General features: G+C 26.3%; 5 protein-coding genes across 24 annotated transcripts; 3 read left to right on the forward strand and 2 right to left on the reverse strand.

Moving 5' to 3' along the window:
• The first annotated feature begins 22,046 nt into the window (after positions 1 to 22,046).
• LOC122510523 lies at positions 22,047 to 27,113 on the forward strand. 2 transcript variants are annotated; one of them, XM_043625245.1, is made up of 3 exons: positions 22,047 to 22,201; positions 22,762 to 23,839; positions 25,648 to 25,780. In XM_043625245.1, the coding sequence occupies exons 1-2, from the start codon at positions 22,090 to 22,092 to the stop codon at positions 23,832 to 23,834; spliced, it is 1,185 nt and encodes a 394-aa protein (XP_043481180.1). In that variant the 5' UTR covers positions 22,047 to 22,089; the 3' UTR covers positions 23,835 to 23,839; positions 25,648 to 25,780. The 2 variants fall into 2 exon arrangements, with proteins under 2 accessions (XP_043481180.1, XP_043481179.1); XM_043625244.1 differs by lacking the exon at positions 22,047 to 22,201 and having other exon boundaries at positions 23,469 to 23,839; positions 25,648 to 27,113.
• Positions 27,114 to 49,189: 22,076 nt separating this feature from the next.
• Positions 49,190 to 98,220, forward strand: LOC122510507 (F-box and WD repeat domain-containing 11-B-like). 9 transcript variants are annotated; one of them, XM_043625208.1, is made up of 9 exons: positions 63,889 to 63,995; positions 77,950 to 77,968; positions 83,458 to 83,642; positions 84,437 to 84,825; positions 86,026 to 86,212; positions 92,170 to 92,629; positions 94,148 to 94,518; positions 95,001 to 95,079; positions 97,974 to 98,219. In XM_043625208.1, exons 4-9 carry the CDS (start codon positions 84,591 to 84,593, stop codon positions 98,091 to 98,093), a joined length of 1,452 nt encoding a protein of 483 aa, XP_043481143.1. In that variant the 5' UTR covers positions 63,889 to 63,995; positions 77,950 to 77,968; positions 83,458 to 83,642; positions 84,437 to 84,590; the 3' UTR covers positions 98,094 to 98,219. The 9 variants fall into 9 exon arrangements, with proteins under 9 accessions (XP_043481144.1, XP_043481139.1, XP_043481145.1 ...); XM_043625206.1 differs by having other exon boundaries at positions 63,930 to 63,995; positions 77,934 to 77,968; XM_043625207.1 differs by lacking the exons at positions 63,889 to 63,995; positions 77,950 to 77,968 and adding exons at positions 81,641 to 81,825; positions 83,876 to 83,897.
• On the reverse strand, positions 59,421 to 62,829 carry LOC122510510. Of its 2 annotated transcripts, XR_006302448.1 has the most exons (10): positions 62,695 to 62,829; positions 62,419 to 62,442; positions 62,025 to 62,048; positions 61,557 to 61,600; positions 61,063 to 61,261; positions 60,900 to 60,995; positions 60,528 to 60,562; positions 60,189 to 60,404; positions 60,007 to 60,120; positions 59,421 to 59,753 (listed from the first exon to the last, which is right to left on the reverse strand). XR_006302448.1 is itself a non-coding variant. In XM_043625215.1 (8 exons), the coding sequence occupies exons 1-8, from the start codon at positions 62,795 to 62,797 to the stop codon at positions 60,312 to 60,314; spliced, it is 618 nt and encodes a 205-aa protein (XP_043481150.1). In that variant the 5' UTR covers positions 62,798 to 62,829; the 3' UTR covers positions 59,421 to 60,311. The 2 variants fall into 2 exon arrangements, 1 of the variants encoding a protein (XP_043481150.1); XM_043625215.1 differs by having other exon boundaries at positions 59,421 to 60,404.
• On the reverse strand, positions 74,552 to 79,386 carry LOC122510509. Of its 2 annotated transcripts, none has more exons than XM_043625213.1 (4): positions 79,279 to 79,386; positions 78,869 to 78,950; positions 75,911 to 77,063; positions 74,552 to 75,628 (listed from the first exon to the last, which is right to left on the reverse strand). In XM_043625213.1, the coding sequence occupies exon 3, from the start codon at positions 76,979 to 76,981 to the stop codon at positions 75,920 to 75,922; it is 1,062 nt and encodes a 353-aa protein (XP_043481148.1). In that variant the 5' UTR covers positions 76,982 to 77,063; positions 78,869 to 78,950; positions 79,279 to 79,386; the 3' UTR covers positions 74,552 to 75,628; positions 75,911 to 75,919. The 2 variants fall into 2 exon arrangements, with proteins under 2 accessions (XP_043481148.1, XP_043481149.1); XM_043625214.1 differs by lacking the exon at positions 79,279 to 79,386 and adding an exon at positions 79,079 to 79,245.
• A 2,360-nt stretch (positions 98,221 to 100,580) lies between the features above and the next one.
• LOC122510516 lies at positions 100,581 to 117,806 on the forward strand. 9 transcript variants are annotated; one of them, XM_043625225.1, is made up of 11 exons: positions 100,581 to 100,644; positions 100,968 to 101,062; positions 103,582 to 103,765; positions 104,412 to 104,596; positions 105,240 to 105,424; positions 106,070 to 106,253; positions 106,688 to 106,871; positions 107,482 to 107,665; positions 108,101 to 108,284; positions 108,932 to 109,117; positions 112,049 to 117,806. In XM_043625225.1, the coding sequence occupies exon 11, from the start codon at positions 112,192 to 112,194 to the stop codon at positions 115,870 to 115,872; it is 3,681 nt and encodes a 1,226-aa protein (XP_043481160.1). In that variant the 5' UTR covers positions 100,581 to 100,644; positions 100,968 to 101,062; positions 103,582 to 103,765; positions 104,412 to 104,596; positions 105,240 to 105,424; positions 106,070 to 106,253; positions 106,688 to 106,871; positions 107,482 to 107,665; positions 108,101 to 108,284; positions 108,932 to 109,117; positions 112,049 to 112,191; the 3' UTR covers positions 115,873 to 117,806. The 9 variants fall into 9 exon arrangements, with proteins under 9 accessions (XP_043481160.1, XP_043481168.1, XP_043481163.1 ...); XM_043625233.1 differs by lacking the exon at positions 108,101 to 108,284; XM_043625228.1 differs by lacking the exon at positions 107,482 to 107,665.
• Positions 117,807 to 139,509: the final 21,703 nt, after the last annotated feature.

Consider the following 139,509-nt stretch of genomic DNA (forward strand, 5'->3'; position numbering starts at 1 on the left):
AAGAAAACTTGAACCAATTACCCGAGTAAAAAGAAGTGATAAGAATGAAAGTACAAGAAAAAGAAAAGGGTAGGAAAAAGGAACTTTAAAGAGTGAAACAAATTGAAAAAAAGGAGTTCTTTTCTTATCATCAACAATTGTAGAAATTTGGATTGTAATACTTTTGTGTCTTTCAAGAAAGTAGAATGATTTTTCATTATATTGCTTTTGGATTAGAAAATGTTATGGATTAAAATAGCCTTTAAGAAATAGTTTTGTAAAAGAAAAAGTAAAAAACTACTGCTTATACGTAACCACAATGAAACTTGTAACTTCGATGTAGAATCCTGTACACCTTAGTGAAAAATTAAGAATATGCTCGCGACAAGTTTTCACGACTTTTTAATTTCTTACCAAAGGGATGTTTATAGATTGCATGCAGAGCAAAAGAAGACAAGTTATTATTATTCTATTTGATTTCTTAAGAAATGGCCATTGTCCAAGTATATGTAAAAGTTTATAACTTAAATAATAGTAAGAACTTTGCATTATGTTCATAGTTTTAATCATTCTTACTCACTATAATAGCTTCCTTTGAATGATTGTCTTTTTGAATTTCACTTCTGTTAACGATTAAAAAGTTTTTGATGTTGAATTCGAGTTTTCGTTAAAAATTGTTTAATTTTATTATCTAGGTTCGTTTTGTATTACATTGTTTGTTTTATGTTGTTTCGTTATTCTCGCTGGTTCATTTTTGACCTGAACGATGGTTTATGGTACCTTGGCGCCGAAAAGGGTCGCTGCCCTTTGTGATAAATTTTCTTTTGCAGATTCTGGTGGAAAGGGAAATGGAAAGTGAGGGTAACACCTCGATTTGTATCCTTTCAGTTACGTTCGCACCATCTGATGTGAAGGATGACGTCCGCAGGGACATATGGGATATCCTAACAAGGGATGACGCCGCGTGGCATTTGAATATCCCTACAACTAATTTGTTACTATTTCAGTGGTTTTTTGTGTTAACAATTTAAATATAAATATTGTAAATTCAGAGTGAATAATAAACATTTTTTCTACCAAAGTTATCAATCAATTATTTGCCTCCTTATCCACCGACGAGCATTGACGGTCGTTAACAACTTCAATAAGTAATTTATAAATGCTTATATTTCTTCCACAAATAGATTTTAGATTTCAAGGAAAAAGAACACTTTAATGTGAATATAAAATTTTGATATTTACAATTTTCTTCTGAGATTCATAAGAAATATAATTTGAAGATAAATAAGTAAGTAGGCTATACATCCCTCACTGTCTTTGGATAAGAACGCACATTCAGTCTTTCAATAGCTATCGTATAGTCACCATATGTATATAATATTATCAATAACTTTCATTTCATCTTATACAGATATTTATTTAATAAAACAACTTGAGAACAAAATATAAAATCGACCGTCCATGACAAAAAATATTGAAATTATACAAACTTTTCTTCATCTGTTAAAGCTTTAGAAAAGTTAAAAATACTATGACGCAAAAAGTTTCTGCAATTTGGAATGTAAGTAAATGATAATAAAAATCTTTAAATTGGAATTTAATTTCTAAAATTAAATAAAGTAGTCATTCTTGTTTACTGTACCACAGAAATTAGAGAACTTTTAAAGGAATTTACTAAAGTAGACGTCCGTGCATAAACAAGAGAGTCGAAGATGAGGTGCAAATCCTTCTTTAAATCGCATTAAGTTTTAAAGATACGAATCACGTAGGCATGCTCCCTGACGCGGAACTGATAGAGGCGCAACAAGAAAAGCAAACAGTGCCGAAAGCCCTCCTGATTGCAGTGGATTAGAGTGTCCTATCCAAGCGGCGTGGAACTAGACAACAGAATTGTCCTCGCTATATGTGCTTGCTGAATTTATGCTGGTTGGGTTTTCATGATAGACTTGTATTTATCCGTCTCTGGTACGGACAAAATAAGCATCAATTAATCATTCCCTTAATGCCGTGTGCTATTTTCTCTTATTTTCTAAAATAACTTCATTTTAAATTGTAATCTATCAATCTTGATATTTATTATTTAAAATTAGAAATACAAATTTCTTTAAAGAAAATGTCAACATTTTACTTTATCACATTTTACAGAAAGATATTCATACCTTAAGGAATTGTACGCTGTCCATTTTGGTTAAATAATAAAAATAAGACCAGAAGGAACTTAAAAAGTCAATGTCCCCAGGGCTAAAATATAAACAAGACGACGCGGATGAGACACTACTGAAGGTATACTTCTTTCATTTATGCTTTTCTTGTAGGCGCCATACTGACAAAATGCCTGGCACGGAATGTGCTGCTGCTAAATAATTAAGAGAGAAAAAATGTAAAACTGAATTCAAGATAAGAAATTTAAGGCACTCGTAGTTGGATGAGTTGTGTGCCGTCTGTGGAATTTAGAGCTGCAGAATATTAACAATGAGAGCTCAACTATTTGTGTCACTTGAAGGCTCCATTCACACACAGCACAATGACAAATAGTTTTATGTAAACATTCTGCTATACAGGACATTCATTCACGCAAAGAAATTTACTCTTTTTATAACTTCTGAATAAAATTCGCATGCGTAAGAAGCTTTTTCAATATTTTTTTAATACTGTCATCACCTACCAAAACAAAACAAACTAAAATTATAAATTTTATTTAAATATTCTAATAAAGAAAACAATCTCTATAACAAAAGTTTCATTTTATATATTAAACTTTATTCTTATGAATTAGATTAACTTCTAAATATACAAACTTAAATATTTTCTTGTTTTTGATACGAGCAATGCCACACTTAATTACAGAAGAAACTTAGTAACGAGAAACTTAAAAGTTTACATAGTTTACATAGATGAGCTTTAATACAGAAGTAAACTCATTTGGGGCTCTTTTAATTATACTCTAAATCTCACTCCTAAAAGTCTAATTAATACAATTAGTAACTTTAAAATTTATGTTATTAAATTTAAATTTCTTGTAATTTTATCGGGCAACAAGAATGTTAGAAAAACTCTTTTTTAAATTATTAAAATCATTAAACAAAATGAAGTTCAAAGGAGAAATGTTGACATACATTCTATTCGAATATTATGATGGAATTCTAAACCTAATTTTCAACGAACCTAATACGGGGTTCTCTGTATTAAAAAAATTGGGACATAGGGTTTAATTTAAATTTTACCAAATTTTAACCTTTATGATTTGTATTAATCACCAGAATACATCTAGAAAAGTTTAACTCAGGATTTTTTAGTTGCAATAATCTCAACTAATTTTGTGCTTCACATGATTAATCTCATATTCATTAGTGGTAGCAGAATGGAATTATTAAAATTCAGAATGATAAATCAGGGTTGCCACGCAACCTGAAAACCTGGAAAAACCTGGAAATGTCAGGGAATTTTGATCGAAATCCTGGAAAATTGTTATTTTCTAAAGTTCATTCTAGAAATCTAATCTGACATAAATATTTTAAAATTAATTGAATTATAAAAGAGTTGCTTTTACAATTTTCATAAGTATAGATGAATTTCAAAAGATTTTCATTTGAAATTTTGTAAAATTTCAATTTTGAATGAATTTAATTAGAAATTGTCTTAAAGAACGTAGATTTTGAAAAATTTTAATTATTCCAATTCTTTTGAAATTAGTTAAATTTTTTAATATATATTTTTAATTGACTATTAAAAATAATGGATTTATAGAATAATTTTAATTGAAAACACTAAAAGAAATTGAATTTTGAAACAATTACATAATGATTGCAGAAATTCAATTATTTTCAAAAGTAGTAAAATTCTTCTTAGAAATTCAATTATTTCCAACAATTTTAATAAAATTCATGGCAAAATTTCAAATATTTTCAGAAAACTTTTATCAATTCAATGATTTTTAATAAATCTACTAATTTAATAAAATTTTCCGAAATAATTTAATTATTAAAAAAAAATTTTAATAAAATTATACGTTAAAATTTCCTTATTTTCATAAATAATAAAACTCATCGCAGACTTTCAATTATTTTTAATACAATTTTAATGGAACATCCTCGAAAAATCAAATTATTCTTAAAAATTTTATTAAAATTCATCAAAGAAATTCAATTATTTTAAAAATCTTTGCTACAATTTATTTATTAGAATTTAAGTATTATTTTCTATAAAGTTTTAATTAAATTTTTTGAACAAAATAAAATTATTTTCCAAAAGTTTTAATGAAATTCTTTGTAACAATTCAATTTTTTTTCAAAATAATTTTAATAAAATTCTTCGCAGAAAATTTTAATAATTTCAAAAATTTTCCAAAATAAAATTACTTACAATGTCTAATATTTCAATAAAATTTCATAAAAGAATTTAATTATTTAAAAAGACATTTTAATAAAATTCGTCTTAAGAATTCAATTATTTTCAAAAATTAATATAATTCTTCGCTGAAATTTAATTGTGTTCAATAATTTACAAAAATCCTCGTCAAAATTTCAATAATCTTTATGAATTTTTCTCCGGTATTCAATTTATTATTTTCAAAAATTTAAATAAAATTCTTGGCAAAATTTTAATTATTTTAAAAAACTCTTATAAAGTTGTTTGGAGAAATTCAATTATTTTTAATTAAAATTTTAATCATATTTCCGAAAAATGAACTTATTTTTAAAAATTTTATTAAAATTTGTCAAGAGAATTCAATTATTTAAAAATTTGTTGATAAAATTCTTTATAAAAATTCAATTTTAAGAAATATTCAATTATTTAATAAAATATTTATTTTTGTATTTAAATAATTGAATTCTCGTGGATTTTTCTTGTAAATATTGATTTAAAAATGAATTTCAGTTAAAATTTTAGATTATTATTGAATATTGAAAGCAATATAGGGTAAATTTTTAGAAATAATTGGATTTTGAAAAGATTTCAAATTAAAATCTTTTATGAAAATTTGAACTTTTCGTACTTTTAATTAACAATTCCGTATAGAATTAATTTTTTTAAAAAAGTTTCATTGAATTTTTCTTTAATTTTTGAAGTTTTTATTTTTTAATATATAATTATTTAATTGAAGAATGTCAGAATAATCGAAATTACGTAAAAATTAATATTGAAAATAATTGAATATTCACGGAAAAATTTATCATTTTTTAAAATAATTGAATATTTACGAAGAAATTTGTCATTTTTGAAAAGAATTTAATTCTTGCGGAGAATTTTATCAATTTTGAAAATAATTGAATTCTTGCAAACAAATTTTGGCAATTTTGAAAATAATTAAATTCTTGCTAACAAATTTTGTCAATTTTAAAAATAATTGAATTATTTCGAAGAATTTTATTCAAATTTTTTGAGAATAATTGAATTCCTGTGAATAATTTTATTATCTATAAAAATAATTAAATTCTTGACAAAATTTTTAAGGAAATTTAGAATTAATTTTTCTTAAAAAGTTTAATGGATTTTTTTTCATTATTTAAAGTTTTTAATTTCTAATTTATTTAATTGAAGAATGACAGAATAATCGAAATTTCAGGCAAAATTGAATTGTAAACAAATGGATTTGAAAATTCTCAAAGAAGAACTTTATACAAAAATTATTAAAATTAATTGATTTACAGAAGAATTTTAGTTAAAAATTCTAGAAATGAATAATTGAATTGAAATGAAAATAATTTTGAAGAAATTACAGTAATAATATTTTTATAATATAAAATAATGATAGTATCAAGTTTTAATGATTATAAAACATAAAGAAAGTGATTACTCCGAGTCGAAGATTCGGAGTGATCGATATCTTTATGTTTTATAATATTCTTATATGAGGAGCTGTATCGAAGAACTCGCTCGCCGCTCGGCGAACCTCTTTGAAGACAGTCAGTGGCCCAAAAATTTAAAAAAATTCAATTTCAAATTTTTGAATTTTGAAAAGTCCTACCTTATAGGAAATGATAAGGCGCATCTTTTTTTCTTTTGGCGTTTTTTCGTAAAATTATTATTTTCGATGATAAAGAAGAAAAACTGAAAAATTTTAGTTGACAAATTCAATTAAGTTTTAAAACATAAATCATCATATCTCCGAAAGTTATTAACAAATTCAATTGCAATTTGGTATGTAAACTTATTAGGGCCTATTAATGGCGAAAATACAATAAAAAGTTAAAAAATCATTAATTGTTTAATAATTTGTTATTAATAATGAAGGCATGTCGCAAATCACGATTTCTCATTTTCGAAGACAAAAAGTCTGCAGGGAACTTTAGAATTGAGAGAACTTCCAGTGAAAGATTTGTTCAATAGTATGTGAGGAAGTTTTCTGTAAAATTTAAAATTAATTCATTAAAAACTTTGGCAGATACAGAAGTTTTAAGAAAGCGCTGTTAGCGCGTAAGTACGTCCTCTCGTTACTCGCGCTACGCTGATGCATTCTGTACATGAGAAATATGTTTTGATCAATTTTTTGCAACTCTTAATTACTTTTATGAATAGTATTAAACATAAACAATTTCAGTTCATTTACAATTTATTTACATATTAATTACATACTATAATGAACAATATTGTTCATGGTATTAACAAAAAGTATTTTAAAAAAATTATATATTCTAATAATATAAAATAATTAAAATCATAAAATATAAATATAATATAAATAACAAAACTAGTATAGCCAATTAAAAATATTCTATAAATCTATTTTTTATTTCGTATTCAATAAATAAAATACGTTTATTTCTTTTTGAATAAATTTCAATCTTATATTTATGAAAATGAAAATTTTTAATTCTTTTGTTCACTTAGACAATAATTTTCTATTTCCTTACTATCTGACTTGTCAGTGAAAAATTAATATTATATAATTGTTGCAGTGAGAATATAATTAAAAACATTTAATTGAAATGGTATTTTAGTTTTTAAGCGAAAAAATAAAATATTTTATTTATAAATAAACAGTTAATCTCTTTGTTAATAAATAATGCTTTATATTTAATGTGTTCATTATATTAGACTTATTTTTAATAATATTAAGCATTGCTCTTATTGAAGTACCTATCAGCGTAGCGCCAGTAACGAGAGGAAGAACTTACGCGCTAAGCGCGCTTTCTTAAAACTTCTGCATCTGCCAAAGTTTTTAATGAATTAATTTCAAATTTTACAGAAAACTTCCTCACATACTACTGAACAAATCTCTCACTGGAAGGTCTCACAATTCTAAAGTTCCCTGCAGACTTTTTGTCATCAAAAATGAGAAATCGTGATTTTCGACATGCCTTCATTGTTATTAACAAATTATTAAACAATTAATGATTTTTCTACTTTTTATTGTATTTTCACCATTAATAGGCCCTAATAAGTTTACATACCAAATTGCAATTGAATTTGTTAATAACTTTCGGAGATATGATGATTTATGTTTTAAAACTTAATTGAATTTGTCAACTAAAATTTTTCAGTTTTTCTTCTTTATCATCGAAAATAATAATTTTACGAAAAAACGCCAAAGGAAAAAAAGATGCGCCTTATCATTTCCTAGAAGGTAGGACTTTTCAAAATTCAAAAATTTGAAATTGAATTTTTTTCAATTTTTGGGCCACTGACTGTCTTCAAAGAGGTTCGCCGAGCGGCGAGCGAGTTCTTCGATACAGCTCCTCATATGTTATTGAATTTAAAATTTTTGAAAATCTTAATTTCTGTAAAAAAATAATAATGATTAAATATTCATTTAAAAACAAAGTTATTGACGTTTTCGAGTAATTTTACTTAAATTCGTAAATAAATGTAATAGAACAGGAAAAAGGCAATGTTTTGTCTGGAAATCAGGGAGTTTGGTAAAATTAAAAATTAAATTAAAAATTAAATTTTGTAAAATATAAATGTAGTTTTAAAAACCTGGAAAAATTCCGTTTCTTAACCTGGAAAACCTGGAAAATAAAAGTCAGGGAGTTTGAAAGGAGAAAAAGTGTTGCAACCCTGTTTAAGAACCTTTCACAAAATGAAATGTTGGCTTATAATTTCAAAGTAATCCGAAATCATAGCGTTAATAGTTAAGAGCCATTCAATATTTTACAATTTACAGTATGTACATGTTTTTAATAATATACATGTTGTCAATTCATGACTATCCTTCAAAAAGCAATAAATTGAATTACTAAACTTTCATTACCATAGTGACAATTTTCTAGTGTCTTTTATCTTTTTTTTAATACCCTTCACATCAATTTGAACTTTTTTTTTCAATTTTATTATATTGGAAATTGAAATTCGAGTTCTAAAATTGTTTCTGTCTCTTTCGAGCAAAATATGATGGGAAATTCTAAAAAATTTTGCAGTTCATAAAAGCATTAGCTGGATGTTTTATTTTAAAATGATTGCTTTTTTATTTCGATGAAAATTTTACACGAGTTGCACTGTGAAATGCGTATGATATCGATCATAGAGAGACTGAACTCTTCTTCTGAATGTGTTTACGTTCTCCAAAGCTGCAGGGCACCCTCTAAATTAGTTTTGCATACAGATAGACTTCTATATTGCAACAGCGCAGCTTGAATTTACGCCGGTCATTCAAAGCACTTTCAAAGGATATCCTCATGTTTTTTCGCTCAACGTGTGAAGCTAGTACTGCAAAACCGAAAAGGGGAATATTCAACATAAAATAAATTCACTTACGTTTATACATTCTCTTTTCAAATATTTTTAGAGATTGATTCCTCAAATATTTTTCATGTCTTTTAATTTAAACAAACTAAAACATTCGTATTGGGAAATTCACCGAATAGAATTTGTCTAGACTATAGTCAGTATTTGAAACTTAAATAAAATATTACATTTTACTGTCATACTTTTAATTTCAGTTTTTTTATTCATTCTTCAAAAAATTGAAAATTTTTTTCAAATTTTTGCTATGATAAAAATATTAATTTTTTGCTCTTCTATTCTCTCAGTATGTATTCAACAGTTTAAAATTCTGCGCGGCTACAACTTTGTAAATTGAAACAAGAGTCTGGAAAGTTTATTTTTAGTATAAGTTACCAAAGTTAGATAAAGTTAATTCAAATATTATTGTTAAATGGAGAATGGGCAAAATGAAAAATTGAAAAAGTATGAGAGACTTTTTAAGTTTTATTTATTCTTTTTTTTATTTCTCCTTTCTTTTGCATCACACAATGAAAATTCTCGTCGGTTGTTACTGTTCCGACGGACATTTCACAACATAAAACTTATTCTTCTTCTGAATAAGTAAATCGGTGGAGCTCGGGCTCCTTAAGATGGAGAAGTTTGATTATGATGATAATTAAGTTATACGTTGAAAGTGCCTGGAGTCTTGGTACTTTGCTTAAAAAGGCCCTTTCGATTGCTCGCAGTAGCTTCTCTGTATCGTGAACTATTGTAAGGATAAATGAAACTTTTGTCTAAGTTTAGACAGAAGCTTTTCTTCGTGAGAAAATGTTGTATTTCAAAAGAATTAAAACTTAGTTTTAATATTGTATGTAATGAAATTAAAGAATGTTCCTTATAAAAAGTGTAAGCTGCTTAAAAAAATAAAACATCTTTTGTGAATCATCTTAATAACAGTTTTGATCTCATGAAAAATCTCAATTTAATAATACCGGATGATTTCATTTTAATGTCTAGTCTTAATGTTTGTTCTCTGTTTACTAAAGTACCGCTTAATTTAGTCATTGATGGTTTTGAGCGCAGATGCACATCACTAAGTAAAATGCAATTCTCTGAAGTTATAAAATGCACAAAGTTTCTTTTTAATAATACGTTCTATGTTTAAGTGGTAACGTTAGTCTAACGACACTTTTTGATTACTAATATCAGATTATAACGTTAGTTAACATTAGTCTAACGTTAGTCTAACGTTAGTAGCATTAGCTAACGTTAACTTTTCTATTTATGTCTAATTATTCAAAATTCGATTTTGATCTACAGTGAAATATTATTTATCAAGCATAGTTATCAAATTGTCAGAGATTTACCAAAGGATAGAATAGCATGTACATGTCACAGTTTACTGATCATTTATGTCAGATGACCTAGGATTTACTTAAAGCAGGCTGAGAGAATTAAGTTGCTACAGCAACTTTGCCGACAGCTTCATGATTACTAGTCAGTCTACATGTAATCGCGTCCAGGTTGACTTAAGCTCACATGCACTGTTCTCCGTCTGCGTGCGCAACAAATGAACGTATATATACCTACATATAGGTACTTGGCCGTCCTAATTGATTTAATTAACGTCGTTCCGCAATTGCCTCGTCGTCCCAATTATCCATGACGTTCGATGCTTTCCGCCGACCCCTATTCTTCATTCCACCTTTATACCTCTAAGGTTCGTCCACTTTTCAGAAAAAAACTTCTCCATACTTCCTTTTATTAACTTACTGCCATCTAGTTTTATCGCTTATACTCAAAACTAAAAATCTCCGATAGTTTTCTTTTGAGGAAGCAAAATTTTATAACCAAAAAAAGTGCTCTCAAATTATATTGCTTTACAGATTTAAGGCTAAAATGCAAAAGAAAAGCAGAGTTATAAATAGTATGTTTTTTAAAAGTATTTTATGACCCTGTCTTATTATTCAACTTGGAGATTTCATCCAATTTCTTTATAGTCTCATTTATAATTTCCCTTCTCTGTTATTGTCTTGGAAATTTTAATTTTAAAACAGATCCATCCAAATGAAAAACCTGCTTTGAATTGTGATGTATAAACAAAAATATTTTTTGGTTCATTATCATTAAATTTACTGAATTTATTTAGATAAAATTTTACAGTATCTGCAACTAACTTTATTTCTTTAAGAATAAATTAAAATCATTTAAATGATTACGAGAATGTGATAATTTAATTTCTTTATTAACCAAGGTGTAAATAACTCCAATTTTCTGTGATATTCAATGATGAGATGCAAAGTTAATATATATTCCAGACCCAGTTTTTTTCTGGAATCAATTTGTTAAGAGTTGATTGTTTTCTGATGATAAATCAATAACACTAATTGTATTATTCTCATTGGTAATTCAATAGTGAATTTTTTTTTTTTGTAATTTGCAAAATTAAAAGTTATTAAAACTGTTCCTTTATCGGTCGGAGCACAAATTAAAATATCATCAACATATTATATTTACATACATACAAGTTAGAGTTTTATATACGATTATTTGTAATGATTCATTCACTTAAAAAATATTTATATTTACTAACTTTTAATCAACAAATCTTTAACATTACTGACTCATAATAAAAAGTGCTTTTTAATTTCAAAAGTACATATTTATTATTGAGTTTCTTGTTGAAGGTAAAATGTATAATAAAAAAAAATATTTTTGTAGTACAATTTGCAAATGTCATTAAACAATTATTAAATAAACATGATATTAATATTTATTCGTAATGAAGTAAAAATAATTAAAGCAAATATTTTGAAAACTTGTACATGTATAATCATCGCTTCGCATTATAATCCTATGTAATTAAATCCCGACTGAAGAGACACTTGTATTAAATCAGCTCGAATAGCAACAATCAATTATGCAGTCTATTAGTAGTACGGTAAAAAACAATCTCATTTCACATAGATGTAATAATAATAATGATAATAATAATAATGTAAATCGATCAACATCATATGGTAATGTTACAGTCAGAAATAAAAGGTTCTGTATATATAGAAGCAGTTTATTAACTGTCCCTTTTTCTCTGACATTTTTTCCTGAAAAGAAAGCGCAATTTAGAAGAAGAGAATTGGCCTCGGGTGAAATGCTCGAGTCTATTTTTCTCGAGGTTGACATGAAAAATCAAGATGGCTCCTTTGGAAGCGAATCAGGGCCCTAATCACTCCTTCTCTCTTTGCATCTCACCCGCAATGGATAGTACTGACTTCCGAGAGTACGATACAACGTTTGTTATACGAGTTTACGTCACACAAGCTTTTGCCTGAAGTAACCTTATTAGATTCTCAGACTCTTGAGACGAGGAGCTATCCTGTGCAGCCAGAGGCATCCTTCCAGCCACCGTAAACCTGAAAGCAAATACAAACAAGCTGATTGCCCTCGAAGGTCCTCATCCGCCCCTAACCAGTGATTAAACAGGGCAATCTGCACTTGCCATCCTAGCAGTTCATGAACAAGGAGGAAAATCAATCTGGAGGTAGGATGAAATATATGGACATGAAGGACGCAGAGATGTGAGAGAAAGAGAGAGAAAAAGGCTCATGCTGAAATTATGTTTGACTGCCTCCATGCAAATTCATGAATCCCTTGATTAATTGACCTTTGTCCAGAAGGATATATCATTTTTTAAATATATATTGCTGCGAGAAATTACTACATTTATTAACTTAGTTTATTTAATTAATTGTGAAATTTAAAAATTTTCTCACAGATGCACCAAAGTGAACCATACTATACCAGTAGCAGACGTCTGAAGCTCCTAACTTGTAAAATAAAAAATTCAAAAAGAAAAAAACCGAAAGTTGAACCAGCTCACCTTAGGGGTACCATGAAATACTATTTCACTAGGATTATATAGTGTAATATATGAGCCAGACATTCATTGGTAGGTCAACCATTCGATATCCTCTTACCCCTTTATCAACTCTCGAAACATTTTCCACCTCAGTAAAGAGCTTCTTAAAACACTTTCTGCAATGTAACATAATGAAATATTATGCAAAAAACTTTCCTACGTTTTAAGTTTAAAAATTATTATTATTAAACCAAAGTTCTATCCCATTTTTATACGAACTGGAAAATTAAAAAAAAAAAAAACATAAAAGGAAAGCTAATTATAAGTTGTAAAACTACGAAAATTGGCGAATTAAAGACATGAACTTTTATTAATAATGAAAAGTTATAATACAATTCATACAAGAAATTTAAGAGTACAGTAAATAATTTTTAATTACATTTTAAAAGGAAAATTTCTTGAATTAAACCAACGAAAAATTATTGTTCAGCAATTATTATAAAATTTATTCAAGAATTGAGGATATGGGAGAAAAACAGTAAATACTGCTGCAGAACCGTAGATTGAAATATTATTTTAAGCTTTTCGACAAGAACTGTAGTTAATATCTAGTTGAATTTTTTTTTGTGAAGAATTACAAAACTGTAAAAATGCAAATAAATAATTTATTGAATAATTGAACGTTTCTTAAAATTCAATTCCCCTTAAAAAATCGTTATCAACAAATTTTCAAATAATTGAATTCTATCAACGAATTTTAATAAAAATTTTAAGAATAATTACATTTTTTTCAAGAAATTCGATCAAAAATTGTATTAAAAATAAATAAAATAATTGAAATTCTGCATTGAATTTTATATTCTTTAGGAAAATAATTTAATTCTTGCGAAGAATTGCATTAAAACTTTTCAAAAATAATTATATTCTTGTAAAAAATTAACAGGAATTTAATTATTCTTAAAAATTTTAATAAAATTTTTGGCATAAATTAAAAAAACCGCTGCCAAGTTGTATATTTTTTTTTATAATTTTGGTGCTCATTTTATGAACACATTACTTCCTCATAGAGATAAAAATAATAGAATTATATGAATAACTTTTTATAAATATGGTAAAAGTGATTGAATTTTGAGTCAATGAATTTATTTTTAAATACCCTACATGATAGTTACAATAATTTAATAGTTAAACAAAAATTTTCAAACAAAAAAGTTTAATAACTCCGGCAAAAAACTTTTTTTTGCAAAATTAAAATTCCAAAAATAATTTATTTAAACTTTATTAATCTATCAGAAAGTACTTTCATTTGATGTCCGCAGGTTAAAAACCTTCCGTCTGACATAAAAATTTTTTACTACTGAGAAAAGTAGCAATTACCAATTTTTCTCGAAAATTTTAGTGTTGCATGTCGAACGAGTCTTGATCAGTTTTGTCTGACTAGAAAATACCTGTACTACTTAAAACTCAAGTAGTTAAGAATTTTAAAACAACGTATTTTATGTCTGACTAAAAATGACATGTACTACTAATTTGAAAATACAAAGCGGAAAAAAAGCAAATCCGGCCTAAAAACTCACAGATCAGTTGCGAACAAAATTTTTCCGGTCTAAAAAATTATTTTACTCCCTAAAGTTTAAAATATTATAGAATAAAAATGCCTGTCTGACTGATGTTGACATCTACTACTTATTTTCTAATTAAAAGAGATGAAAATCTTCAGTCTGACTTAAAAAATTTTTTACTATACTGTGAGAAATTTTAATACCAAATTTACTCGTTCCTCGCGTTATTTCAGTAATTCAATAATAATTCATTTAATAATTATAATAAATATTCATATATAAAATTTATAGAAAATAAACTGCTATCTGTCTACTATTTACTACTTCGACTAAAAATGAAAAACTCTGGCTAAAAATTATTTACAATACTGATATTAAATTTATATGAAAATGTAGCGATGCCTGACTAAAATTTACGGTTTCATTTTCAAATAAATTTTATTCTAGTATAAATAGTTTTTGTCAGTCCTTTAAATTTTTAGTAGGAATAGTAATTTTTAGTTAGACTGCTATTGACTTTTATTTAAATTTTAATATAAGTAATTTGAGTTAATTACAGTCAGACATTTCTAGTAGAAATTGTCAATTAAAGTCAGACTGTGGTTCAATTTAATAATATCAATAATAATTTTTGTAGTATACTCTCTAAATTTGAATTAGTAAAGTTTTTTACTGATTTGAATTAGTGACTGACTTTTTGCTATTGAATTAGTAAATTTTACTAAAAATTCAGTAAAAATGACTATTTATTAGTAAAATTTACTAATTCAAAAACAAAAAGTCAGTCACTAATTCAAATTAGTAAATATTTTTACTAATTAAAATTTAGAGAGTAAGTAAATTGTAATCAGACTTTTTCAGTCATTTTTATCAGTGATTTTTCACTGATTAGCCAATTAAAAAATTTCTGTCACGAATATTGAAAATTTCAGTTATTATTTAATTGGCTATTTTATAGTAATTATTTTTTATTGTTATTTTTTTGTGAAAAAGGACTGAAATTTCAATCATTTCTTATGTAGATCGTCAATGAAATGTTACTGATTCAACTCGCGAGAAGAGAATCACTGATAATCAGTCAAATTTCACTGATTCAGTTGAAGAAAGTGCCATTGTCCCGTTTTTTCTGCGATAAAAGTACAAAATCAATTTTAGAATATTTTTGAAATTTTTTATTTTCTATTTAAGAAAGGCGTAAATTAAAAAAAACGTTAAGTCATTACCCCCCCCCCCCCTACGTCATCTATTTTGTACCATTTATTACGCGTGAAATATGTAAAAAATCATTTAAAAATTATCGAAAATTTTATTTTTGACAATAAGAGAGAGAAAAATGAGTAAATTTTGAAGCAATTAAAAACTCATTAACAATCAATTAACGGTAATGGTTAACGACAGGACTGCCATTTCTTCAGTTATTAATGAACCTCGGGCCGTGTAACACCTCGCTGTCGGATTATTTTCGGGCCGTGTGGATCCGTTTGGATAATCTGGATATTTCTGGATATCTTTGGTGATATTTTTGGATACGTTTTAAATGTTTGGAAACGCTGGACATTTTTGAACAAATTTTTATCAAAAACCTTGGAAAGTGTCTGGGGCAGAAACAACGTTATCAAGTACGCAGAAATTAAAATTTTTGTTTTTTGTGAGTGTTAGCTTGGGAATAATTTTATTTACATTTTTCCAAAATTTAAATAATTTTATTTACATTTTTAAAAAATTTAAATAATATTATTTACATTTTTTGAAAATTTAAATAATTTTAATCTCATTTTTCAAAAATTTAAATAATTTTAATCAGATTTTTTGTCCCGTTTATAAAAGACAAGAATTCAAATTTTTCAAACTTTGTTTGAAAAGTCAATTTTTTCCCTAAGAGGAAGAGAGACAAGTGATAATTAAATTTCCAAGAAATTAATCGTCATTATCTCCTCTACTTCATAGCTATTTTCCTGATTATTTACTGAAAAATTTTTTAAAAATTTGTCACATTTGTGAAACTTTTTATTTTTCATAAGTGTAAGAAAGAAAGAGAAGGAGAAAATTTGCAACAAATATGACGTCACTAACTCCTCTACGTCATTTTCATTGTCCTTTTTATTTCCGGTGAAAAGTGGAAATAATTTTTAGAATATTTTTGAAATTTTTTATTTTCTCGAGTCAGAGAAAAAGCAAAGGCTTAAATTAAAAAAAACGTTACATCATTACCCCCCCCTACGTCATCTATTTTGTACCATTTATTACGGGTAAAATATGAAAAAAAGCATTTAAAAATTTTTGAAAATTTTATTTTTGAAAATATGAGAGAGAAAAATGTGTAAATTTTGAAGCAATTAAAAACTCATTAAAAATCAATTAACGGTAATTAACGGTAATGGTTAACGACAGGACTGCCATTTCTTCAGTTATTAATGAACCTCGGGCCGTGTAACATCTCGCTGTCGGATTATTTTCGGGCCGTGTGGATCCGTTTGGATAATCTGGATATTTCTGGATATCTTTGGTGATATTTTTGGATACGTTTGAAAAGTTTGGAAACACTAGACATTTTTGAGTAAATTTCATTCTATTGGACGTTTTTGGATATCTTCCAAAAAGAAGTGTATTTTTTAAAAACATTGGTAAGTGTCGCTGACACTTTTTTTGTGAGTGCTAACTTGGGAAGTGCATCATCGAACGAGAGCAGCTTCAGGGATGATCTCGAGAATGGGCTGAGACATCGCAGTGAGTTAAAATTTTTTTTATTTTTTTAAATTGAAATTTATAAATTTGAAAGGTTTTTTAAAAATTCTCAGTGATTTAATTTTTTCAAATGTTAAATTATTTGTATTTTAATTAACTTTATTTTTTCCAACTTTAAATAATTTTATGAATTAATTTTTCCTAAATTTAAATAATTTATTTACATTTTTCCAAAATTTAAATAATTTTATTTTAATTTTTGCAAAGCTTAAATAATTTTATTAACATTTTTCCAAAATTTAAATAATTTTATTTACATTTTTCCAAAGTTTAAATAATTTTATTTACATTGCTTTTGTACTGTATATTTCCTGGGACTTGCAAAAGATCTAAATAATTATTTAAAACTTTTCAAAAATTTTATTTTAATTTTTTCAATTTTTAATTCATTTTATTTTCATTTCTCAAAAATTTAATTTTTTTTATTTTTCAAATTTATTATTAATTTTATTTTTTTTAAAGTTGTATGAATTTTTTTTAAAATTACAATTTTAATTTATTTTTTCAAATATTAATTAAATTTATTTTCAAAAATTTTAATTATTTTACTTTCATTATTTACCATTTTGAAAAAATTTCATAAACTTTAAATAATATTATTTTTTCAAAATGACGTCATAATCTCCTCAACGTCATTGCTATTGTCCTGTATATTTTCTGGGAGCTTTTCTCCCTTTTATTACCTGCGAAAGATTTAAATAATTATTTAAAACTTTTCAAAAATTTTATTTTAATTCATTTTATTTTTATTTTTTCAAATTTTAAATAATTTTATTTTCATTTATCAAAAATTTAAATTTTTTTATTTTTTAAATTTATAATTAATTTTATTTTTTTTTAAAGTTTAATTAATTTTTATTTTATTCAAATTACAATTTTAATTTATTTTTTCAAATATTAATTAAATTTATTTTTAAAAATTTTAATTATTAAACTTTTCATTACTTTACATTTAAAAAAAATTTTATAATCTTCAAATAATATTATTTTTCCAAATTTAAATAATTTTTTTTTTATCAAAATTTTAAATAATTATACTTTTATTTCTCCAAATTTTATATAATTTTTTGTATTTAAATTTTAATTCATTTTATTTTTATTTGTTTAAATTTTTATTAATTTTCCTTTTTAAATTTTTAATTAATTATATTTTTTTAAATTTTAATTATTTTACCTTCATTATTTTTAATTTTCAAAAAAAAATTTTATAAACTTTTAAATAATTTTATTTTTATTTTATCAAATTTTGAATAACTATACTTTTTTCTTAAATTTTAAATAATTTTATTTTCATTTTTCAAAATTTAAATAACTATACTTTTTTCTAAATTTAAAAAGAATTTTTTTCCATTTGTTCAAATTTTGAATAATTTTATTTTCATTTTTCAAAATTTAAATATTTTTACTTTATAAAGAATATTTAAAATTTTTTATAATTTCGTAGTTTTTTAACACGATTTTAAAACAAATTTACAGTTTTAAGAACATTGTAATGTTTTATTTTATGATTAATTTTATTCTATTATTAAGAATTAAAGCTCAATGGGCACATGCGCTTTAAAGCGCGTATCTAGTGCTAAATCATAAAAATTAAAAAAAATATTCCAGTTAGAAGAAGTTTTGTTTTGAAATTAAAAATTATATTCACACTAAGAAAATAATGAGAAATATTGTTGCAGAGCGCGAACGTTCATAAGAAACCATATTTGTCTTTGCTAAGGACCAAAAATACATTATAGCATGTAAACCATCGAAGGAGATATACAGGTCATATTGGCATGTAACCCTTGCAGAAGTAGTTTGTGCTAGAAATTGGTTTTAAGCAAATGACTTTTGGCTTTCTTTGTTGTCTAAAAAAACAGTTATTCTAAATTTAACATTCAGCCTCAGTCTCTTCTACTATTAAACAATGAAATATTTATAAAAAATAGTTTACATTGACAAGAAAAAAGAAGTATAATATTTATAACCAACAATGCATTGGTTTTATTATCTTATATCAACAAACTTTATTATATTCATATATTATATGTAAATATACATTTATTTCAAAATTACACTTAACAAAAGATTGATAAAAAATAAACGGCATTTTTCCTGGTCAAAAGAATGATTTCCGAAAAAAGGAAAAAGCGGACTCTGCGTGGCTAGGTCTAGCCACCCCAGGGGGCTCACGCAATGCCATACGTTTGATGATGATTGTTTGACTCTCTTCATCTAATGATATTCTTGTTAACTTGTGTACGACAATTCATTTGTTAACAAAATGTCTAAAACAAGAAATGACATAATGAGTTTTTTGACGGTGATGCACTGCAAAGATGTGAAGCGATGGTATCAATTCACATTCGGTAGAGAATAGTATACACTGACGAGTACTTGAAGAGGTTACGTTCTTTTGACAAGAATTAATGTCGTTTTTGTAAACTAATTCCGGTTGACTCTCTTATCTTCTTTCTCTTGAGAAAGAAATTTTTTAATAAGAAGCAGAAAAAAAATAATCATCTACTGCTTCTTAACTGTATATTTATTCATATTTGTATATTTTACATTTTTGTCATGACAATAACAAAGAAACAATAACAATAGTGAATCTTTCCACACGCTTAATTACTTATTTCGGTTAGAAAAAATTCTATTTTGAAATTCAAAATTGTATTCATACTAAGAAAAATACTTTCCATATTTATATCTTACATTTTTCTTTTTACTTGTCAATGTAAACTTTTTTCATTAATGTTTTATTACTTAATAGTAGATATGCATACAAAGTTGCCTCTATGCTTGTCAGTAGCATACAAAATCATTTTTTTTCAACATTCAAATAAAACAAGAAAAAATACTATAAAAGTATAAATAATTTTGATAAATAAGTATATACTATTTACATTAATTTTTACATTATTATTGAGACTGAAATTATCAATGTTTATCATTATATACAAAAGTTAATTTTTCGAAAGTATAGAACTACTGCAACATTTTCGATCAAATTGTTATTCGATGTTTTGTAATTCAATTTAAATAAGCATTCGATGTTCTTAAAATTCGTTTAAATTAACATTCGACGTTTTGAAAATTCGAACAAATAATAATTTGATGTTTTAAAAGATTATCATATAAATTATTCAATATTTGTAGATTCAATCTAATAATTTTTTGACCGTTTAAAACTTTAGAAAATTTCATACAACCGTAAATTTAATTAAATGTCATTACTTTCAAATTTCACGCTTTTTTTATACCTAAGTTCACAGAAGGAATGTCCTTAAAAAAAAATTTTTTTGCTTCATTAAACGCAAAGAATTATTTAACTTTTTTTATCTTTTAAAAGAATTAAAATTAAAATGAATTAAAATTAAAATGAATTAAAATTTAAATGATTTAAAATTGAAATGAATTAAAATTAAAATGAATTAAAATTAAATTTTACAAAAACATTGGTTGTCCTTTAAAAGTCAATCCGAGGCCTGCTTTTAGTGAAAATTTCATGTTATTTTTGAATCAATATTCGCAAATTCCATTTTTTCTGAGGTATACAATTTTTCTTTTCCAATTTTTTCACTGTTTTCTAATTAAAGTATGCTTTCTGTTTTAGGTAAAGGCTTTTCAGTTGCTGTTTAACATACTTAATTCTTTTATGTGTAAAATATTTTTTTTCATGTTGTTTTGATAAATTTTGTTTCTTCTATTTTTGATTAATGTGTTTTTTTAGTCTATTTAATGTTTATTTTTTTGTAATTTGATTTTTCTCCGTTTTATTTTTTATTTCAGGTTGCAAGATGTTGCAAACAATTTAGAAAAATTATTTATATACTTTACTATTTTAAAATAATTTTCTTATGTTTGTGAAAATATTTGTTTCTGTTTCAGGTCAACATGTTTCTTTTATGTTTTGCCAAGAAAATATTTTTGATTAATGTTTATTTTTCTGTATTAAGTTTTTTGTTCGTTTTATGTTTTATTTGATGTTTTATTTCATGTTGCAAATAAATTTAAAAAATAAATATATACTTTTCCATCTTAAAATCTTTTTCTTATGTTTGACAAAATATTTGTTTTGTTTTAGGTCAACATAATTATTTGTTCTGTTTTAACAAAATTTGATTTCTGTTTCTGATGCTTTTTTCATTTTATGCCTTTTTTTATTCAGATTTTCTGCTGCTTCATGTCAATATCTTTTTCTTTTGTACAATGTGTTTTGCTTTTTCATGTTAATATTTTTTCTCTGTTTTAAATTATTGTTTGTCGTTTCAAGATGCAATATTTTTTCATCTCTGTGTAAAAATACATTATATATTTATTATATATTACTTAAATTTAAACATTTGTACATGCAGTGATGTACGCACGCCAACCCCTTACCTCTATTTTTTTAAACTCTGTTATTTGACCTAATATTGAGGATATGTTTGCTTTCTGCCCTATCATCTTGACCTAATTTTGTAGTTATGTTTATCCTCTGTCCTTTAACCTAATTTTGATGTTATGTTTGCCCTCTGCCCTTTGACCTAATATTGAAGAGATGTTTGCCCTCTGCCCTTTGACCTAATATTGAGGCTATGTTTGCCCACTACCCTCTGACCTAATTTTGATGTTATATTTTCCCTCTGCCCTTTGACCTAATATTGTGGATATTATTGAGGATATGTTTGCCCACCACCCTAATTTTTTACATAATTTTGATGTTACGTTTGCCCTCTGTCCTTTGACCTAATATTGAGGATATGTTTGCCCTCTGTCCTTTGACCTAATATTGAGGATATGTTTGCCCTCTGCCCTTTGACCTAATATTAAGGATATGTTTGCTCTCTAACCTATCATTCTGTCCTAATTTTGAGGTTATTTTTGCTTTGTGACCTATTATTTTGACATAATTTTGAGGTTATGTTCGATTCTTAAAATAGCGGCGGCAGTTGATATATTTTTTTAATATAGTCAGATATATATTGAATAATAATTTTGAGGAATTGCTGGATATTCATATTTATTTGAATAATTTTAATTTATCACTCACGACGATGTTTTTCACCTGATGACGATATCAACGTTGATATCGAAACGTCGTGAGTGACTAATTATTCAAATTGTATTTCGCGCCTCTTCTGAAGAGATTATATATTGTAGTACCCCCCAGGTGTCTCACTAACGCCACACTTTTCAAAGATAATAGAAAAATTGAACTATTATCTGGAATCCTACTTTATCGACTCTCCCTCTCCTCGAATCTAGCTCATTCTTTTCAAGTGTGTCACAACGTCAACACACAAAATTGCAAAGTTATAAAAAAGTTAAAATAAAATGGGAAAAAGAAAAAGAAGCAGATCCAGTTCGTCGGAAGATAGTGACGGCAAGTGGATGAGGAGAAAAATGCGTCTTTTTCAAGAAGAAATGGAAGATAGATTACGAAAAAGTAAGTTAAAATTTGAGGTTAGCTTTGACACGTGGTAAAAATTTTAATCTGATGTTTTTAATTTTTGATGCCGTAAGAAATGTTTGTTTTCTTAAATGAGAATCTCAATATAAATCTTAATATAAAAATTATAAATAGTTAAAAATAAGTTTTGTTAATTTTCCTTAATAAAAAATGCAACTGATTGTGGAAAAGGGCGAAGAGCACTGTCTGTCACAACGTTCTGCAAACGTTTGTGTACGAAGAGGCAGATTCAAATATACTTTATTTTTGTCAAAATATAAAGTATTTAAAAATAAATAAATAAGACTCTATCTTGCAAGATGTTTGTCTTTTAATTTTAATTTATATATTTTCTCATTAACTGTGAACATATTGCTCAAACCCAAGCTCGATCAGTATAATATAACCAAAAATGGTTCGGTGTACAAACCGTCCGCGGTTGTTTGTATGCATAAAAAATATTTATTATTCGAAAAACTATTAATCTTCAAAAAATAATAGTAATAATAATGAATAAAATAAAATTATGTATTCTAAAATAATACATTTTATTTTAGGAAAATACGAAGATCGACGATCTAAAATGCCGTCAAGAGAAAAGTATAGAGGTCGGAGTTCGTCTAGAGATAGTTATAGTTATCGTTATCCAGATCAAAAAACTGATTCTGAAAGTCAAACAGTATATACAGACGAATACTCTGACGATGAAAATAATAAATTCAAAGAAGTGGAAATTAATGATAATCAAGTGCAATCAGGTTCCTCTGCAAGTAACCATAATGCACGTGGAAATGAAATTTCACAAAATACAGACACAAATAAAGTTGCAAATAAAGAACAAATATCCACTTTCGACAAAAATCCTGAATCGGGAAAAATCTCTGAATCGGCAAACACAATAAATTCGCTTTCTATTGAAGAGTTAAAAGTTATTGGTAGCCGAATTGATCCAGAAAGAGTTCTAGCGCCAGAAGCTAATGAGGATTTGGCCGTAAGAATATCTGAAATTATCAAAAAAGGACTACCAAGGGAAGAAAAGAAAATTTTGATGGTTAAGTTTCCCCCACCAAAAAATTGTTTGTTTTTGGATCCACCAAAATTAAACGCTGCAGTAAAGGCCGCCTTACAAGATCCTGTTATAAAAAGAGATCTACGTATTGTCGATACGCAACAAAAAATTACTGCTAGTCTTGGAGGGCTCATGAATTTAGCATCTTTTGCGTTCACTCTGGACAATGAGAAAAAACTCGAAATGTTGGGAATAGTGAGCAGTGTCCTCAGAATAATCGCAGATTTGCAGTTCGATCAATCATCAATTCGTAGAAACCTCATTTTGAAAAACATAGATGGTTCTATGCGAGAAACTCTTAATTCCACTCAAGTAGGTGAATGGTTATTTGGAGAAAATTTAGAAGAACAAGTAAAGGCGACAAAAGTGTTAGCTACATCAAGCGGAGCTTTAAAGATGAAAAAACCGAACAATTCGCCAAAAAACTTGAGAGGCCCGGCACGTCGTCAACCGCCGAGACGTCAATTTCCACAAACCGGGCAGAAGTTCTCATCGCGCGGCCAGAAAACGAGTTACAACGATCCAATGAAGAAGAAAAAGTTCAACAAGGAACGCAATTAAATCAGGTAAAACATGCAGGGCGCTTAAAATATTTTGTTGGTGAATGGGAAAAAATTTCACCCACTAAAATAATTTTAAGCTGGATTACAGGTTATAAGATTCCTTTCGCGTTTAATGTATATCAATTAACAGTTCCTAAAGAAACAAAATGGTCGGAACTTGAAATTAATATAATAGAGAAGAAAATTGATGATTTAATGGCAATGGGTGCCATTCAAGTAGTTGATCCTTGTAAGGATCAATTTATTTCAAAAATATTCGTAGTTCCGAAACCAGACGGTTCGTATCGTCTCATTTTGAATTTAAAAAATTTAAATAAATTTATAAAAACTGATCATTTTAAATTAGAGGACGATAAGACGGTTAGACGAATAATAAGTCCTGGTTGTTTTATGGCAACTCTTGACTTACAAGACGCGTACCATTTAATTCCAATCGCAGAAGATGATAGGAAGTTTTTAAGATTTTTGTTTTCTGGGAAACTTTATGAATATACCTGTCTACCGTTTGGGATGAGTACAGCACCTTATACTTTCACTAAAATAATGAAACCCGTCATCTTTCATTTAAGGTCGCTGGGGTTACAGTCGGTTATATATTTGGATGACATGCTCTTATTTGGACAAACAAAAAATGAATGCGAACAAAATGTAAATGTAACTTGTTCTTATTTAAAACAGTTAGGTTTTGTTATTAATCTAAAGAAGAGTAATCTTGTACCTTCGCTGAAATGTAGATATTTAGGTTTAGATTATAATTCAGAAAATATGACTGTCGAACTTCCAGCAGATAAAAAATTGAAAATTATTTCGCAAATTAATAAAATTAAAAATACAAAACAATGCACGATTCGAGAATTCGCGTCGTTTATCGGGACTTTAGGTTTTTGTTGTTGTACGTTAAAATACGGTCGTGTATATACAAGAAACTTTGAATACGAAAAATTTTTGGCTCTTAGAGAGAATAATGACAATTTTGAAGCAATTATGTCTCTAAAAAATCTTTCACTATCCGATCTTGATTGGTGGAAGTTAAATATTCCAAAAGCAGTCAATTCTATCACCTGTTTTAACCCTTGTATTGAGATTTTTACCGATGCATCTCTCACTGGCTGGGGAGCTGCATGCAATGGAAAACGTGCTCATGGGTTTTGGACGAAAGAGGAAAAAACAAAACACATTAACGGTTTAGAATTAATGGCTGTCTTAATGGGCTTAAAATGCTTTGCGAAAAAATTAAAAGGTCAAGATATACTGTTAAGGGTGGATAACACTACGGCCATCGCATATATAAATAAAAAAGGCGGTGTTCAATATCCTCAATTAAATGACCTTTCAAAAGAAATCTGGATCTGGTGTGAAGAGAGGAATCTGTGGGTATTTGCATCATATATAGCATCTAAGAAAAATAAAGAAGCAGATTTTGAGTCAAGAAAACTAGAACCGGAAACGGAATACGCGTTACATAGAGAATGTTTCGATGATATTGTTAAAAATTTTGGTAAACCACAGATTGATCTCTTCGCATCAAGATCAAACACAAAGTGTAGATGCTACGTCTCCTGGAAAAGAGATCCCGATTCCTACGCTGTAGATGCGTTCACTCTAAAATGGAAACAATATTTTTTTTACGCATTTCCACCTTTTTCTATAATATTAAGAGTTTTACAAAAAATTAAATTTGAAAACGCAAAAGGAATCTTAATCGTACCTTACTGGCCAGCTCAGCCCTGGTTTCCATTATTTCTAGAATTGTCAATTTCTAAGCCCTTATATTTTAAACCAAGTGTTAATCTTCTTCAATCTATTAACAGGGAGCCCCATCCAATGTGGAAAACGCTTACCCTGGTTGCGAACGTGTTATCAAACAGGCATTCCAAATGAAACAAGTATCAGCGGAAACAGCGGATGTTATGTTTTCATCATTAACAAATTCAACTAAGAAACAGTACGATTGCGGGTTGAAAAAATGGTGGGAGTTTTGCAGTCTTGAAAACATTGATCCTTTCCGAGGCTCAATTCAAAACATTTTAAGTTTTCTTACTAATGAATATAAAAATGGAATGTCCTATGGTTCTTTAAACTCCTTTAGATCCGCAATCGCATTAATATACGGCACAAATTTAGCCGAAGATGACAGGGTAAAAAGATTTTTCAAGGGTGCATCCAAATTGCGACCATCTAAACCGAAATATAATACGACATGGGATCCGAAGATTGTACTAGATTTTATTTCGAAGTGGGGACCAAATAGCGATCTAAATCTAGGTAAACTTTCTTCGAAAATAGCAATATTGTTAGCCCTAGTGACGGGACATCGGCTTCAAACCTTAATATCAATAGATATTAGAAATATTAAGGAATCAGATAATGGAATTGAAATTAAGATCCCGGATCAAATCAAGACTTCAAAAATAAATAGGCCTCAACCTACCTTGTTCCTTCCTTACTATACTGAGAACAGTCTAATATGCCCGGTTTTGTCCCTTAAAGAATATTTAGAAAGAACTAGTTCACTAAGGGGCGAGAATAAACAGTTTTTACTATCGTTCAAGAAACCTTACAATCCGATCACTACACAAACATTGAGTCGCTGGGTAAAAGACGTAATGACGAAAAGCGGAATTAACACTGAAGTTTTTAGTGCTTATAGCACTCGTCATGCTGCTACTTCAGCGGCTCATAGGGGTGGTATTAATATAGATACCATCTTGAAAACAGCAGGTTGGACCGAAAAATCCAACACATTTGCGAAGTTTTATAAAAGAGATGTAGTTGACGATCGGAACTTGTTTGCGCTATCTGTGTTAGAATAAGAAAAATTTTTTGTTACCTTTTTCTGTATTATAATTTCATAATTATTTGAATTATTACTATTAACAAAGATCTGTATTACACAATGTTATAAAAATCATAATAAAGATTAATTACTCACTTTGCAAGAAAAAAATTGCCGTAATGATCTTTAAACATCTACAATATATAATCTCTTCAGAAGAGGCGCGAAATACAATTAAATGATTAAACGAACTTACCTGTAAGTGAAGTTCTATCATAATTGTATGAAGCGCCTCTTCTGAAGAGATGTTTCCCACCCGTAAATTTAAGTTAAAAATAAATAAATTATCCCGTTATTCTAAAAATAGAATCCCATATATTACGGCAATACTTTAAAGGAATGAGCTAGATTCGAGGAGAGGGAGAGTCGATAAAGTAGGATTCCAGATAATAGTTCAATTTTTCTATTATCTTTGAAAAGTGTGGCGTTAGTGAGACACCTGGGGGGTACTACAATATATAATCTCTTCAGAAGAGGCGCTTCATACAATTATGATAGAACTTCACTTACAGGTTAGTTCGTTTAATCATTTAATAAATATATATGATTATCCAGTAATTCCTGAAAATTATTATTCAATACATATAAATTATTATATTTTTTTCAGCGGTCCTTCGGAACACAATATATTTCTGTCAATGTTATTAATATTGTCGCAAATAAATTGTGCTCCACATTAAAAACAAAGTCTTAAAAAAAGTTTTATTTTTCGAACTCGAAAAAAATTAGAATTTGTAATTATTTTAATTTAATAATACTAAAAATCTGCAAATAATCTGTAAGTGTGAATTTGTAATTATTTACATCATAGATTCAAACTCAATTGAATTTTAAAGACTTTGCTTTTATTGTGTTCAATCTGAGAAAAAATATATTTTATCAAAGTTTTCAATATTTATTTTATAAACATAAATATTGAATTACTAAGACAAATATTTATTTTTATTTGATTCAAAGAAATTATTCTTGATTGAAATAAAAACTTTTCTCTCGTTGAAGGGAGGAGTGGAGTAGGCCTATGACAATTAGCCCAATTACAAATTCAAATGCGTTAAAATTATAACGTGGTTTGCTATAAATTTTGTAATTGGAAGAACTGTGTGTAATGGGGAAACCATACAAAAGCGCGTCTGATGTTCAACCTCTTGGGTGACGCGGAATAGAACATAAAATTTTATATTTTTTTTGAAAAATAATTACAGTAGTTTTTTAAAATCCGTTTTTTGGACTTTGGAGGTCAAAATACGTCGAATTTTTTTTTTATTTATTTAAAACATTTATACGAGCAGTGCCCATTCGTACATAAAGTACTAAAAGATTAGGTATAATGAAAAAAAAATTTATAAATATGTCAAAAAATCACAATCGAAAATTTTGCTAATACAATTCTTCCTCTCTATGAGGAAGCAATAACAAAATTCTTAGCAGATCTTCAATTACTTTCAGAAATTTTAATAAAATTTTTCTCAAGAATTTAAATATTTTCGTAAAATAATAAAAATCTTTGTAGAGATTCAATTATTTTCAAAAGTCTTAATAAAATTCTTCGCAAGAATTCAATTATTTGCAAAAATATCAGAATTTTAGTGGAAATTCAAACATTTTAAAAAGTTTTGATAAAACTTTTTTTGGTAGAAATTCAATTATTATTAAGACAATTTTAAAAAAATGTCTCGATAAAATTAAATTTTTTTTAAAATTTTAATGCAAATCTCCGAAAGAATTCAATTATTATAATCTAAGATTTTAATAAAATTTTTAAGAATTTTTTAGAGGAATTCGATTAAAATTCTATTGAATATAATTGAATTCCTAAAAAGAATTTTATTATTTAAGAAAATTATTGAATTCCCGTAAAAATTTTATTATTTATGAAAATAGTTGAATTATTGCGAAAAAATTTATAAAAACAAAGTTGTTAAATTAATTAAATTCTTGTGAAATTTTTATTATTTTTTGAAAATAATTAAAAGTTATAGAATTTTATTAAATTTTTTTTAAATAATTAAATTCTTTTGGTAAATTTTATGAAAATAGTAGATATTGAACAATATTTAATTTTTGCGAAGAATATTATTACTTTTAAAAATAATTGAAATTTTGCAATGGATTTTATTAAATTTTTTGAAAATAATTGAATTTTGTCGAAGAATTTATTGCTATTTATTTACAAAGATAATTGAGATGTTGACCATTTTTTTTAGATTTTTTGAAAATAATTGAATTTTGGAGAAGAATTTTAATATTTCTAAAGATAATTGAAATTTTGACAATGTTTTTTTAGATTTTTTTGAATATAATTGAATTTCTGAGAAGAATATTAATATTTCTAAAGATAATTGAAATTTTGACGAGAATTTAAACAAATTTTTGAACATAATTGGATTTTTGCGAAGAATTTTATTACTTTTAAAAATATTTGAATTTCTGCAATCATTTGTAATTTCTATAAAATTCTCAAAATTATATCGTACAATTTACGAACTGTAAATAAAATAAATAAAAAATTAATTAATTATTAGTTTATTATTCAAATACCCCCAGTACCTTACTAAATCATTTTTTATGAAGAAGAAAAAAAAACTTTTCACTTTGAAAAATGCAACGAAAGTTAAAGAAACATATCATTTATCATTGAATTCATTAAAAAACTTAATTAAAATAATTTTATTTTCTTCTTTTGCGACTGGAGGGTACACGTCTCAATAAAATACAAAATTTGCAATACGAAATGGTCCTGACGATTTACGATATATTAAAAGCTGATTTTAAAATTTGTTATCCCGACAGGAGTTCTAAATGGAATATCTTATCGATTGGATTTGCGCAAAGTTCGATATAGCATTAAAGGATTTCGTTGAATGCACGATCTCGTAAGTTTGCCACTCCACGATCAATTTATACTATTTCCACCTATCACAACCGATCCCTTATTTTATCGTGCACGCATGCTGTATAGTCACAGCGGGACCTTGCAACGATACATTATATCTGCGAACTTTGTATAGCAAGTAACGACTAACAAACTGGCTTTTGTGGATATCAATCGATGAATGCATCTAAAAAAATACACCTGGGAACTATAAGGTGTAAACTTTCAATTTTTCACGCGTCACAATATTCTCCGTCATATTTTATATTCCAAAAAGTAATAAAAAATTTTCTGCACTTTACGTTTATGAATATCACAAATTGTTTGATATAATAATGAAATAAGAGCCGCGGGATGAATTTCGAATATTGGAATAAATTATTTATTACCTTTACTTTAAGAGATAGAAAACTTTTTATTAATCAATAATCTTTTTCGATTCAAGAAAGAAAGAGTTAAATGAAAACAATATTTTTAAATCAAAAATCTTACTCTTTTTAATAAAAAATATAATTGTCAAGATAAATAATATTAAAAATAGATCAAATTGGTTAGTCAATTTGAATACTAATATTCCTCAGAATGTGATCGAAGTAATAATATAATACATTTTGATTTTAATTTAAGTTTAGAAAAAATTTCATCAGGTTAAAAATGTTAAAAAAATCAGAAAAATACTGATTCTCATATCACTTACGATGAGTAGACTGAATTCTATAGTAGAAGCAAAGCACGAAAGTGCGAAGTAAAAACAGCGGCTGTTTACTCAAGTGGTAACCATAAACTCAAATGTTTCTTGAAACAGGCTTTTTAAAACGCTGACGCTTAATATAAACTTCATATACTGCTTTCTATATAAAAAAAGGCCTTTAAATTAAGAGAGTCTTACCAAAAAAGTAAATTTAATGCTAACATATCTTTCAGCTTTGTATACCAATGAATAGATAATTCTAAAAAGTAATAATCGTGTTAAATAATTTTATACATATATCACTGAGAATAATAAAATTATAAGAACATTTTCAAAGTAAAACAAACCATCTGCTAGTCAACGTCAACTATATTTCTGGTCCTCAACGAAAAGTGATATCACTAAATAAGAAGCAGGAGAAATCCAAGAAACCAGTAGTTTAAGACTGATGTGATGTGAACACGAAATTCATTTTTGAGATTTAAGAGCATTGAAGACAGTAATAAATTGTCTTATACCTTAAAAGATAAAAATATGTTTCTTCGGTTAATTATTTTCAGGGATAAAATAAAATTCTCATCATGTGAAAATTCTCTTTATCGCCTTAATTATAAGTCTATTAAAATTTGCTAAAAAATTGTCGTATTAATGTAACTCTAATAACGAATGCAAATTTGATGAGTTAGTTTTCTAGGGTTACGAACTAAAAACAGTGGGTGTAAAAAACAACGGTTCTGTAAAGAGTTGAAGGAGCACCGCTACATCAGAATACATTTTCTCTGACCCCAAACGAGGTAAACTTTTACTCGCAAACTTTTTCTAAACTAGATTTAAATGATATTGTAAACAGCACACAAATTTGTTTTAAATTAGTAATTCCTAAAACATATTTTTGGTATTATTGCGAATCAAATAAAATTTAGATAAAAGAATTGGTTATATTATTATAGTTCTAGAATTATTTTTTTAATTAACTTAAATAGACGATCCCAATCGGGTCAAAAGATAAAACAACGATCTTAAATACAAATAGTTAGAATTTACAAAATTGAGTGTAATTAGACGAGAAGTTACTAAACTACTACGAACTTCAGATGCAAAATTGTTCGATTTCAAGTACACTAGATTCGTCTTCTATAGTCTATCTTCCATGATCTCTATAATTAACTGCTTTAGAGATATTCCATTTGTGACAACTGCACATCGTATCAACCTGACTTAGTCTCCCCTATGTTATTAATTTGAATCAAATTCATGCGGGGCAACTTCTTCGTGTTTTCCTCTTATGCCCTTTAAAAAATATATACTGTCTTTGAACATCAAAGATTGTTATCTTGGGGAAATTGCTACTTAAAATCTCCATCCACAACTCATATTTTACTGATTGACAGATGTGACGCGTCGCGAAGAAAGGCACCGAAGAAGCAAAATTTTATGCTTGTTATTTTTTAAGCCTCTTTCTTCGCAACGCGGCGTTACAGTGAGTTCTTATCCTCTTGCTCGAGGGTAAAAAAATGCTTGAAATTCTATAATTATTTATTAATAAACAACGAGTCTGGCACGTCATTGAAAAGGGTTAACAGGTCTAGTAGTTATATATTTTTATGAAATTTAGGTATTTGGCAGTCTTTTTATAATCTGGTCTACTGTGTTCGTCGCAGAATGATAAAATACTTTTTGATGTTGATATTACGTTTATAACAGGCTTTACAGTCTGTCCCCTATTTCCCTAAAAGTCTCCTTTTTTCAATTTTGGCCCCTAAACGTACCCTATTTTGAAAATTTACCCTATTTTTTTGGTCGCAGAAAATCAATTATTTTCAAAAATTTTTAAGTAATTATGAGTAAAATGATGTAATATTTATTTTAAATAAAACTATTAATGTTTTCGAATAATTTGACTTTTGAAGAAATTTGTAAATAAATTTAATAAAACATTTTTTTGGGTATCTAATAATTTTGAGAGTGAATCAGAATATTCTTTAGGGTCAGGGAAAAATATAAGTAAAGGTTGTGTTTGGAAATGAGGGAAAAGTCAGGGAAAAATAAAGTTAAATTTTTGTGGCAACCCTGTATAAAATATAAATAATATTTTTATCTTTATTTAACCAATTTTTATGGTCCCCTAAAAGTCCCCTATTTTTTAATGTTCAGTCGCCTATTTCCCCTAAAATACTTTTTAAAATATTTAGGGGCACTGTGAAGCCTGTTATAAGGATGCTATGGTAGATTTTTATTCTTAAATATAATATATATCGTTTTCTAACTCTCCTGCCTCGAATCCTAAGATATATTAAAAATTGTAAACAAATTTTCCTAGAGTGGGGTGAGAAGTAATGCATAAAATTTCTTATTAGTTTTCCAGCCCAGTAAACTGGTGTACCCCCAAAAGCCTCCTCTGAGCGCGGATATGAAATAGTGAAACGCCGCAGCACCAACTCGACCGGAATAACCAATAACCCATAATCATATGTTTACATCGCACAAATGTATGCACTTCAAAGCACCTAAGACTCCAGCATGCTTCATCGGATCTTCACATTTAAACTCTTCTGTGTCAGGAATTTCACCCATTTAATCGATTTTGCTTATTTTATTGATACTTACTGAAAAATTGTACTTTCAAATTTTCAATAATGATTATAGAATGATTTTTATTGTAGACATTTTTTTATGTCCAAAAGTATTATTTAAAAACAAAAAGGAAAAAAAATAGCTGTATATTATTTCTACTGATTATTATTGGAATTTGATGAGATTTTTGTCCTTGAGTGAAATTTGATGAGATGAGAGAGGCGAAAATGACTAATTGCGGTGATGATATACTCGCAGTGAGGATGTAGGGCATATTCAACGAAATTTAATGGTTACCACTTGCACATTCCTATACATTAAATGGTAAATTTTAATAGGATGATGGTTAAGGCGGATCTTTTTGCATGTCGAAAAACATAATATGCCATCAGCCCGGTGATATTTCGCGTCTTTCGCGGTAACGTTCAATTAACCTTGAAATTACGAAAAATGTTAAAAAAGATTAAAACAAAATAAAGTGAACGCGTTCTTGGAGATTCTTCTTGTCTCTTGTCGTTCATGAGTTTGATACACTCGTTCTCAGAGACTTTCTCCCTGTTTTCTACTCTTCTTTTTCTCTCCCTTCTTGTCCCTTGTCAAGTCTGTCCCCAGGAGGACAGTCAGTGCGTATAAGCCAGTCATTATAAAGCCATTACCGAATCCTGTTTCATACAAGAATAACGCGACCAATGTGCATCTCTCGCATATTCATGAGGACATCGTCTCTCTAATACATTCAGAAATTTTATTTTAAACTAAAAAAAAATTGTTTCTCTAATTTTACTTTTTATTTTAAAAATTAAATTACTGTTTTCATATAATAAAAAATTCTTTTAAAAAGTTATTATTTTCATAATTATTCTTAACGCAGAACTGTGTCATTTTTACTTTTTCAAATAATTTTAAAAAAATATTTAACAAAAGTTCAGTATCTTATTTTGAAAGGTTTCCCGTAATTTAATCCATACCTGTCCACTGATTAAAATTGAACATTTGTGAAAGTCAAATTAAAGTAAAATTAAATTAATTTACATATAATTGACACTCAGGAAAAGGTCAATTTTTGCTATTAAGCAAAATAAATGTATCATTCTTTATTAAAAACTAGCAATCAATTTTTTACTTCATTTTTAAAATAAAATTATCAATTTTAAAAATAATAGAATTTAAAAAATTTTAATTAAAATTTTTGATAAAAACACCAAAAAAAATTTCAATTTTGGAGAAATTACAAATAATTACAGAAATTTAATTATTTTTAAAAGTAATAGAATATTCTTCTCATAAAATTCAATTATGTTTAAAATAAAAAAAAAAAATTCTCGTCAAAATCTCAATTATCTTTGTAAATAACATATTTAATTATTTTCAAAAAAATAATAAAAATTCCACATGAATTCAATTATTAACAATTTTTTTTTTATAAATTTTTTCACAATAATTCAATTATTTTTATAAATTTTTAATTATTTTAAATTATTATAAAACATAAAGATATCGATCACTCCGAGTCTTCCCGGAGTAATCGATTTCTTCGCATGTTTTATAACAACACTTGTTTAAATTTGAAATTTTTGAATGTCTCAATTCCTGTGGAAAAATAATAATTAAATATTTATTTAAAAAAGAAGTTATTGATGTTTTCGAATAATTTTACAATTAAAGAAATTCGTAAAAATGTAAGAATATAAGAGAAAATTTTTTTGAGTAAAATATTGTTTCCTTTATTTTCTAAAAATTTAAAAAGTTTCAGGTCCATATTTTCAAATTTCAATTAAAATTTGTAATTGACAAATAGAATTTAAAAACATTTTTTTCCTTTATTTTTAAAAAACTTTGAATTTTATTAAAACAATTGGTAATTCATTTGGTTTTAGAATTTTTGCAGAAAACCGTTTTTCCATTGTTGGTGTTTTAAGATATTTATTTGTTAAGTAGACTTAGCGTAAGTCCGGAAGAGTTAGCCACGTGGAAGAGATAGCAAACCTAAATGTTTTCTAGAACTTTTTGCTGAATATCACTTCCTGTAAGTTATAATTTACTTTATTTCATGCATAAATGAAACCAAAAAATAAATGTTTGATAAGAATTAAGAATTGTGAAGGAAACAATTTTTGTTCTTCTGGGGTAATTATTTTTCAATTATACTTTCAATTCATTTTTTAATTGTAATTTTTTTTTGGAAATTAGGAAAACTTTAAAAACTAGGAATTTTTGCTTTGGAAAATTGTTTTTGGAAATTTTGAAATTAGCATTTGCACATGAGTTATTAGACTTTTTAAAACAATTCTTACTATTTGCATAAACTTTTCATTATTTTTTTATATTAAAAATTTTTTCAGTAGTTTACTTTAATTTTTTTTTTTTTTTTGGTACCTTGACGGATTCTGAAAAAATGATGTCAAACTCGGATTAAAAAATATTACTATTTACAAAAGTTACAGTGGTTTTTGTAAGTGGGACTGTGGGACATGTATATGTCCCGCAGGCGTTAAAGGGTTAAGAAAATCGGAATCTTTATAATTTAAAGCTTTTTAGTCTGAAGTGGGTTTAAATAAAATTTATTTTCACAGGGTGCCTTTATCTCTATGACCTAAAAACATTCATTTTCATTACTCACACTTTGAGGTTATGTTCACTACTTCACTTATGATTTAGAATGTTATAAATTTAATAGCACACTTTCAATAAGCGTAATATTAATGAATGTACTCAACAATATTGCGCATGTGCATGGGATATTAAACAGTTATGCCTTTATCTAAAATGTATTTAACACTACGACACTGAACAGAATTGTATTCACTATATTGTCGAGAAATATTGGCCATGCATAAAGTTATTAAATAAATTCATTGTCATATGGTACATATGACACTTAGCGTCTTTACCAGTCACTATTTTGTATTCGGAAAATGTTTTTCAAAATAAAAAATGGCGGATCCAATATGGCGGACACTTGTTTAAAAATTGCACAGAAAAATTTTAAAACTTTTTTTAAGGTTTCATTTTTATTTTATTTGACTCGATAAAAATGATCTTTTATTTCGATCAAGTGATACATCTATCCATAGAAATATTATTATTATAATTATTATTCTTTATTTGTAACATATAAATAAAAAAAATTTTATTTGCAACATTTTATGACAGTCATATAAAATTTGATACAAACGAGAGAGAAATAAATCCCAGACTTATATATATTGTATTTGTCGGCTATAAGTTTTGCCTAGTTCAGGTCATTCGGAGACTATTTCCTAAAGCTATTTGGTGGTTTCACGAAAAATGGTTTTGAAAATGTTTGCTTGCTATCTATAAAGTCTTTTTTTTTTACACCGATCAGTGCTCTCTGGACGTGTTAGTATTTTCGAAAAATAAAGAATTATGAAATCGACGAGCGTCGACAGTCATAAATTTTCAAGAATTGCTTGTATAACGCGCCAGAAATAAAATTCGAAAAGCTAAACCCTGTTATCGTGTCGAAAACATCAATCCCTTCAGGTGTCAAACAACAATCACTTTACTTCTTCAATTTCTGAAATTTCGATTTTTCAGATCCAAGAAAAAATATCGTCATCAGTATACTAAGGGAGCCCTTTTTACAATAAATTCTAGTTGTAAAAAATGAGATCAATTAATAAGATAGTTTTCTGCAAATTATTTTTGAAAATTTTTTGGAAAATTTTTTTGAAATTAGATGGATCTGTGTCAGTGGATATACGATTTGTCAACGTTATACATGTGGTCAGTTGTACAATATCTTTCTTGTCATGTATACAGTTACAATATCACTACTATATTTGTATTCCTATCTCATATACAATAGTGACGTATGACTTCCGTATTCACTCTTGATTCCAACTGCGTTACATGCGTATTTTCTGATCGTGAAGCTGGATCAAAATAACGTGCTATTACGTATGATTAAATCAGTCTCTGTTCGCTGGTCATCCAATCGACTGGATATAACTGGTTCTGTTGCAAGTTTAACACGATTTTCATAACCAGAACACAGAATTCTGCTGATAAACCGCAGGATATTTAATTAATATTCTCATTTGAACAAGTATCTCTATAATATTATAGGAAAACTTTACTTTTTTTTCAAAAACTCTCTAAAATCATCTATTAGGATTGAGTGCGGGATAGATGACCCCAATTTTGAAAATTTCATCTTTTTTTAATTTTTAATCGGATATTTGATTTTTCATGAAATCATGAAATCGTCGATTTGGATTTTCGACCTTTTCTAATTTTTTTTGCATGTGAAGCCTGTATAATAATTCAAAAAAAATTCCGATGGAATCTCTGGGTAGGTTTCCGTGAAGTCCCTCCACGTGGGTTGCATCGACAGATTAAGTTACATATAGTTTTGCGCTCAATAAATCTGATTCTTGTCGTTTCTTTAAAGGAGATGGACAAACAAGAGCTGAACTAGAAGAATTGGGTTTCATTTCCAGCGGTCAATATCGTCTTACAACGCTTTTCCTTTCTTGTCTTACAAAGGGTTTATTTAAATTTGATTTCCTTATATTATTGGAAATTGCACACCTTGCTGCTGTCCCATTGCTATATATTATTCTTATTCAGTTTTCTAAAAGGAGAATGAGCAGGGAGAGGTAGATGGAACCTTATATTTATATTATCTTAATTGCATAGTTTCAATTATTTTTAATGCAATTTTAATCGAATTCCTCGAAAAATGTAATTATTCTTAAAAATTTTATTAAAATTCGTCCAAAGAATTTAATGATTTAAAAAATTTGTTGATTATATTGCATTATCTCCATATTGTGCACAATTTAACATCATATTATCAGGAAATGCAATTGGGATAATGCATCTCTATAGTTTTGATATAATATTCTTGACGACGCTTTACGATGTCCGTCGTCAAGGCTATTTTGAATTATTGTAAAAATAGGAATCGACATTTTCATTTTAGGGTGCTCTTAACATTATTTTATCGAAATGAGAATAATTGTCAATAGCAAAACTAAAATATTATTTTCTGATTATATATTTGTAAGGCAGTTAATTTTCCGATATCCATATAATACAAAAAAAAAGTTATTATTCGTCAGAATTTAATCCATTATCGTCATAGTCTAGTGACAAAAAGGTACAAGTAACTCATTCCCTGATGCTTTTTCGTGCTTTTCAATTTCTCTGGTGTTTCATCTCTCGTAGCCTGCACGCAGAGCATTGCTCGAGTACCTCCATTTTTCAGTAACTGTGCTTCCATATAAAGGGAATTCAACGGCTTTTGTCGAACTTGTCCCAATATTTTGGTTTCACTTATCTTCGAGGGCTCGCACTATGGATTCACTCAGCTTTCCGAGAATATAAAAGGGTATTTTCGTTTCCCCTTTCAGTTTCGAATGTAATTCGTCTCCCAGACAGCATTACGGCTTCTCTTTTATTAACATTACCATCCCTTCGGTCATTCACTCTTGACGATTTCAAAAATTACAACCTACTTGAAAATCACTAGATTTCTATTCATTTCACAAAAAAATGAACAACTTCTTTTAACTATTTTTAAAAGTTACTTCTTTTAATTTCTAGTGTACGTGATTTTAGGACAAATTAATTTTAATATTTAAGAATTATAATTTTACAGTAAAACCTGAAGTGTTAAAATAACACCAGAATAGATTAAAATAATCTATTTTGGTGTTATTTTTAACTATGAATGAAATTTTACTTTAAATAAAACACCAAAGTCAACGATTTGTAAAAATTCAACGAAATTAGCTTTTCCAGGGAGAATAGTAAGTTAGTAAGTTAGTTACTAACTTACTAACTAACTTAGTAACATAGTTACTAAATTCAATTGTGTTCAAGAATTTAAAAAAATTCTCGTCAAAATTTCAATTCTCTTTATAAATAATAAAACTCTTCTCTGATATTCAATTATTTTACAAAATTTTAATCAAATTCTTGTCAAAATTTCAATGATTTTTAAAAGTTTTCTAAAATTCAACGATTTTCAATATCTACTATTTCAATAAAATTTTCCAAAAGAATTCCATTATTAAAAAAAAATTTGAATGAAATTCATCTCAAACATTCAATTATTTTCGTAAATAATAAAAATTTTTACAGGAATTCAATTATTTACAAATTTTTTTATAAATTTCTTCGCAATAATTCAATTATTTTCATAAATAATAACATTTTTACAAGGATTCAATTATTTTTATAAATGATAAAATTCTTTTAGGAATTCAATTATTTTCATAAATAATAAAACTCATTGCATAGTTTAAATTATTTTAAATGCAATTTTAATCGAATTCCTCGAAAAATGTCATTATTGTTAAAAATTTTATTAAAATTCGTCTAAAGAATTTAATGATTTAAAAAATTTGTTGATAACATTTTTTATGAGAATTTAATTTCAAGAAACATGAAATTAATAAATTATTTATTTTTATATTCAAATAATTGAATTCTCGTAAAATTTACTAATAAAAATGGTTTTAAAAATGAATTTCAGTTAAAATTTTAGATTATAATTAAATATTAAAAGCATTATAACGTGGATTTTTAGAAATAATTAAATTTTTGAAAAAGTTTCAAACTAAAATCATTGAAATTCTTAATTTTTCATATGTTTGACAAACAATTCTGTAGAATTAATTCTTTTTAAAAGTTTATTAGGATTTTTATTAAAATTATTTCAAGTTTTTATTTTCTAATATATATTAAATTCAAGATTTTCCGAATAATCGAAATTTCGTAAAATTCAATGGTAAATTAACAAATTTGAAAATTCTTAAGGAACTTTTGCAAAAATTATTAAAAATAATTGATATTTGAATTCTATCGAAAAGAATTCAATTATATAAAAAAGATTTTCATAAAATTCTAAGTAAACATTAAGTTATTTTCATAAATAATAAATTTTTTTACAAAGATTCAATTATTTTCATGAATAGAAAACTCATTATAGAATTTCAATTATTTTTAATATAATTTCAATTAAATTCCTCAATAAATGTAATTATTTTTGAAAATTATATTAAAATTCGTCGAAGAAATTCAATTATTTAAAAATTTGTTACTAAAATTCTTCATGAGAATTGAATTTTCAGAAATATTTAATGATTCAATAAATTATTTACTTTTGGATTTAAATAATTAAATTCTTGTGGAATTTTCTAATAAAAATTGATTTTCATTTCATAAAAATGAATTTCAGTTAAAATTTTAGATTATAATTGAATATTAAAAGCAATATAGCGTGAATTTTTAAAAATAATTGAATTTTGAAATTAATTTTTTTGAAAAAGTTTAATTGAATTTTCTTTTATATTATTTGAAGTTTTTATTTTCTAATATGCATTTAATTAACGAATTTAGGAATAATTGAAATTTCGTGAAATTGAATATTGTAAAGAAATGGATTTGAAAATTGCCAAAGAACTTTTTCGAAAATTATTAAAAATAATGGATATGAAGTAAAATTGTAGTTAACAATTTTTGAAAATAATAATTGAATTTAAATAATGAAAATAATATTGAAGAAGCATAATATTCTTATAATGTAAAATAATAATTTTATTACTTGGTCATCTTTAATTATTATAAAATATGAAGAAATCGATTACTCCGAGTCGAAGACTCGGAGTTATCATGTTTTATAGTTATAAAAAAATTTGATTATTTTAATCTTTTTTGGTGTTAATTTAGTCTGCAACACTTTTTAATACCTCACGATTTACTGTGTTAATGTACGTCACGAGATCATGACATATTTTTAAAAATCCTCTTGTTTTTAGTTCAATTAGTTTAATGAACGTTGCATTTTTATGAGTAAGATTCAATTTCTAAAAGAAAAATTTGATACTCAACAGAGTGGAAAAAATAAATACATATAAAATCTTGAAAATATAGAACTTCAGCGATTCTTTTGCAAGTTATAGCCACCGGGGATGAAAAGACTTGTATTTCAATACAATTGCAGCCGTAATTTCCGGTTCGAAACTTGAGGAAAATGGTCGACACTGTTTATTATTTTTCTTCTATATATATATATAGTATATTTATCGTCTTTCGAAATAAGATAGTTTTCCACTAAATAAAGAAAAAAATAGCAAGAGGAGATAAGATCACAATTTTTCTTCAACGTTGTATAATAGTCAAGAAAATAAGAAAATAACGAGATGAACGGGCGGACAGGTAATAAACGATTTACGCAAGCGGATGCAAATTTACGCTTCAGACGAGTGGCTACATAGCTTCTTTAAAGATGAAGATTAAACATCCGAGACCATCGAATAAACTAAATCGACGTGAAAGAAAATAGCTTTTTTCTCCAGGAATGAACTTTAACGTATATCACTTTGATTGACAATCAATTATAGATTCTTACTTAGATTTATATTTTTTGTCACACTATTTTCTTTTTTGGTCTTTGCAATTTAATCCACGTAAATTATTCTCTTCTAGTCATCTATAAATGGAAGCTTGAATCACTATAAACTGTGAATGCAAAGCTGGCGAATTTCTCTACTTGAATCTGTGCGACCTCTTGTTCTTCAGATCCAATAGAATCGTGAGAAATTCGCGACCCGTAAGACCACAGAACTTGCCTTCCCAAATTTCGCGGTTCCATTTAAGGATTAAGTCCATTGGGATGAGGGAAAATCCGACTGAATCGGTAGAGTAGGACTAAAGTTCACAAGAGAAAAAGAAGCGCCAAAACAGAGCTTTGTGGTTATCGCTGGAAAAAAAGGGTGAAAGAAAACTACCACCCTTGATGAGTATAAAGTATCTTTCGGGAACATGTTAATTTTAGAGACTGAATTCCTTTTTCACTATTTTTAATTTCGTGGTTGAAATTGCTCTTTTCAAAAGATAAATCAAACTTAAACGAGCTATTAAAAATAATATGACGATTCTAATTACTGCTTATTAATTAAAAAAATTTTCATGCCAAAGTGCTCTATATATTTGGTGTCTCATATTGTACTCCGAAATTATTTCTAATTGAGAAAAAAGCAACACTCCAACATGTGTGCTCAGTTCGTGACAACTAAATAATCGGTTCAATGTATTTTACGCGATGACGTTCTGAATTTTTTATACGTCAAAACTAAAACCACAATAACAACAGTCGAACATTTCCTCTCATACACAAAATTCGGCACATAAAGAAATAGTTTTCAAATCCAGTCACGACACTTTTTGTTACATGAATATTTCACGATTTATATTTATTTAAACTTATTGTTACTTTATAAAACAAACACACATAAAAAATAAAATAACTGTTTTTGATGCTTTACGCGGTGGCTCAAATTTTATAAAGAAACCGTCACTAAAAATTTTTACAGCGACTATTCATGTGATCGCGCGTCTAAAACTGAATGTAAACGACAAAAAAAAGTTTTTTCCTTAAAATGTTAGCATATTGCATATAAATTCTTTAATTTATAGAAGTCAATTTTTATTTTAAGTAAAAATACAGTATGTTATAATTTCAGAACGGAAATCATAGTTTAATGTTTAATTTCTACAAAAAATACTAAAGAATACCTTATCGATAAATTATATTAAGATCAATCTTCTTAATCAAAACACAATAACTTTTGAATACATAAAGAAATGTAATGATATTCAATTCCAATAAGTATTAAATACAATCATAGAAATGCGACTAGCTTTTAAATTACCCATGAGACTCGATTCACTTTTTTTTTACCAGCTTATCCACAATCTTGTTCTAATATGAGATACGCAAAAGTTGTACTTTTTCTGCCGACTCTAAGTAAATCGTCCTTAAAATGAAATTTCCATTTTGCATCCGGCGATATCGAACGGAAATTTTAAATAATTGCGGGATAGGAAAAAGGGTCTCGAAGGAATTGCTCGAAGCAATCGGTGCAAGGGCGATATAGAAGTCTAGGATGTGAATGAGGATAAGGACGAAGAGCAGAACTTCGTCGTCGTCTTTTTATTTTCACTCAAATAGGAATAATCCAAGCGCCGAGAATAAGAGTAATCTGAGAAAAAGGTTAGCGTTCGAGCAGAAAAGAAAAGCTCACAGGCACACCAGTCTCAGAAAAAAGAAGGGATGTGAAGAAGATGAGGAATGAAGAAGGAAACGTTCTTGAAAGAAGAAAAAAAATTATGGGAAGGGGTCTCTATTGGAATTGGTATATAAAGATCAGAAAATGAGATGCAGTCTGATCTAATATTTTCTCTATTGATGTTTTCAAAACTATTTTAAAATAATTACACTCTGTTATAAATATTTTTCATTAAAAATTATGTTGAAGAAAATAATTATAAAAGCAATGAACATAAGAATAACAAAAATGTTGAATCTGTTCTTAGTGCTCATCAATTAGAGTTTAATCATGACTTCCATTGGAGTGATGCCAACATTCTTGATCGTGAACGAGATTATAAAAAACAATCAATTTCTGAAATGATTCACATTTTGAGTAGCGATTTTGCGATTTAATATAAGAAGGAAGATATTTGATTTCTTAAATAAAACTTATTTCCCTCTTGTTTGAAGACTAAATCAATAACGAAAACATCAATTCGTTTTTAAATGAATATTTAATGATTATTATTTTTTTACAGAAATTAAGATTTTCGAAAATTTAAAATTTAATAACAAATAAGAATATTATTATAAAACATGAAGAAATAGATCACTCCGAGTCTTCGACTCGGAGTAATCGCTTTCTTCATATTTTATAATAATTAAAACTTGATACTATCATTATTTTATATTATAAAAATATTATTACTATAATTTCTTCAAAATTATTTTCAACTAAATTATTCATTTCTAGAATTTTTAACTAAAATTCTTCTTTAAATCAATTATTTTTAATAATTTTTGAAAAAGTTCCTATTTGAGAATTTTTAAATCCATTTGTTTACAATTCAATTTTACCTAAAATGTCGATTATTCTGACATTCTTCAATTAAATAAATTGAAAATTAAAAACTTCAAATAATTAAAAAAAATTCCATTAAACTTTTTGAGAAAAATTAATACTAAATTTCCTTTAAAATTTTGTCAAGAATTTAATTATTTTTATAGATAATAAAATTATTCGCAGGAATTCAATTATTTTTAAAAAATTTGAATAAAATTCTTCAAAATAATTCAATTATTTTTAAAATTGACAGAATTTATTCGCAAGAATTCAATTATTTTCAAAATTGATTAAATTCTCCGCTAGGAAATAAATTATTTTCAAAAATGATAAATTTCTTCGTAAATATTCAATTATTTTAAAAAATAATTCAATTTTACAAAATTTCAATCATTCTTGAATTCTTCAATTAAATATACGTTATAAAATAAAAACTTCAAATAATTTTAAAAAAATCTGCAATTAAACTTTCTGATAAAAATTAATTCCACAGAACTTGTTATAGTTAAAAATACGAAAAGTTCAAATTTTCAAAAGATTTTAATTTGAAATATTTTCAAAATCCAATTATTTCTAAAAATTTACGCTATATTGCTTTCAATATCCAATAATAATCTAAAATTTTAATTGAAATTCATTTTTAAATCAATATTTACCAAAAAAAGAAATCCACGAGAATTTAATTATTTAAATACAAAAATAAATATTTTATTAAATAATTGAATGTTTCTTAGAATTGAATTTTCATAAAGAATTTTATCAGCAAATTTTTAAATAATTGAATTCTCTTGACAAATTTTAATAAAATTTTTAAAAAGAAGTTCACTTTTCGGAAATATGATTAAAATTTTATTAAAAATAATTGAATTTCTCGAAAGAGAAAAGAGTTTTTGAAACTTTTTTTTTTATAAGTGTTTTTGAAAATAATTGAAATTTTGCGAAGAATTTTATTAAAATTATTGAAAATATTTGAATTTCGGAGAAAAATTTATAAAGATTATTGAAATTTTGACGAGAATTTTTGTAAATTGTTGAACACAATTAAATTTCTGCAAAGAATTATATTACTTTTAAAATAATTTAATTCTTGAGACGAATTTTATTATAATGTCTTTTTAAATAATTGAATTCTTTTATGAAATTTTATTGAAATATTACATATTGAAAAGAATTTCATTTTGGCAAATTTTTAAAATTATTAAAATTTTCTGCGACGAATTTTATTAAAATTATTTTAAAAAAAATTGAATTGTTACATAGAATTTCATTAAAATTTTTGAAAATAATTTTATTTTGTTCAAGAAATTTTATTAAAACTTTATATAGAAAATAATACTTAAATTCTAATAAATAAATTGTAACAAAGGTTTTTTAAATAATTGAATTTCTTTGATAAATTTTAATAAAATTTTTAAGAATAATTTCATTTTTCAAGGAATTCCATTAAAATTGTATTACAAAAAATTGAAAGTCTGCGATGAGTTTTATTATTTATGAAAATAATTCAATGTTTGCGCAGAATTTTATTAAAACTTTTTCTAAATAATTGAATTCTTTGGGAAAATTTTATTAAAGTAGTAGATTTATTAAAAATCGTTGAATTGATAAAAGTTTTCTGAAAATAATTGAAATTTTACCATGAATTTTATTAAAATTGTTGGAAATAATTAAATTTCTAAGAAGAATTTTACTGCTTTTGAAAATAATTGAACTTCTGAAATCATTTGTAATTGCTTCAAAATTCATATTTCTTTTAGTGTTTTTAATTTAAATTCTTCTATAAATCCATTATTTTTAATAATCAATTAAAAATATATATTAAAAAATTTAACTAATTTCAGAAGAATTGGAATAATTAAAATTTTTCAAAAATCTACGTTCTTTAAGACGATTTCTAATTAAATTCATTCAAAATTGAAATTTTACAAAATTCTAAATGAAAATCTTTTGAAATTCATCTATACTTATGAAAATTGTAAAAGCAACTCTTTTATAATTCAATTAATTTTGAAATATTTATGCCAAATTAGATTTCTAGAATGAATCTTTAGAAAATAACATTTTCCAGGATTTCGATCAAAATTCCTTGACTTTTCCAGGTTTTCCAGGTTGCGTGGCAACCCTGTATATTTAGTTTTGACAGGATGCTCTCTTCAAAATGACAGACATTGTTGTGTCTTATTTAAAATTTTGTACGCGTTCTAATTTATTTTGTAAACGTTTTATTTATATTGATTCCTCGTAGAGGAAGTGTTGTAATACCAATATTTTTCGAGTTCGATTTTTTGACATATCTTTATGTGATTTGATCTCAGGAGTATTGTTTAATTTTTCAATGAGTTGAATTTGTTTAGTTGGATCAGATTTTGTTTGAGTGCAAATGTGTTTATCAAATATAAGATCTTTTTATCATAGCAACTGTTGTGTTAGTTTTGTCTGATTTTGTAAAAAACACGTTTTTGTTATTTTTTTTGTATAGGAAAAGAATTATTGGTTGTGGGCATAGAAAAATTCTTTCCCAAGCTTGCAACTTTTTTTTAACATAATCTGGGATAGATATATCAGTGAGATTTACGAACCAATTGTCCTGAGTTTTCATGTCTTTTACTATTGTTTGGATAATAAAATATTTGATAATATTATTAATTATTATATTAGAGGATGGAGAACATTTTTTTTTAGCTGAATACAACGAATTGCTTTAAATAACTTGACATGAAATGATGAATATAACTTTTGTTCATGGAAAATCACCCATATAATGGATTGTTATATTGTGTAAGGGGAGAAGTGCTCTTTTAGGATTTTTCTTCTTGGGAACAAAGTGATCGACGTAGTTGTTTCTTGTTTCAAACTCTTAAGATCGTCACGCGTCTAAAGTCGTTTTCGAAACGTTTTCAACAAGAAAGAAAGAATTCAGGAACAAAGGAAAAGCTTCGGGGGGATGAAGTTGTGTTCTCTGGACGACAAAGTCTTTTTCCGCTAGTCCAATTGAGCTTCAATAATTTGTGGACCCGAGCCAGAAGCACGAGCTTAACAGAGGGTAGTGGCACTTGGAAGGAAAATCCTCGTTTGTCCTCAACGATGTATCCAAGAAAAGAGGAATGAAAATGGCATTCTATGTACAGAGCGAAAGGATATGCGATGAAGTTGAAAAGTTTACACGCTCGGACGGTGATGTATGGAGATTATTTCTCCTTTTCCCTCCCAGACAAGTATCTATGCTCTCTCCTTGTATTTCACTTTTCTCGAACATTTCTTTTTTCTTTATATATCATTCATTTTTCTTCAATTCTTACAATTTATTTCTTTTCTTGCATATTGACAGAAAACAACAAACTGCAAATCAAATTTAAAATTAATTTATGGGAATTCGTTACTTGTCTTCTATTCTACTAACTTTAAACAGTACTCTGTTGTATTTTTCATTTTATCAAAGTAGCATAAAATTATATGAATGATTTATTTGAAAATAAACTGTTTTTATCAAAACTAAAATGCAATTAAATTTCCCAGGTCTTACCATGAAAAAAAATTACTCTTTTAATTACAATTTTACAATGGAATATAAAAAATTACGTTATTTCAGACTATCTTGAATTTAACAAAAAAAAATTTTTGTAGAATATGAGCAAAAACATTATGTATTTTTTATTTCTGCTCTATTCTTCGTTTCAGTAATTACAAATTTTTTCCCCTTTTTTCTATTAATGGGGTCGCAGAATAAGATTATCATGGAATTATCTTTTATAGAATTTTAAAGCAACAATCCTCTTTTAATTTTTTTTTTTTTTTTTTTTGCTGTTTTTATAAGAAAAATTTCTTTGAAAGAGGTAAAAGAAGGAAAAATAGAAACTGAATCATAAATACCAACTTTACAATTTGCAGCAAGGAAGATTTGCCAAAGGAATGTAAATCTACAGATGAAAGAGATCGAGTGTTACATATTAAACGAGTTTGTATATCGTCTGAAATTACGTAATCTACACTAAATATAAGATCTTCTCTTTATACATTTTAATTAAGCTCTTATTAGCTTGTTAAAAAAATCCAGGCTAGCTGAATTAAGCTTTTCAAATCTACAATCTGAATTGCAAGAAAATAGCATAGAAATAAAAGTAGGCAAAATTAAAGTTTGCTAATTATGATTTTCAGAATGATATTCAGAAATTATTCATTGTCAAAAAATTGGATTTTTGATTTTTGAACACTTCTCAGTTGAAAATTGCTGTACAAGTTAATTTACATTTTCATGAGTAAGATCACGTACATGTTGATATCATTGATTCCGTAGGGGATCGATAAGTGAACTATAACAGAAATTGAAACAGTAAAGATGTACACTTGTATACAGTGATGCCTTTTCTCGAAAGGTACTAATTTATCACGGTTTCGCAAATTGTATCCATATTAAATTTCCTATTAGGCATTTCCTACAGGTAACAATTAGTAAAAAACTGCAATTGATTGGATTTTTGTTTTAGGTGCATATAGTTGACTTGAAATGCACCATATTCAAAGTCCATATAAAAAATATGCTACAACCAATTTTTCCTTTTTCAGAAAATGTAGTCATAAATGTGTTTTATACGTCCTGTGAGTTTCATCGTGGGACAGCCACTACTTTTTAAGAGAAAAAAATAAAACCTAATTCCACGTGCTGCGCTGTAGCACACCTTTTTAATGTGCTGCACAGTGGTCTGAAACACGGACATTGCTGGACGAAAAGTATTAAATCAAATTCTCTGTAATGGAATTTTTCATCCCTTCGTATGTAATAGTTTTTTGAAGTCGCTGATTTCGAATTTGTATTTAGATTTCTAAATTTAAATTTTTTTAAATTTAATTTTAAATTGATAAATTAGACAGGTAAAGTAACAGTTAACTATAAGTTTGGTAAAAGGAATAAACATTCCAATTTGAAAATAACATTAAATACAGACAAAGAATTTAATTGAAGAGATTTACAGAACAATGTATAGTACAAACGGAAACGAGTATCGTATATATTTTAACTCTAGACTGAATGTAAGTATTTTTATGCAGCTCTAAAGGAGGTACAGTTGAACACTAAAACTTACAAAGGGATTCCATTTTTAACGTACAAATTCCTTTACGAATGTTGTATACATTCCTTAAATCGTTACAGAAATACTGGAATGCTAGACGCAACGTTCGTTGTGGTCTGGCAATTAATTTACTTGACAAAAGAACAGACTTGTTTTGGAAGTAATATGGAAACGCCAAACGATTGCTCGCATTGTTATAAAGATCGTTAAAAAAATAGACTTTAAATATTGTTAATCAATGAAAAAAGTAGTTTTATCCTGCAAAATAGGGGAAATATTTTGTTGAGCTATAATTAACATTATTAGATTAGTTAATTTTTTTATCCCTACAAAATGAGAGCCATTTAACGTATTAACGATTTCCTTACAACCCTGACTTTGCAGGGGTGTGCTGTATCTTATCGGCGTAGCCACGCGACGACCGGAAAAAATGCAAAAATGGGCGAGGAGGTTGGCAACTAGTGGTTAGAAATAGTAACAGTTTAAAAAGGTATGTATATTTATTTTTTCTACGTTTTCTTTTCACATTCCCACATTGCTATGGTTTTCTTTGCAAAATGCCGACCCAAATTCAAATTTTTCGATGGACCTCAAACTTTTTTATATTAATAAAAATTATTGTGCATATGTTTTCTAATTCTAACATGTAAGTTTTTTCAACTAAGTAATTTAATTGCAATTAGTTACTGAAAAAATTAACTAAACACTGTTAATTATCACACCGTTAATAACGTTTTCTGCGTATGCATATGAGAGTTTGTTGGTTTGCGTAAACCATTACTGACCACTAAGCACGCATGGATCGCATATGCGCGTACCAAGGGAATGTATAGTTACATCTACACTGGTTGGTGTGGGTGATTAGTATCGGTTACCCTTAGGCCCAGTCAAGAAACGGTTGCGCTGGTAGTACCACAAACCACTGATTGCGATAAACATTGCACTTGATGCTAGCCAACTGTAACATTCATCTTTAATTGTTAATGGTATTCCCAAAATATCACTTTCAAGCCCAACAAAATATATATCATATACATATTCTTAATTTAATTTAAACAAATTTTATATACTTTTAAACATTTATATCATTCATATCATGTTCGTTTATACAAACCTTTTCTTTTTCATAAATCTATAAATACTAAATTTATTAAGTTCACACCTTTTAAATAATAATTAATCATTTTAATTATATTAAGAAATTGATTCGGAGAGAATGTTTACTTCTTCTTCCACCTTCAATTGATAACTTTCTTTGCTCTTATATTTTCAATATGTAATCAGGGTTGCCACGCAACCTCGAAAACTGGAAAATCTGGAAATCTCAGGGAATTTTGTAAACCTTGAAAAAACCTGGAAGAGTCAGGGAATTTTGATCGAAATCCTAGAAAATTGTTATTTTCTAAAGTTCATTCTAGAAATCTAATCTGACAAAAATATTTCAAAATTAATTGAATTATAAAAGAGTTGCTTTTACAATTTTCATAAGTAATAGATGAATTTCAAAAGATTTTAATTTGAAATTTTGTAAAATTTCAATTTTGAATGAATTTAATTAGAAGTAGATTTTTAAAAAAATTTAATTATTCCAATTCTTCTGAAATTAGTTAAATTTTTTCATATATATTTTTAATTGACTATTAAAAATAATGAATTTATAGAAGAATTTTAATTAAAAACACTAAAAGAAATTAAATTTTAAAGCAATTACAAATGATTGCAGAAATTCAATTATTTTTTTAAAAGTAGTAAAATTCTTCTTAGAAATTCAATTATTTCTAACTATTTTAATAAAATTCATGGCAAAATTTCAATTATTTTCAGAAAACTTTTATCAATTCAACGATTTTTAATAAATCTACTACTTTAATAAAATATTCCAAAAGAATTTAATAAGTTAAACAAAAATTTTTAATAAAATTTTACATTAACATTTCATTATTTTCATAAATAATAAAACTCATCGCAGACTTTCGATTATTTTTAATACAATTTTAATAGAATTCCTCGAAAAATGAAATTATTCTGAAAAATTTGATTAAAATTTATCAAAGAAATTCAATTATTTTAAAAACCTTTGCTACAATTTATTTCCTAGAATTTAAGTATTATTTTCTATAAAGTTTTAATTAAATTTCTTGGACAAAATAAAATTATTTTCCAAAAATTTTAATGAAATTCTTTGTAACAATTCAATTTTTTTTCAAAATAATTTTAATAAAATTCATTGCAGAAAATAATAATAATTTTAAAAATTTGACAAAATGAAATTATTTTCAATGTCTAATATTTCAATAAAATTTCATAAAAGAATTCAATTATTTTAAAAGACACTTTAATAAAATTAGTCTTAAGAATTCGATTATTTTTCAAAAATTAATGTAATTCTGCGCAGAAATTTAATTGTGTTCAACGATTTACAAAAATTCTCGTCAAAATTTCAATAATATTTATAAATTTTTCTCCGAAATTCAATTTATTATTTTCAAAAATTTAAATAAAATTCTTGGCAAAATTTCAATTATTTTCAAAATTTAACAATTCTGAATAAAATTAATTTTTTTAAAAAAGTTTAATAATTGAATTTTTCTTTAATTCTTGAAAATCATTTTTTAAAATAATTGAATAATTACGAAGAAATTTATCATTTTTGAGAATAAGTTAATTCTTGCGGAGAATTTTATCAATTTTGAAAATAATTAAATTATGCGAACAAATTTTGTGAATTTTAAAAATAATTGAATTATTTCGAAGAATTTTATTCAAATTTCTTTGAGAATAATATTGAATTCATGCGAATAATTTTATTATCTATAATATAATTAAATTCTTGACAAAATTTTTAAGGAAATTTATAATTAATTTTTCTCAAAAAGTTTAATGGATTTTTTTTTTAATTATTTGAAGTTTTTAATTTTTAATTTATTTAATTGAAGAACGTCAGAATAATCGAAATTTTAGGTAAAATTGTATTGTAAACAAATGGATTTAAAAATTCTTAAAGAATAATTTTTTTTAAAATTATTAAAAATAATTGATTTAAAGAAGAATTTTAGTTAAAAATTCTAGAAATGAATAATTGAATTGAAATGAAAATAATTTTGAAGAAATTACAGTAATAATATGTTTATAATATAAAATAATGATAGTATCAAGTTTTAATGATTATAAAACATGAAGAAAGCGATCGATATCTTCATGTTTTATAATAATATTCTTATATGTTATTGAATTTAAAATTTTTGAAAATCTTAATTTCTGTAAAAAAATAATAATGATTAAATATTCATTTAAAGACGAAGTTATTGATGTTTTCAAGTAATTTTACAAATTCGTAAATAGATGTAATAGAATAGGGAAAAGTCAATGTTTTGTCTAGAAATCAGGGAGTTTGGTAAAATTAAAAAAAAAAATTTAATTAAAATTAAAAATTAAATTTTGTAAAATATAAATGTAGTTTTAAAAACCTGGAAAAATTCCGTTTTTTAACCTGAAAAACCTGGTAAAGTCAGGAGAATTTGAAATGAGAAAAAGCGTGGCAACCCTGCTGTATTTAATTAATTCATTAATTGAATGAGTGTTTTGTAAAAAAAACTAGAATCAATATTATTTTTATTATTATTTTATAGAAAAAATATGTCGTAAATTTTGCAAGCCAATCGCAATTCTTTCCAATACGAAATTCTTTTGTTGTACGGAGATAAAAATATGGACGAATTTGGAGCAAGAATATTTCTGTCTTTAAATATTCGTGTCAAAATGATGATTTTCTTTACTTTAATCTTTTATGTGGTTTATTTTTTTCACCTCTCTTTCTTTTTTTTAAATTTCTTTTTCATTTTCTCACTCTTCTCGTGATACCAATACACAACCGCAATATTGTGGCCAAACTCGTTTTTATCTCATCTCTTTTACTTATACTGGCAGATGGTCACTTGTCGCTCGATCTCCTCCAAGCTGTATAATTTACTATAAAAAAAAATATTACTCACTTCTTAGTATTTTATATTCAATTTTTCTACTGTTGCATTTAAATATAAAGATCTGGATTATCTTCCTAGAACCAGGACAAAAATTATCACTGTACTTGTTTGGAAGGAATTTCTATTTTTAACCCAGTAAATTAATACTGCATTAAGACTATACAACAGCATTCAATTCAGGTTTTAGATTTACAAAACAGACTAAATTATTTTCTAAAAATTTTACACCATTTTCTTGTGCTTTGGATGTTATTTTCAATTCTTTCAAAAAAAAAAGTTCACAAAGTAACATTAAATTTATTAAGTAGAGATTTAATGGATGTTAGGTATATAAAAAACCTCGGAGCGAAAGAAAATACTTGGTGTTCCTTGTTCTCTGGAGTATTAGCCCGCTCGTTTAATTACCAAGCAGCTACGCAACTTTAAAAGTCTTTAAAAGTCGGCGAGACATCCCCTAGCGTGTAGATACTCGTTATAACTGTCTTGTAAAAAGTCCTCGGTAAAAGCTTCTTGTAATTTTAAAAAGAATTTGTAGCTCATACTATTATAACATCTTAATTATGCACCTCTACTAACAATTAACAAGAATATCAAATCGAAATTAACAGATTTTCTTCAAACGTAATTTAGTATATTTTCAAAATATTTATCAATTATTGTTTAATTGCAAAATTTTGTATTCGCAATCTTGTACTCCAAAAATCTCACATGCATTCGGTCACTTACTTTGCCGAAAGGTCTTTAAATCCCAAAGAGAATATTTGATATTTTATCAAGAACGAGAAGCCATTACGTACATATAAGATTCCAATAAAATTGAAGTGAATAGTATAATTTGTAAAGCGAAGGCTATGAAAGAAGCAAATATATATTGTAAAGCAAAACTGAGCTCATGTTTCTTCTCTTCAACTTAATGGAAAATACATGGTATCTCATATTGGATGTGTCATTGAAAACTCATAACATTGTATATCAGCAAACTCTTTTATGAAAAAAGCACAATGATAGAAGGTCAGTGTGTCTTATAAAAAACATTTACTAGAGTTATACATTTTCATGCAGTAATATATGTGCTTATATATAATATGTATTTGAGCTTGAATACAGACCATTTGAATACGTACTTCTAAATCGACGAACAGCATTTCCTTTGGTAAATGACAACACACAAAGACTCAACATACCAGTCACCTTAAGGTTTTCACATTGTGAAAGGGTTGAACGTTATTTTGCTTCAATAACTTCATACTTGAATAAGAATATTTCACATTGATTCAATAGACCATATTCAACCATTGACCTATTCATTTCTAACAATTTTCTTGACCCATTTTGTTCAAAAATGGATTTATAATATATTATGCGTCTCAAAGTTCAAAGACTGACAATAAAAGTCGGTTATATTTATCAATTTACTTTTATTTTATTTAGCAACATTATTGAACATTTTGAAGGAGTTATAGTATTGAGGCAAAAGGGTGGACGAGTTTAGACGAAAATTCCGGTGAGCTCGAATTGCGTGCGGAAATCGAAAGAAATTATTCGTTTCAAAATCAGTTGACAACGCGCGTGTGACTATGTTGTTTTGTTTATTCTCTGTTCATTCATTTGTGTGTCTTATTCTTCAAAAATATGGATACAATTAATGTATTGGAGTATGATTGTTAATTTAAGAGGAAGGTAAGTCTAATAACATTGTTTTCTTTTCAACTAAACGAAATTTTACTTTTTTATGTAATTTAACAATTTAAGTACAATTTTTGTTGACGTAACATTTTATAGTTGCCCGAAAATTGTAAACAACTTTTTATTGTTCATGGACATCATGAAAACATCTATATTACTCTGATTTTTTCCCTCCTACCAGACAAGATTACAACAACATACCAAAATCGTTTGATATTTTGATAGCTGAATGTTCTAAAATTAAATTACAATTTTCACCATCTATTGTGTTTGTAGATTTCGAGAAAGCTATTCATAATGCAATTCGTTTATGTTTTTAAACAATTATTATAAAAGGCTGTCGTTTTCATTCAAGCCAACATTTTTGGAAGAAAATACAAGAATTAAATTCAGTGAGAGAATATTCAAGAGAAAATTCAGAGATTGAAAATTAAAAAAGAATTTTTTAGTTTGCTATTCTTGGATCCTCAAAAGGTGGAGGATTTTTTTGTTCATAATTTAATGGCAATTATTCCTGACGACGAAAAAGTTGTGTAATTTTGTGACTGTTTTACTGACGTACATTGATTCTAATTCTGATTTTCCTCCAGAAATTTTGTGAATGCTTTCATTCAAACTTTAATTTGTTTTTTTTTATAAATTTAATCAAAACATTTTTGAATTTATTGACATTTTAAAAGGAGTGCAATGAGAAGCTGGGGGGGGAATGCAAAGAGACTATAATTAAAGAACAGTTCATGACCAATAAAATGTTACTTTTGTAACATAGACCTAGAAACGTTTAATTTTATATTTAGGACGTCTTTTGAACAAGTGTGCCCACTGAGATGATCTAAATTGATTTAGAAATTATCTAAAAAAGTTTGTCAAATTTTAGGAAGATAAAGTGATAATATAATATCCCCTGAACAATAATTGATATTTTCTCTCTAAGATGTTAGAAGTGCTTCTATTTTATACTTTACTTTATTACCCTTCCAGAGACGAATTCATTTTTGTTTTTCCATAGTTTAAAGTTCAAAAAAACCCTTCTGTAATAAAGTATAAAAATAACTGTACTCTCTTTCGTTTTGCTTATTCAAGTGAAGAAGGAAAGCCAGGATTGGCTCTCGAAGGAGTTCGCTATGTATTCAGAATATCAAATACATTTGCAAAGACTCTCGTTGCTAACATTTCCTATGTAAATGTGAGAAATAGTTTTGGGGAAGTGGTGCACATGGGTATCGCACGTATACTTGCGAGGTCACGTGACCATTCAAACCAATGAGCTAGACCATAGAGTGAAATAGAAAAGAATACATTTTTTTTATGAAAGAAATCCAATTTGGCAAACGTTTCTAGGAAAATTTTTGAATTCACTTACATTCACTTTGGTTTTTATATTTTTAAAAATCTTTAATTCATATTTATTCCATTGTTTTTCTAGAAAAATAGGCAAACAATTTCAACTCTTTCTGAAACTTAAGTAAAAATATACATTTACGGGAAACTGTCTTTAAATATTAAACACTTTTTGTTGTAGAGAAGTTTTTTTTTGAAAATCCACAAATCATTTTTAATTTGTTTGAAAAGTTTCAAGTTTGTCATTTATTTGAAAAGAGTGCTAATTGTAAAATTGAATTAGAAAAATTTTTCCCAAGTAATAAAAATATAACATTTTTTTACAACCTCATTTGTGATTGTTAAATCAAATGAACAGGAGCAACAGCTTGTTGCTTTCTAATGGAAATCTAAGAGAAAAAACTTGTGATATTAAGAACGTGAATGCTCAAACTTAAATTTTAGTTTCGAACGTGAAAGGCTTTCAGCGCTCCAATTACAGCTTCTTGCATAGAGTTTGAGACTTCAGAGTACCTATATAAGGCATGGTCTTTATTAGCATGCCGAGAGCAAAGCGGGGGTACCCAAAGTGTAATTACTTTCTCTTAGAAGTACGTGCTATTGAGTTAATCGTCACTATCGAAGTCGATTGTTACCATTGTGAATATGGACCAGTCTAAGATCACTGTGCCATTTGCCGATTCATGGTTCAGTAGACTAGATTCTCCAGATTTTCACCAGATTAATGTATTGTTCTGATATGGAAATTTCATGGCCTTTTGTGTATATACTTAGATCAATTACTCATACCGACGTTTAACTTCGGTATTTCGATTTATTGTACAAAAGAAATTTATAATTTAACAAAATTCGCCAATAGTAATGCATCGAAAACTGATCATTTTGATTTAAAGACCCTATGTGAATTACTGGTGATTATAGACAATAATGTGTTCTGTTTTATCAGCCGAAGATATTATCTATCGCGGATAAGTGAAAACTGGAAAATTGTAAAAAATTTTCTTGTCAAAAAAGAGGATTAAATTTCGTAGAAAAATGAATCGATGATTCGTAGATGAGCATTCAGAGCAATACATATTATAAAAAGAATAGTATACCTCAAAAATAGAATACCTCAATTGATTGTAAGCACATGTTCGTCTTTCTTGACCAATAAAGATCGTTTAAAGGAATTGAAAATATAAAGCATTTATAGACGTTTATTTTTATTGTTGTTCGATACTTGCTCTTTTTAAAATCAAGTACACAGCCACGAACCAAATCGAATAACGGATATGTAAAGGTTTAGACGACAAGAAATAAAAGAGAAAATATTTTGCTCTAGTGTTCACTCGGTATTTACATTTGAAGGAAGAACGGATTTGCCTTATGTGCCGGAATCGTTTGTGAAAATTCAATTTTGTTGGTGCCGTTGAAAAAACTTGAAGATTTCGTTGAAAATGCGAAAAATGAAATCAGGGATGCGCGATTTAGATGTTTGAATGCAAGGAGTGACAATTTACTACTTTGTTCATGTTGGAAGAAAACAGAATGGTATAAGTTTATAAAATTTCCTATTCGTCTGCAATCTTGTAACAATATGTAAGCGCAAATTTAGATTAGAAGATAATTTTTTTCGCAGAATGGCTTTTATGACTCAAAAAATATTATACTAAGGAAATTTGTAATTAAATTTTTTTTAACCCTTTCATGCCTCCGAGGAATTTAGCGGTTGGATTAATTGTAGACGATAATTTCTGACGTGGTGATTATACGTAAATAATTTTGTCGCCCTGTACAATAATATCTTTGGTTGTGGTCACATGTAAAATAATAAAACAATTTCGCCAAAGGAATAGACAGTATTTTAAAATAAAATATGACTGAAAAAAAATATTAATATAACTTTAAGAACCATACAGAAAAATTGAATAAAAAACTAACTCTATAAAATCCGTAATAATTACGAAATCGTTCCAAATAGAGCAACACATAGCCACAATATTGACCTAGGCGAGACAATATTGCCTCAAGACAGACATAATCAATGTTCCAGCAATACTAATATAATATTCGATTTCAGTATGAATTATATTTAATATTAATGTTGTGCTCTTTTGTATAGTAGAAATTAAAATACATTTAAATTAAACTACACTGAAAATTTTAGTTTCTGCATTTTTTCTTGACTTTTTAGAAGACTAAGATTTAGTAACAAATGTTTTTAAAATAACATTAGCTGGAAAAAAGTAGACTATTACATTTGCAGAATCGGTCTAGAAAGAATAGGTCTAGTTTATAACTAGAACACTATTTCTACTTATAAGAAATACTTCTATAGTACTACAGTAATTTCTGAATCCTAAAAATGTAAAATTTATCCTACACATCAATATTAAAAATTGTTATTAAAAAACTATTGAAGAATCCGCTTTCCATTAAAATTTCGTCTCCCTCTAACGATCTCAATTTATATGATCAAAAAAATGACTTCGACAAGTGATATTAGAGTTCATAATGGGATCCACTCAGAAAAAAATAAAGCTCAGTTATGCCAAGATAAGAGCTGCTATGCTATCGGAATGCTATATATAAATGTAAATGAGCTAGGCTTTTGCGGTATGTGCAATTAAAGAGTTATGAAATTCTTCCCTGTTGGAACATCTTTCCATCTTCTTAGTGTGCAAAGTCGGGAAAGTATTCTCGTTGATGATTTATGGCTTGCAAAAGCACGTGATGGGATTACGCAGTTTCTGACGGAGACGTTGATAATGTCTGGCATGTGCCGTCTTTTTACTGTTATAACTTTTGTTTTACTTTAGAATTAATTTTTCAAAATCGCATTAAAAAATTCAAAAATTTCTGTAATTGAAAAATAAACTCAAAACTGATCTTCAATCATTTTTCATATACGCTATTCTTGATTTAAGAGTAAATTACACGAGGCATTAACCAACTGAAAATGACTTTGTGAATATGGCACTTGAAAAAAAAGTTTCATAGAAACTGCACAACAAATGCAGAGATAGAAAGTGAGGCCATGTGGGGGCAAGTATGGAATTATCCATGTCGGACCGTGGCAGACCGCGGTCTCCGTTCCTTTGTCTAGTGGCTGGTTGAGGTTTCACGCGGTAATTGAATAAATATTCATTAGTATAATTAGCACACACGTACGATGCCCGGTAACCACCTTTAATTGCGGCTGGCCGTTTTCCAAGCATGCACATGTATTCCAGGCGTTGGTGAACCGACAACCATGAAAATTAGCCTTGAGGCCTTTGTTTTCAGATTGTAGAATCATCTTCTGGTTTATTCTGAATCGTAAAATTTCATTCAAAAAGAATAAAAATAACACAATTTATACATTTCCCTATTGCATTACAAAATGTAAATATATTATAGAATTAAAACTCACTTAAGTAAAATAGCTAGAATTTTATAAACTTCCCCAAAAATTTTAGGAAACTTTAGAAAAGAATAGAGATTCCATCAAGACCTAAAAGAAATGGAGCACCGTTATCAAGTTTTAAGGCGAACTGCGAGCCCTCAGACAGACTTTTAATGACTTTGTATGTACCAAAAAAATGATTCACAGCCCTATCAGAAAAATACACACCGAAAGAAATAAAAGAAGAGAAGAAAATTTTACTCAATAATTACTTTTATATTTTATTTTCAATATACAACTGTTCATATACAAAAACGAAAAGAGGAAATTACAAATACATTGCGAGATTTTACAATATATGTTTATTACTCTTTGAGAAATACATGAATATGTAAAAAAAGTCGAAATTTTGAAACTGAAAGTATTGTATGTTCGTATACGGTCAATCACAAACTATTTAAGACATTTTTTTTAAAATTATAACCCCTCTCCCTTCTCGTAAAAATTGTAACATACATTAGCGCGATTTTTTCTATTGACCGTAAGAAATATCAGGAACCTTCTTGTCCTCGCTTTCGTCCCCTGAAACTGTAAAATATTTTAAAAATTAGATTAATTAATTGTTTTCATTTTTACTAAAAATAAAAAATTTTTCATATGAAAATTCAAAGTATATGTAACGCGCTCCCTTGAAATAAAAGAAAAAATATCGTTACCTTTATCGGAAAATACTATGTTCTTATAATTTCATATTATTTCACTTTTTACAACTAAAGTATTAGAATTGTTTGCATGTTTTGTATTTTAATTTTCAAACATATGTTTTTATACTGAAGCCTACCTCTTCTAAGTTGCACAGATTTTTTTCTCCTACGTATATCATAGCATAAACTTTTTACTATTTCTACATATGTTGAATTAGTAATGCCTGATCTGGTACTTGAGTTCACGAAATCTAAAACCAAATTATTTGACTTAAATAAGAAAATAAAATATTATTATTTCTTTTTGTAAAAAACTTACCTAAGATAAAATTGTTAACATTGGCAGGTATAAATTTAAATTTTGAGGAAGCGCGTGATCCTCTTATTGTCATGTTACATAATTTATTTTTACCTAATATCAATATCATTAATTTTCTTGTCATTACTGTTGGTAATGACAAGAATATATGATTTTCGTTATGACATTTAACTTTTCAAAATTTACATCAATATTCCATTTCTCTAATAATTCAACCTATAAATCAAAGAAAATTAAACAATTATACAAGATAAATATTTATCAAAATTAATTAATTATTAATTAATTATCGTTTGATAAACAACAGAAATATGTTCTAAAAATATTGATAATCAAAACCTGCGATGGATTTAAACTGTCTTGATTCGCTGAAACTGTAAAATATTCACGAAAATAAGATTAATTATTTTTTTATTTGTACTTATTTTTAATGTGAATAAAAAAATTTTTTATATGAAAAATTAAAATATTATTTTACATGCTTTATTGAAAATTTTATGTTTTATTAATCTAATCAAATTTTTTTCAATTTTCGGCACTGATCTATATTTGTTTTATTAATTTTCAATCATATATTTGTATGCTTATATGTATATATTCTTTTTCAGCTTAAATTAAAGAAATATATCTTGTTGGAATAAAGGAGTTAATATCACAAAGAGTATTGGGAACAATGTTGAAAGTTATAATTTTTTAAGTACTGTAGATTACCTCTTTTTTCGTAACGTAAATAATTGCATAAATCTTGTATTGCTGTTACATATTTTGAATAAGTAATGTTTGATCTGGCATGTAAGTTCACATATTCTGAAATCGAATTATTTAACTTGTACAGGAATAAAAAAATTAATATTCCTTCTAGAAAAAAACTCACCAAAGACAAAATTGCTAACATTTTCAGGTATGAAACTATGATTTTCTCGGAAATTGCGTGATCCTTTTATTGTCATTTTACATAATATATCTTTACCTAATATCAACATCATTAATTTTTTTGCCATTCCTGTTGGTGCATCAATAAATCTTTTCGTAATGAAATTTAAATCTTTAATATTTACATCAATATTCCATTTCTGTAATAATTCAACCCATAAATCAAAGAAATCACTAAAAATAGTGTTTTCAGACATTTTTGAAAATTTTTACATCTATAAACCTTAACATTTTTAATTTTTTAAATATGACTTCAGATTCGTAATAATAGCGGCTCAGAAAACCCCCTAGGTATTATAAATAACTATAATTGTGTATATGACTCATTTTTACCGAGGAAGTAACAGTTTTAATATTTATCTAACAACGTTTCAAAAAATGAAGGTCATGAAGAAAATTACATTATTATATTTTAAAAATTATGATTATGAAAACCTGTAAAGAAGTTAAAGTTCCATTGTCAGCTGACTGTAGAGAATCTGAAAAAATTTATTTCCAGAGTTTATAAGTTCAGGAAAAAATTAACACATTACTATCTAGTAAATATTGAGTTTTAATTTTTTCTTAAAAAAAACTACTAGTTACCAATTACAAAAAAGTATTAAATTTCTGAATTACTAATAACTTCCAAAAGGAACTGTGACCTGATATCTTTCAGAAGTGCTTAGTCATGTCTGACAGATTAATATTTTCAAAATGTTTAATATTCTAAAAACATTTATAGAACTTTAAAAGTTTTTAAAATGTAATTTTGGCAAAAATAAAATTTTTTGGGAACTTTCCTCGAAGGAAAATGTTTTTTTCCACTGGAAAATTTATGCTTTTGAGAAATTAAGATGTTTATTGATAATTTTGAGATATTAAAACTTTTAAATGCCTGTAAATACTGAAAATTCTACGTACCATTAGTATAATTTTCTTGTTCATCTGTAAGAATATGAAATAATATAATAATAATAATAATATGAATGTGAATTTATTATTTACATTTTAAGAAATATTTTAATTTTTCTCAGAATATTAGATTTTTTGACAGTTAGACAATCGTAGAACCTAAAGGTTTAAGATTGATTGATCTCAACATTTCCGAATGAATGAAATATTTCACATTATACTTTGTATTGTGACTAATAGGAGGAGAAACAATTTTGTACTATCTTTTTATAAAATTAAAGTTACTTTAATTCATTTATACCATATATATATTCTATATTTTCTACATATTATTTTTAAGAAGTTGTACTGATATGAGACTTTTAGAATTGTAGTTAAATAAGTTTTTAAGAATGTTACATACTACTTCTTTGCTTTCTCAGCCATTCTGTAACAAAATTGATTAAAATGGTAAACGGACGGTTTAGTATAAAATTTTCAAACTTGAAAAGTAAGTAATAGTCACTTAGTAGTTACATCAATTGCATGACAATATTATTGTAAAAAGAAATTCATGTTTAACAATAATTAAAGGAAAATTATTTTACAGCATGTGTAAGTATTACGCAGTTGCGGAGTGTCTTATTATACTTCTTACAGTTATTTGAAAATAATAAAAAAAAACTGTATTTTATCGTACCTCTATATTTCATTACATTGATACTAATTACGAGAGTATCAATCCATATTGTTAGAATTAAGAAAAGAACAAAGTAATTGCATAGAAAATTATATTTCATCATTTTGTGAATGTTTGCAAACAGTTGTGATATAGTAGCAATGCAATATTCTTAAGAAATCGTTGCAATGGAATGCAAAATCAATCTGTAAAACAAAAATCATATTTACTGTATTAGTAAACGCAGAGCATATAGTTTTAATAACTATTACTATCGACATTTTTATTGTTCAAATATAAAAATGCTTAACAGCTAGAAATACTTTACTGAAATTTTATCTGATATATGTACTTTCGTTGTTTAAAAATGTAGCTGGTGCGCTTTTATACTTGTAAATACTTTAACGACTTTAAAATTTCAAGTTTCGATTCGATACGTAAGTTCCAAAAAAACTGTTTTGTAGCAATACTGCAAATCATCATAAGCACTATAATTAATATAACTACGATATAATATATTAGAAGTACATTAAATATATTACAATTATTACAATATTTCATAATATTGTGAAGCGGTATGGCATTAAAGCGGGTATATAAAAAATTGCGTCCTCATTTTGTTGAAGTGGTGTACTATTTGTCCAATTTGTGCTTCAACAATCAATATTTGAGCGTTATTGGCTTTGTAGCAATGCAATATTATTAACAGTACTATTTGAATAAATACAGTTTAAATTCTTATTTTAAATTACACAAAATTATTATAAATAATTATGCATTTAAGAATCTAGGTCATCAAAATTAACTTAATTCACAATTCATAAAAAGTAACCACAGCCGATAATCAGCAGAAGATGAAAAATTATTTTTAGAGCAAACTCTATCTTCTGCTTACTAACACTTAGTCAAGAAAATTTTTTACTGGTTCCAAACTATACAAGAGTTGTTGAATATTTGACATTTAGTTTTCAATATATAATTCACTGAATAAGAAAAGCCAGAACAAATGGTTTTTGACTTGCAATCTATTACTATAAGTTTGAAGTTGGTGTCTGTAGAAACGTGGTAGAGTCGTAAGTCCATAAAACTTTATCAAAGTGAAGTTTACCGCCTTGTGGCAGTTTTCAACTCAAGAATAAAACCCAGTATAAGCTGGACTCGTGATGCCAGTGCTTGTGCAATTTATCGTGTGATTTAAAAAAAAAAACGCTAGTACTAAATTTCACGCTTTTCGTCATTTCAGTTGACAGTGACTAGAAAAATTGTAGTTTTTACTCTTATTTTAAAATAAACGACGTAACATCAGCTACAAATATTCATCGGTAAAAGTGCACCACCCTGAAAATCTGCGTCGTAAACAAATTATATTTAGTATATTTTTTATGTCATCGATTTACGAGCACGTTCCAGCTTTAAAACTGTATATTTTTTTAGTATAAAAAAAAATTCCTGTCATCCGCTAAAAAATTCGAAGCTATTTTAGAATATAAACTAATATTTCAAAGCATTTTGTCAAAACAAAAAATATAAAATTAATTAATTAATTCTTAATTTACATAAATAATATTAATATTTATTTTGTTCGTTGCAAGTTTATTACAAGTCAATACAAAATAACTGTTAAATTAGTGCGCCTCTAACTAATTATTTTCTACGTAATTAAGCGTTATATTCTCAATAAACAACTCGTTATAGCAGATTTTATATATTTGTAAATCTCGTTCGACAATTAACTATTTGAATATTTACATTTGGTTTACTGTTAGTAATAGAAATTTAATGAAAATAGAATGAACCTTGTTGAATTGAAGTAGTAACGAATGGAGCGCCCTGGTCCTTTGACCCAAATGTACCCACATGAAAAAGTTCCCGGGAAAACACTCCAGGAAATTCCAACAGGAAGTTCCTGTAAAAATTCTGACAAATTAGTTTTCAATATGTCATAAAAATCAGATTGTAAACAAAAGATTTAAGAGTTTATAAAGTTTTATTACATTTTTTCTCGTTTTTTTAAAACTTTTAGATGTATTTAATACATTTTTCTAAAATTATTTGGAAAAATATCTTCGAATTTATGTTGATTTTCTAAAGTGTCACTGAGCAAAACATTTTTCCTATATTTGATGGTTAGAAAGACTTTTTTACAATTTTTTATAAAAAGAATAATTTTTTTAAAAGTACTTTATATGATAATTCATTTTTACTTCAATAATATTGAATGATATAATTGACTTATTTAATTTGAGTTTTATCTAAACATAACTTTTTTAATATGAAGATTTTATTATTTCTAGGGCCCTTGAAGATTTAGGGTTTATTTGTAAGCTTTACTTTTTAGGAAATTTTTTAATTTTACAAAAAATCTCACTTTATGACACGAAAAAAAGATAAAATTTTTAATTCAAGCTTTTAAATTAAAAGCTTCGACATTTTTGCACACCTCTAAAGCGTTTTTTTCTTATTTGAAATAAACCTTTAGATGACGGTACTATATTACTACTACTCTCCCCTACTATTTTCTCGCAACAAAATATAATAATAGACAGAAAAGAAAGAATTTAATCGGTTTTGTTAATAAAATTTAAATTTTAATTAAACTTATTTATAGAAAATTAAACTCTTTTAAACATTTTTATTCGAGTTTTTGTAAATAATTAAATTCTTTTAAAGAATTTCTTTTGGTTTTTTTTAAATAATAAAGTTTTTGAATAATTGGAATTGAATATAATTGAATAAAACAAAGAATTTTTTCAATTTAAAAAATAAACGTGTCTGGTAAAAATTATAATGAAATATTTCATTAATTTTCATGTGACATGTAATGTAAAAATTACATTGTTGTTATATATATGTTAAAAGTGAAACCAGAAACTTCACGCGCGTTATTTGTGCTAGTTATTAATTAATTAACTATAATAATCGTCGTATTCATTCATTCATTCTGTCCAGTCTGTCCACACCTGAAGTTAGTCATGATTATGCTTTTGTTTTTTTACATGTTTTGATAGATAATATTATACTTCTTTATTTTTTCACTATTTTTTTAATTTAATAATATTATTTTATTTTATTTAGAAATATTTTTATTTTTAAAATAATTCAATAATATATTCATTATTCGAAAAAAATTATTAATGTTATTTTTCATTATTTCCTTTGTTTCGAAAAAAATTAGCATTTTGTAACAAACATTTTAGACGTACTTAACAAATAATTGTTATTTTTCACGTAAAATATTTTCTTTTTTTCAATATGAAATTGATTGACAAATCGAAATTATAAATACAACAATTTTTAAAAAAAAATTTAAAAATTGTTGGGAAATTAAAATTAGAAAGTAAAAAATATTTTGTACATTTTTTGCTTCTCAATTACAATAATTTATAAACAAAGTACGTAAGTAGAAAAAAAGTTATAAATCAAATTTTGTTTAAGAAATTTTTAATTTAGTTTGGAAAAAATATTTACAAAATTTTCTATTTGTTAAAAACTATATTTATCGAAATAATAATAATAAATAAATAAAACAATATCCATTTTATTAATTAAAAAAATAAATGAAAAAATTCAATTTTAAATCTATAAAGTTCAATTATTGTTAAAAATAGGATGAGTTTGAAATAAATAAAATCTTTTCAATGCTAAAGAATATAAGAATGTAGGACAAAAAGTCCAATCCAAAATATCCAAGAAAAAGAATCCAAACTACAAAAAATCCGAAAGAGAAAATTTTTTTTAAAAATAATCTTTTTTGTTTATAATAAATTATAATTAAAAATTTGATTTTTCAATTTTATTCAAATTATATTGAAAATAATTGAATAATTAATTATTTCCTTAATAAGCAATAAAAATTAAATTTGCTCAAGTACTAAAAATTTATAATTTATTTGAACATTTATAAATTTTAAATTATAAAAATTTCAGAGAAGTTATAAAGTTATAAAACAGGGAATAAGACAGGAATTTTATGCAGAACCGGGAATTTTTTCACTAAATTAAAAAAAGTTTTATTATTTTCATTTGTTTTTAAAATATCGCTTTTTATTTCAATTTGTATAGATATTTATACTGTTCTCTAAATTTTAATTAATTAAAAATAATTAATTTGATAGTTTTTGCATCTAAACATTTTTTTTATTTTAATTATAATTATTGAATAATAATATAATTTTTAGATGCAAAAACTATCAAATTAATTATTTTTAATTAATTCAAATTTAGAGAACAGTATAAATATCTATACAAATTGAAATAAAAAGCGATATTTTAAAAACAAATGAAAATAATAAAGCTTTTTTTAATTTGGTGAAAAAATTCCCGGTTCTGCATAAAATTCCGGTCTTATTCCCGGTTTTTCTGGTCGAATTAAATTCCCTGTTATTTTATACTTTGTAACTTTCAGATTTTAAAATTAATATAGAACGATTAAAACGACATTAATACTTGATAATTTTGAAAATTTGGATTTGGACCTTTTGACCAAGACATAAAGTCCAATCTAAAAATCCAACATAAACTATTTTTTTTGGACTTCATTGACTTTGGACTTTATGTCTTAGACATTTTGGTTTGGACTTTTTGTCCACAGGTACTGAATAGAACATTCAGAATATTCTTGTGAATTTTTGAAATTGAATATTATTTTAGTACTTTTGACAAAATTTCCTGACTTTTTCCTGACTTCCCTGAATAAATTTATAGAGAAATAGTGATTACGTACGGGTGGAGGTGCTACTACTTATAAGTTAATTTAAAAATCTATATCAATCAGAATGTTGTTCAGCAATACCCAAGCAACAACTCAGGTCATTGGCAGCCAATAGAAAAATATTTGAATGAGAGAAAATGAATTTTAACGTCATTTTTCACTAATTTTGATTGTCTGATAGCGTACGAGTGGGGGTGCTACTACTTAAAAGTTAATTTAAAAATCTATGGGCGAATCTCTGGAACTTTTAACCTTTATGTCCCTCACATTATTTTCACTTAAACAGCCTAAATAAAAAAACTAATGATTTTTAAATATTTACATGTTTTTAAAAAGAAAATAAGGATTACGATTTAACCATTGATATAAATTATTTTGTTTATTTTTTATATGTTTTTCTTTATTAAAGTTTACAATACCATGATTTTGAAAGTGTCACTTTCACTTTTTCTAAAAGTATTTTAACTGTTTAAATAAGGTTTTTTTTGGAAAACACGTTTTTTACTGTTATAAACTATTTAAAAATATCTTAAGAATTCCATAAACAAACTTAAAAAAATAAAAAGTAAAAATTATAAAATATATAATCTTCTAAAAAGTGTCCCTCAGTTTTTGTGTCGCTGGTCAAATCAAAATGGTTTTATAAAATAAACATTAAAAAACTACATGAAAAAATTTGAAATAAGAGGCACAATTGAATTGTAATTCAAATTTTATGTGCGTGATTTTTATTTTTATTTTCAACTATATTTTAAGCAAAATAATTGTTGGATACTTGTGATACTGGTGCAGTACGAAAAATATGTCGCTGATCAAATCATTAATTTCTCCAAAGTTTCTTATTTAATTTGCTCCAAAATTGGGGCACATATTACTTTAGATTAGATGTATATAAAACTGTACATATGTTTTTATTTATTATAATTCTTATTTAATTATTTTTTTTACGTGGATATTCAAATTGTCGCTCGGCAAATATGTCGCTTGGTCAAATCAATCGTTTTCCAATCAATCTGAAGTTTCGCATTTATTTGTTCCATGTCATTTATTACGAAGTAACCAAAAATGTAATAAAAAGTGACAAAATGAAAGAAAATCAAAGAAAAGAAAATAAAAAGCGAGAAAAAGGAAACGCGGAATGAAAAATTTATCAACGGAAGGCACTTAAGTAATATTTATTTATTTTTTATTAAACGTTCATGAAACTGTTAGTGTTTTTTCAAGGTTATACACTGAAAAAAAAAGTTCATTGAATCAAGTAAATGCATTTTCTTGACCTGATTTACTTGAAACAAACCCATATTTTCTTATTGGAAGAAATTTATTTTCTTGTGTCAAGTAATTTTGAGCATTGATCAAAGTTATTGGAATAAGAAAATATAGGTTTGACATAAGTAAATATCTTACTGTTTCAAACGAACTGTTTTACATGCGCCAAGTCTCGAAAAAGTATTGAATCAAGAATATCATGTTCTCACGTCAAGTAATTTACCTTGAGTCATTTGGTATCTTGAGTCAAATAATTTTTTTATTTCCTTTAAAGCAACTATTTATTTCATCCAACACCCATAGTCTTGAGCCAAGAAAATGGGAAGATTAATACAAGTTAATAATTGTTTCAACTCAATTAAAAATTATTTTGTTTCAAAGAAATATTAATTAATCTAAGCATTTCTTTTACTTGAAGCATTTCTATATTCTCATGTTTCAAAATCATTAATTTCTTGCGAGAATGTTATATTTTCTGGAATGAAATATTTTATTTATTCAATTCAATTAAGTGTAAGATCTTAATATAAGTAAATATTTGTTTCAAGTCGATTAAAAATTATATTCAATTAATCCCATATTTATTTGAAGAAAGAAATTCATTTTCTTGTGTCAAGTAATTATTAGCATTGAACAGAATTCTTGAATTAAGAATGTAGTATTTGGCGGAACTAAATATGTAATTATTTCAACCAAATATTTTACTTTTCCGAAGTACCAAAAAGTATTGAATCTAGAATATATGTTCTTAAGCGAAATAATAAAGTATTGTCTGGAGAATTCATGTTTCTTGAATCGAATCATTTTATTTATTTGCTTTGAAACTTTTTTTTACTTAACACAATGCCGGTGTTCTTGATCCAAGAAAATATTTTTCTTCAAATGTATATGCAACTTAAATATCAGTTTTTGAAAACTGTCCATTGAGGCTAGGATGGCATAGTGGTAGCGTGACGGCTTCTGGTGCGTGCAACCCGAGTTCAATTCCTCCGACCGTGGAAAATTTTCTTTCAAGGTATATTTGTTGTATTTGTGTTAAGTATTAATTAAATGTGAATATATATGTAAAATAATAATTATTTAATTATTTAAATAAAAAATATAAATGTTAATTAATTAAATAATAAAAATGTTTGACCTAAGTATTAGAAAAGATGGGATGGAGGTAAGGGGGGGGGGTAATTTAAGTAAATAATTTACTTGTATTGAGAAAGTATTTTTTTGATTGAAAACTATAAATTTTCTCAAATCAAGAAAATATTTTCTCGGACAGAGAACATACTTTCTTGATTTGATACATAAATGATTTTGAATTAATATATTCTGCATTTCTTACATGCTACTTAATTTCTTGGTAGAATTCCATATTTTCTTGGATCAAGAATATCTGTTCTTCTCACAAAATAAATGTTTTCTTCATTTAATCTTGAATTACTTGAACGAACGTTACAAAACATTGAATGAATCGAATAAAATAATTCAATCATCTATATATATTCTTAGAACAAGAAAATATTTTATTCATTTAATACATTTTATATTTCGTATAAGAAGATTAACTTCTTGGTCGAATTCCATATTTTCTTGGATCAAGAATATATGTTCTTCTCCCAAATATCCTATGTCAAGAAAATCGTTTTCTTGAATCAATACTTTAATAGTCTTGGCCGTATTCAATCCCACGATTTGCTTGAACCAAGAAAAATTTTCTTGGTTCAATACTTTTTTTTTTTCAGTGTATTAAGATCCTTGATATTTTTCAAAACAATTCAGCCAATCAAATAATTAGAAAAGTTCATGTTACTAATTCAAATAATTATACGTAAAAAATTTTCATTAATTTTTTTTATTGTAATTTTATCCTTATTAGTTGTATTAGACGTTTATTATATTTATTTTCATGTTTAATTATGTTTTTGTGATACTGAGAAATAACTTACTTTAGTGTAGAAAATAAAATGTTTATGTATATTTTGTTACAGATTTAGATAACCTAATAATAATGATTTTCTTTTCAATAATTTATATTTTAAAATAGAAGGCAACCAAATAATGGTTGTACAGTAATAAAAATGAAATTTATTTTGGTCGAAGATGTAGTACCAAAAATATCAAAATTGTGCACACAAAATTTTTTTTTAGAAAATTAAAATTCAAATGTTAAAGTATCCAGAGATTTGCCCCTATATCAATCAGAATGTTGTTCAGCTTTCAGCAACACCCAAGCAACAATTCAGAGCATTGGCAGCCGCAATTATTATTATTAACTATAATAATCGTCGTATTCATTCATTTATTCTGTCCAGTCTGTCCACACCTGAATTTAGTCATGATTATATGCTTTTGTTTTTTTAATGGTTGGATAGATAATATTATACTTCTTTATTTTTTCACTATTTTCTTAATTTAATAATATTTTTTTATTTTTATATATTTAAGTATATTTTGTGTAGAATTTTTGTAAATAATTGAATTTTCCAATGTCAATTAAAAAAAAGAAACATCACGCGCGCTTTAGCGCGCGTTATTTATGCTAGTTAACTATAATAATAATCGTCGTATTCATTCTGTCCAGTCTGTCCACACCTGAAGTTAGTCACGATTATGCTTTTGTTTTTTCATTGGCTTTAGAAATTCGACAGATTTGTCATCGCGTTGTGTTTTCATTATAGTTACGAGACTATCATTTATTTTCTTTTATTATTATACTTTATTATTTTTATACTATTTTTTTAATTTAATATTATTTTATTTATTTTAATTATTTTTAATAATCTAAAAAAATTATCAATGTTATTATTTATTATTTCCTTTGTTTATAAAAAAAAATAGCATTTTGTAACAAACATTTCAGATAATTAACAAATGTAAATCCTGCAAAATATTTTTATAAGAAAATTCTACTAGAATTCAATAATTTAAATGCGAAAATAAACATTTTTTTGAATAATTAAATGTTTCTTAAACTTAATTTCTCATAAAGAATTTTATTAAAACATTTTTAAATAATTGTTTTATTTTGACGATTTTTAATCAAATTTTTAAGAACAATTACATTTTTCGAGAAATTTGATTAAAATTGTATTTAAAAATAATTGAAAATTTGTGATGAGTTTTATTTATGAAAATAATTTAATTCCTAAAAAGAGTTTTATTATTTATGTAAATAAGGGAGGGTGGGGCAAGACGGGGTACTTAAGGTTTAAAGCGCAAAAAAACGAAAATTATGTAATATATAGTTTATTATTATTTTTTTTAATCATCTTTGGGAATCAGTCTATCGTAAAAAAGCCGTACAAAGGTCATCTGATTCTTAAATAGCTTATAATTAATAATATAGAAAAAATTGCAAATCACCCCATCTTGCCCCACCAGGGGGCAAGATGGGGTACTAAAAGAAACAACCTATTTTTGTCGACAAATTTTACAGGTGAAGGTTGCATCTTCATCTTCATGCATAACTGCAGTGAGCCCATTGGCCGCAGACAAAAAAAGCAGCCCAGCCTTCATTTGAGTCTAAATAATAACCATTACAATAGAGACAAGGTGTATTTTCCACTTTACCATCGCTAATTGATGATTTAACCTGACAAGCTTTTTTCTTTTTGGTCACTCTTATTTTATTCAGTCTTGATTTTAGTAGTTTTCTTAACTTCTCTTATTTCTCTTTTTTTTTGCTTAATTTGTGAACCCCGTCTTGCCCCACCCTCTCCTACCCCATCTTGCCCCCACCTACGAAATTGAAGAAAAAGATTAATTACTACTATTTACGATTCAACAAAGAAAAAAAACATATGCTTCCTTTTTCCTGTAACCCTTTACAGTTAGAAAAAAATTTATGCAGTCCATTAACTGTTATTATTAAATAATAAACACCTCCTAAAAAATGTGAAAAAATGAAAAGAAAATCGTCGAAAACAGTTTTTTTTAGGAAAACAGATAAAAGATTTGTTCTCATGACTTTTAGGTTTTATAAACAAGATACTATCGTCTCGGTGCAGTATTATGTAAAATATAATCGTGATTGGTTAATTCGTTTGTTAAATAAGGCCGGTACCCCGTCTTGCCCCACCCTCCCCTAATTCAATTCCTGTAAAAAATTGATTTTTTATTAAATTAATTAAATTATTGAAAAGAAATTTATAAATATTTGTAAATAATAAAATTCATATAAAACTGAGGAAAAGATTGGAAAAGAATTGAAATTTTGACAAAAATTTTATTAAAAATTTCGAAAATTTTCGATATTTTTCATTCATTACAACCACTGATAAATAAAGAAATTTTTCCCATTTATGCCAAAGGCCCAAAGTGGTGTTCTTTATGAGGGTTCAAATAATACTTAAAAATATATATGTCGTTGCACATAATTTTATTCGATTTTTTCACTTCTTAATAAATTAACCTTTAAAAACAAAAGAAAATAAATATTTTGTGGTTAATTTCTCAATTTCTTTCTCTAAAATCTGTGCAACTACTGATATAATTTTAAATATTATTTGAACCCTAAAGAACACCACTTTGGCATAAGTGGAAAAAATTTCTTTATTTATCAGCGGTTGTAATAAAAGAAAAAAATCTAAAATCAATTACTTCGCTTTTGAGAAAAGTCACATTTTAGAAGAAATTTCAATTTATTTAATTTTTTCGCTCTATTAACGTTATTTTTTATTACATATTTGAAATATTCAAGAAAAAATAAATAATTTCCATATATTATATAATTTTTCATCTTTTGGTATTACAGAAAAAAAGTGATTGTAAACGCTTCTCTTTTAAAATTCAATTAATTTTAAACTACATAAATAAAATTATTCCTTGAATGATTTAAAAGTAATAATTTTTATGACATAGTTCTTCAAGAAATATAAGTTATATAAAAAGAAATTGTTTCCAGAAATAGAAAAAAGTTAAGGTTTGGTAATAGTTTTAGTGGTATGAATTCATACTTTGTGGGTCAAAGAAAACATACACCAAAATTCAGAATTTTCCTACAAATTCTATAAATTGAATATATTTCCACTACTTTTAATACAATTTTTTAAGTTTATATCATACGCTTTAAGAATACCGTAACACTTAATTGAATTATTTGTAAAGAAAAACTGAAGTTAGAGGTGTAAAAATCAGAAATTAATTTATTATTAAAGGCTCAGAAATGAAACTTTGTGCAAAGTGAGCACAGCAGTCAACATTTTTGGTCAGAAATATTTTTAATTTGTATGTTTTACAACAGGAATTTATCGTAATAAGTAATTAAATCATTCGTAAAGAAAATCTAAAGTTACACTTAAAAAAAACTTTAATTTATTCATTTTTTGAAAGCACAAATGTAAAAGTTTGTGTAAAGTTGGTAAAGTAGTGGATAAATTTGGTAAATTTCGATTTTTAACGTAATTCGTTTTTCTTACATAAATGAAAAAATAGACATAATTTTTATTTTATAATCATAATTTTTGCACTAAATTTTCTGTTTTTTAAAGATTTAAAATATTTTTTGTGATTACACATGTGTAGGTACCCGTTTTTTTAATCCCTAATGAATTTATTAATAGAACTGTTAAACTATCCTTGTCACTTTTTATAAATTTTTCAAAGAATTTTTTTAAAAATTTTTTAAATAAAAAATTATTCTAAAATAATTCATAAAAATAATTTTCGATAGTTTTTCAAAAATTAAATTATTTAAAAAACTCAGTTGGTAGAACCCCTGTTAAAAGTATTCATTATCGCACATTATATTTTCTCTCTTTATTTATTTATTCTTATTTTTTTTATTTGTTAATTTTTATTTTGTTTTTTTTATTTCTTTTTAAAATTTTTTTCTTTTTTGCTTTATTTTGCTTTTTATTTCAATTTTTGTATTTATTTTTATTTCTTATTTATTTTTTTATATTCCTCCTAAATGAAATGATTATTTTAAGTTTCTTGAAACAAAAAATTTTGAAAGCGATTTTGAAAGAAACTTCTATTTACAAAGTAATGTATAGCTGTTATTCCTCAACGCTTGAAGGTCTTTCGAGGACTCTTATTAAAATGTTTAGTTTCGCGCAGAGTGAAATAAATAACATTTTAATGCACTTCACCCTTTCTTGTGTAACGCAAATTTAGATGAGGAATAAAATTTTAACCAATGCATAAGATAATAGCATCGTATTTTCAATTTTGTCCATTAGAATATTTTTTATTATTCATTTCTTTTCTGTTTATATGGAATTTTCTTTAGTTTTACTTTCAAACTGTTCATCGATTCGTTTAGTATTCTCCCATCTCGCATGAGAAGGTAAAGTTTATTTATTTAAAATTCATCACTTGAAAGGTAAAATAACAAGTTATTTCAATTTCAATTTATTATAAATGAAATGCATAGTAACAGTAGTATCAAAACATTGTTACAATTTTTCTAAACTAAGAAGCTAGTTATAACAATTTTATTATTTATTATTGCAACATTTATTTATGAAAATTTAAATAATAATAATAAAAAATAATAAATCGAAAATTATCTAAATAATAATCGAAATGCAAAGAGACGTTGAGCTGCAAATTCGAAAACAAATGATACAGGAAAATCAAGTACACCGAATCAAAATGTGATCCTTGAGATGAAAGTTAAATTATAAAGTTCAATCCTATATTTCTTGACATTAAAGAAAAATGATTAATTTTTGTAAGTAAGCATCGTTTCTTACAGTTAGATTATAAAGTGAAAACTCATAATTCGATTTTAAGTTTTGATGAAATTAGACAATTTGTGTCTGGTGATAATTTACTCATTAATTTGAAAGATATTTTTTAAAGTTGTAGGTTTGTTTTACTTTAAAAAATCTCACACCTCGTTGTCCTCTATTTTGCACATGACCGTAGAAGACTGACTCGAATTCTTTAATATCCAACCGGAAAGACAGATTCAAAACTTTCACGAAATGCTTCCATTTGTTTAAAAACTCCTTTTAAAATCCAATGCACCACCAACTGGAAAAAGAAACAGTTTTTTATTATTTTAAGTTACATTATTTTTCCATTAGAATTAAAAAAGTCAATGATTTAAATAGCTAAAAATAAGTTGTTTAATATAATGTTTTACAATTATAATTATTATAATTTAGATGTAATTTATTTATTTCGATTTAAATTTTTTGATGGGATTTGAATTTAAATTTAATTTTTTGTTTACCAAAATAATTAATGGAATTATAAATAAAATAATTGATGATATGTAATAAATAAAATAGTTTATAATATTCTTTTAATTACCTTCATATCTCAATTATGAATAGTGATTGGTATTTCACTTTCTCCTTTCTTGTTACAATTTGTGCAATTCTTTCGAGTCATATTATCTTTACCACATCTGTAACAGTATTTCCTCACTTGTTTTAATGAACATTGTTTCCTGTAATGTCCAAATAATTTACAATTAAAACATCTTCTGTGTCTCTCGTGCACGATATTTTTATTAAATTCTTCTTTTTCGGTGTATCCATAAACATTCTTAAAATCTTTCTCAGTTCGGTTGCTGTACAATTCCTTTTCCTTTCTGAATTTTATTTCTTCAAAGCTTTGTTTTGTGTAAATATTGCCTCCATATTTCAGTACCTCTTCTTCATATTCAATGTTTCTTTGGAATTTATCACAGTGTGGGGCATATCCATCGTCAATGAAATTATTAATTTCACCAAAATTTACTTCTCTTTCCGGATATTTTCTATTTGTTAGCTCTTGAACTGTTTCATTAATATTGATTTCTTTCCAATTACAGAAATTGTTGTCATTTGAATTCTTTGGTGAATTACATTCGTGTGTCTTGTGGCCTTTTAGACCACAAGTAAAACAGTATAATACTTTAAAGAATTCATTTTTACAATTACTCTTTAAGTGCCCGTACTCTTTACAATTGAAACACAAATTCACCAAAGTAGGCGGTAATTTTGTGTAGTTCTTCGAAAATTCACCGACATTTTCAAAAATTGAAAAATTATCACTTTGATATAATTGGAATCCTCTTTCATACAAATCTAATCTTATTGAGCTATCATGCTTTTTCTGTTTAATTTTTTTTTCAAGTAATCTTGGATTCCAATAGAAACTTTTAGCGATATTTTTTATTTCATATTCTTCATTATTCCTTTGATAATGATATTTAACAACATTTTCAGATGCATTGTATATTCTTTTCCTTTCATTCGGTTTAATTACATTCTTAACTTCTTTTGTTGTTAAAATTTTAATTTCCTGCGATGTTGAAGGGTAAATGGGAGACATTCTGGTTTGCGGTTCACGATTTCTTACCTCTTCTTCATCATCAGAAACATATCCAAAGTCCATTTTGAAAAATTGAATCGACAAACTTCAAATAGATTTTTTCTACGGTAAACTAATTTTTCTGTTCATAAAAAACACGTGGTTCCTGCGAAAAAAAGAGAATATTATTTAAAGTCAAAAGACAGACTAAAATTAAATTTCTTTGATACAGTTCTTTTCAGAATTTTCAAATTCATTTTTTTACAATTCAATTGAACTTAATTTATAAAAGAATTTTTATTACGAAATTCTACGAGAATTCAATTATATTTAAATACAAACACTGATAATATATTGAATAACTAAATATTTTTTAAAATTGAATACGTTTAAATAATTTTATCAATAAATTTTTTAATAATTCAATTCTTTCAAAGAATTTTAATAAAATTTTAACAATAATTACATTATTCTACCAATTCGAATAAAATTGTATTGAAAATAATTGAATTCTTCTTAAGAATACTATTATTTATGAATGTTTCCTTTGAATGATTTCATTAATTACGAAAATAATTAAAATTATATTTAATTGTAATTAAACAATTAATTGTAATTTGTTAAAGTGCACACGCTGCACACGGGAAAACTGTATACACGCAAATTTATAAAATAAAATCATTCAATTAAATTTAAAATGCATACCGTTAAACAGATATCAGGAAAACTGCACAAAAACCTCTTTTTAATGCATTTAATAGAAATAAGTTTGTGTACAGTTTTCTTGTAGACAGTTTATCTGTATACAGTTGAAATTAATTTTATTTCTTTATTAAAATTTGTAATTTTTAATGGTGTGCAGTTTTCCGGTGTTCAGTTTAACAGTATACAGTTTTTAAATTTAATTTAATGGTTTTATTTTATAAATTTGCGTGTAAGGTAAATGTCCCCATTTGTGGTCTACTTAATTTTCTACTACATTTAAAAGTGAAAAAATACACTTTTATGTTTTTTTTTTATGAAATATTTTTTAAAGAAAAGAAATTTTGAAGAAAATTCTTGAGGAAAAAGGTATGGAAAAGAAAAAAAATTTGTAATTTTGATATTTTTTTAGAAATATTTGTAAATAATAGATTATAATTATTTTCTAATTTAATGATACATAATTAAATTATAATTCGATTTTTTTCTAAAAAAAGAAGAAGAAAATGCGTCAATAAATGATTGAAAACACAATTATAAATATAGACAAAACGTGCAAAACCTTTTTTTTATAAAAAAAATTCAAAACAAATAATAAAAAATTAATTTTTATCGTCAATTTTTTTAATTATATTGTTAAAATAATTTAGTTGAATTATAATCTTAATTAAAATTATTTCTCTATTATTGTTTCGAAAACTTTCTCAAAATCTATTATTAAACCAATTAATATTTTTTTCTTTAAATTAAATTAGAACACAAAATAAACATTTTCAATTTGAGGTTATGTTGAACCTCAATGCATTTGTCGAAAAAAATGAAATTTCTTTATTACTTTCATGTAAATATGTTCGAAAAAAGATAATTATCATGTAATATTAAACAATTTTGTAAATATGTAAAGCGAATATTCAAGATAAAATATTCGTTGATGCATATTTTATTGCACCAGATGTTGATCGACATTTGACAAAGAATTCTTACCTGATAACGCAATCTACAAATATCAACTGAATTTGTAAGAATCGAAACATGAAATTTTGTACTAACCACATAAAAAGTTAAACAATAACTAATTTTGTAAAATAAAACATTTCTTCGACTGATTTTTGAGCAAAAATTATCGACGACGCGACATAGTGGTCGACATGTAGACAATTAATGGTCATGTCCATATATTTACGACCAGATTTAATGAATTATGATTTTTTTAAAATATATAATCAGGAAATTGAAAAAATATACCAAAAAAATTAATAAGGATCTTACCAAATTTGGAAAAAAAACTGCAGCTCGATGTGAAAGTGAACGTTGGACGCAGGAAGTTGGCTAGCAGACAGTTCTACGAACCCTATTAGTCAAATGAAAAAAATAATTTTCACTAATGAATATAAGAAAAATTAAAAAAAAATAAAATATATTTCAGTAAGATAATAAAATATATGTTTTATTTTATAACAAATAATAAAAATTTCGTACAATCAATTATCATTTATAGCAGGCCTGATTTATAGTTATGATGGAAACAAAGAAAACTTTTTGGCAACAGTACAGAATGTCAACATATATTTGACAAAATTTAATGAAATATGATTATTTTTTCTCGTCAAATAATTCTCATACGAATATACAAATATATAGAAATTAAAAAGTATACAAAAATAATTGCAATATCTTACCGGAAGCGGAAAGGACATTTTTCCAGCAGTGTGACCATGGAGTATAGACTACAGGAGACCAAACTATTGTGTGTGTACTTCTCGTAACTAAACATATTTGCGTCTAAAGTTCGAAGTGCAAAAACTTCTCGATAGAGCGCGTCTGTATCGGTCGTGTAAGTTGTTTGAAAATATCTGTCTGCTAGGCTCGTGATATTTATAGATTATGGTTACTATTATTATTATGTTTTGAGATTTTTAATTATTTTTGAAAAATTCAAAAAGTATACGATGAATATTTTTAGTTGAAATTAATTTATTTTCTCCAATTTATGTAACTCAGAATACAATAAAAAATTAATATGAAAAATAGTTCATGACTTTTTGCATATAACAAACATATATTCATACACGGAAAAAATTTTGCTCGGAATCCATCCTATTTTCGCATGGTGCCGTAGCAAAAGTCACACGAGCCATGCATTTTTAGTAAACTCCTGTGTGATATTTGCAAAGTGGACTCATGTAAAAATCGGACAATAATTAATAAACATTAAACAACAAATGCACTAAACACCACGTGACTAGAAAGTAATAGTAACCATAACCTATAAATATCACGAGCCTAGCAGACAGATATTTTCAAACAACTTACACGACCGATACAGACGCGCTCTATCGAGAAGTTTTCGAACCTTGAACTTCAGACGCAAAAGTGCTTGCTTTGAAATACATTAGATTGGTCTCCTGTAGTCTATTCTCCATGGTGCAACCGTAGAGATAATATAAATAGAGGGGGTGCGACTGTCTGTACCAAAAACATAAGTACCGAATGCTCATTATGCCGAATGCATAATTTAGAAATGACTAGATATGCGAATCCTCAATAAAGTAAATTATATATTGAATGAAATTCAAAAGTTGAAAATAATCATTTGATATATTCTGCATAATGAAGAATATTAGTTTACACTAATTCTCTTTCTCAAAAATTTGAAATTATTCTAATTTTTATGTTTGGAATTTCTACTTTACCTACATTTTATTAATTTGAATTCTAATTTAGAAGAATATTTAATTGTCCGAATTATAATTTGGCAGAATGTCCATTAGATCGATTTTATATTTGCAAGAAATTTAATTTGACCGAATATCAATTTGTAAGAAACACTTTTTTGTAGAATTTTAATTTATCAGAATTGTAATTTCATAGAATATTAATATTGCGAAATCTAATTTTGTTAGAAATCTTCTTTATCACAATGATCAATATTCCTCAAAACTTCTAATTCTATTTTTTCATAAAATGGAAGCAACGTAAATATTTGGCGCAATTTTTAAAATTCTGATTTCTGATTGGTCAATTTTAAAAATTGCGCCAAATATTTACGTTGCTTCCATTTTATGAAAAAATAGAATTAAAAGTTTTGAGGATTCGAATATTGATCATTGTGATAAAGAAGATTTCTAACAAAATTAGATTTCGCAATATTAATATTCTATGAAATTACAATTCTGATAAATTAAAATTCTACAAAAAAGTGTTTCTTACAAATTGATATTCGGTCAAATTAAATTTCTTGCAAATATAAAATCGATCTAATGGACATTCTGCCAAATTATAATTCGGACAATTAAATATTCTACTAAATTAGAATTCAAATTAATAAAATGTAGGTAAAGTGGAAATTCCAAACATAAAAATTAGAATAATTTCAAATTTTTGAAAAAAAGAATTAGTGTAAATTAATATTCTTCATTATGCAGAATATATCAAATGATTATTTTCAACTTTTGAATTTCATTCAATATATAATTTACTTTATTGAGGATTCGCATATCTAGTCATTTCTAAATTATGCATTCGGCATAATGAGCATTCGGTACTTATGTTTTTGGTACAGACAGTCGCACCCCCTCTATTTATATTATCTCTACGGTTGCACCATGAGTCTTTGTGTAAAGGCTTAAGCACAATAGGTTCGCGAAAGTCGTTCGCGAACGCAAAGCATGAGTTAGAAAAGGACAGAGATATATTTGTGTCCTTGTCTATCTCATGCGTCTTGTTCGCGAACAACTTTCGCGAACCTATTGTGCGTTGGACTTTATTACCTATGTCGTTCAATGCTATAAAGCTGCGGTTACACCTCTGCAGGCTGCCTGCCTGCGCAGGCAGGAGCAACGAGAGTGAGGGAGAAGTTTGAAGTCACTGACTCTCTTACTCTTGTACGTTACCATGACAACCTGCAGGCAGGCAGGCTGCCTGCAGACTGCAGAGGTGTAACCGCAGCCTAAGTTAATTCGACCATTCGATCTATTTCGAGAGTCGAAATTGTTCAATTCGAGACTTCTCGCTCATACTTGTTTTAGATAGGATAGGATTTAGATAGGATCCTTCCTGTGCTTGTCACGTACGTCGCGTCGTCAATAATTTTTGCTCAAAAAATCAGTCGAAGAAATGTTTTATTTTACAAAGTTAGTTATTGTTTAACTTTTTATTTGGTTAGTATACAATTTCATGTTTCGATTCTTACAAATTCAGTTGATATTTGTAGATTGCGTTAACAGGTAAGAATTCTTTGTCACATGTCGATCAACACCTGGTGTAATAAAATATGCATCACCGAATATTTTATCTTGAATATTCGCTTTACATATTTACAAAATTGTTTAATAATAATTGATAATTATCTTTTTTCGAACATATTTACATGAAAGTAAAAAAGAAATTTTATTTTTTTCAACAAATGCATTGAGGTTCAACATAACCTCAAATTGAAAATGTTTTTTGTGTTTTAAACGTTTCAAAGAAAATAAAATAAATGATTTTTATAACATTTTGTGGAAATTTTCAAAAATAATAAATGAACAATTTTAATTGTGATTGTTATTCAAATAATAATAAAAATAATAATAATTAAACCAAAGAATAAAAATTAAAATACGCATATTTACATCCCTGTATTCAATAAAAAATGGTAATAATCAAATTGAAAATGTTTATTTTGTGTTTTAATTTAATGCAAAGAAAATTTTTAAAAAATTGATTTAAAATTTTAATTTTAATTTAAAGAAAATAATATTAATTGGTTTAATAGATTTTGAGAAAGTTTTCAAAACAATAATAGAGAAATAATTTTAATTAAGGTTATTATTCAACTAAATTATTTTAATAATATAATTAAAATAATTGACGATAAAAATTAATTTTTTATTATTTGTTTTGGCTTTTTTTTTAAAAAAAGTTTTTGCACGTTTTGTCAATATTTAAAATTGTGTTTTCAATCATTTATTGACGCATTTTCTTCTTCTTTTTTTTAGAACAATATTTTTTTAGAAAAAAGAGCTTGAAAGCTATTCTGTAAAAGACAAACTCTTCTATATATCTGAAATTCTCCAATCAGGAGATATTTTATTATAAAAACGAAATTGGAAAAAAATTTATAATATTTTGAATTATAAATAAGAAAGTATAATAGGGTCAGAATTCGTGAAATTTTCACAGAAAATAAAAAGTATTTATTTTTTTTAATCGAAAAGTTGAAAAAACATTTCTATTTGGCCTTCAGAATGTGTCCACCGAAAAACAGAAAAAAAACAATTATTTTTTATAAAAGTTATTGCAAAATTAATTTTTTTGCAACTTTTTAAACAAAATTTGATTTCTCCTAAATGAATGAACCGATTTAAATGAACCAAGGGGGAATATAAAGGGAATAAAATATACTTTCGTTCAGAATTAGAAAATTTTGAAAAACTTTATTTTTTAATAATTATTTAATAAATTTTTTATAACTTTTCGATTTAAAAAAAATACTTTTTATTTTCTGTGAAAATTTCACGAATTCTGACCCAATAAATAGTTGTATAAAAGTATGTTTACAAAAATAAAAATTGACTTTTCCCAAAATGTAAAAAATAATTTTATAAGTAAATAAAATGGAGAAAAAAGTTTGGTTAGATTATTTGTCAAATATAAATTTCATTGCAAAATAGTCAAAGTTACCTTGATTATATTTGCTGTAATATATTCTGTTTTTTAACAATATAAAAGTTTTTTTTTCATTAAAATTTAACATTTTCATTGATAAAGGTTTTATTTGCATACAATTTTCAAAATATCTTAAATAAACGGAATATTTAAAAAATTATAAGGAAATAATGTAAGGAATATAAAATTGACAATTAAATTTTTTTTAGATTTCCACTTTCATGGTGAACAGAAATTCACATAGAATTCATATCCTGGCAGCGAGTGGAGCAATTTATCAGTGTCCAGTTCCCTTTTCCTATTACGTCATTTTCAACATTTTTATTCTGGGAAAAATTTTGATTTTTACCTGGAGGTGGGATTTTTGCAGTTTTTTTGGCAACGTTTAGAAAAGGTATTATTTTTAATTTTTATTGTATAAATAAGAATATATTTATTAATTATTTACGATTAAAATTCAGATACAATTTTAATTTGATTATATATTTTAGTTACAATTGAATCGAATTATAATTTAATTTTCATTAAATTAGAAAATAATTATAATCTATTATTTACAAATATTTCTAAAAAAATATGAAAATTATTTATTTCTATTAAATGGATTAAAAATAAGTTTATGTGCAGTTTTCCAGATATCTGTTTAAGGGTATGCATTTTAAATTTAATTTAATGTTTTTATTTTAAAAATTTGAGTGTATACAGTTTTCCCGTGTGCAGCGTGTGCACTTTAACAAATTACAATTAATTGTTTAATTACAATTAAATATAATTTTAATTATTTTCGTAATTAATGAAATCATTCAAAGGAAACATTCATATATAATAGTATTCTTAAAAAGAATTCAATTATTTTCAATACAATTTTATTCGAATTCGTAGAATAATGTAATTATTGTTAAAATTTTATTAAAATTCTTCGAAAGAATTGAATTATTTAAAAATTTATTTATAAAATTATTTAAACGTATTCAATTTTAAGAAATATTTAGTTATTCAATATATTATCAGTGTTTGTATTTAAATATAATTGAATTCTCGTAGAATTTCGTAATAAAAATTCTTTTATAAATTAAGTTCAATTGAATTGTAAAAAAATGAATTTGAAAATTCTGAAAAGAACTGTATCAAAGAAATTTAATTTTAGTCTGTCTTTTGATTTTAAATAATATTCTCTTTTTTTCGCAGGAATCGTAACTTCTGTAGATTCGATGTCAATTTTCTATCTTCTTGATATACAATTCATACATTGAACCACGTGTTCTTTATGAATAGAAATTAGTTTACCGTTAAAAAAAAAATTTATTTGAAGTGTGCTGATTCAATCCTCATTTCAGTAATAATGTCACATTTTAAAGATATATGTGAAATATCTGGAGGAGAAACTAGTAATTGTGAAAAGAAAGATATAAAATGCAGCAAAATTTGCCAAAAATGTAATGAGTATGATGATAAATTACAATTACTTTACAACATGATGGTGACAATGAATGATGAAGATCTTAAGAAAGTTAAAAAATATGCGGACTACCAACTTGAGAGGGATCGATCAGCAGATATTATATCATTGCTTTCAAGTAAGTGTTTTTTTATATATGTTACTTAAATTGTAGGTATCACAGATAATTCATTTTTTAATTTTATTAATTTTTTTATGATTTTTCATCTTTTCTACTTTTCTTGGTCACTTTTCTCCATTTTAAACTTTTTATAATTAAAAATGAAAAAATTTTTCTTTTTTTTTTAATTTTATTTTCTAAAATGAAAAGTAAAATTTATATTTCATGTTACGAAATGCAATGATTATTATTTTTTATTTAGATTACTAAATAACACTGATGCAAAAAAAATGGTGCTCTACCCTTTAACTCAGACTATAACAATTTTATGTTTTTGAGGTTGATAAAAACAAATTTGGAGTCTGTTAAACCCTATCACGCCATAGTTTTCAGATAACGTGGGAAAAATTCAAAAAATTTTATTTTTAAATTGTACTAGGTATGGGTGCTTTTTATTTTTGAGGTTACTGAAACTGAATCTGAAGTTTATTAAACTCTATCACTCCGTGGTTTTCAGATATTATAAAAAAATCCATCATGTTCGAAAATTTCAGACAACAAGTAAACCTCATTGGTTTAAGTGAACTTGGAATAAGATGTTTTCTTGATTTAAAAATTATTTGTTCAAATTTTTCATTATTTTCTATTTTAACCAAAAATCATTAGTAAGATGGGGTTAAAGAGATTTCAGATTCAACTTCATCAACCACAAAAACATAAGCATATAAATTTATTTTTTCATTCCAGTGTAATTAACATTCAAATAATTGAAATATTATCATCATTATTATTATTATTATTACTATTATTATTAATAATAATAAAAATAATAATGATAATAAATAGTATTTTCTATAAAAATGAAAATATAAATTTCTGTAAAAGAAATTGACAATCAAATTAATTATTTATTTATGTAAAATTAAACAATTTTTTGTCATACCTGCACGGAAAGTATGTCATTTCGAGCACTTAGAGCAGGCGCAAAGTAACTCATTCCCGCCCGGGTATAGGGGGGAAATAAAGTAAATAATATAATAAATAATAAATAATAATAATATAATAAAGTAAATAATGTTTTGTTACTTTATTTTTTCACATAAAGTACCTGCTTTTTTATACATATATGTAAAGAACGTATTTTACGCCCCCCCCCTCTACTTGAAAATAAGTTTTTACTTATTTATTTAACCTTAATATGAAAATAACTATTTACAGAACGCGGACAAGGTTGCATCGTAGCAAAGATTTTTAAAAATTTCGATGCCCCCTTACTCAACAACATACAACATGTAAATACCGAATGGTACAAAGTCATATCCACTGAAAGATTGTGGAAAAAATTGATAGAAAAGGAGGCTGAAAATAATTCTTTGTGGCGAACAGTAATTAAAAAAATGGAGTTGTTAGTAATTTATTATAATAAATTTTTTTTATTATATACTTCAAGTAGAGTAGGTCAAAAAACTAAAGTCCTACATTCGACACAACATAAAATATGAATTTAATATTTTTTTTCTCAAATTTTCAATTAAGACAGAAAATTTAATGTAGTTATTAAACTTGAGAATTCTTGACGGAAGTATGATTTATCACATGAAAGCACTAAGTTATAAGAGTTGTACGAAAGCACTGCAAGTGCCTTTTTTATTATGACAAATAATCTTGTTCTTGAATTTTTTCAATAAATTTGAAAGAGTTTTTATGAAGCAAAATTAAATATTATGTTAAGTCTCCCTGCTTTCCACTAACACAGCCAATTTTTTGTACCTTTCTTGAAAGTCCTCCTGCAGTTTCACATGCCGTTGCAATTCCGTTGCAACCATTTATTCGTTGTTTATTTTTTTAATAAACTTTAAATTATTTTTTCTTCGTGTTTCGTTAATTTTATTAAAGTAAATTGAGAATGTTAATTATAAATAAAAAGCAAATGAATTTAACAAAATATTTAATACATTTTTGTCCCTGAATTTTTTACCCTCAAGACCAGTTATTCTAAAAGCTATAAGAAATTTTAAATTTAGTTCAATTTCTGAAAATGAACATTGTATACATTTTGAGTACAATTTTTTCATTATGTACAAAAGGCATTTCATTTTAAACCGTTCCACCAACAAAAAACAATCGCAAAAAGAGAGATTTTCTAATAAATTTTATTATATAAAACTTTGATTATTTATAATATATTATATACTGATTCGAAACAGAATTTCACAAATTTTATATTTCTATTTTTTAAATTTCTCTCAATTTCGTAGAGAAATTCCTAGAAATTCCTGTTTGTAATGTTAAACTCTTAATATCTCAAAACACGCCTCCCCCCTGTTGATTTTTATGAACATTATATGAAAATAAAACATAATTTTTCTAGTTTCCATTCCCGTATGATATATTATAGACATTTAATAGGATCAATAGCAAAAAAAAATTGTTTAAAATATGTGTTTTTGAAAATTTTGACAAATGCTACGAAGTTGAAAGGGTTAGAATTATTAAGAGTTATTTCTATTATTATTTATTATTAAGAGTTTAACATGTCAAACAGGAATTTCTTTACGAAATGGAGAGAAATTTAAAAAAAATTAAAAATAGAAATAGAAAGTTTACGAAATTCTGTTTCGAATCAGTTTATAACATATTATAAATAATCAAATTTTTATATAATAAAATTTATTAGAAAATCTCTTTCCTTGCGATTGTTTTTTGTTGGTGGAACGGTTTAAAATGGAATGCCTCACAAATATTTATTTTTATTATCCATTCATTTAAACACATTGTAATATGTTTGAAAAATTTTTCAAAATGTTTTGCGCAGAGTAACTGAAAAATTAAAATTCCATTAAAAACTGTATTATTATATATACAACATGCAAAGTGGAATAGTTTTTGTAAAAAAATGAAATGATTTTTTTATACCTTGGTCTTTTCACCTCACTCTACTTGAATTGAAAGCTAGATTTTCATAGGGTCAGAACATTATATATATGAAATCAGAGTTTTGTCTGTACACTGCTCAGAACTGTAAATTTCGCACATAATTATTTGTTTTAAGCATTAAAAAGAAATCCAAATATAACATTAAAAAATTTCGTCTATATATGAATGTATGTCACAAATTCTTTGTTCGCGCATCACTTGAAAACGGTTAAATCGTTTGAAACAAAATTTGACAAATTATTAAACTTTGAACCAAGGAAGGTTAAAAAATTTACAGATTTAAAGAATATTAATTAGAATGGGAGATTTTCAATTTTTTCCCTGGCGGATTTTAGTTTCCTTTATGTCCACTTTTAAAGTGGACGCATAACTCACGCTTTTATATAAACAAAAAATTAAAGAAAAAATTATTTTATTTATTTAATATTTTGGTGCTTACTTTTACCGTGTATGATTGGGTGAGGTAGCCATTAATTACTTTCATTTAAAATTTTTTATGTTCATGTTAGATACTTAAATATTAAATAAAAACAAATTAAAAATGTCTGAGAACAAAATAATTGATCTATTTGACACCAAAGATGGAGATCTATTTGTAGGTTTTGCCAAAAGTTACAACCAAAGTTAAAACCAAAAGTCATAGATTGAAAATTGGATTCAATGCAGTATTTAACAATTTTGGTTACATGAAAACTGCACTTCATCGCATCAAATTTAAAAAATTTGTCCGTCATATTTGATTTTTAAAAAGTGACATCAGATTCGTAATCAGAGACCCTAAAAACCCCCGAGTAGCAAGTTCTAGACGAATCTGATCAAATTTGAATTTTGTGTGACTTATTGGATCCGCCATTTTGAATTTTTTAAAAATTACTTCCGATTTGTAATCAGCGATCCCAAAAACCCCAGAGTAACATAAGTTTTAAGCGAATCTGAACAAATTTGAAATTTTTGTAACAAACTATTCACTTTGTTTGTTAGCATTTATTTATTTATAACGCTATATTGTCATATAAATAATTTAAATTAAAAAAGGCCAGACGGCAAAAGTAACCACATATTCTAAGCTGTAATTTTTCAAAAAGAATGTTCTTTTATTTTTAAACCCATTTTGGGCAGAGGGGGGTGTCCGTTTTACAGAGAATGCCCCATATATATATGTCTATGATCTGAAATTTTCAAGTTATTTTGGACCCATGCAAAAACAACAAGGATTACACTTACATTTTCATTATTTTTCAACAACAATTTGTTGTTTACATTTATTAGTAGTTTTTCTTAAAAAAAACATATGATTTTGGGTAATGTTTATTATTCAATTATAACTATAGAAATTTACTAAATATTTTGATCATAATAATGTTTTTGAATAAATTAGATAAATATTTATTTCCTAACTACAAATTATTATAGAATACCGAGCTTTTTCAAATAAAAAATCTATGATGAATGTTTGATTTTCAATCAGAATTAATTGTGAGGGTTATTTATTTTTCACGTAAGATCGTTTAAGGGGACTTTCTGGTTTAGAATTTCAAAAAAATTGATTTTCTTTTTTTTGCTTAAAAATGTTCCTTAGTATCATAGAATTACTGTCCCAAAACGATTTTTAAAAAATATGTACAAAAACAAAAGTTATAACAATATTTATGACGGTATGTATTTCAACAACAATCTACAGTTATCTTATTTACATATTTGGTGTTCCTCTTTTATTAATATTAGCTTGAAACATGTTACTCGAGGGTTTTTGGGGTCGCTGATTACGAATTTGATGTCAGTTTTTGAAAATACAAAATGGCGGATCCAATATGGCGGACGAAAAAATAAAAATTCAACCGGATTTGCTTAAAACTTGTTACTCGGGGGTTTTTGGGGTCGCTGATTACGAATTTGATGTCAGTTTTTGAAAATACAAAATTGCGGATCTAATATGGCGGACAAAGATTAAGAAATTAATTAAATTTAGTTGAAAATGGTTACTTGTGGCCTTTTGAGATTGCTAGTTATGAATATAGGCACAAAACATTAACGTTCTAGGAACGTTTTAAATACATATACACTGAAAAAAAATGCTATAGAATCTAAAGATATGCTATTGCGGGCTGCCAAAAGCAGATATTGTTGAATGAATTGCATATGTTCAAAACCCCCGAGTAACAAGTTTTAAGAAAATCCGGTTGAATTTTTATTTTTTCGTCCGCCATATTGGATCCGCCATTTTGTATTTTCAAAAACTAACATCAAATTCGTAATCAGCGACCCCAAAAACCCCCGAGTAGCAAGTTTTAAGCAAATCCGGTTGAATTTTTATTTTTTCGTCCGCCATATTGGATCCGCCATTTTGGATTTTCCAAAACGGACATCAAATTCGTAATCAGCGACCCCAAAAACAGTGGGATACGAAGTTCTGTTGTAATAAAAAGTTGTTTGATATTCATGGCTCAATGAATTATGTTATGAAAACTTTAAACGCGTTTTTCTCGAAAACTCATTTTTCAAACTGGTACAGAGCTTTTCTCGAAATCTACCGAACCGATTTTGAAATCCCAAAAATTTTTCGATTCTTTATTTAAAAAACTGGTGCCTAAACCTCTAAAAACTCATATTTCTACCGCCTGTGTTTTTATATGGAGGTAAATTGACCCAAAAACACGGCGTTTTTGCGAGTTTTTGAGAAAAATGTACATATAAAATAAAAAAACCTTTAAAAAAAATCGTTTTTGAGGTTTAGGCACAAGAATAAATCCTTATGAAGAGATTCCCGTTTGGAACTTGAATTTATGTATTACAGGTTGCCCGGAATCTAACGTACCAAAAAAAAGGTATCTTTTGGAAGACGCCACCTGCAGCTATGAAATTGAACTAAATACACTCAAACATATTTTTTAAATTTTCTCTATGCAATGTGCTACAATGTCCAAAAATAGTTTTTACAATTTCTTTAATACTGTTCTTACAATAAAAGTTTTAAAACCTTCCTTTTTTTGTCAATTCTAAACCAGAAAGTCCCCTTAAACAATTTTTATTCAAATTTATTTTCTAAGTAAAATACTGATTCTTTAGCTTTGAATAATATTTCGGTGAATAAATTCATTTATTTTAATAATGGAAGAAGTTTTGCCAAATTTCTAATTTTGGACAACATTGTTAGTTAAGAAAGTTTTTTTTTTAAAGTAAAAGATGTGATTTGTTATTGTCTTGTTTCTAGTAATATCTCTTAAATCAAAAAGAGCAATTTTTCTCAATGAAACCTAAATCCGCCAGGGTTCGAATAATTGAAAATATTAAAACCCCATCCAAGAATTGTAAATATTCATTTTTCTCTAAAAAAAAGTTATTTACATTTGGTAAAATCGTTAAAATTAACATAATGCAAATTTTAATTGCTTGTCTTTCATATTGATAAAGAGAAAAAGAAAAAATTGCTATGAAAATTAATAATTATTCATACATAGGTATTTTATATGCGGTTAAATTTCATTCATTTTATTGATTTCTCTTTTCTTTCATTTAGTGAATAAAATTTATAAAATTAATTTTTTCGACATAGGCTACTTTCAAATAATTTTTTATTTAATATTTTTTATTATTAATTGTTTAATTATAAATGAAATTAAATCAATCCAAATAAATTAAAATAATTTTTTCACATTTTCATATTAAATTTAGTTGTTTCTTTAGTATTCCGTTTTCTGACTGATTTTAGCATATACTGATGAGTGTCATTAAAAAACCAATTTTCTTGTGTGAAACAGAAGGGGTGTATTTTTTTAATAAATTTCAGAATGAAATTGAAGGAAAATTTTTTTTAATATTGTTAAAAATGCAATGTGTTGAAAATTTCAAAACTTTTTATATTTTTAATTTATGACGAAATGGTCTATTAAAAGAACTGAGACTTCATTTTTATGAACTAATAAAGTATGCAAAATTCCAAATCGATTGAGAAAAATTTACTACACTTTTCGTATCTACAGACGTTAAGATTTACCAAAATTAAACATTCCTTAAAATCGGACAAATTTAAGACCTTCTCATTTTTCATGAATATAAAAAAATTATTAATAAACTAATTTAAAAAAAAGCAATCTCTTCTTTTTCATTTTTACTAATTAGTCTATGCTTTTTTACATATCTTCTAATTACTAAAAACCTGATATTTTTTGTTTACCTTCTCTAATTTACATTCATATTTATAAGGAAAATAATAATTATTGTAACATAATTTTTTTCATTTCTTTTTCATTTCGTTCGCCAGATATAAAACATTTATTTTTTTATAAAAGTATAATTTTTCTTCAGTTAAGGCGCAAAAACTTTATTCGAAATATAATGTTCTAACCCCATATTTATTAATGTTCATGAAATTAATAAAATTTAACTTTTTATTTTTATATTTTAATTTCTTCATTCCATTTACAGCAACAAACATTTAGGAAAAGAAATTGATTTTCGAAGTGACGAAAATAATTTTTACCAAAATATGTTGAATTCTATTTCATCAATTGCAAAAGAAATTGATGATAATTGGAGAAACAAAGCAATTTATGTCACTCAATATGACACAGAAGTGGAAAATGCCAAAGTAATTTATGCAATCACGTTTAATAATAAGGAAATATTTTCCGGACACAATGATGGTAAAATTAGAGTGTGGAATATCGAAAGTAAAGCAATTACGAAAATCCTGGAGGGCGGCCACAGTGCTGCAATATTGGGATTGAAATTTTATAATAAAAATTATCTCATTTCCTCTTCATGTGATAAGCAAATTATTGTATGGAATACAGAAGATGGTGAAATAATACAAATCCTAAAGCATCACACTGATAACGTAATGGACATAGCTTTGAAAGATAATACATTAATAACGGCCAGTAAGGTTTGTATCTTAAAAAAAAATTCCACTTTCATTCGAAATAACATTTACATTTCTTTCCTTAACTAATTTTAACATTAAATTATTGATGTGATTACTTTGTTATATTACTACAAATTTAAAAATCCATAACAGAATGCGGAATACGAACAGTGGGCATTACAAAATTAATTTTTCTCATAAAAAACTCTTTTGTAGGGGAGACCGGGGCGTAATGGCTAACTTTTCACTCTTTGTTGTTTTACTCGGACATTTTTGTCCTAATTGAATGTTTATCTCTCAGAAAAGTTACTCTGGTATCTCAGCTTTCTTTTAAGACTACAAACGTCCCGATATGACTCTTGCTTTTTATTCTACAGCAGTTTTTCTGGAGCAATGCAGAGCTCCAAAATACGCCCCGAGCCGGGGCGTAATGAATAATGATTGCTAATTATTATCTACAGTTTCCAATTTTATTGTATATTGTAAATTAAGGTTCCTGGGTATTCCGTGAATGCTATTTTTATTCAGCAATACTTCTCCTATCGCTTCTTCAATAATATTCTGTGATATTGGCACTCTCTCAATTTTTTTTGTAATTTCTCATTAAAGTCGTAGCTTGAAATCTACTATTTGTAAATTTTAGACCAAAACTTTAAAATTTTGTTAAAAACACCTAAACATACTTAAACTAAGTGACAAGTAACCGCGAAAACAAACCTACACTTCGCCGATATGGTAGGTTGCTTTTTAGACATAGCGTATTGCATTAGCCAACACGCCCCGGGGGTACTCGGCAAATATTTGGCTTTTTTTAACAATACCGGAAGTGTGAATCAAAAATCTCGAATTGTCCCTTAAAAACAAACGCGTCAAGATCAAAACCTCATTTCAGTTTTTTTTTAAAGCTATTTTTGAAAAAAATAGAACGAAAAAACGAAAATTTTGAAAAGTTACTTTCGAATGTCAAAAATAGTTTTTCTACTATATTTCTTACAATAATGAATAAATATTAATGAAACTTCCGACAAACTTGCAATATACCAAGTACAATAACTTGTCTATTGTGCGAAATTATTACAATTTACGGTTTTTAAACAAATTACAATTATTCATTACGCCCCTTAGCCATTACGCCCCGGTCTCCCCTAATGTATTAGGTAAATAAAAAATTACATGTAATTATTAAGTTTTATAGTTTATTATTAAATCGTTAATTTTTGATAAATTTCTAATGTTTTCAAATTTTTCTTTCTTATTTATCACAAACTCTGATTTGGCGAACTAATCCACATTTTAATGTTTTCTTTAAATTCATTACTATGCTTGAACTGGACTAGAATTTAGGAAAAATATTATGAAAATAGTTTGTCACTTTAATATACATATATACGAAACCTTTGGTTTTAGTATGAGTTCAAATTGAACATGTAAATTGAATTTGTGAAATATTTCAAAGAAATTTAAAAATAAATAATTTAAAGAAAAATATTATTTCACTTTCTTTAGTTATTAAATTTCTTATTATTATTTTTTTTACAGGATTGTTCACTTGCAGTATGGACAATTATTTCTCCAAAAACATTCGTTAGGCAAATTTCTTTGAGACATGAAAATTCAGTAAATGTTGTCGATTTAGATGAAAAATATATTGTGTCAGGCAGCACTGACACAACAATAAAATTGTGGAATAGGTCCACATTTAGGATTCATTCCACTCTAACAGGACATATTCGAGGTATTACCTGCTTAAAATATGAAAATAATATAATTGTTAGCGGCAGCGCTGATCAAACTATTCGAATATGGAAAGTAGACACGCTTTGTTGCCTCAGAGAGTTAAAAGACCATTATGAAATGGTCAGAAGTATAACTTTCAATGAAAAGTACATAATTAGCGGATCAAGAAATGGGTGAGTTTTTTTTCAGTTAACATGATTGCGTTTAAATTTTTTTCTTCACATGATTTTACAATGCTTTACAATTAACTATAATCCATAAACAACAATCACCTGGAAAATTCAATTAAAAAATTTATTTTACAAATTTATATTTGCGGCATTATTTATGAAATGTCCTAGCCAAAAATTAAAAGTTTTGGGATTAGCTTGATTACTTTGGGAAATTGTTGTCCTATATGAAGGTAATAAATTTCCAACATTTTTACAAATCATAAAATTGCATTTCTTCATAAAAGTCAAATTTCTTTTAGGTAAGAAATAATTTTAAAGAACTGATTATTATATATGCTAGGTTATACCTTCTACTAAAATAAAAATTTTGAAAATGTGAAAAAAATTTGTTATCCACAATACGTATTTTCAACTACCCTACAAATAATAATACCGCAAATATTATTATTATTAACAGTAATTCTTTTTTTTATTCTTTCTAGAAAAATAAAAATTTGGGATATGGTAGCTTGTCTCGACCCTACGTCTAATCCAAGAGAATTGTGTTTTCGAACGTTGAACGTAAGTTATTAAATTATTTATTAGGCTGAAGAACGTAACGTTAAAAAATTAACGAATTTGAAACGGATGTTTAACACATTTATTGACCCAAGATCAAATGCTCACTTATGCCATGGGAAATAGCATAAAAAAATACGTTTTTGAATCTCTTTAGATTGGCATAAGTGAGAACTTGATCTCTGGTCACTTTATAGGCGAGGTGTCATTTTATAATTTAAAGAGAATGTAAAAATTCAAACATTGCTCAATTTAACACTTTTGCAGTGTTAAAAGGAAGCATTTAAATATCAGTCTTAACACAATTTTTTAATATCTTTAGATTGGCATAAATGAGAACTTGATCTCTGGTCACTTTATAGGCGAGGTGTCATTTTATAATATAAAGAGAACGTAAAAATTCAAACATTGCTCAATTTAACACTTTTGCGGTGTTAAAATTAAACATTTAAATATCAGTCTCAATAGATTTTTTGAATCTCCTTCGAAAGGTACAAGTGAGAACTTGATCTCGGGTCAAATTATTGTCGAAATGTCATTGTTCAATTTAAGGAAACCGTTGAAATTTCAAAAATTGATCTCTTTAACCCTTTGCGTAGTTTAAAATAAACCTTCAGATATCTTTTCTAAAACATTTATTGACACTCTTTCGAAATGGCACAAGTGAGAATTTAATCACTGGTTAATTTATAGGCGAAATGTCATTGTTTAGTTTAAGCAAACTGTTGAAATTTAAAACATCGATTAATTAAACCCTTCTCCGGTCAAATTGCCCAAAAAAATCAAAAAAAATTTTTTCAAAGTAGAGAAATTCGAAAAGTCAACATTTTTTTGTGCGAATAAGTTGTACTCGATGCTTGGAAGATGTAAAAAAAGTTTCATCGCCCAAACCCTTTCGTAACCCTTCGTTTATTTGTCAAATTGCCCCCAAAAAATGGAAAATATGTTTTTAAAAGTACGAAAAAGCGAAAGTTAAAAATTTTTTTGTTGATGCTTTAATCATGTTAAAAAGGTTTTAATTTTCTTCCCTTCAGGAATTTTTCGTTATTGGAAAACACTGCTCCTAAAATTAAAATTATGTTTTTCAAAAAATATGAATAAGCTTTATGAACATTTTATTTTCACAAATTATTTCTCTTAAATTATTTGAAACAAATTTTAAGTTTGTCGAAAATTCAATTATTTTTATTAATAATTGATTTATGTTTTACTCACAAATGGATTATTATTATTTATTATATGTTAATATAATTAATTCGTTGATGATTTGCCAATGTATGTGACAGGGACAGTTAAAAGAGACCTTCGGTGTGAAAAAAGGATTTCGAGAAAGACGACTTCGAATTTTACCAAGTTGGTTTTTTGCACTGTTTCTTGTCAAAGCACCTAAGAATCGATAAAAAAGTGAAAATCGATTTTTTCGGCTCGTAGGTCTCTTTTAACTGTCCCTGTCACATATGTATATTTAAATAATTATTAAAAATAATGGATTTATAGTAAAATTTTTAGTTAAAATATTTTAAAAATTGAATTTTAAAGAAGTTACAAATGATTGCAGGCATTCAATTATTTTCAAAAGTAATAAAATTGTTCCTACAAAAATTCAATTATGTTCAAAGTTTAAAAAAAATTCTCTTCACAATCACAATTATCTTTATAAATTACAAAATTCTTCTCCAAAATTCAACCTATTTAAAAAAAATTTGCCTGATTTTAATGATTTTCAATATCTACTATTTTAATAAATTTCGCAAAAGAATTCAATTTTTTAATTAAAGTGTACAATGTACAATTTAATTAAAATTTAATTAAAAACATTTACAAATTATTTGCATAAATAATTAAAATTGCACAGGAATTTAATTATTAACAGATTTTTTATAAATTCTTTCTTAATAATTCAATTAACTTCATAAATAATAAATTATTATTATAAATTTAATTATATATAGTTATTCTCAAAAATTTGATTAAAATTCGCCAAAAGAATTCAATTATTTAAAAATTTGTTATTATAATTCTTTATAAGAATTAAATTTTAAAAAAACATGCAATTATTTAATAATATATTTACACTGAGAAAACGATTTATTTAATTCAAATATAAGTTATGGTTGTTGTTTATTTATAATCAAATTTTAAGTTTGAATCAAACATAAAATTTTTAAACATATTATTTGTTTAAACAAAAACAGGAAATATGTTTGAATTAAATCTAATTATTCAAACAAATAATACTTTCAAATAAAAGCAGTTGATATTTTATATATATTGGAATTAAGCTTACAAACTAATTTCAATTAAATAAAATCATCTAACATTATATTCGTATTTGAATTAAGTATATTTTCTCAGTGTACTTTTGTATTTAAATAATTGAATAATTTTGGAAAGGTTTTAAATTAAAATTTATTTGAAGATTTAAGTTTTCTAAACTTTTTAATAACAATTTTGAAGAATTATTTTTTTTGAAAAAGTTTAATTTTATGTATTTTTATATAATTTGAAGTGACATGGTTATGCCATGAAAAATTTTCTAAATATGATAATTTTTCCAAATTCTGAGAAATTTTTCCTATATTTCCATAAGGAAATTTTTCTAAATGTTTAAGAGAATTTTTCCAAACTTTAGGGATTTTTTCTAAACTATTTCATGAGAATGAATTCTTAGGAAGTTTTCGACAATTTTTTAGAGAAAAGAATGCCTTGGGTCTCCAACTGCCGTTCTCAAGTTGCTAAAAAAAACCTTTCATACCCGTATCTCATCCCTTGAATCATCCATTCTGCCGCTTTCCTCTGTACTATCCCTTATTTCTTTGCTTAACAATTATATCTTGTGATTTGTTTCTTTGTTTTTAATTTTTAAATAATACAGATTTCTGTTTGTTTTTCAATAGGCAAGTAATGGATTAATATTAAAAATCAAAATGGATGATCACAGAATATTATCGTCTGCTAATGATGGAATGATTAAAATTTGGGATTTTTGGAAAACTGATGACGAATATCATAGTTAATTGATTAATTAAAAACATTATTTAATAAATAATAATGTTGTGTTTACCGTTAAAATCGTTTTACTTAAACGATCAAAAAGTTTTAGTTTACCGTTAAAATTGTTTTACATTTTCATTTATAAAATTTTGTTAGTTCAAAAGAATTAATGTTCTTAATATTTCATTGAGATTATAAATTTCGTATAAAATTACATTGCACATTTTTAATGCTGAAAAAATAAAATACTGTTTTATAAAATGTGTATATGGGTCATTCTCCGTGAAATTTTCACTCCAAATATTTTTTTTATTAAAACTATTTTTGTAGAATTCTATATAGAAAATAAATAAGTACGTGTTTCTTTTATTTCTGTATTTGGCCAAATGTGAAAATTATTTAATTTTTTTTGAATATTTCAAATATTTATTAAATTATAACCTTAATAAAACGAAAACATTAAATAAATTTAAATTCCGTCTAAAAAATAAATTTCCTTCTCAAAAGGAAAGTAATCGATTTTCCAATTTTTTCATTACAACCACTTCCCCACAGCACCAAAACTTTCAGCAGTATTGCCAACGTTGCTGAAATACTACAATATTTCAAAAATAGTGGCAGGACGACATACAATTTTGAGGCGTCGAAAAGAAGTAAGTACTTTGATATAAGCTATAAATATGAAATATTTAAAAATTTACATATTTATAATTGAATGAACAGTTTGAAAAGAAATCCAAATTATAAATAAATTCAATACTTTAATTTAACTATAATAATATTAATATTTAAAGTATAATTTATATACAGTTCGTTCTATAGAAAGAAGAATAAAAAATTCGTTTAGGCTATGTTAATAGCAAAAATTTTTTATCATTCAGCAAATTGTAATTAGAAATCCCTTATAAATATATTTCGCTCCTCGTTCCTGTAAATTTAATTAATTAAACTCAACAGTAAATTAGATAAAAGTATTTTTTTATTACAAAAATATTATTAATTTAAAATTTACTTGAAAATATATACTAATAATTATGTTTAGTATTTATTATGTATACATACTTACAACTTTATTAATTATTAATACATTTAATATTAGTTGACTAACCTAAAAGTAGTAATTTATTAATTTAATATTTCAATGCTTATTTGTTCGGATTAATTAATATAATAGAGAAATGCGTGCTATTGAAGAATATTCTCGAAGTTTACAAGTAATTTGGAAAACAAAGTTAAAAAGCCGGCGAGCACACAGACAAGTGGATCTATGTATCAGTGGTCAAGGAGATGGCGCCAATTCATGCTATAGTGGCCGCGGCTCAAGTAGCTTTGCAAAATTGTTGTAAAAACGGAGAAGGACTGATTTTTAAGGCAATTTAATTTAATTAAAAACTTAATTATTTTTACTTTGTAAAATGAAAAATAATTTCTATTAAATCTTTTAAACGAAGTACGAGATTATGGCCTAATTAAAATTGAAAGTAAAGAATTTTTAATGAAAACATAACAATAATAATATTTTCATTTTCTTAATTTTTACAGTTCAATTTATTATTTTTATGCAAATTACAAAATTATTTTTTATTTTCAAATATAGATTTTTAAATAATTTCATGATCAAAATTTTATAAATTATTTTTTGTACTTATTAAGTCCGAAATTATTATTATTGTTTATATTATCAAAATTTTAATATTCTTCGCAAGAACTCAATTATTTTTAAATAAATACCTATAATAACATTCTTTGGAAGAATTCAATTATTTTTATAAATAGTAAAATTTTTTGCAAATATTCAATTAGTTTTAATAAAATTTCACGAAACAATTAAATTATTTTTAAGTAGTAAAATTTTTCACAAAAATTCAAATATTTTTAAAAAGGAAAATAAAATTTTTTACAGAAACGTAGATAATTTCAAAACAATTTTAATTGAAAAAATTGAATTCCTCGGAAGAATTTAAATATTTTCAATTATTTCCTAAAATTTAAAAAAATTCTTCGAAACAATTCGACTCTCTTAATAAATACTAAAAATTCTTTGCAGGAATTAAATTATTTTTAATCTAATTCTAATAAAATTACACGAAAGAATTTAATTATTTTCAAGAATGTCCATAAAATTCAATTTCAACAAGAATTTAAAATTCTCTAAAAACAATTCAATTATTCTCAAAATATTTTTTAAACATTCTATATGAAAACTAAATTACTTTCAATGCAAGTTTTAAATATATTCATCAAAAAAATTTTAAACGTGCAATATTTATTATAATTATCTTTGAAATAATTATTAATAATTCTCGGAGAATTATCATTTTTAAATTTCGCGCCACATTTGTCGATAAATTAGAGAAAAACGAAAAAGACGAAAAAAGGCTCACGTACGAGTTGAAACGCACCGTGAGTCTTTGTGTTAGTGGAGAATGGAAAGGGTAAGTTGGGCGCTATGGTGGGGAGGATCTGAGTCTGCGTGGTCTGCGTCACACTGCTGGAAAAATGTCCTTTCCGCTTCCGGCCCGGTCATGAGGCGTCCACCGTTTTTCGTGCGCTGAAGATTTCTCTTCGAATTTGGTAAGATATTGCAATTATTTTTGTATACTTTTTAATTTCTTGATTGTATATTCGTATCAGAGTTATTTGACGAGAAAAAATAATCATATTTCATTAAATTTTGTCAAATATATGTTGACATTCTGTACTGTTGCCAACAAGTTTTCTTTGTTTCCATCATAACTATAAATCAGGCCTGCTATAAATGATAATTGATTGTACGAAATTTTTATTATTTGTTATAAAATAAAACATATATTTTATTATTTTACTGAAATATATTTTATTTTTTTTTTAATTTTTCTTATATTCATTTGTGAAAATAAATTTTTTCATTTGACTAGGGTTCGTAGTACTGTCGCCTAGCCAACTTTTTTGAGAAATGCCAACTTCCGACGTCCACCGTTCACATCGAGCTGCAGATTTATTTCCAAATTTGGTAAGATCTCGTAATTTTATTGATATATTTTTGAATTTTTTCATTATATATTTGTATTAGAGTCATTTGATAATAAGAAATAATCATAATAAAATTTGGTCGCAAATATAGACATGACCATGTATTTCTCGTTACGCCAAGGAGTAGTCTATTATGGAGTTTTATTTTGTTTCAATATCTTTCTAGTGCGTAATTATTTCTTTGTTTAGTACGAAACATTTATTTATTCACATAGAAAATAAAAGAGTTAAAATATAATAGCATATTATAATAGATGAATAAGTGGTATTCATATACGATTGTCCGCAATGATTAGTATTTCCGTCAAAAATTCATGGTTAAGAGTTTATTTTGAGTCGATTAGTATATATTTTTATTTTTGTTTGATTATTGATTTATTTTGTAAAAAAAAAGTTTTTCATTTGACTACGTAGTGGTGACTTGCAGCAATGGCCGGTCGCCATCTTGTAAAAAAGTGCTGCTTGTCACGTATGTCGCGTCGTCAATAATTTATTTTTTTTGCTCAAAAAATCAGTCGAAGAAATGTTTTATTTTACAAAATTAGTTATTGTTTAACTTTTTATTTGGTTAGTATACAATTTCATGTTTCGATTCTTACAAATTCAGTTGATATTTGTAGATTGCGTTAACAGGTAAGAATTCTTTGTCACATGTCAATCAACACCTGGTGCAATAAAATATGCATCGACGAATACTTTATCTTGAATATTCGCTTTACATATTTACAAAATTGTTTAATAATAATTGATAATTATCTTTTTTCGAACATATTTACATGAAAGTAAAAAAGAAATTTTATTTTTTCAACAAATGCATGAGGTTCAACATAACCTCGAATTGAAAATGTTTCTTTTTGTGTTTTAAACGTTACAAAGAAAATAAAATAAATGATTTTTATAACATTTTGTGAAAATTTTCAAAAATAATAAATGAACAATTTAAATTGTGATTGTTATTCAAATAATAATAATTAAACCAAAGAATAAAAATCGAAATACACATATATAAATCACTGAATTCAATAAAAAATTGTAATTATCTTTTTTTGAACAGATTAACTTAAAATTAAAGAAATAAATTTCATTTTTTTCTTCAAATGTATTGAGATTCAAGATAACCTCAAATTGAAAATGTTTATTTTGTGTTTTAATTTAATTTAAAGAAAATAATATTAATTGGTTTAATAGATTTTCAGAAAGTTTTCAAAACAATAATAGAGAAATAATTTTAATAATATAATTAAAATAATTTTGTTATTATTTGTTTTGAATTTTTTTTTATTAAAAAAGTTTTTGCACGTTTTTCTATATTTATAATTGTGTTTTCAATCATTTATTGACACATTTTCTTCCTTTTTTTTTAAAAAAAATTTTTTAGAAAAAAAGCAGATATTTTATTATAAAAACAAAATAGGAAAAAAATTTAAAATATTTTGAATTAAATAAAAAAGTACAAAAGTATGTTTACAAAAATAAAAATTGACTTTTTCCAAAATATAAAAAAAAATTTTACAAGTAAATGAAGTGGAGAAAAAAGTTTGGTTAGATTATTTGTCAAATATGAATTTTATTGCAAAATAGGCAAAGTTACCTTCATTATATTTGCTGTAATATATTCTGTTTTTTAACAATATAAAAGTTTTTTTTCATTAAAACTTAACATTTTCATTGATAAAGGTTTTATTTGCATACAATTTGCAAAATATTTAAAATAAACTGAATATTTAAAAAAAAGTAAGGAATATAAAATTGACAATTGAATTTTTTTTAGATTTCCACTTTCATGGTGAACAGAAATTCACATAGATTTATTAATTATTTACGATTAAAATTCAGATACAATTTTAATTTGATTATATATTTTAGTTACAATTGAATCTAATTATAATTTAATTTTTATTAAATTAGAAAATAATTATAATCTATTATTTACAAATATTTCTAAAAAAATATCAAAATTACAAATTTTTTTTTCTTTTCCATATCTTTTTTCTCAAAAATTTTCTTCAAAATTTCTTTTCTTTAAGGGCATTTGAACCTTGATGACGTTACAGATTGTGCAAAGCATGTGTGACGTCATCAAGGTTCAAATGCCCTTAAAATGATATAAATAAGTTTAAAAAATTAAAAAATATAAATATAGATTAAATATTTTTTGATTAAATGCAAGAAAAAAATAAAATGTCTATATTTATTAACATAAATATTTTTATTTATTAAAGTCTCTTAGAATGTTATTAAAAATTTGAATAGTGGTTTTTTTAGCTTTTAATACAGAATTTATATTTTTTTCATTTTTTAAACTTTATTCTCTAATGTAATTAAAGTAAAAATTTACCAATTTATTAAAATTTTAGAAAATAATTTAATTTTCTCTAAAAATATTATTACATATTAAAAGTAAATTGAATTTTTGTTAAGAATTTTACTATTTAGAAATATAATTGCATTTTGTTAAAAAATTTAATAAAATTTTAAAAAATGTATAATTGTTTTCAGAGTTAACCGCCTTTTTTGCCTCGAGAAACTTGGTCAAAGAATACTTTCGACTAACGAGCCAAGGACGTTGTATACAGTCATCATGCGAACTCATGTCATCGATTTGAGCACCAAATTTAGTTTATCGTTAAAAACTCAATCCTCGTGCAGCAATTAAATTTCCTCAAATTTTCCAATCGTCAAGGTTAGAAATTCATTAAATTAAAAAAACTATTATTATTATTATTATTTAAAATACGCATTATTAATGGAAACATTGATTTTTAATAACATTAAAAAAAACTTAATTAAAAACTATAAAAGCATAAGATTTACATTTTTTTTAAATTAAATATTTTATATAGAAAAAAATTAAATGAATTTTCTAATTCTTTCTTTAATTTGAATACTTTGTTTCAATTTCAAAAATAATATATTGAAAATCATTGAATTCTTGGAGGAGAAATGTTTATCATAAAATTTGAGAATAATTGAATTTCTCAAAACAATTTTAATAATTATGAAAATAATTGAATTTTGGACAAGAATTTAATTAAAATTTTAGAAATTAATTGAAATCTTTTAAATTATTTTATAATGAAATAAGAAAAAATTCAATGTCTTTGTAAATTTGTTTTTTGAAAATAATTGAATTTTTGAAAAGGAATTAATTATTTATAAATATAGTTGAATTCATTTATGAAATTGACAGTAATTAAATTTTTGTAATGAATTAAAAACAAATTCCATTATTTCTTCAATTTATTTTCAAAGTATTTAAATTAACTGGAAAAATTATATTCTCTTTTACCGTTCTGATGTGAAAATTGAAAATTTTAAATTGTTTTCAGAGTTATCCGCCTTTTTTGCCTCGAGAAACTGGTCAAAGAATACTTTCGACTAACGAGCCAAGGACCTGTTGTAAAAAGTCATCATGCGAACTCATGTCATCGATTTGAGCACCAAATTTAGTTTATCGTTAAAAACTCAATCCTCGTGCAGCAATTAAATTTCTTCAAATTTTCCAATCGTCAAGGTTAGAAATTCATTAAATTAAAAAAACTATTATTATTATTATTATTTAAAATACGCATTATTAATGGAAACATTGATTTTTAATAACATTAAAAAAACTTAATTTAAAACTATAAAAGCATAAGATTTAAATTTTTTTTTAAATTAAATATTTTATATAGAAAAAAATTAAATGAATTTTCTAATTCTTTCTTTAATTTGAATACTTTGTTTCAATTTTAAAAATAATATATTGAAAATCATTGAATTCTTGGAGAAATGTTTATCATAAAATTTGAGAATAATTGAATTTCACAGAACAATGTAAATAGTTATGAAAATAATTGAATTTTGGACAAGAATTTACTTAAAATTTTAGAAATTAATTGAAATCTTTTAAATTATTTTATAATGAAATAAGAAAAAATTCAATGTCTTTGTAAATTTGTTTTTTGAAAATAATTGAATTTTTGAAAAGGAATTAATTATTTATAAATATAGTTGAATTCATTTATGAAATTGACAGTAATTAAATTTTTGTAATGAATTAAAAACAAATTCCATTATTTCGTCAATTTATTTTGAGAGTAATTAAATTAACTGGAAAAATTATATTCTCTTTTACCGTTGTAGTTCGAAAATTGAAAATTTTGAATTGTTTTCAGAGTTATCCGCCTTTTTTGCCTCGAGAAACTGGTCAAAGAATACTTTCGACTAACGAGCCAAGGACCTGTTGTATACAGTCATCATGCGAACTCATGTCATCGATTTGAGCACCAAATTTAGTTTATCGTTAAAAACTCAATCCTCGTGCAGCAATTAAATTTCTTCAAATTTTCCAATCGTCAAGGTTAGAAATTCATTAAATTAAAAAAACTATTATTATTATTATTATTTAAAATACGCATTATTAATGGAAACATTGATTTTTAATAACATTAAAAAAAACTTAATTAAAAACTATAAAAGCATAAGATTTATAATTTTTTTTTTAATTAAATATTTTATATAGAAAAAAATTAAATGAATTTTCTAATTCTTTCTTTAATTTGAATACTTTGTTTCAATTTTAAAAATAATATATTGAAAATCATTGAATTCTTGGAGAAATGTTTATCATAAAATTTGAGAATAATTGAATTTCACAGAACAATGTAAATAGTTATGAAAATAATTGAATTTTGGACAAGAATTTAATTAAAATTTTAGAAATTAATTGAAATCTTTTAAATTATTTTATAATGAAATAAGAAAAAATTCAATGTCTTTGTAAATTTGTTTTTTGAAAATAATTGAATTTTTGAAAAGGAATTAATTATTTATAAATATAGTTGAATTAATTTATGAAATTGACAGTAATTAAATTTTTGTAATGAATTAAAAACAAATTCCATTATTTCGTCAATTTATTTTGAGAGTAATTAAATTAACTGGAAAAATTATATTCTCTTTTACCGTTGTAGTTCGAAAATTGAAAATTTTGAATTGTTTTCAGAGATATCCGCCTTTTTTGCCTCGAGAAACTTGGTCAAAGAATACTTTCGACTAACGAGCCAAGGACGTTGTATACAGTCATCATGCGAAATTATGTCATCGATTTGAGCACCAAATTTAGTTTATCGTTAAAAACTCAATCCTCGTGCAGCAATTAAATTTCTTCAAATTTTCCAATCGTCAAGGTTAGAAATTTATTCAATTAAAAAAACTTATTATTATTTAAAATACACATTATTAATGGAAACATTGATTTTTAATAACATTAAAAAAACTTAATTAAAAACTATAAAAGCATAAGATTTATAATTTTTTTTTTAATTTAAATATTTTATATAGAAAGAAATTAACTGAAATTTCTAATTTTTTTTTAATTAACGGTTTTTTTTAATAAACAAAATTTTGATATTCTCATAATAATTAAGTAAATTCCGTTCTTTACGACTAAAATTCCCTACATAGTTCATTTATAAATTAGAAAAAAATTTCAATATTAATTAAATTTCATTTACTAGAAAAAATAAATTCTCTTTTAATGCAAAATAAAATTGTACTCTTTATTACGATTGAACACTTTATTGTTGTATATCGAAAATTGAATATTTTTAATTGTTTTCAGAGTTAACCGCCTGTTTTGCCTCGAGAAACTTGATCAAAGAATACTATCGACTAACGAGCCAAGGACGTTGTATACAGTCATCATGCGAACTCATGTCATCGATTTGAGAACAAAATTTAGTTTACCGTTAAACATTCAATCCTCGTGCAGCAATTAAATTTCCTCAAATTTTCCAATCGTCAAGGTTAGAAATTCATTAAATTAAAAAAACTATTATTATTATTATTATTTAAAATACGCATTATTAATGGAAACATTGATTTTTAATAACATTAAAAAAACTTAATTAAAAACTATAAAAGCATAAGATTAAAATTTTTTTTTAAATTAAATATTTTATATAGAAAAAAATTAAATGAATTTTCTAATTCTTTCTTTAATTTGAATATTTTTTTTTGAATTTTAAAAATAATATATTGAAAATCATTGAATAATTGAATTTCTCAAAACAATTTTAATAATTATGAAAATAATTGAATTTTGGACAAGAATTTAATTAAAATTTTAGAAATTAATTGAAATCTTTTAAATTATTTTATAATGAAATAAGAAAAAATTCAATGTCTTTGTAAATTTGTTTTTTGAAAATAATTGAATTTTTGAAAAGGAATTAATTATTTATAAATATAGTTGAATTCATTTATGAAATTGACAGTAATTAAATTTTTGTAATGAATTAAAAACAAATTCCATTATTTCTTCAAATTATTTTCAAAGTATTTAAATTAACTGGAAAAATTATATTCTCTTTTACCGTTCTGATGTGAAAATTGAAAATTTTGAATTGTTTTCAGAGTTATCCGCCTTTTTTGCCTCGAGAAACTTGGTCAAAGAATACTTTCGACTAACGAGCCAAGGACGTTGTATACAGTCATCATGCGAACTTATGTCATCGATTTGAGCACCAAATTTAGTTTATCGTTAAAAACTCAATCCTCGTGCAGCAATTAAATTTCTTCAAATTTTCCAATCGTCAAGGTTAGAAATTTATTCAATTAAAAAAACTTATTATTATTTAAAATACACATTATTAATGGAAACATTGATTTTTAATAACATTAAAAAAACTTAATTAAAAACTATAAAAGCATAAGATTTATAATTTTTTTTTTAATTTAAATATTTTATATAGAAAGAAATTAACTGAAATTTCTAATTCTTTTTTTAATTAACGGTTTTTTTTAATAAACAAAATTTTGATATTCTCATAATAATTAAGTAAATTCCGTTCTTTACGACTAAAATTCCCTACATAGTTCATTTATAAATTAGAAAAAAATTTCAATATTAATTAAATTTCATTTACTAGAAAAAATAAATTCTCTTTTAATGCAAAATAAAATTGTACTCTTTATTATGATTGAACACTTTATTGTTGTATATCGAAAATTGAATATTTTTAATTGTTTTCAGAGTTAACCGCCTGTTTTGCCTCGAGAAACTTGATCAAAGAATACTATCGACTAACGAGCCAAGGACGTTGTATACAGTCATCATGCGAACTCATGTCATCGATTTGAGAACAAAATTTAGTTTACCGTTAAACATTCAATCCTCGTGCAGCAATTAAATTTCCTCCAATTTTCCAATCGTCAAGGTTAGAAATTCATTAAATTAAAAAAACTATTATTATTATTATTATTTAAAATACGCATTATTAATGGAAACATTGATTTTTAATAACATTAAAAAAACTTAATTAAAAACTATAAAAGCATAAGATTAAAATTTTTTTTTAAATTAAATATTTTATATAGAAAAAAATTAAATGAATTTTCTAATTCTTTCTTTAATTTGAATATTTTTTTTTGAATTTTAAAAATAATATATTGAAAATCATTGAATTCTTGGAGGAGAAATGTTTATCGTAAAATTATTGAATAATTGAATTTCTCAAAACAATTTTAATAATTATGAAAATAATTGAATTTTGGACAAGAATTTAATTAAAATTTTAGAAATTAATTGAAATCTTTTAAATTATTTTATAATGAAATAAGAAAAAATTCAATGTCTTTGTAAATTTGTTTTTTGAAAATAATTGAATTTTTGAAAAGGAATTAATTATTTATAAATATAGTTGAATTCATTTATGAAATTGACAGTAATTAAATTTTTGTAATGAATTAAAAGCAAATTCCATTATTTTGTCAAATAATTTTGAAAGTATTTAAATTAACTGGAAAAATTATATTCTCTTTTACCGTTCTGATGCGAAAATTGAAAATTTTGAATTGTTTTCAGAGTTATCCGCCTTTTTTGCCTCGAGAAACTTGGTCAAAGAATACTTTCGACTAACGAGCCAAGGACCTGTTGTATACAGTCATCATGCGAACTCATGTCATCGATTTGAGCACCAAATTTAGTTTATCGTTAAAAACTCAATCCTCGTGCAGCAATTAAATTTCCTCAAATTTTCCCATCGTCAAGGTTAGAAATTCATTCAATTAAAAAAAACATTTAATACTATTAAAAATACTTGTTATTAATAGAAACAATTATATTTACTAATTGAAAGAAAGTAATTTTCAAAAATTTTAATAATAATAATAAATAAAACATTCAAAATATCTATAACTAAGGATAATCGAGAAAAAAGGGCGGGAGGAAAATTTCTAATTATATTCTTTCATGAAATTTTGTTGGAAATAATTAAATTTGTGGAAAGTTATTTATTATTTATAAATATAATTAAATTGATTCAAATGAATTATTAAAATTTTTAAAAATAATTGAATTTTCTCTAAAAATATTATTAAAAATTAAAAGGAAATTGAATGTTTGCAAAGAATTTTAGTATTTAGATTATATAATTGCATTTTCTCGAAGAATTTATTAAGTGCTTTTCAATTTTAAAATCATTAAGTGAATCTAAAAAATTTAATCAAATTTCTTAAAAATAATTAAATTCCCACAAAGAATTTTATTACTTATGAAAATAATTGAAATCTCGCTAATAAATTTTTTAAAAATTTTGATAATCGTAAGTAAGGGGTCGTCCATAAACCACGTAGCCAGTTTAGGGGAGGGTTTAGTGAAGTTCTACGGAGGGCTATGTGGGGGAGAGGAGGGGTCCGAGCCATGATTACGTAGTTTTTTATTACAATATTTATTTTGATATTTTTATTAATATTAATATTTTTTATTAATTAAATAACTGTAATTTGTTTATTTTTAAATGTACAGTTTTTTCTTTGTACACCGCTTAAAAGAGTAGTTATTAAACGATAAGAAATGTCTATCGTTACATAACAAAGATTTTGTATATAACATTAAGTTAAACTTTTGTAAATTTGGTCCTTTAAACTTTAAGGGGGTATTCTGGTCTACAGGCCTCAATTTTAAGCATTTTTTTCGAGTAGGATAGAAAAGAAAGTTTAACGTTTTTAGTATTAACTTTTTTTTGCAAATTGATAATCAATGTTTTAAAGAATATAGAAAAAAATTAGAAAAAAAAATAATAAAATTTTTTTAAAGTTATAAACTGGGGAAGTGGGGACTGAAAAGAATCAAGTGCGAAATAGTTGACAGTGTGGAGACTTTTGTAATGCTCTAAAACAAAAAACCAAAGAAATTCTTGATTATGAAAAGCTTTGCTATGATCGGTACCTCGGACAAAAGAAAAAATTTTTTTTTTAGAAAAATGTCGACGACTTAAAAAAAGAGTTGTGATTTAAAGACAATGTTTTTTGCCACTTTTGAATTATTTAAAAATAGTAAACAAAATTTAAAATAAATCTGTTGAATACGTTTTGAGTTATCGTGTCAACGAGAATTTTTTTCAATCTCCACTTCAAAAGTTTATAACTTTTAAAATTCTTTAATACTTTTTTTTTATAATTTATTTTCTGTATTTTTTAAACATTAATAAACAACTTGCAAAAAAAGTAAATTTTAAAAATGTTAAACTTTCTTTTATATTCTACTCGGAAAAACGCTTTAAAATTGAGGCCTCTAGACCAGAATACAGAATACACCCTTAAACGCGTGTTTCTCGGAACTATATATTTCCTACTTGTTTACACTCTTATTTTAACACTATTCAACGAAATAACTTGGAATTCGGACTGCCTGTTCCTTGAATGTGTAGTTTTCGTGTAAACTATTTTAAAAAGTTATAAACAATTTAAATTGTAAAATTATGGTCTAAAAATTCAAAAATCTGTCATTTGGTTATTTTTCCATAAATATTTATGATTCTAGTTTACACGATCCCTGGCGGAAAGTGTTGAGTGAGAATTGAGCGAATTCAATCAGATTCGCTCAAAACATTATATAAGAGCTAATTAGTAGTTAATTAGTTAAAAAAGTTATTTAAAGCGTCAAATTAATATTTAGGGAATTCATTTGTGCAATAGTTAAGTGTAATTAAGTTGTTATTAAATAAAGTGTAATTAAATACTCTTTATTATTTAATTGCAGTTAACTGTTGCACAAATTAATTCCCTAAATATTAATTTGCCACTTTAAATAACTTTTTTTTTTACTAAATAACTACTAATTAGCTCTTATAATAATGTTTTAAGTAAACCTGAGAGAATTCTGATCGAATACGCTCAACTCTCACTCAACACATTCCGCCGGGGATAGCTAAAATCGTTAACTTTTTTATAATTTTAAACTATGTATTTATCGATAAAAACGCATTTAAAAATTTTTTTTTAAAAACTACATTGTACTTGGGGGAGGGGGGGTGTTACAGCACAAGTCTACGTTAGTCCACATGGGGGGAGGGAGGGAGGGGTCGAAAAGTAGCAAAAATAGGGCTACGTGGTTTATGGACGACCCCTAAATTCATTTGAAGAATTTCTTTTGAATTGTTTTAAAATACAGTGAGTTCTCGCGAGTCGTTCAACAGTTGATCAGTATCCGATTCACGAGTCGTTCAATTTCTAGTATGCGCGCGCCAGTGCTCAGTGCCGTACAATTTAAACGAACCAAAGCCATTGAATAGTGTCCTTTTTTCGAAGCGATAAATATGATTCACACATCCCTGAAATTGTCCATGAGGCGTGGCGTATGCGTTGAACGACTCGTGAGTTTCTTTAATAATTTAAATTAAAACTTTTGAAAATAATTGAATTTAATAAACAATTTCTTTCATATTTTTAAAATAATCGTGCTTTTTAAGAATTGTTCATTGAAATTTTTAGAAAATATATAAATTCTTACAACAATTCTTATACAAAGCATTAAAAAAACAATTCCATTATAAATTAAAGCGATTCAAAATATTTGAATCAATTTTTATATAAAAATACCCCGCAAAATTTTTCTCATAATATAGTGGAAGATAATTGTTAATTGTTATTAAATTAAATTTTCACGTTTGCAAAATGTTAAATTGAAACCTTTTTTTAGATATATCAACTCTTCTTCTGGCGACATCATCTTCATTCGTGACATCTAATCAAGAGGAATCAAAAAAATATTGTTAATTAGACTTGTATATATTTGTAATTCTTAGTTTTAAGTTTCGATAATTTACTACTCGTTATTTGAAAATGTCAGATAATTCGGATAATAGAGATATATCTTTCCCATTACCAATAGACGAAGATCGTTTACAAGTGGCGAGAATTGTTGCTCACAATAGACGACAAGTTTCGAGACCTTTTATTCCACTATTTCCACGAGCAAATGTTACGCGAGAAAATGTTGAAGTTTATCGTCAACGTTCAATAACACCAGACATCGAAGGACAACAAGATTCTCATCAACTGTCGCGAGAATCAGTGCGTCGTCAACTGTTTGCTTCACCAATAGAACAACAGCAGGAATCTTCGTTCATACACCAAGATGAAGAAACCCGAATGTCAACTTCTAGCGATACAACAGTCTCGTGGCAACGTCATTTTGGCATATTGGACATTGATTCAAGTAGCAGCATTATCGATAATCAACAGCCAATGGATATTGGTTTCGATAATGCTCCACTGGATTTATTGAATCAATGTCCAATACCCGAGAAACGTTTTAAATTAACGGAATTTGAAGACAAACCAAGTACAAGCAAGGAAGCAGATTCACGTGAAGCTCAACTGAAACAAACATCTGCACCTCGAAAACGTTTTAAATTAACGGAATTTGAAGACAAACCAAGTACAATAAAGGAAGCAGGTTCACGTGAAGCTCGGCTAAAACAAACATCAGCACCTCCGATAAGTTTTAAATTAACGGAATTTGAAGACAAACCAAGTGCAAGAAAGGAAGCTGGTTCACGTGAAGCTCAACTGAAACAAACATCTGCACCTCCGAAACGTTTTAAATTAACGGAATTCGATAACAAACAAAGTACAAGCAAGGAAGCAGGTTCACGTGAAGCTCAACCGAAACAAACATCTGTACCTTCAAAACGTTTTAAATTAACGGAATTTAAAGACAAACCAAGTACAAGAAAGGAAGCAGATTCACGTGAAGCTCAACTGAAACAAACATCTGCACCTCCGAAACATTTCAAATTAACGGAATTTGATAACAAACCAAGCACAAGCAAAGAAGCAGATTTACGTGAAGCTCGACTGAAAGAAACATCTTCACCTCCAAAGAGAAGGAAGAAAGCTGCAAACAAGAAGGAAGAATTAAAAAAAGATGAGCAAAAAAAATTTACGATTAAAACGGGTTTTAACGAGTCTTTTTGCCCAGACGAAGAATTGCGTAACGTAATTATTGATAAAACAAGGATGTTGTCCCAAATGTTCATATTAGTCACCTTATTTGTAAATTTCGCGCTTCGACACCCGAAACATAGTTACTTGAGGGATTTGTGGTCAACTGAAGGACCAGATTATTTATCCATCGCCTATTTATTTAAAAATGATACTCGTGCAACGGGAAAAAAAGAATTTCTGGATAATTTAAGAAAAATTTATGTTCCAGAATTCACCCAATTAATGGGTAGGCCATTTCAAACGTTTAACTGTGAACATTTAAGTGCACCTATCCAAGAAATGGCTAGACAACTAAACACCAATTTTCGTACAAATCTCTCATATCATGCAGAAAAACGTTTAGGCCTCTTTTTTAAAACCCAATACATAAAGAATAAATCAAGTGATAGGAAAAAAAAGAAAATCAATAAGTTTACCGTTAAAAAAAAAATTGCGCAACAACAGAAACAGGAAAAAAGAAAAAAAAAGTATAAAAAGAAACGAAAGAAGCAGATGGAAAAAAAAAGAAGAAAAAAATTATTCCAAAAAGAAGTTAGACAATTGAGAGAAGCTTCACTGCTTTTATCGAAACCTGACAAAAGGGAGCGAGATAGAGAGATTTTGCAACAAGAATCTCGTGAAAGAAAAATTAATACAAGAAAACAACGAATATTTGTGTACGATGCGCGAGAGCCTTTTAGAAAAAGAAGAAAACGGGGAAAGAAGATTCCAAATTCAAATCGCATGACAGGAAATAAACAGGGGGAAGAAAAAGAGGAGATTGAAGAGGAAGAAGAAGAAGAGAAGCAAGATGAAAATATGGAAGAAGAAGATAAGCAAGAAGAAGACAAGCAAGATGAAAATATGGAAGAAGAAGATAAGCAAGAAGAAGATGATGAGACAGCTATTGATATTGATAACACCGATAGTACAGAATTTGAAAATATAAATAACAAGATCAAGGACGATGTCAATAATCTTTTAAAGGATAATACGTGCAATAATTTGATTTTAAAACAACTTAATGAAGAAAATTTAAACTTTTGCGATGTACAAAGCCATAACAAATGTCACTTGTTTTTTAAATTCTTCATGAGATTACAATCTTATTTTGTCGCGAAAAATGTATCAAGCTTCATTCTAGTGCCCATTATGAAACCCGGCGTCAAATATTTCACGTTTACAAATACTGGTCTACATGACTTGGAAATCATGTTGAAGAAGAAAGAAATCCTTAAAACACAAGAAACACCGAAAAAGAAAGTATCAACAGTTTCTGAGATAGAGGCTAAGAAGAAGTCAAAAAAGGAAATTTCTGCCGTGGAAAAAGAGTACAAAATAAAAATGTCACCTTTAAAAAAATCAATAAAACTCCTTGCTGAAAACAAAAAAAAATTAGATCGAGAATTAAAAACTTTAAAAAAAAATAAAAGTTTTGACAAAAAACAATTAACAAAATTGGAAAATGAGTTCGAAAAAGTTAAAGAGGAGTTAATGGCAAAGGAGAGCGAAATGAATAATTGTAGATTGCAACACAACACCATCGTGTCGGAAAGAAATGCTGGAAAATATATTAAAAATGAAGAGCGTTGGGAGAAAATGTTTCGAATTTCGAAAATTCGAACAAATTCGAATAAGCTTAAATTCTCTGGTACTATTATGACTGATGGTGTTGCTGTATCGATAATTTATAATGTCGTGAAACCTAAAACAGTAATCGATTTCGCATTTACTGAAACGGAAAAAAAATCTCTCAATTTAAATGATTTCCAGACACTCAAAGGTCTTGATCCAGGTCTCAATTTGGCATTCGGAGGAGTCGAGAGAAATGGTCAGTGCAATTTTAATATCAATTCCCAAGATAAACATATTAAAATTAAAACAAAATCGTTTCGTTGGCACACACAAGTAAACAAGAGAAAATCCATCTTATACAAGTATGGAAATAATCCCAGAAAGTATTACAATGATTTAAGCAGTACGGAAGAATTTAGGGATAAAGTAAATCACAAGGATTCGTCGACTATTTTCTTATCAACTAAATTTGCATTGAAAGCATTTTTCGACAACCAACCTTATCAAGAGAAGAGAAGAATCGCTGCCCTGAAATGGGATAAATACATGATGGTGCAAAGGGAGTCCGACTTGTTGGCTAATTACATTGTTGGTGATGAAAAGAAAAAACAACTAATTGTAATTGGACAACCAAATATATCACCGTGGATGAAAGGTCACATTCGCATGTCGTTGCGCGTCGTAGTGAAGAAATTGGTCGAAAAACAACGAAATTCACAAAATTTACGCATTGTTTTTGTCGACGAGCATCGAACCACTAGGTTATGCAGCACGTGCAATGAAAATGTTAAAATTTATAAAAATCGAACAACTTATTGTGAGACATGTAAAATTCCGTGGAATCGCGACGTGAACGCCGGTAGGAACATTCTCAATATCGGGTTAGTTAAAATGGGAATGATTCCTAAAGAAAACTTACCACATTGGGATCAATTTCGTGCTCTCTCTAAAGATGAGTAATATTTTTAATTTTTTTTTTTGCTCGTCTATTGATAATGGGAAAAATATATCTCTAATTTCGGTCCTCCACTTGATGGTTAAGGCCAAGGCTTTTTAAAAAGCGTACCCATTCTTAAAAAATTTCTCGGGAAAGCACTGCTAGCAAATTATCAACATGAAATTCCAATTGGATTGATTTTCTAAAGTGTCACTGAATTCGAATGGTTAGAAAGACTTTTTTTAATTTTCGGAATAATTGTTTTAAATGTACTTTTTGACAATTCATTTTCACCTCAGTAATTTTATTTATTTCAATTCAGATTTAAGGTGACACTAAAATATGATAAAATAATTAATGACGATTTCTTAATTTGTGTTATCAGAGGTTAAAAATTATAAAAATAATATAATATTAAATTAAAAATTACAAGTGAGATTTCCTATCGGAATTTCCAATTGGAATTTCTGTTGGAATTTCCTAGGAGTGCTTTCCTGGGAACTTTTTCACGTGGGTAGATTGAATAACTCCTGATGCTGATTAAGAGACACAAAGTGCAACATGATTTGATTAATTACAGGTTTTAATTGTCACATTCCCTCGAAACCAGCCTATTATATGCTCACTCGTTAATTTACATTCGAATCGTGTAATTTGCTGAATTCACTAAATAACCGAATAGTAGAATTCGAGTTGAATAATTCGTTATGGAAATCTTCTGCAAGAGTCGTTTATGATTATCTCGTGCATTAAAATTGCGTTCAATGCAAATAATATTATCGAATTATTAATCGTCGATAATACGTTAGGTATCCGAAACGCATCCCAACGATGGTGGAAATAATTTATTAATTATTTTCAGCATTATTTTTTACAACAAACTGGTAATATTTCACTGCATGTGCATATATTCCCTTTACAATATTATAATAAGCATTGATATTAATACTAATTAATTATTAAAATTTTATATCAGTAATAATAGAAGTTGCAATTAATTAATTAATTCCCACACAGAACGAAATATTTTTTGAATATTTTAAAATAATTGACTAAAAGATTTAAATTGTTCTAGTTTCCCGAATATTTTGTTGCCCACTGGGGGGCAACGATGTTGAATAAAAAATTTAAAAACAGAGTCAATATCTACATTAACTATGAAGACGTATTATAATTTACATCTGCTGAAATTCTATAGCATATTTAAAATTTTTGCATTTTAATATATTTTTAAAGTTAGATATTAAATTGGATATATGTAAGAATACTCCTTTGAAAAAAAATTATCATCTTTGCTTAAGGGGCCATATGGTCAAGAAAAGTAGGCGTGGAATGGAAGCTACGAAAGTCACAATTTGCTTTAATCAGATCTGGAGTAATTGTGATTCTGTCGATTTTCATTGACGCCTGAAGCTATATAGCGACCTTCATATGCGTATGAGTATGAGCACACGCAGGACAACACGGCAATATATGAATATAGGGTGTATAAATGCCTCAACCCGGTTGATTGAAATTTATGTTTTAATTTATAGCGAATAGATGCTTGGTTCCCAAACAACATGCAGTGCAAGAGAATAGAGGGTCATTTTGCTACTCTGTTTATACTGTTAATTTACAGTGACAAGTCGCGTCTAAGTGTGTGTTCGAACAAATAAATCGTTACATTTTTTTTCTTGATTTTTTAACAGACTTTTAACATTATTTACAAACATGTTCACGGTTTTTATTCACAACACAACACAATTTTATTTTATATAACGCTTAAAACAAAGAATGAAAAATATTCGCTCGCATGAGGGATCGAACTCACGCCCTCCTAACGCATACGGGAAAAGTATTTAACACACGTATTTAAACCGCTCGGCCACAGAAGGCCGGAATGTTGGTTCAGCATGGGACACCAATGTTCGTCCCATGCTCGATTCAAGACTCGGTCAATCTTGATACAATATTCAGTTTCTTTATTACCGTGTGCACTGAACAATATTAAATATAAATATTTATAAATTATTTAATATTAAAATATTTTTTATGATAATTTTATAAGTTAAATTATATATTATTTTTTTTCTTGCGTCAAATTATTATTTTCAAAGTTCAAGAATTTCGTTTATCTTAAAAATTTTCAATGAAAAAAATGTATTTTTTCTAATTTTTGTCATCTGGAAATCACGTGAGTTGTAGTAGGGATCGAGCCTTACTGTATTCTGAAGAATAGAAAATTTTATTTCAACTTTTAAGTAGTAGCAGGTCCACCCGTACGCTATCAAACAATCAAAGTTTGGAAAGTACAGGAAAAATTTATTTTTTCTAAATATTTCTAATTTCTGTCATCTAGATATTACCTGAGTTGTATGAATATTGAATATTGTAAAATTGAGTTTAAAATTCCAGTGTCTTCAGGAAGCCCTAACCAATAATTTTACAGCTTATCTTTAGAAGTAATTTTTTCAGTTATATGCAAAATTTATAAATGTCATTTATGCACAAAAGAAAATTATAGCAACCCTAATCAGTTAAAAAAATATTTTCAGAACTTTGGAACCTCATAAATTTTTATACTCGAATTTATTATTTTCAAATAAACGTTTTACTTTCATAAAATTTCTCTTTTTATCTAAACTTAATGCACCGCTAGCATGAGAATTGGTCAGCGTCTAAATATATAATACAGAAATACTTTTACAATTTATAAACATTATGAAAACGCCACGTAATCTCGTATCTACTCTGTGCCACGTCGCATAACGTTTTAAGCGAATACTACAGATTGAATTGTGCCTTCTTGGCAATTTTTCAAAAATTACTTAAATAAATTGGAAATCAAAAAAGTAAGTACATATTAACGTTAAATATATATCGATTATAATAATTAAATTATTATTTTATTTCATCAACACACTATTAACACACATCACAACACATAACATCCCAAGCAAAAATTTCTGTCAAATGCCAGTATTCACAACAGGCGCAGTATTGCACCAGTACTGGCATGCCAGCAGTTGGCTTGCTAGTACTGGTTCAGTACTGGCTTCAATAAAATTTCTGTACTACGCCAGTAATATCAATCCAGTACTGAAAAGCGTTATCATTTCGGTCAAATGCCAGTACTGGTTCAACCATGGCGGCCTGTACTCCGCCAGTTGTCAATTTTTGCTTGGGATTATAACAGTGTTTTTTTTAAACTAACATCATATTCGTTACCAGCGCCCCTAAAAACTCCCGAGTAACAATTTTTAAGCCAATCCGAATGATTTTTATTTTTTTGATCACCATATTGGATCCGCCATCTTGAATTTTCAAAAACATGACATCAGATTCATAATAAGCGACCCTGACAACCCCCGACTAATCAGTTTTAAACCGATTTGAGCATTTTAAAAGAAAGTCGTCCGCCATATTTGATCCGCCATTTTGAATTTTGTAAAACTGACATCGGACCATAGATCAGCGAACCCAAAAACCTCCGAGTAAAAAGTTTCAGGCGATTCTGGGCATATTCTATTTTTGGTACTTAAACCCGTTTTGACTCCTCTAAAACCGCATTTTAACACTATATCCTAAAAACAAAGGATATGCTCTACTCAAAATATTTATGATATTAATATTAATTCATATGTCGCATTCTAGAATATGTTTGATTGCAAAATTTGCGGTCAGAAAAATGGATTAAAAAACAGGTGTTTTTAGCATAACTCTTTCTTTTCGAAAAATTTTTGAAAACTCTTTTAAAAGAATGTGTAATGTAAAACTGTTTTTAGTATTTTAAGAAATAATAAGGATTTTTAAAAACTCTGCTTGTATAATTGATAAGTTTCAATATTTATATACTATTTTTGTATTTTTCAGTTAAAGCTGTAATATCAGAAATAATCACCAACGTTATTAGTAAATTTTTTATTTGATAAACTATTATAAATAATCAATCATGTTAAGAACTACAATCATTTTGTTACTAATTTCACTACAACATAGTAAAAGTTGTACATTAACTGAAACTGAAGTAACAGAAATAAAACAATCTTTCAGTAAAGCTGAAGAGTATATGCAAAAGGAAGCATTGAATGAAGATGCAGCAATTGTTATAGGACCAGGAAGAGTAGGAAAAAGTACATTAATTAATTACTTAATAGGCAATAAATTAAGGGGCGTAAGATTCTCGCAATTTAGTGAATTTAAAATAATTAAGGCAGAAAATGAATCCAGGGGACCGGAGATTGGTGCTGGACCAACTTCAAAAACTACAATTCCCATAAAATGGAACTCAACTAAATTGCCTGGTTTGAGCATCTTTGATTGTCCAGGATTTCAAGATAATAGAGGGACAGTACAAGACATTACTAATTCTATTTATATCTATCAGTTGGTAAAGAAAGTTAAAACTTTAAAATTTATATTAGTTTTTAATTTTGCCGACGTAGAACGTGACAATACTGCATCACTTTCAAGATTTTTACTTGATTTGGAAAAATTTTTTGGAAATAAGTTTACTGACTTTTTTCCAAGCATGTCAATAATTTTTTCAAAAACACCGTACAGATCGTTTCAAAACAGAGTTAACATTGAAATGATAAAATACAAATTAAAACAAAAATTATTCTCAACCAATGTAAAATTGTCCAGTGATGCAAAAAAATTCGTAGATTATATAATAAATAATAATAATAGTATTGCATTATTCAGGAAAGCAAAAAATGACAACATTTTTAGTTCTGACACGGATTTACAGTATGTTTTCGGCTATTACCAACACGAGCAGTATAGAGAGAAGATTTCTTGATAGTATTCGTCCAAGTATTTCAGATAATGCTTTGATTTGTCTGCACAGTTCCAAGAACAAATTAGTATCAATAACTGAAATTTTTGAAATAGAGCAATCTTTATTGATTATATTTATTAAAAGGTTGTCAATCTGGTGTAATGATACAAATAATAGAAATAAAAATACATTAGTAAACATTCAAAACAAATTAACTAAAATTGAAGTTTTATTGAATGATTCTATTATAAATGGAAATGATATATACAAAAATATTGAAACTATCAAAAAAATTGATGTACAATTAGAAGAAAAGATTAATGAAAGTAATTTGTTAAAAAAAGTTGAAATGTATAACTTTATTTCTTATTTATTACAGTTGAAAGAAAATAAAATATTGCATGAATCTGTTGAAGCAATAATGTTTTTGTTACAAGATTCACTTAAAATAGCGATTTCTGAAATTTCATTGTCAATAAGAAAATTAACAGTAGATGAACTGGTAAATATAATAATAGAGAAGAAGAAGGAACTCCCTGGTATATCGAAGCTTGGAATGTTATCAAAGATGCTTTTAGCTCAAATGGAAAGCCGCGTTCTGTGTCTAAATTGGGAGCCGACAGACGGCACTAGGAATAATTGTCATTATTGTCTCGGTGATACTGGGATCATTTCGATTGCAAAGTATTTTATAAATTTTATTTTAATTTTTATGTTCTCTAATAATTAGACAGAAATGGGGTGCTGTCGAGTATGTATTTATATCGGTTTTATTGTTAACTTGCGTCGCTTCGAAGATTATATTGTTTTCTCCTGAATAATAAAAATAAATTTTGACTACAATCATAAAAGTGTTTAAATTTTCTTTCTCAATGAAAAAAAATTGAAAATTCTTTATTTAATAAACTTGGTTTTATTTAAATTATGATGAAAAATATTGCTCGACAGATCTCTGCAATCCAATTTGTAATTGAGTTCATTCTTTCTGAAGATAATCTAGAAATAAAAGAATCATTCACACGAAAAAAAAGTTCACCATTATTTTGAGAAAGATTTTACAAGTTTATAGCATGTTATATAAATGTATTCTTGTAGAAACTGGGTAGAATATAAATTTATGAACACGAACTGTAAATTGATGATAAAAGACAATTTTTTAAGAAAACGTATCCAATTCCAATGAAACTCAGGGAATGAGTTGCAGAAGATAACAAAAACTTATCCTCAACTAAAAGCTTAATAAATGACATAATTCACGAGATACATGAAATGTATGGACATAAGGCCACGACACTTTTTTCGCATATTAATTAAGTACTTTTATTATCCGCATTTTTCCAACGTTATTAGACATAGATAAGCAAGCTGTGACTCATGTCAAAAAATAAAATTTCAAATCAATCAAACTACTCTGAGATGAGAACATATTAATCTAAAAAACCTGGAGAAATTTTACATCAATGTAAAAAGTAATGTAAAAATATATATTTTAATAAATATAATGTAAAATATATTTTTTCCAGCATATATTACAGCGCGAAACGAAAAATGAATTATTTGAATTAAGATTGTTATTTTCATAAAGTGTTTGAATTTTTCAACAAAAGTCCCTGGACGAGTATTATTAGAATCTCAGAGTTTAAGAAAATACCATTCTAAAAGATTTATAAAGTGATTTTTTCTTCTAAAATCGTAAGTTTAAAAAAATATTCATTTAATTTGAAAAAATCTACATTTACATCTTGTTTTCTTAAAATTACCATAGGTTCTTTATAAGATTTTCTCCAAGCAACATGTAAAAAGTTGTGCTCTTTACCTTTCTTTTTAGAAGCTCTTTCAAAAAGCTTTTAAAAGGATGCCGTAAAAAATCAGAAGAAATTCTCAAGGAACGAAAACTTGAATTTATTTTGTAGAGGAAGCTAGACGGAGATTAGCCATTTCTTAAATTTGAAATTCTTATATAGTATTTTATAGTGGTTATACAAGCTGTTTTTGGTGATCTTAAAATATCGATAATTTTTTCTTTAAAAAAACGTCTGATATATTAAAATAAAGAATGTAAAAGTTCATAAGATATTTTCATGAAGTAATAATAAGATAACTTCACTTATTAGCAAGAAGTGTCCTAACTTTAAGGATTACGATAATGAAAATTTAGATCTTAGCAAGAGAGGCGTTCTTTATGGGGAAAACGAAAAGTACAGATTTTCCTACTTCACTACATGACTACACACTTAAGTAATAAAGCTTATAAATTAGCTATAGGAACAAAAAAATAAAGAACTGAAGAAAAAATTATCTAAAATTAATTAGTTCCATAATACTTTATTTAGTAATTAAATATGCGCAGTGAATAGAAATTATTTTCTATGATTACTTTGTGAATATTTTATGAATGCCATTAAATATTTTTGAAATAAAAAAGTAATAATATTAAAATAAATTTATTAAATGGATCGCCTTAAGTGTTTCTATTACGATTGAAAAGTATTGATGCACACCATGTATAGAGGTGAATAAAAAGCTATAAGCTAAAAAGTTGTTGGAAGTAGTGAAAAATTTTAATCAAGAGCCGTAATTGAATTTCGATCCAAGTTCTTGTCGAGTGAGATTTATTTTTGCGCTGTGGAGTAATGTTTAATCGTAATTTGCTTCCAGGGCAGAGTTTAGTAAAAGAGCATAGTACGATTACTGGAGGACTCGATTCAATCAAGGTTTATTGTTTAAAAGCGCTACCCCACGATACCACAGAATCCCAACACCCACTGTATTAGGGCCACCTGAATCAAGATTGTAAAGCGCCAATGCCACCGGCACCGTACTCACTGAATCTTCAGCCACTGGGGCTTGATCGTTCAGTTCATTCGACCTGAATTACATTGACTTTGCCGCACATTAATTACCATTAGTGGGGATTGCTCTAATTCCATTTTGCAAGTTCCTCTACGAAATACCTCTAACCTCTTTCGCTCGCCAGCTTTCAAATCATGGTTCCACTGAAAGGAAATATATATCATGTATACATGTTGTCATGGGACATCAGAGGAACAGACTCAGTATTTATGGTAAGTTTATTGTGATTATAATCGAGTAATTGGAACATTCCTAATAGAAAAACACAGTTTACGCGTGTACTAATGTGAAACTTTTACAACATCTGACTACACAGGCAACGGCCACACCACGATGAAAAAACCAGTTCTCGTCATGTATAATAATTTCACAACAGCAGAAACAAGCTTCTCAAATATTTTACAAAAAAACACACTCCAGAACACAGAAAATTACACAAACATACCACAATCAACAAATAACAAACAACAAGCATTAAACAATACCGACAACTTACAAGAAAATTTAAACAAATTAACCAACCAAATAATGCATATTACTCAATTAGTTCAAAAAAATAGTGAAAAAATTATGAGTTTATTCACACTTTTATCTGATTCTGTTCACGATGGATAAAAACACACTATTTACTCCCTCAAATATTATTAATAAAAATTTAAAAATAATATCTATAAATGTAAACTCGATTATTACGAATCAAAGAAGAAATAACCTCTTAAATTTTTTAAAAACACATAATCCAGATATAGTCACTTTAGGTGAAACTAAACTAAATCCAATACACAAAATTGATTTTCAAAAATATATTGTAATAAGACGAGATAGACCAAACGCGACAATAGGAGGAGGAGTAGCAATACTCATCAAAAGAGAATATAAATTTAAACAAATAATTATATCGGAAATAGAACAGTTTATAAACTTGGAAACTGTTATTATAAAAATCTCTCTACCCAACAATCAAAGGCTTTTTATAATATCTGCTTACGCTGCATATGGTAACAGATTAAATTTTAACCAAGAAATTGACAAATTATTTCAAATTCTCAATTTAGACGATCCTGACAACTTTTTTATAATGACAGGTGACTTAAATGCCAAACACACTAGTTGGTTAAATGAAAATTTCAACACAAGAGGGACTTTTTTACGAAAATGGATAGATGACAATGAAATCAACTATAAACTAAAATTATACACTCCAAGTCTCCCCTCCTTCCCCCGAGGAAATTCATATCTTGACTTAGGAATATTAGACTCCAGACTTAATGTACAAAAATACAATAACACAGACAAACTTGAAACTTTACAATATGACAGCGATCACAACGCAATTCTATTGAATGTTTCTTACAACACACAAATAGATTTTATTTTAGAAAAAGCTACACATAACCACAATTTCAATTATAGACGAGCAAATTGGGAAAAATTTGAAAATAATTTAGACCAAATTTCTGACATTAGAATACCATCCAATAAAAATCTATCAAATGATGAAATTGATAATTATTTAAAGGATATTAATGAATGTATAACAATAGCAATGAGTAACTCATTACCAAAAATTAAAAGCAAAAACTCTATGGAAATTTACCAAACACCCGTTATAAAAAGAATTCAAAAAGCAAAAAGTAAAATAATAACACAAATAAATAATATCTATAGAAATTTTCAAAATCAGAATAAAATAAGAGAATTAAACTCTTTAAAAAACAAACTAATAGCATTAAAAGCTCTCCTCAAACAAGAATTCATTAAATCCATAAATAATTATTGGTCAGAAAAAATAAAAAATATTCCTGCAAATGATCCAAAAAACATGTTTCCTCAAGTGAATAAATTATTCAGAACCAAAGGTAAAGTTGCCATACCCCAACTTAAAATTGATAATCAAAATGCAACCCTACTACTAGAGTCGGGAGTACCTGCACAAAACTTACCAATTGATAACAATAACAAATACATAATTTCCAATAATAAAGATAAACTCAAAATAATAGGTACACACTTTAAAAACACACACACAAAATTTTCCAACTACGGAAGAGAAGGACTAAATAAAATCATTAAACAAAAAATTGCCACTTTAGAACAAGAAATTGAAAATGATAAAATAAATAATAACTCAATAGTTAACTTTGATAATAACTTGAAAGCAAATGACATTCAGTTACTTGACGAAAAGCTTCCAAATTATTTTACATCAGGATACAAATTATCAAAAATTTTTAGAAACTTAAATAATAAAAAATCATCAGGCATTGATGGAATTCCTAATATTGTATTAAAGCATTTAACACTAAAAATAATAGAAAATTATTGCATTCTTTTCAATAATATACTTAACAACAGTCATTTTCCAACTGACTGGAAAAAGTCAAAAATTATTCCTATCCCCAAGAAAGGAAAAAACAGTATACAACCGAGTGACTTTAGACCTATAAGCCTTCTTCCCAATATAAGTAAAGTTTTCGAAAAAATTGTTAAAGACCCTTTAATACAAATATGTAGAGAAAAAAACATTATCCCTGAACAACAATATGGCTTTAGACACAAGCACTCCACAATCCATGCTATTAACAAATTAACGTCAGACATTTCTCAAGCTCTTAACAATAAAAAATGTGTAGGAGCTTGTTTAATTGATCTTGAAAAGGCCTTTGACACTGTTTGGACAGATGGATTAATATTCAAGTTATTAAAAAATTCCTTCCCTAAACATCTAATAAAATTATTAAAAAATATGATAACAAACAAAAGTTTTATAGTAACGGACGGTACCACAACATTAAATAAAGAGTTCTTAGTTAAAAACGGTTTACAACAGGGAACAGTTCTATCCCCGATATTATTTAACATCTTTATTTACGAAATACTAAAAATGTATGACATAAATATAGATGAAAACAAAAAAGGTATCGCATTTGCAGACGATATGATAATATACGTCGTTGGAAAAAAAGTCTCAGAAATACAAGAAACATTACAACAACTTTTTGAAAATGTACAATATTACCTTTATACGTGGAAATTAAAAGTTAACGTCTCCAAATGCGAAACTATTTTGTTTAGAGGTCCCCTCTCCGAAGCCAATCGAAACGTAAAAAAATGCTGGAAAAACTTTCAAATAAAAGAAAGAAAAGATGATGGCGAACCAGTGCCTAATAAAAAAATTGTAAAATATTTAGGACTAAACATAGACCAAACACTCTATTTTATTCAACACATTAACACACAAATAGAACATGCAAAACAAGTTTTCAATAAATTAAGAAGATTAATGTATAGCAAACATTTAAATTATAAAATAAAAATCAACTGTTACATGTTATTCATAAGACCCATATTATTATATGCGTGTCCTATTTGGTACAATCTAAGTGCATCCATTGTAGAAAGAATAAGAGTATTCGAAAGAAAATGCCTAAGAGTATGTCTAGGAAAATATAGATCAGCTGAGTCGAATTTCCAAAAATACATATCGAGTAAAGTTATTTACAACCTAGCTAATATTAATAAAATTGACACACAAATAATTAAAATAACAAGGAATTATTTTGCGAGTATAAGAAATGTAACTGAAAATAGCTTAATTTATTCCATTTACTATCCAAATGACAACTATTTTGAAAACGTAATAAAAACTAATTTTGTCCCTCCAGAAGCGTTTCCTTACCTGGACAAAAATGGTTATATACAGGACACCCACGGTGCCCCAGTAATATACCATTATAAAAGAAATGCCAGGAAGAAATCGTTTCTGTACGACAAACACTTAGACACTACTATACCAAATGATGAATGGCGATATACCACTTTTATCACAAACAAGGAAATTAAAGACAAACACAGACAAAACATCAAAAAATATTTTTGGTTAGACGAATAGCTAAATTAAAATCCCATTCTTAAAATCAAAAACAAAAAATTCAATTTATAAATATTAAGATATTGTAAATAGTTATTATTCTAAGTAAAACTGTAAATAAAAAAAATATACCCTTATACTTCTAATAATTGTAAGTATTATCCATTATGTAAAATATGTATTAACTATTAGTCAACCAATCATTTTAATTGTATCTTATTAAAAGAAAATCATCGCTTAACATTGTAAATATTCTTAGTTCATAAATTAGTTTAGTTATTTATCTCATTTCTTCTTATTCATTGTTATTGTTAAATTTAATTATTATAATATAGTTTATTCAGGTTATTTTCTTTCATTATTATCCATAAAATAAAAACAAAAATAGCGAAATGATCAGTTTTCTTAAGCCCTTTCTGATCGATAAAAAGCAAATTAAATAATTCTCTTGGGAATTAGAAAAAATATCTTTAATAGAGAATAAAAATATTAACTAATATATGCATTCGTGGGCATAAAATATTGTACGCGACTTCGAGAGCTTTGTATTAGCCAGTAAGTCCTTATAATAATGTAAAAAATGATTTCATCGTTTATTGTGAAACCTTGTACTATTATTAATTTTGGCAATAAATAAACAATTACAAATACAAATACAAAACCAGTTCTCGTCCGATCACTGAAGTTAAGCATCTTTGGGCGCGGTTAGTACTTGGATGGGTGACCGCTTGGGAATACCGCGTGCTGTTGCCTTTTTTTATTTTAATAATTAAATAAAATATTAATTTTACTGTAATATTGCATGTTTTTTTTCTTAAATATTCTTCATCATTCTTAATAATATTCTTAATATATGGGATGATAAAAAGTGAAAAGTGACAAACAATAATAAAATTATATATAAAATATCATAAGTGATCAGAAGTGAAAAAAGTTTTGTGATTAAAATAAAGATAAGGAGGATATAGGTAAGTTTCTAAAAATTATGTAAATTACTACTTTTTAGTGATAAAAATAATTTTTTCTTTTTGTAAGTAATTGCAATTAATAAATAAACATCTTTCCTGTCTAAGTGACTAAAACATAATCTATTTTGTCACCTAGATTTTATTTAAAAAATATTTATGTTGTTTTTGTTTTAAAAAGAATATTTAGGTATGAAATTAAACTCTGAAAGTTAAAAAACAGGTGCTATAATAATTGAATTACAGTTTTAGCATCTGTTACTTTTAGAATTAAATTTTAGTGGTAAATATTCTTTTTTTAAAACAAAAATATGAATATTTAAAAAATAAACTGGATGCTTATTTCAGCTCTATCCAAAAAACATTAAAACATGTAAAGTATTTTCGAAATTATATTACTTTTACTAATAAATATAATAGTAATAAATCATTTATCAGTAATGAAAGACTAGATTCCTGTGTTTAAGATTTATATCAAATTATTACATTTTTATACAGTGATTTCACAGAATGCAATCTGTTTTCTCTTCATTACCCTACATATAATTTTAGTATGTGCTTTAGTTAGAGATACATAATTTCTTCTCTAAATAAGCCATAGGCCATTTCGAAATTCATATTCATATTATCACTTAACATATGGTTCATTTTTTCTAAATATTTTTGCTTTTCTAAAATTAATGTTAAATTGCCTTCATCGGCATTAGTGATAAAAAAGATGTTGTTTTTTATTTAAAAACTCTTTTGTTAACTTAATTTTTTTTGCAATAATTCTTTTAGTGTCCGAAATATGTTTGGGTTGTTTTATATAATTAGAACTTCAAGTTAAAACTATCTAATTGATTCTCTAAATTCCTTGGGAGTACTCGTTAAGCCATTCTCTAGATCTTTTACAATATTAAAAATGTGCGAATTCTTTGAAGTTATAAAGGTAGAACTAAAGTTACCAATTCTTAAAATGTCATAAACTTTATTAGTAATAACAGTGTTAGAAATATTCTTAATTCAAGGATCACCATCATTAATACTTTGTCCAAATATCATCGTTTTTGTCTCATTCAGAATTGAGTATAATTTTTATTACTAAGATGTGAATAAAGGATGTTCAATACAAATTTATAGAATTATAAACGGAATGCAGTATTTTGATAAAATCAATACCATTTAACATAATGTAGACTGTCTGAAAACGCCATCAAGTCACGTCGTCGTATTTCTTGCATCGTACTCTACGAGACCAATTACTGCACTAACGAACAACTAAATTCCTGAGGAGAATACAACCCTTTGCCTTTAGCAATATAAATATGTCTGTATGTTTGAGAATACTCCTGTTGAAAATGGGTCATTCACGAATATGGCATTGTATCTTCCTACGCATATCAGATAATTAATTCAATTAAAGACCTCGATATATTCTGTGGAAGTAGAGCGATTATAAGCATTCCAAATTTACCAAATATTCGTATAATTAAAAAATTCTCATCATATATAATCAAGTTCTTTGATTTTTTACCGTTTTTATATAAGTTTAGAATTATATTAATAATGCAAGCAAACCTTTTCACACGTTAAAACGAAACTTTTATTGATTGGCGTGAAACAAGAATATTCCAGAGGCACAGATTTCGTTTTCGAGATCCATATATAGAAATGCAATGTAGCATGACTTAAAGCAATGCATATTTGTAGTAGAAGCACTTACATTGCCGCATGTCGTGTACCAACAACAATTCTCTCTTTTACCCCATCTTACGGTCATGGCGATCCTCATATAGTTTCCTATATGCTCACCTTTCCAACCCTAACCATCCGAGAATTTTCGACCACGCTCGAATTACGCCCGTTTCGCGTCATTGCTTTTTGCGATTTCCACCGACCCGTATATTCGCTAAAGGGAATCGTCGCAATCCTGTAAAAGGAATCCACAGAGACCTTTTCTTCCCTCACTTTGCATTTTCTTTCTCTCTTTTTACATTATCCTACTGTTGCTTTTAATCTACGTAAAAGAATTTTCACATCTCTCAGAACATTATTATTAAAGCGTCACATAAGATAAGTTCATTCGCCAACATTTTAAAATTCAACCAAGATAGTTTACCTTAAGTTTTGAAAGAATTACAGACATAATATTTTGATGTCTTGGAAAAAAAATATATTTAATTTGTCCGGCATCGGTGATTCAAACCTGATTTATTCACAGAGCAGATAGCTCTGATATTAAGGGATAGGCTTTAAGTAACTGTTACATTGAAGTTATATTATTAAAGTTTTCATTTGAATCCTTTAGAATTAGAATGAGAGGGAAAGAGTAGATCCAGATGTCTTCAGGAATACTGAAACAAATAAGGACTTTGTAGAATCAATCGACGAAATGTAAAAGTATTAGTTACCAATAAAAATTATTATTAGAGACGTAGACCCAAAAGGCGATATTTCGTAGAGTGTGAAGTCAAAGAAGTGACGTTGTCTAGTGTAGACAGAGAAGGTAATAGATTTTCCTTGAAATATTTTCGGGCCAGCCAAAGTGAAAGGTCCGGAGTCCAGGTGTCGATGTAGTTTAGATAAAACACTTCTCAGATTAGGAATTGAAGAAATATTTATTTGACGTCGTCGTCGAGGTAATGCAGTCCTTGGAAAATTAGCAACGTTGCTCGTAGTAGAAATTATCTCGTTGAATGAACTTGACTAAGACGAGACTTGAAGAATGCACTTGGTACTTGAAGAGACTTTTTGAACTGGAGACGTAGAATAAAGTCGATGACAATACACAACTTGTTAACTTGGTGGCAATTTCTGAACTGACGAAGAAAACGCGAAGTGGTGACTTGTGTCTAGTTAAGTTGAAAGCTCTTCCTGGACTGACGAAGATCGCGGGTGACTTCTGGACTGATACGAAGAAAACACATGGGGGTAGTACACGACTACTTATCTTGGTGGCGATTCCTGGACTGACTAATTCGACAAGGGTGCTTCCTTTTATACTATTCCTTTGCAAAGGGAATTAACGTCATACCACCCACTTTTATTGCTTTTTGGGTCAGGACGCATTTTATAGATTAAAGTTTTAAGCCATGTATCCAGCATATGACAACATAGTGGAAGGGTAGTGAGATTTTGATGATCGTATATGGTGACTTCTGATGTGGGCGAGCACTTGGAACAATATGGTTTTAGATTTCAAAGGAACAAGTGGATGGTGTGAACTGAGAGTCAAAAGTGGATGGTGGTAAGTAGGAAGTGAGACAAGACAGTATATGGTGGGATGTGAGACCTTTAAACAATACAAAAATTTATTAATTTCTTCTTTAAGAAAATATTTTTTATACCTAAAGCTTTCTTTGCAAATGCATAATTACACATTACTATGTGACTATTTATGAAATACATTAGATTTGAAAGTAGTAGTAAAAATCTTTTAGCGGGATCAATTTTCTATTGACTTAGATTTAACATTGGATTTTAACCATCTTACTTACCCGAGGGAACCAATTATGGAGGATTAACGTTTATTCAAGACGACCGCCACACTACATCCTGCGAACACCAAAGCCAGTAGCAATTGCATTCAATCCCAGTAACTTCGACATTAAGCTTCTCTTTTTCCCCGGTAACTCACATTGAAATAAAACTTCGCTTACATATATATATATATATATTTTTTTTCAACAAAAGGATACATGAGATAAGTATTCATTCTTCAACTAATTAAGGATACAGAAGAATACAATTTTTTGATGGGCACGTATCATTTGCAAGAAATTAAAATAATTTTTTAGTACCTGAAAAGTACGTTGTCTTTTCTGGAAAATATTTTATTTTTCGTGTTTAAGTCCTCCTTTTGAAAAGTGTCAAAATTCGCATAAAAATTACAATAAGAATTGACTAATATTTTAATGAATAAAATGTTCTAGAATAGTGTTATTAATATATACAGGCAACTTTGTAAACAGAGCAGTCATTAGTTAGAGTTAGTGGACAAGGGGTTGTAGGAGGTAAGAGGAATCTGTGACATCAAATCGAGCACCATCGTAAGCGTAGCGTCGTTTAATGGTGTTTAGTGGCTAATGGGTTAACGAAACTGAGGTGACTTTAAGTAATTGATACAGCCCGAATGTTAATATTTGTTAACAGTGCAGAATACATTCGTGGACTACATTGCTTATAGAATCGCCTCTATATTTATAGTAAATATTGATATAAACATGTTTTCATATTTCATGAAAGATTAACTTCATTTGCTTTCAAATATTGATGGACGAAGTGATTGTTAAGTGAAGTTAAAAAATAACTTAACTAAATATAAATATTATTGATTTTGCTTAGAACTAAATTATTTTCAAAATCAGAGCATTAATTTCAATTTAATTAAGAGAAAATAATGAAGTATTGACTGAATATGATAGTATATGACTTCCACTTTCAAATATAGCGTTCTGGAATCAATTACTTGACGTCACTAAAATTGAATTTCCTTAAGAGCACGATTACATTGCGGGATCCCCTTCGATATTCAACGTTCAGCAAGTTAGAGTCTCTCGACAAAGGCAATGGGCCTGTCGATCCCTTGCCCTGCTCGCCTATCATTCGTTTAAGCTTCAAGGGAGCTCGCGAAACAATTTTCAAAGGTAACGAGATTTATCTTCCGGTAGGGAAGCGTCGAGATCAAGTCCAAGATTAGTCCGATCGATGTATGCTAGTAAGTTTTTGTGCCGCCCTTTTTATAACCTAATACCAAACAGGTCACCCTTTTATTCTCCCTCTTAAAACTGACTCGTAAGAGAAAAGATTCTTCAGATTCTAGAACATCACTAGATTTTCTTTTATTAAGTAAAATTCCCAAAACTAGTTTTTAATCAAGTTATCATTTTCTCCATGTTAATGATGTTAAACTTTACCTTACAATTTATTAAATTAGTTCATGGAAAATTACTTTTTATTTATCATGTTTTAATAATATTGTACAGTCTAATAAAAGTCTTCTTCCAGACATTTGTCGCATTGTAGAATTGTAAAATTGTAGAATTGTAAAATTTATTTTTCAGTGTTTGAAAACAGAATGTGAAATTCTGTATTGTACAGTGTGAAAATAATTAAATTTTCATTTTTACAACACGCGCGATTGAAGCACAGTGTTATTCATGCGGCTCACGTGATCCATTACTTCGCTATATTTATCATCGAATGTACCTCTCGAACTGCTCTTTCGCAATTAACAAAATCGTCCTCCTCCTCTTATCATAGTGAGTGGTTGATGCTGCAACCATCTGCATAACTACTTTCCGAGTAAACTAGCCAGATACACTTTACTAAATGGATTTATTACTTTCAAGTGATTAACTACCTCTTCCCTTTCTTTTTTCATTATCCCTCAAACTATACTAATCCTTTAATTTTCTCCGTAACTTCTTTCCAATGGGAAGTCGACATCATACACTGTAAAATATTCTCAACTAAAGCAAAAATTTTATTGTCTCAATTTTTTTAATAAAAATTTATTATACAAAAACCTTCTCTTTACTCCTAAAATAATTTGACACAAATTTTGTCACTCGAGAGAAAATTTTTTCGAGAATTACAACTATCTAATTATTCCTAGAATTCATTAACAAAAGGGAAATAAACATTCACATTCTCTGTGAATAATTCTTGGAAATTTTGCAGAGAAGACCGGATTTTCTTGAATGTAGTCAGACGTCGTTCGTTTTCCGTAATCTTCACGACTGTAAATTCCCGACAGAGCTCGTGGCAGAAGAGAAGTAAAGGATTGATAAATGTAGAATAGTAGGTAGATGGTAAAAGCGACTCCTGGCCGAATTTAGAGTTAAGGTCGGAGAGAAGAACTACTCTGGAAGTTAGGAGGGAGCTATCTAGAGGTTTTTGGTTGGTTCTGGTAGTCCAGAAGCCTCTCGAGGAATCAGCTGATCTTTCATGGACGGTTCCCTGCGGTTTCTGATGTACAATCGCTCCAGCACGCTATCGGATTCCAACGTTCCTCCATATATGTTAACACCGATGAGAAATTCGAGAGAATTGCATAGATATCTATTTGACCTGGTTCGTCATGCTGATCTATAGGGCAGAGCTTTCCTGAAATCCCTCGAATCCTAACTCATCTTACAAAAATCTCACACTATTTCCATCTCAATTTTAGTTTTTAATTTATTTACCACTAAATAAATGATTTCAATTTAATGAAGAAAGAAATATTAGGTACTAATTAATAAAGTAATATTATTTAAACTCTTCAAGGAGTCATCATCCTAAAAAATTGTTCTTTTCTCTATTCTTTCTCTTACGTTCTTTTATTACTAAATAAAATACAAATTTAATTCTTTTTAATGTGAACTTGCGCGGAAAAAATAGTTCCAGAAAATTTAGTGAGCTAGTATTTAACTTCTTAGAGATCTTTTTAAAGATCATTTAAAAAACTTCTAATTACGTATAGTTAATTACTGTTCTCAAACTTTCCATGTTCGTAAAAAGATTATCCTACATATCAACTTTCCGAATATTGTTGCAAAAATGTGCGAGAAAAAAGTAAACAGAATTTAGTAAAACTTTAAAGCAAGTAACTTACAGTTTCAAAATTGATTTTGCACTTCTAAATTGTTTGGCTAACTTTTATTCTATTTGCGGCCCAGAATAATTTACTTACTTCAAGGGGTCAAATGAAGTAAACCTCTGTATAAAAAATACAATCTATTTTATAAAATATTAAAAATTGTTAAAGTCTGCAATAAATATTTGGACCTGGCATAAAGCATGAGCATACAATGCATAATCATAATGTAAGTTCATAACAAAAATCAATTTCGTTTTCATTATTGCAGCATTCATAAAGTGATGATTAATTCTTTCTTAATTTTCTGTCATTTCTTCTTTTGATATTTCCAATTAAATTTAATCGTGGTGGAATTAAAAAAAAAATTCAAAGGCATCGTTTTCGTATTTAATTGTGGTTGAGGGTAGATACTCCGTAGAATTAACGAGTTTTTCTTGCGTCTCCCCACACGAAAAGTCTCATCTACCCTCTCACAGTGGTAAACTAAGTTTACTTCGCTCCACACAATTTATTTCAGTGTTATGATTTCTGAGTGTATTTATAGCTGGAGTATTTAAAACGAGTAAATCTCTTTAATTTAATTTGTTTCGCTTGATTCATTGCTATTAATATCGGTATTATTTTACAATTAATTATTCAAATCTGGTCTATATTGATCTCTTATTAAGAAAACAGTTTTCATCTCTACTTTCTTGAAACAGCAAAATATCGATTTCACAGTGTTGTTGATGAAGCAATATTTTCTTTAAAAAAGAAACTTGAGATGAAACGTAAATAATAATAGTAAAAAGTATAATGATTGAAATGAAACTCGCTGGTTTTTTTTATCATCCTTCAGAAATTGAAGGAGATTCTTTTGAATGAAAGAAAAAAGTAACTACTACACTCGACACTTCACGGTTACGCTGGTCCTTATCAGAGATAAGAATAAAAGAATGGCATAAGCACTTTTTTTTAACTTTGGGATTATTAGAGCATGAACACATTCCATACTATAAATCTTTGTATAAAGTTCTCTTAAACATAGATAATATCACGTAAAATTTAGATATATATCTTCTTTGCTATTTATGACTAGAATTCGTACATACTTGCATACAAATACATGTGGAGGAAACTTGAAAGGTTTAAAATTATGTTTCTACTCTTTGGTAACAAATAATTTAGTACTCAGCTTATAAGAAAGTGCACGTAAAAGTCATAACGATAAAAAAACCAAAAACAGATTTCTCGAACGTGTTTGTTTTTAGACCATTTTCACTTTTTTCTTATTCCTACATAGAAAAACAGCTAATTTCATGATGACGGTCGTGATTCTTTAAAACACCATAATGACGCTTGTCATCTCATGTCAGTAAATCGTGAGGTATTAAAAAGAGTTGCAGATTTAATTAACACAAAAAAAAATTAAAAGGATCAATTTTGGTGTTATTTTTTACAATGAACGAAATTTTAGTTCATTAAATTTTTTTATAACTATAAAACATGAAGATATCGATAACTCCGAGTCTTCGACTCGAAGTCATCGATTTCTTCATATTTTATAATAATTAAAGATGACCAAGTAATAAAATCATTATTTTATTTTATAAGAATATTATACTTCTTCGAAATTATTTTCATTATTTCAATTCAATTATTATTTTCAAAAATTTTTAACTACAATTTTACTTTATATCTATTATTTTTAATAATTTTCCAAAAAGTTCTTTGGCAATTTTTAAATCCATTTGCTTACAATATTCAATTTCACGAAATTTCAATTATTCCTAAATTCTTTAATTAAATGCATATTAGAAAATAAAAACTTCAAATAATATAAAAGAAAATTCAATTAAACTTTTTCAAAAAAATTAATTTCAAAATTCAATTATTTCTAAATATTCACGCTATATTGCTTTTAATATTCAATTATAATCTAAAATTTTAACTAAAATTCATTTTTCTAAAATAAAAATCAATTTTTATTAGAAAATTCTACAAGAATTTAATTATTTAAATGCAAAAGTAAATAGTTTATTGAATAATTGAATGCTTCTCAAAATTCAATTCTCATAAAGAATTTTAGTAACAAGTTTTTAAATAATTGAATTTTTTTGTCGAATTTTATTAAAACTTGCATGAACATAATTACTTTTTTCAAGGAATTAAATTATAATTGTATGAAAAATAATTGAAACGCTGCGATGAGTTTTATGAGAACTTTCAAATTCATTCGTTTACAATTCAATTTTACAAAATTTCAATTATTCGGAAATTCTTCAATTAAATATATATTAGAAAATAAAAACTTGTAATTTAAAAAAAAATTCAATTAAACTTTTTAAAAAAATTAATTCTACAGAGTTGTTAGTTAAAAGTGTGAAAAATTCAAATTTTTATAAAGATGTTAATTTGAAACCTTTTCAAAATTCAATTATTTATAAAAATTCATGCTATAATGCTTTTAATGTTCAATTATTATCTAAAATTTTACCTGAAATTCATTTTTAAATCCATTTTTGTTAGAAAATTCTACGCCAATTGAATTATTTAAATACAAAAATACATAATTTATCTCAAAATTGAATTCTCATAAAGAATTTTATCAACAAATTTTTAAATAATTGAATTCTCTTGACAAATTCTGTGGAAGAAAGGCATAACAGCATAACTGAAATTTTTATCAAATTTGAGATAACATCAGATTTGTATATATTTAATATTGCTCTTCAAAGTTCAATAGCTGAAAAATCATTAAAATGGTTATTAATGTAGAAAATAATGGAAAACATAATCGCATAATTGCATTTTTGACAAAAGGAGACCAGCACAATAACATAACTGCATTCAGTTTAAAAAACAATTGACATAATTAAAAATGAAAATAACCTTTAAGAATAAAAACAATAAGAATTTTGTAAAAAAATGTTTTTAGTAAAATACATTTTTCGTACTTTAAACTAAATATATTTATTTTAATAAAACTGGAACAAATTTTTTATAACATAAATTGTGCATTTAATTATGTACATACTTATTTTGAAAGGTATTTCTATTCTAAAAAATGTTGGAAAGTATTTCAAAAAATAAATTGAAAAATTCTTCAAGTTGAACAGTAAAGTAAATTTTTTTCTCGTTTCAATAAATTAAAAACATTTTATAAAAAAATAAATTTTATAACTAAATAAACTCTTATAATTTTTTCTAACGAATTAATAGTTTAATTTGTCTTTGTATGAAAAATTTTTTTATTATGACAAATCAAACCAAAATAAATTGTGACATTAAAAGTGTCTGAAGTTGGACTCATATACAATCTGAACTTGCATAACCGCATAAGTGCAATAAAACTCATGATTTCGATGAAAAATTATCAAAATTTATATCAAATCGTGTGTTTTATTAAATGTTATAAAAGAATTTTGAAAATATATTAAATAATAATACTAAATGCAAAAGACCGAACAAATTTGTTGATTTTCTGAATTGACAGAAGTGAGAGAACATTAAAATTAATTTATCTCGAAATCATGACAAATGCAGTTATGCTGTTATGCCTTTCTTCCACAGAATTTTAATAAAATTTTTAAAAATAAGTTCATTTTTCGAAAATATAATTAAAATTTTAATTAAAAATAATTTAATTTCTCCAAAGAACTTTTTAAGAGTTTTTGAAAATAATTGAAATTTTGCCAAGAATTTTTTTAAAATTTTCGAAAATAATAAATTGAATTATGGTGAAACATATATATATATATATAAAGATTATTGAATTTTTTTAAATTGTTGAACACAATTAAATTTCTGCGAAGAATTATTTTATTTTTTGAAAATATTTGAATTCTTAGGACGAATTTTATTAAAATGTCTTTTTAAATATATATGAATTCTTTTATGATATTTTATTGAAATATTAGACATTTAGCGTTAGAAAATTCTACGCTAATTGAATTATTTAAATACAAAAATAAATAATTTATCTCAAAATTGAATTCTCATAAAGAATTTTATCAACAAATTTTTAAATAATTGAATTTCTTCGACTAATTTTAATATAATTTTCAAGAATAATTACATTTCTTGAGGAATTCAATTGAAATTGTATTAAAAATAATTGAAATTCTATGATGAGTTTTATTATTCATGAAAATAATTTAATCTTTGTAAAAAAATTTATTATTTATGAAAATAATTTAATGTTTACTTAGAATTTTATGAAAATCTTTTTTATATAATTGAATTCTTTTCGATAGAATTCAAATATCAATTATTTTTAATAATTTTTGCAAAAGTTCCTTGAGAATTTTCAAATTTGTTTATTTACAATTGAATTTTACGAAACTTCGATTATTCGGAAATTCTGCAATTAAATAGGATATATTGAAAAATAAAAACTTGAAATAATTTCAATAAAAATCCTATTAAACTTTTAAAAAGAATTAATTCTACAGAATTTTTTGTCAAAAATATGAAAAATTAAGAATTTTAATGATTTTAGTTTGAAACTTTTTCAAAATTTAATTATTTCTAAAAATCCACGTTATAATGCTTTTAATATTTAATTATAATCTAAAATTTTAACTGAAATTCATTTTTAAAACCATTTTTATTAGTAAATTCTACGAGAATTCAATTATTTAAATACAAAAATAAATAATT

This window comes from Leptopilina heterotoma, unplaced genomic scaffold, assembly GCF_015476425.1.
Source record: "Leptopilina heterotoma isolate Lh14 unplaced genomic scaffold, ASM1547642v1 Lhet_7, whole genome shotgun sequence".
Classification (NCBI taxonomy): domain Eukaryota; kingdom Metazoa; phylum Arthropoda; class Insecta; order Hymenoptera; family Figitidae; genus Leptopilina; species Leptopilina heterotoma.

Bases quoted from the DNA above. Each gene is read 5' to 3' on its own strand.
- LOC122510523 (XM_043625244.1), top strand. From the start codon at position 23,594: ATGGTTATTTGGAGAAAATTTAGAAGAACAAGTAAAGGCGACAAAAGT. The intron at 23,840-25,647 runs GTAAAACATGCA...ATCTATTAACAG, and splicing joins AAGGAACGCAATTAAATCAG to GGAGCCCCATCCAATGTGGA.
- LOC122510510 (XM_043625215.1), bottom strand. From the start codon at position 62,797: ATGATGAAATATAATTTTCTATGCAATTACTTTGTTCTTTTCTTAATT. The intron at 62,049-62,418 runs GTATGTAACATT...ATATTCTTACAG, and splicing joins GCTGAGAAAGCAAAGAAGTA to ATGAACAAGAAAATTATACT. The intron at 61,262-61,556 runs GTTTTCATAATC...GAATTATTACAG, and splicing joins GAACTTTAACTTCTTTACAG to AAATGGAATATTGATGTAAA.
- LOC122510509 (XM_043625213.1), bottom strand. From the start codon at position 76,981: ATGGACTTTGGATATGTTTCTGATGATGAAGAAGAGGTAAGAAATCGT.
- LOC122510507 (XM_043625209.1), top strand. From the start codon at position 84,591: ATGTCACATTTTAAAGATATATGTGAAATATCTGGAGGAGAAACTAGT. The intron at 86,213-92,169 runs GTTAGTAATTTA...TTCCATTTACAG, and splicing joins GTAATTAAAAAAATGGAGTT to CAACAAACATTTAGGAAAAG. The intron at 95,080-97,973 runs GTAAGTTATTAA...GTTTTTCAATAG, and splicing joins TGTGTTTTCGAACGTTGAAC to GCAAGTAATGGATTAATATT.
- LOC122510516 (XM_043625225.1), top strand. From the start codon at position 112,192: ATGTCAGATAATTCGGATAATAGAGATATATCTTTCCCATTACCAATA.